This window comes from Ictalurus punctatus, chromosome 21 (genome assembly GCF_001660625.3).
Source record: "Ictalurus punctatus breed USDA103 chromosome 21, Coco_2.0, whole genome shotgun sequence".
In the NCBI taxonomy this organism is placed as follows: domain Eukaryota; kingdom Metazoa; phylum Chordata; class Actinopteri; order Siluriformes; family Ictaluridae; genus Ictalurus; species Ictalurus punctatus.
Genome location: NC_030436.2, coordinates 20,367,745 through 20,506,153, shown reverse-complemented (window position 1 = coordinate 20,506,153; position 138,409 = coordinate 20,367,745). Strand labels below are relative to the sequence as shown.

The 138,409-nt window shown below is 39.0% G+C and overlaps 8 protein-coding genes and 1 long non-coding RNA gene across 9 annotated transcripts in view; 8 read left to right on the top strand and 1 right to left on the bottom strand.

The window, feature by feature from the left end:
• Window positions 1-1,981: 1,981 nt before the first annotated feature.
• On the top strand, window positions 1,982-13,603 carry LOC108261476 (myosin heavy chain, fast skeletal muscle). The gene is made up of 41 exons (XM_053674099.1): window positions 1,982-2,002; window positions 2,139-2,198; window positions 2,623-2,835; window positions 2,938-3,081; window positions 3,176-3,332; window positions 3,433-3,460; window positions 3,567-3,678; window positions 4,207-4,299; window positions 4,401-4,464; window positions 4,963-5,061; window positions 5,159-5,262; window positions 5,351-5,489; window positions 5,587-5,705; window positions 5,794-5,943; window positions 6,025-6,195; window positions 6,296-6,602; window positions 6,767-6,837; window positions 7,366-7,453; window positions 7,570-7,687; window positions 7,825-7,948; window positions 8,170-8,306; window positions 8,399-8,654; window positions 8,745-8,987; window positions 9,073-9,249; window positions 9,339-9,484; window positions 9,576-9,666; window positions 9,753-10,142; window positions 10,233-10,359; window positions 10,436-10,554; window positions 10,668-10,864; window positions 10,960-11,143; window positions 11,234-11,399; window positions 11,483-11,607; window positions 11,692-12,000; window positions 12,077-12,280; window positions 12,378-12,503; window positions 12,588-12,758; window positions 12,842-12,946; window positions 13,030-13,125; window positions 13,236-13,367; window positions 13,496-13,603. The coding sequence occupies exons 3-41, from the start codon at window positions 2,635-2,637 to the stop codon at window positions 13,508-13,510; spliced, it is 5,805 nt and encodes a 1,934-aa protein (XP_053530074.1). The 5' UTR covers window positions 1,982-2,002; window positions 2,139-2,198; window positions 2,623-2,634; the 3' UTR covers window positions 13,511-13,603.
• A 6,743-nt stretch (window positions 13,604-20,346) lies between these two features.
• Window positions 20,347-32,297, top strand: LOC108254801 (myosin heavy chain, fast skeletal muscle). Its single transcript, XM_053674110.1, has 41 exons — window positions 20,347-20,390; window positions 20,527-20,586; window positions 21,012-21,224; window positions 21,327-21,470; window positions 21,565-21,721; window positions 21,822-21,849; window positions 21,956-22,067; window positions 22,574-22,666; window positions 22,768-22,831; window positions 23,330-23,428; window positions 23,526-23,629; window positions 23,720-23,858; window positions 23,956-24,074; window positions 24,163-24,312; window positions 24,394-24,564; window positions 24,661-24,967; window positions 25,132-25,202; window positions 25,725-25,812; window positions 25,929-26,046; window positions 26,184-26,307; window positions 26,529-26,665; window positions 26,758-27,013; window positions 27,104-27,346; window positions 27,431-27,607; window positions 27,697-27,842; window positions 27,934-28,024; window positions 28,111-28,500; window positions 28,591-28,717; window positions 28,794-28,912; window positions 29,337-29,533; window positions 29,629-29,812; window positions 29,903-30,068; window positions 30,152-30,276; window positions 30,361-30,669; window positions 30,746-30,949; window positions 31,047-31,172; window positions 31,257-31,427; window positions 31,511-31,615; window positions 31,699-31,794; window positions 31,905-32,036; window positions 32,190-32,297. The coding sequence occupies exons 3-41, from the start codon at window positions 21,024-21,026 to the stop codon at window positions 32,208-32,210; spliced, it is 5,811 nt and encodes a 1,936-aa protein (XP_053530085.1). The 5' UTR covers window positions 20,347-20,390; window positions 20,527-20,586; window positions 21,012-21,023; the 3' UTR covers window positions 32,211-32,297.
• Window positions 32,298-32,434: 137 nt separating this feature from the next.
• Window positions 32,435-101,048, bottom strand: LOC128628741 (uncharacterized). The gene is made up of 5 exons (XR_008393175.1): window positions 98,950-101,048; window positions 76,344-76,425; window positions 57,299-57,380; window positions 37,545-37,626; window positions 32,435-32,883 (listed from the first exon to the last, which is right to left on the bottom strand). It is a non-coding gene; the product is annotated as an uncharacterized LOC128628741 (long non-coding RNA).
• Window positions 39,619-51,023, top strand: LOC100304638 (myosin heavy chain, fast skeletal muscle). The gene is made up of 41 exons (XM_053674103.1): window positions 39,619-39,637; window positions 39,776-39,833; window positions 40,082-40,294; window positions 40,444-40,587; window positions 40,682-40,838; window positions 40,950-40,977; window positions 41,234-41,339; window positions 41,422-41,514; window positions 41,621-41,684; window positions 41,935-42,033; window positions 42,157-42,260; window positions 42,332-42,470; window positions 42,553-42,671; window positions 42,749-42,898; window positions 42,979-43,149; window positions 43,253-43,559; window positions 43,724-43,794; window positions 44,317-44,404; window positions 44,521-44,638; window positions 44,741-44,864; window positions 45,137-45,273; window positions 45,400-45,655; window positions 45,749-45,991; window positions 46,262-46,438; window positions 46,528-46,673; window positions 46,760-46,850; window positions 46,933-47,322; window positions 47,533-47,659; window positions 47,740-47,858; window positions 47,978-48,174; window positions 48,281-48,464; window positions 48,555-48,720; window positions 48,907-49,031; window positions 49,115-49,423; window positions 49,500-49,703; window positions 49,790-49,915; window positions 50,004-50,174; window positions 50,278-50,382; window positions 50,461-50,556; window positions 50,664-50,795; window positions 50,901-51,023. The coding sequence occupies exons 3-41, from the start codon at window positions 40,094-40,096 to the stop codon at window positions 50,919-50,921; spliced, it is 5,805 nt and encodes a 1,934-aa protein (XP_053530078.1). The 5' UTR covers window positions 39,619-39,637; window positions 39,776-39,833; window positions 40,082-40,093; the 3' UTR covers window positions 50,922-51,023.
• LOC108261602 (myosin heavy chain, fast skeletal muscle) lies at window positions 59,526-70,784 on the top strand. The gene is made up of 40 exons (XM_053674102.1): window positions 59,526-59,589; window positions 59,838-60,050; window positions 60,202-60,345; window positions 60,440-60,596; window positions 60,708-60,735; window positions 60,994-61,099; window positions 61,182-61,274; window positions 61,381-61,444; window positions 61,695-61,793; window positions 61,936-62,039; window positions 62,111-62,249; window positions 62,333-62,451; window positions 62,529-62,678; window positions 62,759-62,929; window positions 63,033-63,339; window positions 63,504-63,574; window positions 64,098-64,185; window positions 64,302-64,419; window positions 64,522-64,645; window positions 64,933-65,069; window positions 65,196-65,451; window positions 65,545-65,787; window positions 66,058-66,234; window positions 66,324-66,469; window positions 66,589-66,679; window positions 66,762-67,151; window positions 67,362-67,488; window positions 67,569-67,687; window positions 67,807-68,003; window positions 68,108-68,291; window positions 68,382-68,547; window positions 68,668-68,792; window positions 68,876-69,184; window positions 69,261-69,464; window positions 69,551-69,676; window positions 69,765-69,935; window positions 70,039-70,143; window positions 70,222-70,317; window positions 70,425-70,556; window positions 70,662-70,784. The coding sequence occupies exons 2-40, from the start codon at window positions 59,850-59,852 to the stop codon at window positions 70,680-70,682; spliced, it is 5,805 nt and encodes a 1,934-aa protein (XP_053530077.1). The 5' UTR covers window positions 59,526-59,589; window positions 59,838-59,849; the 3' UTR covers window positions 70,683-70,784.
• Window positions 78,559-89,903, top strand: LOC108262146 (myosin heavy chain, fast skeletal muscle). Its single transcript, XM_053674101.1, has 40 exons — window positions 78,559-78,666; window positions 78,915-79,127; window positions 79,279-79,422; window positions 79,517-79,673; window positions 79,785-79,812; window positions 80,071-80,176; window positions 80,259-80,351; window positions 80,458-80,521; window positions 80,772-80,870; window positions 81,013-81,116; window positions 81,188-81,326; window positions 81,410-81,528; window positions 81,606-81,755; window positions 81,836-82,006; window positions 82,110-82,416; window positions 82,581-82,651; window positions 83,187-83,274; window positions 83,391-83,508; window positions 83,611-83,734; window positions 84,022-84,158; window positions 84,285-84,540; window positions 84,634-84,876; window positions 85,147-85,323; window positions 85,413-85,558; window positions 85,679-85,769; window positions 85,852-86,241; window positions 86,452-86,578; window positions 86,659-86,777; window positions 86,897-87,093; window positions 87,226-87,409; window positions 87,500-87,665; window positions 87,784-87,908; window positions 87,992-88,300; window positions 88,380-88,583; window positions 88,670-88,795; window positions 88,884-89,054; window positions 89,158-89,262; window positions 89,341-89,436; window positions 89,544-89,675; window positions 89,781-89,903. Exons 2-40 carry the CDS (start codon window positions 78,927-78,929, stop codon window positions 89,799-89,801), a joined length of 5,805 nt encoding a protein of 1,934 aa, XP_053530076.1. The 5' UTR covers window positions 78,559-78,666; window positions 78,915-78,926; the 3' UTR covers window positions 89,802-89,903.
• Window positions 101,049-101,109: 61 nt separating the features above from the next.
• On the top strand, window positions 101,110-112,999 carry LOC108254799 (myosin heavy chain, fast skeletal muscle). The gene is made up of 41 exons (XM_053674104.1): window positions 101,110-101,135; window positions 101,274-101,331; window positions 101,580-101,792; window positions 101,944-102,087; window positions 102,182-102,338; window positions 102,450-102,477; window positions 102,729-102,834; window positions 102,917-103,009; window positions 103,116-103,179; window positions 103,430-103,528; window positions 103,652-103,755; window positions 103,827-103,965; window positions 104,050-104,168; window positions 104,276-104,425; window positions 104,507-104,677; window positions 104,778-105,084; window positions 105,230-105,297; window positions 106,215-106,302; window positions 106,419-106,536; window positions 106,642-106,765; window positions 107,058-107,194; window positions 107,321-107,576; window positions 107,660-107,902; window positions 108,186-108,362; window positions 108,596-108,741; window positions 108,827-108,917; window positions 109,000-109,389; window positions 109,600-109,726; window positions 109,807-109,925; window positions 110,045-110,241; window positions 110,334-110,517; window positions 110,608-110,773; window positions 110,886-111,010; window positions 111,094-111,402; window positions 111,479-111,682; window positions 111,769-111,894; window positions 111,983-112,153; window positions 112,257-112,361; window positions 112,440-112,535; window positions 112,643-112,774; window positions 112,881-112,999. Exons 3-41 carry the CDS (start codon window positions 101,592-101,594, stop codon window positions 112,899-112,901), a joined length of 5,802 nt encoding a protein of 1,933 aa, XP_053530079.1. The 5' UTR covers window positions 101,110-101,135; window positions 101,274-101,331; window positions 101,580-101,591; the 3' UTR covers window positions 112,902-112,999.
• A 6,912-nt stretch (window positions 113,000-119,911) lies between these two features.
• LOC108254798 (myosin heavy chain, fast skeletal muscle) lies at window positions 119,912-131,498 on the top strand. Its single transcript, XM_017450117.3, has 40 exons — window positions 119,912-119,954; window positions 120,092-120,304; window positions 120,682-120,825; window positions 120,917-121,073; window positions 121,246-121,273; window positions 121,601-121,706; window positions 121,789-121,881; window positions 121,987-122,050; window positions 122,301-122,399; window positions 122,542-122,645; window positions 122,717-122,855; window positions 122,939-123,057; window positions 123,135-123,284; window positions 123,364-123,534; window positions 123,636-123,942; window positions 124,106-124,173; window positions 124,748-124,835; window positions 124,951-125,068; window positions 125,159-125,282; window positions 125,437-125,573; window positions 125,731-125,986; window positions 126,080-126,322; window positions 126,618-126,794; window positions 126,884-127,029; window positions 127,121-127,211; window positions 127,298-127,687; window positions 127,851-127,977; window positions 128,058-128,176; window positions 128,296-128,492; window positions 128,585-128,768; window positions 128,858-129,023; window positions 129,126-129,250; window positions 129,334-129,642; window positions 129,729-129,932; window positions 130,021-130,146; window positions 130,228-130,398; window positions 130,502-130,606; window positions 130,687-130,782; window positions 130,904-131,035; window positions 131,194-131,498. Exons 2-40 carry the CDS (start codon window positions 120,104-120,106, stop codon window positions 131,212-131,214), a joined length of 5,802 nt encoding a protein of 1,933 aa, XP_017305606.1. The 5' UTR covers window positions 119,912-119,954; window positions 120,092-120,103; the 3' UTR covers window positions 131,215-131,498.
• A 3,285-nt stretch (window positions 131,499-134,783) lies between these two features.
• The window catches only part of LOC108254796 (myosin heavy chain, fast skeletal muscle), a 10,804-nt gene continuing 7,178 nt past the window's right edge, over window positions 134,784-138,409 (top strand). Inside the window, exons 1-16 of the mRNA XM_017450116.3 lie at window positions 134,784-134,844; window positions 134,941-134,991; window positions 135,176-135,388; window positions 135,498-135,641; window positions 135,730-135,886; window positions 135,973-136,000; window positions 136,119-136,230; window positions 136,305-136,397; window positions 136,517-136,580; window positions 136,687-136,785; window positions 136,894-136,997; window positions 137,082-137,220; window positions 137,305-137,423; window positions 137,608-137,757; window positions 137,846-138,016; window positions 138,095-138,401. Of these exons, the coding sequence (XP_017305605.1) occupies window positions 135,188-135,388; window positions 135,498-135,641; window positions 135,730-135,886; window positions 135,973-136,000; window positions 136,119-136,230; window positions 136,305-136,397; window positions 136,517-136,580; window positions 136,687-136,785; window positions 136,894-136,997; window positions 137,082-137,220; window positions 137,305-137,423; window positions 137,608-137,757; window positions 137,846-138,016; window positions 138,095-138,401 (1,888 nt within the window). The 5' untranslated portion in view covers window positions 134,784-134,844; window positions 134,941-134,991; window positions 135,176-135,187. The remainder of the gene's footprint in view (window positions 134,845-134,940; window positions 134,992-135,175; window positions 135,389-135,497; window positions 135,642-135,729; window positions 135,887-135,972; window positions 136,001-136,118; window positions 136,231-136,304; window positions 136,398-136,516; window positions 136,581-136,686; window positions 136,786-136,893; window positions 136,998-137,081; window positions 137,221-137,304; window positions 137,424-137,607; window positions 137,758-137,845; window positions 138,017-138,094; window positions 138,402-138,409) is intronic.

The window sequence follows — 138,409 nt, the reverse complement described above, 5'->3', positions numbered from 1 at the left end:
TAGACGATTGCCTCACTTGTTTCACAGCACCTGCTTATTTGAACTTGTCACATTGCTATTAGTCGTAAATTACCATCGTAAATTAGTCCCAACAATTTTTGAACATGCATCAATTTCAAAATAAACCTAAAAAAAATAAACCTAAAAAAAAACTATGCAGTTGACTAGGTCAAACATCAAATACCTTGTCTTTATAAGTTTTTTGTTGTTTAAATGCAAGTCAAAGTACATTTACAAATCATTCCTCTTTGTTTTTATTAGCATTTTCCCATACTGGCACAACTTCTTCAGAACCGGGGTTGTACTATCTTAACCATTTTAAGTACAAATAAAAAATAGTACTTAAAGTAAATAAGCATTTTTACATTATTATATGAGTGAAATGAGCAAGGAGACTTACTTCCAAGATGACCGCAACTGGGAACTCGTGTAGCTCAACTAAACGTATTTATACTGCAATCTGAAGTGCATAAATGTGTGAGGCCCACACCAGACCACAAGCTGGTTTCTATATTTGTATTTATTCCTTATAAGAACATTCTGCTTGTAATATTCAGTTTCAGTATTTCATTTTATGAATCCAACTAATCACTTTGAAATTTCACTGCCTTGTAAGCATTTGCCAAAGCATATTATCTTTCTTTGGAAAAGAACGTTATGGCCAGCCACTGGTAATTAATCTTAGACTAAAATTTGCCTCATTTTAATTTGATACTCTGCTGGCACTAAAGAGCATTAAATATTAGATCCCTAATTCTTGCCATGTATCCAAGTCATGCCTCAGCATCTAAAGAGGTTTTGTCAAAATAATAATAATAATAATAATAATAATAATAATAATAATAATAATAATAATAATAATAAACACTTGTTGAAACGGGGGTTATGCTAAAGGTAACTAGCTTTTTTGTTTTTTAGTTAACAAACATTTATTCACATTTTTGCATTAATGTTTAAATCACAAACCCCAACTAGGACATCCTGCCACACAATTCCAGGTGATGTGGGTCAGAGCTTTCAAACTCTTCACTGTTAGATGAAATTATCTGGATTATTCATTATTATCTTGGATTATCTGTATATATATATATTTTTTTAAAGCTCAAAATATACCAATGTATATTCTCTATGAAATCAGGAGATATTGAGACAATGTGGATTACTGCATAAATATTTTTAACAGAATGTTAAAAAAACAAAACCCAGTATATCTTCAACATTTTTTTTTACTTTCCTTCCTTTTAAATGCTTTTGTTTACACTCACTAAAATTAATACATTTTTCCACACAAAACATATTATTGGCAATAGGTGAAATCTAGGCTGAACACTAATGATTACTTTTGGAACACTATCCACTTAGAATCATAATTTACAAATTTGGAAATGATTGCACTGACCGAGAAATTGAACACCAGTGGCATCAGACTGCTTCTACACGTCCAATTTTAGTGCCTCTTCATTGCCAGAACTTTAAGAGGATTGGGCTCCTTAACCTTAACAAAAACAAACAAACAAAAACCCATAAAACCCACTATTTTAAAATTAATATACATTTATTTTTTACAGGATATTCCATGCAAACAATCCAAAAACGATCAGATCAACAAAAAATAAATAATACCAATCAAAAAAGAGAAATATTTATAAGAAAGGAGACAAGTTTAAGTGTAAATATTTATGCTAATTTTAATATTTAAATTGATAATGCATTGCACTAGAAAATTACTGTTATCTCTACTTTGCATAACAACAAGAAATGACCAGTTTTTAATATAATAAAGAAACTGTATATTTTGAAGGAATCCGTCTAAGAAACACCAGCATTTACAATTGTATGACACCAAGGCGTGTCCTTAATACTGTGACATAAAGCAAAAATACACTGCATCATCTAATGCTTCACACCCATATATAGCTATACAATTCTGCTGAGTGAACGGTAATGCTGCTATAAAACAGGCTCCGCCAAGGACTGAAGGAACCTCAAGCACCCTGCCAAGGTGAGGAAATCTCCACTGCAGTGCTGATGTCTCATGTGCTTGAGAATTATCTTTGTATACTGTTTGATTTGTAAAAATGTTGCATTTCATCAATGTGTTTACACTGTCTAAACTGATATTTACTCCTTTTTTTCAGTGTTTACAATCTGCCAGCCAATCTACCATCTGCCAATTTCTCCTATTGACCCCAAACAAGGTACAGTTCTAAACATCGAAATGGTAAAACAAATGATTGATGTGTATTTATTTACTGTGTATTTTGTCAGGCCGTGTAAAAAACAAAACAAAAAAAAACAAGGAAATTTCTTTTAAGAGAATAGAATGTATTGTGGGAGGAGGGGATATGTGCTAAAGTGTTGTGAAGAAATACAGACATTCAAACAGTAAGGTTGATGTCAGTATTAATTCAGTGATTTGAGCTCACTGGAAATTTGTGATGAGGGTGAGACAGATGTACTGTGGAAATGAGTCTACTGAAATAGCAAATGAAAAATTGAAGTTAAGCTCATGATCCCTACATGAACTTGATGAATTTATCCCTTCATGATTTCTAAAACACAGACAACTACATGGCTTCATCCAAAGTAAAAAAGGTATGTTTATATAATTTGACTCCACAGTAACCTGCCACCATGGGAGATGGCGAGATGGAATGCTTCGGCCCGGCGGCCATCTACCTCCGGAAGCCGGACAAGGAGAGGATTGAGGCTCAGAACAGACCTTTTGATGCCAAAACTGCAGTGTTTGTGACTGATGCAGCTGAGATGTACGTCAAGGGTACACTGAAGAGTAAAGAGGGTGGCAAAGCCACCGTTGAAACTCTGGACAAAAAAGTAAGTGACAAGATAACTGACGCATCTAGAAGTGGCAGGATCCTAGTATATTTCCCTACAGAACCAACCATTATAATGTGTTCTATCACTGTTATTTTATAGACGGTCACAGTTAAGGAAGATGAAGTCTTTCCCATGAATCCCCCAAAGTATGACAAAATTGAGGACATGGCCATGATGACCCACCTCAGTGAACCTACCGTGCTGTATAATCTCAAAGAGCGTTACGCAGCATGGATGATCTACGTAAGTTTAACAAAGAATTACTCAATTATGAAAGAGAAATAGAAGAGTGTGCAGTGACACAAACTAATGAAAATTTACTCTGACTCTCCTTCAGACCTACTCAGGGTTGTTCTGCGTCACTGTGAACCCCTACAAGTGGCTCCCAGTGTACGACGCTGTCGTTGTGTGTGGATACAGAGGCAAAAAGAGGATTGAAGCCCCACCTCACATCTTCTCCATCTCTGATAACGCCTATCAGTTCATGCTCACTGGTATGATATTCCTCATATTTCTAACTGTAACTATTTGTCACTGTATAAATAGTTGTATGCATTATACAAAATGTATAATGAATTCTAATTACTCCTTTAGATCGTGAGAACCAGTCAGTCCTGATTACGTAAGTTAAAACTCTTAAATGAAAATTCTGAAAAAAATGACACATAAAGATACATTCCTAGATGCTCTTGTATTGAAAAGTAATTTACAGTCTGTGCTGCCCCCAGTGGAGAATCTGGTGCAGGAAAGACTGTGAACACAAAACGTGTCATTCAGTACTTCGCAATGGTTGGCATGACTACACAGAAGAAGGCAGAGGCTACTCCTGGAAAAATGCAGGTAAGCGAACAATTATTACTGATATACAGTACTGTGCAAAAGTCTCAGACACCCCTTTTTTTTTTAGTAAAAACGTTGCTATAGATTTTTTATTTTATGACTTCTACATTATCGAGTCAGTACAAAAACATTTTATATGTCCAAACATTAGTTTTCCTGCACAAAATTAAATGTAATATAAAAATGTTTGTATGTCAGTAAAGAAACCAGCGTATTAAGTGGTAAGAGACACTTTTCAGACAAAAACATAATGAAGGCTGCTGGATTTTGCTGCAAAAATAAGAAGTATGTGTGACGGTTAAAGTCTCCAGAAGAACCGTGGCTGGCTCTGCAAGACGCTCAGAAAAACTTACCAGTTAATTTCCTTATAAAACTGCACAAATTCTACCTAAGACTCCTTTTTTTTAAGCAAAGGGTCATCACACCAAATATTGTTTCATTTATTACTGTTATATATAAACATATATGTATATATAAATAAAAATCAGAAGTCAGAATCCTCAATTAAATACCTGCCATCATCACTAGGGTTCACTGGAAGACCAAATTGTTGCAGCCAACCCCCTGCTGGAGGCTTATGGTAATGCCAAGACTGTGAGAAATGACAACTCCTCTCGTTTTGTAAGTTCACACATACTGAATGTATAAATCACAGATTGTGTACGCAGCCATGTGACTAAAATATATATCAAATACATACAATATATATTTTTCATTTACAGGGTAAATTCATCAGAATTCACTTTGGCCAAACTGGCAAGCTGGCCTCAGCTGATATTGAAACCTGTAAGTATTAACAACTATGAAGATTCCTGAATATCATGGAATATTCATTTAAAATCTTTTAGATGTACAAAAAGAGAATGAACTAAAAAAGAAAAGAGAGAGAAAGTGGTATTTTACTACTATCTGAAAAGTGATTATGGTAATTCATTCTACTAACTAACGGAGAAGCTATAATTACAAGGTGATAAAGGCAAACGGCACCAAAGGCCCACTGATAACTTACTGGCTTAGCGCTTATATATATTCTAAAACTTCCAGTTGTGAATATAAAAATACGAAGCTACATTAATACAAATGATGAAAAACTCCAGTCAGTAATGCAGGAAAAAGAAATAACAGTCCAATCACTGACAGTTCATAATTCTGAACACAGTGCATAAAGGTGCAAGCACACCTGGAAAAACTGTTCAAAGACATTTATCTGATTACTGATCAGATTTAAGAATATTATAAAATAAACATGAGACAGTGCTTAACAAAATCAATTCTTGCCAACAGACCTGCTGGAAAAGTCCAGAGTCACCTTCCAGCTGTCTGCTGAGAGAAGCTACCACATTTTCTACCAGCTCATGACGGGACACAAACCAGAGCTGCTTGGTAGGAATTCTCATGAGCTGTAATGTTGCCAAAATCCTGTTACATTAGTTTAAGGAACAAATTTGTATGAATACCAACTATTTGTATCCTTATACAGAGGCACTGCTCATCACCACCAACCCCTACGACTACCCTATGATCAGCCAGGGTGAAATCACAGTCAAGAGCATCGATGATGTTGAGGAGTTCGTTGCCACAGATGTGCGAAAAATGATTTGCTCTAATTTCACAAAAGAAATGTGTGTGTAAATTATAATGACACGTCTAATCTCTCCTTCTCATCACACAGACGGCCATTGACATCCTCGGCTTCAGCGCTGATGAGAAAATTAACATCTACAAGCTGACCGGTGCTGTGATGCATCATGGAAACATGAAGTTCAAGCAGAAGCAGAGGGAGGAGCAGGCTGAGCCTGATGGCACTGAGGGTACAAATAAAATCACAAGACTTACCTAGTCTGTCAAAATATAAATTGGAACATATATGAAATTCTTGATTTTTATTACAACTTTTTTTCACTTCAGTTGCTGATAAAATCGCCTACCTTCTGGGCCTGAACTCAGCTGACATGCTGAAAGCTTTGTGCTACCCCAGAGTCAAGGTCGGAAATGAGTTTGTGACCAAAGGCCAGACTGTACCTCAGGTAATGTCTGTGAGAATGAAGCTTTGTTTGTATAGAAAGCACAAATTACAGGACAATACTCAATAAAGCTAACTTTTACATTATTCAGGTGAACAATGCTGTCAGTGCCCTCTGCAAATCCATCTATGAGAAAATGTTCTTGTGGATGGTCGTGCGAATTAATGAGATGCTGGACACAAAGCAACAAAGACAGTTCTTCATTGGTGTGCTGGACATCGCTGGATTTGAGATCTTTGATGTAAATATTTGTTTTTCTCCATGAAGAGTGTTCCACTGGTTTAAACAATAATTTGGAAATGTCTAATATATTGATCTACAGTTCAACAGCTTGGAGCAGCTCTGCATTAACTTCACAAATGAGAAACTGCAACAGTTTTTCAACCACCACATGTTCGTGCTGGAACAAGAGGAGTACAAGAAAGAAGGTATTGTGTGGGAGTTCATTGACTTCGGTATGGACTTGGCTGCCTGCATTGAGCTCATTGAGAAGGTAAGGTGTTTCAATGAAGGACATTTAAAAAAAATTGCTAACTATCCAACCTGTCTTCCTTGTCATTTGACTACTTAATAAAAATGAATATTACCAACAGCCAATGGGCATCTTCTCCATTCTTGAAGAGGAGTGCATGTTCCCCAAGGCTTCTGACACGACCTTCAAGAACAAGCTTTATGACCAGCACCTTGGAAAATGTGCCTGCTTCCAAAAGCCAAAGCCCGCCAAAGGCAAAGCTGAGGCCCACTTCTCCCTGGTGCACTACGCCGGCACTGTGGACTACAACATTTCTGGCTGGTTGGACAAGAACAAGGATCCACTGAATGACTCTGTTGTGCAGCTGTACCAGAAGGCAGCAAACAAACTGTTGTGCCACCTGTATGCAGCCCATGCTGCTGCCGATGGTAAGATTAACATTGATAAGGTTAATAATTTTCAGAATACAAGCACAGAATAAGCTGATAATCAGACTTTTCACTTTCAGTAATTAAGATGTTTCTGGACTGAGAAAGTAAGAGTATAATAAAATAAGGAAAACAATAACCGACTAATTTGTATTTGTCAACAGCTGATAGTGGTGGTGGAAAGAAAGGCAAGAAGAAGGGTGGTTCCTTCCAGACTGTGTCTGCTCTGTTCAGGGTGAGAACAATTTAACAGAAACTACGTTAACATAAAAGGTTGAGTGAATGGATTCCACATTTTACATACATTTTAGTCTCAGCAACAGGATGAAATACATGACATTTACTGTAAAAACTAACATAACAGATGCAAGAGTCCTATCAGAGTGTAAATAACAGTAAACATCAGTTTCACATCATACCAGAGTTTACAATTCCTCTGTTTGTGTTTTTAAGAATCCCTTAAAATATAAAAAATATTATTATATTATTTAGATTCCCATCTGAGCTCCACAAATCCTCACAATTCCTTTTGATGTTTGAAAATCTGTAACATTAAACTTGTTTCCTGACCGTGTGTTTTGTATCCACATGTAGTTCAGCATTCTTGCTCAGAATTTATGCAAAGATTAAAATTATTGAAAGTATACTAGTTTACCTCAGTTTCCTCTACTCTAGTTTAGCTGTGTACAGGCTATTATTGTTATTATTATTATTATTATTATTATTATTATTATTGCTAAACTGCTGAATGTAAAACTCACAGGAGAACTTGGGTAAGCTGATGACCAACTTGAGGAGCACTCACCCTCACTTTGTGCGTTGCTTGATTCCAAATGAGTCCAAGACTCCAGGTGGGTATTCTTAGTTTCTTACATTTTTACTAGTAAATATACAACAACGTACCTATGAATGTCTTTGACTGTAAGAGTTTTTGCTAAATATTGTACCACTACACTGTACACGCTAGGTCTGATGGAGAACTTCCTGGTCATCCACCAGTTGAGGTGTAATGGTGTGCTGGAGGGTATCAGAATCTGCAGAAAGGGATTCCCAAGCAGAATCCTCTATGCTGACTTCAAACAGAGGTAATCTGAATCACAAATATAATTTACAGTAATGGAAGAACACCTGAAAATACCCTTGGCTTCTACACATGGGTTGTGGGCCAAGAAATGAAAATGTGGGTACATTATGTATTCTGAAATACATGTTTCTATTTCAGATACAAAGTCTTGAATGCCAGTGTCATCCCAGAGGGACAGTTCATTGACAACAAAAAAGCTTCAGAGAAACTCTTAGGCTCTATCGATGTAGATCATACGCAGTACATGTTTGGACACACCAAGGTGTGTAGTTTTGTATTAACAAAAGTATTAATGTTGGTACTGAAAAGTTTCATTTCCTGTAAAATGCAACTCAAGAGAGCAGCCACCATTTAAATTCTACAATACCCAGTACTAATTATAACACAGGTCATTATGTATTTCTATTGCTGTATTTCTATTGCTGTATTTTCTTAGGTAAAGACTCAGATCATCATTTTTTTCCAACCTTCCCAAACCTGCAGGTGTTCTTCAAAGCCGGTCTGCTGGGTACCCTTGAGGAGATGCGAGATGAGAAATTGGCAAAACTGGTGACCATGACTCAGGCTTTGTGCCGTGGCTACCTCATGAGGAGGGAGTTTGTCAAGATGATGGAGAGGAGGTATATTTAGATGAACAAAGCATTAAACCTAAGTACAAAACAAAAATAAACATAGGTAGGTGCATACTGACTGTGTTCATCTTAAATTCCAGAGAATCCATCTATTCCATCCAATACAACATCCGCTCATTCATGAATGTGAAACACTGGCCATGGATGAAGCTGTACTTCAAGATCAAGCCTCTTCTCAAGTCTGCAGAGACTGAGAAGGAAATGGCTGCCATGAAGGAGAACTTTGAGAAAATGAAGGAGGACTTGGCAAAGGCACTGGCCAAGAAGAAAGAGCTTGAGGAGAAGATGGTGTCTCTGGTACAGGAGAAAAATGACCTGCAACTCCAAGTATCAGCTGTGAGTATTTTAAACAGAGTTGGTAAAATTTCACTGGAATTTGGATAACCTCAATAATCTTTAACAAACAAAAAAAAATCATCATAACAGGAAACTGAGAACCTTGCTGATGCTGAGGAAAGGTGTGAGGGGCTCATCAAGAGCAAGATCCAGCTTGAGGCCAAGCTCAAAGACACAACTGAGAGACTGGAGGATGAGGAGGAAATCAATGCTGAGCTGACTGCCAAGAAGAGGAAACTGGAGGATGAGTGCTCTGAGTTGAAGAAGGATATTGATGACCTGGAGCTCACCTTGGCCAAAGTGGAAAAGGAGAAACATGCCACTGAGAACAAGGTTGAAATTAATTAAATGAACATATTGTACTTTTATCATAAGAACTTAAACAGACAACTTAACATTATTTAATGCTCTTTCATAGGTCAAGAACCTCACTGAGGAGATGGCCTCTCAGGATGAGAGCATTGCCAAGCTCACTAAGGAGAAGAAAGCCCTCCAAGAGGCACACCAGCAGACTCTGGATGATCTCCAGGCAGAGGAAGACAAAGTCAACACTCTGACCAAATCAAAGACCAAGCTTGAGCAACAAGTGGATGATGTAAGACTTTAGTATTCTATTTTTAATGAAATATTTCATAAATGTGTTATAGATTATCAGTTGAAACTCTAACACGCTCACATACACAGCTTGAGGGTTCTCTGGAACAAGAGAAGAAACTCCGTATGGACCTTGAGAGAGCCAAGAGGAAGCTTGAGGGTGACCTGAAACTGGCTCAAGAGTCCATAATGGACCTGGAGAATGACAAGCAGCAGTCTGATGAAAAGATCAAGAAGTGAGTGAGTGTAAAAGAAATTATATACTCTAGAAAGAAATATATAACTCTTGATAACATCATGTTTGTTTTTCTTGTTTCAACAAAACAGGAAGGACTTTGAAATAAGTCAACTTCTGAGCAAGATTGAAGATGAACAGTCACTGGGAGCTCAACTTCAGAAGAAGATCAAAGAACTCCAGGTAAAAATGAGTTCTGAAACAGGTTAACAGTAAGCTCTGCAAGCAAGGCCATTCATTCAGACAAATCAAACTTTTTTCCACCTTAGGCTCGCATTGAAGAGCTGGAGGAGGAAATTGAGGCTGAGCGTGCAGCTCGTGCTAAAGTTGAGAAGCAGAGAGCTGATCTCTCCAGGGAACTTGAGGAGATCAGTGAGAGGCTTGAGGAAGCTGGAGGTGCCACTGCTGCTCAGATCGAGATGAACAAGAAGCGTGAGGCCGAATTCCAGAAACTGCGTCGTGATCTGGAAGAGTCCACTCTGCAGCATGAAGCCACAGCTGCTGCACTCCGCAAGAAACAAGCTGACAGCGTTGCTGAGCTTGGAGAGCAGATCGACAACCTCCAGCGTGTCAAACAGAAGCTGGAGAAGGAAAAGAGTGAATACAAAATGGAGATAGATGACCTCTCCAGTAACATGGAGGCTGTGGCAAAATCAAAGGTATCAGAATGAACTTTACTTCTTATAGCTGACACATTAGCAAAATTAATAATTAATAATTACTATGAAACTTATCCTATTATGCTTTAGGGTAACCTAGAAAAAATGTGCCGCACGCTTGAGGACCAACTGAGTGAACTCAAGACCAAGAACGATGAGAATGTCCGCCAACTGAATGACATTAACACACAGAAAGCACGACTTCAGACTGAAAATGGTGAGTATTTCAACTTAATATATAATCAAAATATTGATGTCTAACACAAAGCTAACGCCACTGTTGTTGGTGACAGGTGAACTTGGCCGGCAACTGGAAGAGAAAGATGCACTTGTGTCCCAGCTTACAAGAGGAAAACAAGCTTACACTCAGCAGATTGAAGAACTCAAGAGAGTCACCGAGGAGGAAGTGAAGGTAAATAATGAAACTAATTAAACAAATCTGTCCAGTCCATTAATGTACATGTGGTAGTGTGCTTAAAACAATCCGTATGAATGAGTGAACTGAAAATAAAAACTTATCTTTAGGCCAAGAACGCCCTGGCCCATGCCGTCCAATCAGCCAGACATGACTGCGATCTGCTCAGAGAGCAGTTTGAGGAAGAGCAGGAGGCCAAGGCTGAGCTTCAGCGTGCGATGTCCAAGGCCAACAGTGAGGTGGCTCAGTGGAGAACCAAATATGAGACTGATGCCATTCAGCGTACCGAGGAGCTTGAGGAGGCCAAGTAAATTCATACCACAGTGAAAAACAGTTTTGTCTAAACAAATAATACTCATCATGGCCAAATATACAACATATTGCTGATTCACCCCCCTATAGGAAAAAGCTTGCTCAGCGTCTACAAGAGGCAGAGGAATCCATTGAAGCTGTGAACTCCAAGTGTGCTTCTCTGGAGAAGACCAAGCAGAGACTGCAAGGTGAAGTGGAGGACCTCATGATTGACGTTGAGAGAGCCAATTCTGTGGCTGCTAATCTTGACAAGAAGCAGAGGAACTTTGACAAGGTGAACATCTGTTACTTGTCCAAAAGTACACAAGTTATTAAACTGGTACAAGCATAAAGTTTACATGATCCTATTTAATGCGACATTTAGGTCTTGGCAGAATGGAAACAGAAGTATGAGGAAGGCCAGGCTGAACTGGAGGGGGCTCAGAAAGAGGCTCGCGCTCTCAGCACTGAGCTCTTTAAGATGAAGAACTCATATGAGGAAGCTCTTGACCACCTGGAGACTCTGAAAAGGGAGAACAAGAATCTCCAGCGTATGTTAAACAAAAATTCACATGTAAAATAGTAGCACCCTTAAAATGAAACCAAACTAACAGAAATTCTCTCGCTTCTGCAGAGGAGATCTCTGACCTGACTGAACAGATTGGTGAGACTGGAAAGACCATCCATGAGCTGGAGAAGGCAAAGAAGACAGTGGAAACTGAGAAATCAGAAATCCAGACTGCTCTTGAAGAAGCTGAGGTAACGATGCATAACTGCAAAAAGCAAAAATGAAATAAAACTTGATATGCATTATATTGTTCAACATTCAACATATTTCCTAAGGGTACACTTGAACATGAAGAGTCCAAGATCCTTCGTGTCCAGCTTGAGCTCAACCAGGTTAAGAGTGAGATTGACAGGAAACTGGCTGAGAAGGATGAGGAGATGGAGCAGATCAAGAGAAACAGCCAGAGGGTGATTGAGTCCATGCAGACTACTCTGGACTCTGAAGTCAGGAGCAGGAATGATGCTTTGAGGGTCAAGAAGAAGATGGAGGGAGATCTCAATGAGATGGAGATTCAGCTGAGCCATGCCAACCGCCAGGCTGCTGAGGCACAGAAACAACTCAGAAATGTCCAAGGACAGCTCAAGGTGCACCTCCATTTGTTTTTCAATGGTTAAAAGTTATCTATCTTCAGGCATCAATTAACTATTCCATTTACATCAGGATGCCCAACTGCACCTTGATGAAGCTGTCAGAGGACAGGAAGAAATGAAGGAGCAGGTGGCCATGGTGGAGCGCAGGAATAACCTGATGCTGGCAGAGATTGAGGAACTGAGAGTTGCACTGGAGCAGACAGAGAGAGGCCGCAAAGTGGCCGAGCAGGAGCTGGTTGATGCCAGTGAGCGTGTGACACTGCTGCACTCTCAGGTAGGATCTACTAGCTGTTCCGATGTTGCTCTTTGCTGTTTCTTTGATATTTTGTGACAAAAAACACCTAATTTCATCTTGTTACCCTTTTTGACAGAATACCAGCCTGATCAACACCAAGAAGAAACTTGAGGCTGATCTGGTGCAGGTCCAAGGTGAGGTGGATGACACCATCCAGGAGGCCAGAAATGCTGAAGAGAAGGCGAAGAAGGCTATCACAGATGTGAGTGTTTCACTTAATAGAAACGATAACACTGTGATTTACAGTTAACCTGAAAACTAAATTCATGACATGGTCAAACACTAGGCTGCCATGATGGCAGAGGAGCTGAAGAAAGAGCAGGACACCAGTGCTCACCTTGAGAGAATGAAGAAGAACCTTGAAGTTACAGTCAAAGATCTGCAGCACCGTCTGGATGAGGCTGAGAATCTTGCCATGAAGGGTGGAAAGAAGCAGCTCCAGAAACTGGAATCTAGGGTATATTGCAATCCTTAAACATGGGGTACAACTAGCAAATCATTTTATTAGAAGGTTTTCTACAAATGAAATGTCTGCTCTAGGTGCGTGAACTGGAGAGTGAGGTCGAAGCTGAGCAGAGACGTGGCGCTGAAGCCGTTAAAGGAGTCCGCAAGTATGAGAGGAGAGTGAAGGAGCTCACCTACCAGGTACAAAATATATTTGGCAATGTGAAGCATATATGAAGCACAATTTAAACAAGCAAAACCTTAATAACCACTGATCTTTACAGACTGAGGAGGACAAGAAGAATGTGAATAGACTGCAGGATCTGGTGGACAAACTGCAGCTGAAAGTGAAGGCCTACAAGAGGCAGGCTGAGGAAGCTGTAAGTTCATAACCTACACTGGTCATTCATGTAATGCATAACAATGACAAACATGCCGGTATTTTACTTAATTTAACATCACTAAATTGGATATTGCTTGCCAATCACAGGAGGAGCAGGCCAACACTCACCTGTCCAGGTACAGGAAAGTGCAGCATGAGATGGAGGAAGCTCAGGAGCGTGCTGACATTGCTGAGTCCCAGGTCAACAAGCTGAGAGCCAAGAGCAGAGATGCTGGAAAGGTGAGGCAATGTCATCTTTAAAAAAAAATCTTTATAATTTCTAACATGTTCTTTTATTTAGAAAAAAACTCCTTCCTTTAACGGCTTAAACAATTTCCTCTAATTGTATTCATTTATACTTCCCAAAGAGCAAAGAAGAATGAGGAGCAGACCAACCAGACACCAACAAGCAAGCATAAAATATGACTGACTTGTGATGTCTTAAATTTTCTATCAAATAAATCATGCAACTGTAACACTGACTTTGAGTCTTTTTGTGAAAATAAATAGCACAGAAGCAACACTGAAAATACAATGAAAATTATTAGACAATTGCCGTCTTTCACATATCACTCAAAGTATGAACCACCTACATTCACACAGATAGTTATAGGAGTTTACAACTGGAGAACATTTTCATACCTTTCAGAAAATTAATACAACTTTAGTTAAGCGAAATTAAGTCTGAGTCAATGAACTCCAGATAAGAAATGGTACAAAATGCACAAGTACTCAAGCTTCAGTCATATCTGCACACCCCATTTAACTACAAGCACATCAACTGAGAATATTAATTGTATGCACACTTGCAAAATGTGATGTCTTACAGCACCTGGAGAGGCGTCACTGCAGCAAACTGTATGATTTAAATGGAACATTTACACAATAATATGTCAGTAGAAAAAGATTGAAAGACTGATACTAGGACAGAAAAAGCATGCCATGCTAAACAATAAAATATATATTTTTTAAATATCTACACAAAGAAGCCCTGTAGCAGAAATAGGATGTAAAGCTATTGGTACGACACGGCGAAATCGGCGTGGCAGCTCACAAAGTGTAGTGCCGCCCAGGGACGTGGCGGAGGAGGACTACACCTACCAGTCATACCCGCGCTCGAGTTCGCCAGAGTTCTAATCACGAACACCTGCAAACACCTGAGGTTATATAAGGGCCTTCCTAGCATTAGCCGCTTGCGAAGTATCCGCTCAGCAGCCTTGACTCTGTTCGTTTACCAAGTCGATTTCATTATAAGTGTTTTCCCTGGTGCTCGACTTCACGCTCGTCTCTCACTACGAATCTTTTATGGACACTTTCTTACTCAGTACGATTTGCCCAAATATACAATGGATATAAAAAGTCTACAAACCTCATTAAAATAGCAGGTTTTTGTAATGTATAAAAATAAACCAAAATAAATCCATGTCAGAATTTTGGCCCTAGAAGAGTGGAGAAACTGGTTGGAGGGGGCAGAACACCCATTTGTTATCTTCACGGACCATAAGAATTTGGAATATCTACGAACCGCCAAACGGCTCACTCCTCGCCAAGCCCGCTGGTCCTTATTCTTCTCCAGGTTCCAGTTCACTCAGTCTTACCGACCTGGTTCAAAGAATACAAAGGCCGATGCCCTGTCTCGCATTTATGCCCCAGAGCGGCCGACGGAGCAAGAGAGTTACATTATGCCTCCCTCCTGCATAGTGGGTGCCCTGGAGTGGCCCCTAGCACAGAACTTAGCCCGTATTCCCAGCGCAAGAATCCCAGGAGCCTGTCCTCCCGACAAACAGTTCGTGCCTAAGCGGTACCGTCTCGAACTCATTACCTGGGCCCACACGACTTTGGTCACAGGCCACCCGTGGGCCCGCCGCACTTACCAACTGCTGGCCGAGAAGTACTGGTGGCCCAACATGCCTAGAGAGGTTCAGCGCATCGTATCCTCATGTTCCTCTTGCGCTCAGTCCAAAGGCCCACGTGCGCTCCCGGCTGGGAAGTTGGTGCCCTTACCCATACCTGAACGTCCATCTGGCCCTTGATTTCATAACCGACTTGCCAAAGTCGCAGGGGAACTCTGCAATACTGGTGGTCGTAGATCGGTTCTCGAAGTCCCTGTGCTTAATTCCATTACCAGCCATCCCATCTGCCTTCACCATAGTGGAAGTCCGGTTTCAACATGTCTTTCGCTACTTTGGCATCCCCGAGGAGATTGTGACTGATAGGGGGCCACAGTTCACATCGCGGGTTTGGGCCAGCTTTATGAGGAAGATGGGGGTTGCCATTAATCTCACGTCCGGTTACCACCCCCAGGCCAACGGACAGGCAGAACGGGCCAAACAGGAAGTCATACGGTTCCTCCGGACTTACTGCTCTGCCAACCCAGGGGACTGGAGTCAGTACCTTCCATGTGCAGAATACGCCCAGAACTCGCTACGGCATTCCGCCACCCAGCTCACCCTGTTCCAGTGTGTCTTGGGTTACCAATCGCCATTATTCCCCTGGAACGCGGCTCACACGGACTCGCCAGCAGTGGATGAGTGGTTCCGCCGAAGTGAACAGGTCTGGGAGCGTGCCCATCAACAGCTGGTGCAGGCGTCCCACGTCGCTAAATGAAAGGCCGACCGGCGCCGGAGGGCTCACCCTAATTATCGACCCGGGGACCGGGTGTGGCTCTCCACAAGAGATCTGAAACCCCTCACGGGCACAAAGCTTCAACCGAAGTATATCGGGCCCTTCTGAATACTGAGGCAAATTAATGAAGTCACGTATCGTCTCGACCTTCCAAGACACAGTCGCATCGCCCCGTCTTTCCACGTCTCACTTATCAAACCTGTGATCTCAGGTCCCTTGGCCACAGCGGTGCCGGAGGATTCCCCACCGGAACCGTTGGAGACAGAAGGCCACCCAGCCTACCGCGTCCGCGACATTTTAGACTCCAGACAGAGAAGAGGAGGACTTCAGTATCTGGTGGACTGGGAGGGGTATGGACCAGAGGAACACTGCTGGGTCCCAGCCCGAGACATTCTGGACGCAGGCCTGCATAAGGACTTTCACGTGGCTCATCCAGACAAACCGGGGGGGGTGTCTCGGGAAACTTCGGCTCCCGGAGTGAGTCCTTTGGGGGGGGCTCTGTTACAACACGGCGAAATCGGCGTGGCAGCTCACAAAGTGTAGTGCCGCCCAGGGACGTGGTGGAGGAGGACTACACTTCCCAGTCATACCCGCGCTCGAGTTCGCCAGAGTTCTAATCACGAACACCTGCAAACACCTGAGGTTATATAAGGGCCTTCCTAGCATTAGCCACTTGGAAGTATCCGCTCAGCAGCCTCGTCTCTGTTCGTTTACCAAGCCGATTTCATTATAAGTGTTTTTCCTGGTACTTGACTTCACGCTCGTCTCTCACTACGAATCTTTTATGGACACTTTCTTACTCAGTGCGATTTGCCCAAATGGATATAAAAAGTTTACAAACCTCATTAAGATAGCAGGTTTTTGTAATGTATAAAAATAAACCAAAATAAATCCATGTCAGAATTTTTTCCAAAGTGTAAAAAAAGTGAAAACTATCAGACACTTTTTTAGGGAAAAAAGGAAAAATATAAAAACATACAATAACCTGGTTGCATAAGTGTGCACACCCATAAGCTAATACTTTGTTGAAGCACATTTTGATTTTATTACACCATTCAGTCTTTTGGGGTAACAGTCTATCAGTGTGGCACATCTTGACTTGGCGATATTTTCCAACACTTTCTTACGAAAACATTCTAGATCCGTGAGATTGTGAGGGAATCTCCTGTGCACCGTCCGCTTCAGGTCACCCCACAGATTTTTGCTGGATTCAGGTCTAGGCTCTAGCTACCCTTAACCCTTTTAGTTAAGTCATTCCATTGTATATTTGGATGTGTGCTTTGGGTCGCTGTCGTACTGAAAGGTGAAATTCCTTTTCATCTTCAGCTCATCAGCAGACACCTGAAGGTTCAGCACTAAAATCGACTGGTATTTGTAGCCATTCATGATTCCCTCCACCTTGATAAAAGCCCCAGTTCTAGCTGAAAAAGCAGTACTAAAGTATAATGCTGATACCACCATGCTTCATCATGGGGACGGGGTTCTTTTGGTGCTTTTTTTTTTGTTGCACCAAACAAACCTTTTGGAATTATGGAATTATTATAACTGATTGAATTGGTCTCATCAGACCAGAACACATTTTACCACATGGTTGTGTGTGACTTAGTTGAGCTTGGATGGTTTTATGAGAAACAACATGAAGACAGTAAACAGTACTTGTCAAATGCTCCTGAAGCTCCTGTAATGTTGCCATTGTTCCATGGTACACTGAATGTTTTGGATTTTTTTTTATGCCCCTCTCCCGATTCCTTTCAACACATGAGACCCTGTAAAGACTTTGTCAGCTCTATGCAAACCACACTTTCAGCAATCAGATGAAACCAAGATGTCAAGAAAAAAGACCAGAAACAGCTTTATTTGGGGTTAATCAGAATAATTTCATTGATGACCGCTGTATGATAATTACTTTTGAACATGAGACTGAATGTGATTGGCTCATTCTGAACACAGGAACAATTACAAAAGGGTGTGCAAACTTATGCAACTCGGGTTATTAAAGGTTTTTTTATTTTTCCCATTTTTCCCTAAAATGTTTCTGGTTGTTTTTCAGATGGTGTAGTTTCACACTGAGGGTGGGAAAAAGTTCTGACATGATTTATCTTTTTTACATGATTTTTTTTACATCACAAAAACCTGACATTTTAACATTGGTGTATAGATTTTTATATCCACTGTAAGTCAAAAATAAGAAGCAAGTTATTTCTTTCAGCTTGGATGGTCCTCTTCCTCTTTGGCCCGAAGAACACGACGGATGTTTCATCCAGAAAATATTTTAAATGTCGACTCGTCGGACCACAAAGTAGTAGGCATAGTAAAGCCTTAACATGCATCTGTGGATGCAGCGAAGAATGGTGTCGACTGACAAAGGTTTACCAAAGTTTCCCTGAGCCCATGTCAGGATATCCATTACAGACTCATGACGGTATTTAAGACGGTGGCATCTGATGGATCGGAGATCACATGCGTTCAGAAGTGGTTTTCCGCCTTGCCCTGTACGCACCGAGATTTGACCAGAATCCTTGAATCTTTTAATTATATTGTGCACTGTAGAAGGTGAAACGCCCAAAATACTACTGATTTACCTCTGGGGAATGTTCTTCACAAAGTTTTGGATTATTCACTGACGCATCTGTTGGCAGATCGGCGAGCCTCGACCCATCCTTGATTTGAAGGACCTTATATACTATGATTAGACGATAGCCTCACTTGTTTCACAGCACCTGCTTATTTGAACTTGTCACATTGCTATTAGTCGTAAATTGCCATCGTAAATTAGTCCCAACAATTTTTGAACATGCATCAATTTCAAAATAAACATAAAAAAAAACTATGCAGTTGACTAGGTCAAACATCAAATACCTTGTCTTTATAAGTTTTTTGTTGTTTAAATGCAAGTCAAAGTACATTTACAAATCACGCCTCTTTGTTTTTATTAGCATTTTCCCATACTGGCACAACTTCTTCAGAACCGGTTGTACCATCTTAACCATTTTAAGTACAAATTAAAAATAGTACTTAAAGTAAATAAGCATTTTTACATTATTATATGAGTGAAATGAGCAAGGAGACTTACTTCCAAGATGACCGCAACTGGGAACTCGTGTAGCTCAACTAAACGTATTTATACTGCAATCTGAAGTGCATAAATGTGTGAGGCCCACACCAGACCACAAGCTGGTTTCTATATTTGTATTTATTCCTTATAAGAACATTCTGCTTGTAATATTCAGTTTCAGTATTTCATTTTATGAATCCAACTAATCACTTTGAAATTTCACTGCCTTGTAAGCAATTGCCAAAGCATATTATCTTTCTTTGGAAAAGAACGTTATGGCCAGCCACTGGTAATTAATCTTAGACTAAAATTTGCCTCATTTTAATATGATACTCTGCTGGCACTAAAGAGCATTAAATATTAGATCCCTAATTCTTGCCATGTATCAAAGTCATGCCTCAGCATCTAAAGAGGTTTTGTCAAAATAATAATAATAATAATAATAATAATAATAATAATAATAATAATAAACACTTGTTGAAACGGGGGTTATGCTAAAGGTAACTAGCTTTTTTGTTTTTTAGTTAACAAACATTTATTCACATTTTTGCATTAATGTTTAAATCACAAACCCCAACTAGGACATCCTGCCACACAATTCCAGGTGATGTGGGTCAGAGCTTTCAAACTCTTCACTGTTAGATGAAATGGGATTATCTGTATTTTTTTTTTTAAAGAAAAGCTCAAAATATACCAGTGTATATTCTCTATGAAATCAGGAGATATTGAGACAATGTGGATTACTGCATAAATATTTTTAACAGAATGTTAAAAAAACAAAACCCAGTATATCTTCAACATTTTTTTTTACTTTCCTTCCTTTTAAATGCTTTTGTTTACACTCACTAAAATTAATACATTTTTCCACACAAAACATATTATTGGCAATAGGTGAAATCTAGGCTGAACACTAATGGTTGCTTTTGGAACACTATCCACTTAGAATCATAATTTACAAATTTGGAAATGATTGCACTGACCGAGAAATTGAACACCAGTGGCATCAGACTGCTTCTACACGTCCAATTTTAGTGCCTCTTCATTGCCAGAACTTTAAGAGGATTGGGCTCCTTAACCTTAACAAAAACAAACAAACAAAAACCCATAAAACCCACTATTTTAAAATTAATATACATTTATTTTTTACAGGATATTCCATGCAAACAATCCAGAAACGATCAGATCAACAAAAAATAAATAATACCAATCAAAAAAGAGAAATATTTATAAGAAAGGAGACAAGTTTAAGTGTAAATATTTATGCTAATTTTAATATTTAAATTGATAATGCATTGCACTAGAAAATTACTGTTATCTCTACTTTGCATAACAACAAGAAATGACCAGTTATTAATATAATAAAGAAACTGTATATTTTGAAGGAATCCGTCTAAGAAACACCAGCATTTACAATTGTATGACACCAAGGCGTGTCCTTAATACTGTGACATAAAGCAAAAATACACTGCATCATCTAATGCTTCACACCCATATATAGATAGTCAATTCTGCTGAGTGAACGGTAATGCTGCTATAAAACAGGCTCCCCCAAGGACTGAAGGAACCTCAAGCACCCTGCCAAGGTGAGGAAATCTCCACTGCAGTGCTGATGTCTCATGTGCTTGAGAATTATCTTTGTATACTGTTTGATTTGTAAAAATGTTGCATTTCATCAATGTGTTTACACTGTCTAAACTGATATTTACTCCTTTTTTTCAGTGTTTACAATCTGCCAGCCAATCTACCATCTGCCAATTTCTCCTATTGACCCCAAACAAGGTACAGTTCTAAACATCGAAATGGTAAAACAAATGATTGATGTGTATTTATTTACTGTGTATTTTGTCAGGCCGTGTAAAAAACAAAACAAAAAAAAACCAAGGAAATTTCTTTTAAGAGAATAGAATGTATTGTGGGAGGAGGGGATATGTGCTAAAGTGTTGTGAAGAAATACAGACATTCAAACAGTAAGGTTGATGTCAGTATTAATTCAGTGATTTGAGCTCACTGGAAATTTGTGATGAGGGTGAGACAGATGTACTGTGGAAATGAGTCTACTGAAATAGCAAATGAAAAATTGAAGTTAAGCTCATGATCCCTACATGAACTTGATGAATTTATCCCTTCATGATTTCTAAAACACAGACAACTACATGGCTTCATCCAAAGTAAAAAAGGTATGTTTATATAATTTGACTCCACAGTAACCTGCCACCATGGGAGATGGCGAGATGGAATGCTTCGGCCCGGCGGCCATCTACCTCCGGAAGCCGGACAAGGAGAGGATTGAGGCTCAGAACAGACCTTTTGATGCCAAAACTGCAGTGTATGTGACTGATGCAGCCGAGATGTACGTCAAGGGTACACTGAAGAGTAAAGAGGGTGGCAAAGCCATCGTTGAAACTCTGGACAAAAAAGTAAGTGACAAGATAACTGACGCATCTAGAAGTGGCAGGATCCTAGTATATTTCCCTACAGAACCAACCATTATAATGTGTTCTATCACTGTTATTTTATAGACGGTCACAGTTAAGGAAGATGAAGTCTTTCCCATGAATCCCCCAAAGTATGACAAAATTGAGGACATGGCCATGATGACCCACCTCAGTGAACCTGCCGTGCTGTATAACCTCAAAGAGCGTTACGCAGCATGGATGATCTACGTAAGTTTAACAAAGAATTACTCAATTATGAAAGAGAAATAGAAGAGTGTGCAGTGACACAAACTAATGAAAATTTACTCTGACTCTCCTTCAGACCTACTCAGGGTTGTTCTGCGTCACTGTGAACCCCTACAAGTGGCTCCCAGTGTACGATGCTGTCGTTGTGTGTGGATACAGAGGCAAAAAGAGGATTGAAGCCCCACCTCACATCTTCTCCATCTCTGATAACGCCTATCAGTTCATGCTCACTGGTATGATATTCCTCATATTTCTAACTGTAACTATTTGTCACTGTATAAATAGTTGTATGCATTATACAAAATGTATAATGAATTCTAATTACTCCTTTAGATCGTGAGAACCAGTCAGTCCTGATTACGTAAGTTAAAACTCTTAAATGAAAATTCTGAAAAAAATGACACATAAAGATACATTCCTAGATGCTCTTGTATTGAAAAGTAATTTACAGTCTGTGCTGCCCCCAGTGGAGAATCTGGTGCAGGAAAGACTGTGAACACAAAACGTGTCATTCAGTACTTCGCAATGGTTGGCATGACTACACAGAAGAAGGCAGAGCCTACTCCTGGAAAAATGCAGGTAAGCGAACAATTATTACTGATATACAGTACTGTGCAAAAGTCTCAGACACCCCTTTTTTTTTAGTAAAAACATTGCTATAGATTTTTTATTTTATGACTTCTACATTATCGAGTCAGTACAAAAACATTTTATATTTCCAAACATTAGTTTTCCTGCACAAAATTAAATGTAATATAAAAATGTTTGTATGTCAGTAAAGAAACCAGCGTATTAAGTGGTAAGAGACACTTTTCAGACAAAAACATAATGAAGGCTGCTGGATTTTGCTGCAAAAATAAGAAGTATGTGTGACGGTTAAAGTCTCTGCAAGACGCTCAGAAAAACTTACCAGTTAATTTCCTTATAAAACTGCACAAATTCTACCTAAGACTCCTTTTTTTTAAGCAAAGGGTCCTCACACCAAATATTGTTTCATTTATTACTGTTATATATAAACATATATGTATATATAAATAAAAATCAGAAGTCAGAATCCTCAATTAAATACCTGCCATCATCACTAGGGTTCACTGGAAGACCAAATTGTTGCAGCCAACCCCCTGCTGGAGGCTTATGGTAATGCCAAGACTGTGAGAAATGACAACTCCTCTCGTTTTGTAAGTTCACACATACTGGATGTATAAATCACAGATTGTGTACGCAGCCATGTGACTAAAATATATATCAAATACATACAATATATATTTTTCATTTACAGGGTAAATTCATCAGAATTCACTTTGGCCAAACTGGCAAGCTGGCCTCAGCTGATATTGAAACCTGTAAGTATTAACAACTATGAAGATTCCTGAATATCATGGAATATTCATTTAAAATCTTTTAGATGTACAAAAAGAGAATGAACTAAAAAAGAAAAGAGAGAGAAAGTGGTATTTTACTACTATCTGAAAAGTGATTATGGTAATTCATTCTACTAACTAATGGAGAAGCTATAATTACAAGGTGATAAAGGCAAACGGCACCAAAGGCCCACTGATAACTTACTGGCTTAGCGCTTATATATATTCTAAAACTTCCAGTTGTGAATATAAAAATACGAAGCTACATTAATACAAATGATGAAAAACTCCAGTCAGTAATGCAGGAAAAAGAAATAACAGTCCAATCACTGACAGTTCATAATTCTGAACACAGTGCATAAAGGTGCAAGCACACCTGGAAAAACTGTTCAAAGACATTTATCTGATTACTGATCAGATTTAAGAATATTATAAAATAAACATGAGACAGTGCTTAACAAAATCAATTCTTGCCAACAGACCTGCTGGAAAAGTCCAGAGTCACCTTCCAGCTGTCTGCTGAGAGAAGCTACCACATTTTCTACCAGCTCATGACGGGACACAAACCAGAGCTGCTTGGTAGGAATTCTCATGAGCTGTAATGTTGCCAAAATCCTGTTACATTAGTTTAAGGAACAAATTTGTATGAATACCAACTATTTGTATCCTTATACAGAGGCACTGCTCATCACCACCAACCCCTACGACTACCCTATGATCAGCCAGGGTGAAATCACAGTCAAGAGCATCGATGATGTTGAGGAGTTCGTTGCCACAGATGTGCGAAAAATGATTTGCTCTAATTTCACAAAAGAAATGTGTGTGTCAATTATAAAGATACACGACTAATCTCTCCTTCTCATCACACAGACGGCCATTGACATCCTCGGCTTCAGCGCTGATGAGAAAATTAACATATACAAGCTGACCGGTGCTGTGATGCATCATGGAAACATGAAGTTCAAGCAGAAGCAGAGGGAGGAGCAGGCTGAGCCTGATGGCACTGAGGGTACAAATAAAATCACAAGACTTATTTAGTCTGTCAAAATATAAATGATAATATATATCAAATTCTTGATTTTTATTACAACTTTTTTTCACTTCAGTTGCTGATAAAATCGCCTACCTTCTGGGCCTGAACTCAGCTGACATGCTGAAAGCTTTGTGCTACCCCAGAGTCAAGGTCGGAAATGAGTTTGTGACCAAAGGCCAGACTGTTCCTCAGGTAATGTCTGTGAGAATGAAGCTTTGTTTGTATAGAAAGCACAAATTACAGGACAATACTCAATAAGGTTAACTTTTACATTATTCAGGTGAACAATGCTGTCAGTGCCCTCTGCAAATCCATCTATGAGAAAATGTTCTTGTGGATGGTCGTGCGAATTAATGAGATGCTGGACACAAAGCAACAAAGACAGTTCTTCATTGGTGTGCTGGACATCGCTGGATTTGAGATCTTTGATGTAAATATTTGTTTTTCTCCATGAAGAGTGTTCCACTGGTTTAAACAATAATTTGGAAATGTCTAATATATTGATCTACAGTTCAACAGCTTGGAGCAGCTCTGCATTAACTTCACAAATGAGAAACTGCAACAGTTTTTCAACCACCACATGTTCGTGCTGGAACAAGAGGAGTACAAGAAAGAAGGTATTGTGTGGGAGTTCATTGACTTCGGTATGGACTTGGCTGCCTGCATTGAGCTCATTGAGAAGGTAAGGTGTTTCAATGAAGTACAGTTTAAACAAATTGCTAACTATCCAACCTGTCTTCCTTGTCATTTGACTAATAAAAATTAATATTACCAACAGCCAATGGGCATCTTCTCCATTCTTGAAGAGGAGTGCATGTTCCCCAAGGCTTCTGACACAACCTTCAAGAACAAGCTTTATGACCAGCACCTTGGAAAATGTGCCTGCTTCCAAAAGCCAAAGCCCGCCAAAGGCAAAGCTGAGGCCCACTTCTCCCTGGTGCACTACGCCGGCACTGTGGACTACAACGTTAATGGCTGGTTGGACAAGAACAAGGATCCACTGAATGACTCTGTTGTGCAGCTGTACCAGAAAGCAGCAAACAAACTGTTGTGCCACTTGTATGTAGCCCATGCTGGTGCCGATGGTAAGATTAACATTGATAAGGTTAATAATTTTCACTATACAAGCACAGAATAAGCTGATAATCAGACTTTTCACTTTCAGTAATTAAGATGTTTCTGGACTGAGAAAGTAAGAGTATAATAAAATAAGGAAAACAATAACCGACTAATTTGTATTTGTCAACAGCTGATAGTGGTGGTGGAAAGAAAGGCAAGAAGAAGGGTGGTTCCTTCCAGACTGTGTCTGCTCTGTTCAGGGTGAGAACAATTTAACAGAAACTATGTTAACATAAAAGGTTGAGTGAATGGATTCCACATTTTACATACATTTTAGTCTCAGCAACAGGATGAAATACATGACATTTACTGTAAAAACTAACATAACAGATGCAAGAGTCCTATCAGAGTGTAAATAACAGTAAACATCAGTTTCACTTCATACCAGAGTTTACAATTCCTCTGCTTGTGTTTTTAAGAATCCCTTAAAATATTAAAAATATTATTATATTATTTAGATTCCCATCTGACCTCCACCCATCCTCACAATTCCTTTTGATGTTTGAAAATCTGTAACATTAAACTTGTTTCCCGACCGTGTGTTTTGTATCCACATGTAGTTCAGCATTCTTGCTCAGAATTTATGCAAAGATTAAAATTATTGAAAATATACTAGTTTACCTCAGTTTCCTCTACTCTAGTTTAGCTGTGTACAGGCTATTATTATTATTATTATTATTATTATTATTATTATTGCTAAACTGCTGAATGTAAAACTCACAGGAGAACTTGGGTAAGCTGATGACCAACTTGAGGAGCACTCACCCTCACTTTGTGCGTTGCTTGATTCCAAATGAGTCCAAGACTCCAGGTGGGTATTCTTATTTTCTTACATTTTTACTAGTAAATACACAACAACATACCTATGAATGTCTTTGACTGTAAGAGTTTTTGCTAAATATTGTACCACTACACTGTACACGCTAGGTCTGATGGAGAACTTCCTGGTCATCCACCAGTTGAGGTGTAATGGTGTGCTGGAGGGTATCAGAATCTGCAGAAAGGGATTCCCAAGCAGAATCCTCTATGCTGACTTCAAACAGAGGTAATCTGAATCACAAATATAATTTAAGGTAATGGAAGAACACCTGAAAATACCCTTTGCTTCTACACATGGGTTGTGGGCCAAGAAATGAAAATGTGGGTACATTATGTATTCTGAAATACATGTTTCTATTTCAGATACAAAGTCTTGAATGCCAGTGTCATCCCAGAGGGACAGTTCATTGACAACAAAAAAGCTTCAGAGAAACTCTTAGGCTCTATCGATGTAGATCATACGCAGTACATGTTTGGACACACCAAGGTGTGTAGTTTTGTTAGAACAAAAGTATTAATGTTGGTACTGAAAAGTTTCATTTCCTGTAAAATGCAACTCAAGAGAGCAGCCACCATTTAAATTCTACAATACCCAGTACTAATTATAACACAGGTCATTATGTATTTCTATTGCTGTATTTCTATTGCTGTATTTTCTTAGGTAAAGACTCAGATCATCATTTTTTTCCAACCTTCCCAAACCTGCAGGTGTTCTTCAAAGCCGGTCTGCTGGGTACCCTTGAGGAGATGCGAGATGAGAAATTGGCAACACTGGTGACCATGACTCAGGCTTTGTGCCGTGGCTACCTCATGAGGAGGGAGTTTGTCAAGATGATGGAGAGGAGGTATATTTAGATGAACAAAGCATTAAACCTAAGTACAAAACAAAAATAAACATAGGTAGGTGCATACTGACCGTGTTCATCTTAAATTCCAGAGAATCCATCTATTCCATCCAATACAACATCCGCTCATTCATGAATGTGAAACACTGGCCATGGATGAAGCTGTACTTCAAGATCAAGCCTCTTCTCAAGTCTGCAGAGACTGAGAAGGAAATGGCTGCCATGAAGGAGAACTTTGAGAAAATGAAGGAGGACTTGGCAAAGGCACTGGCCAAGAAGAAAGAGCTTGAGGAGAAGATGGTGTCTCTGGTACAGGAGAAAAATGACCTGCAACTCCAAGTATCAGCTGTGAGTATTTTAAACAGAGTTGGTAAAATTTCACTGGAATTTGGATAACCTCAATAATCTTTAACAAACAAAAAAAAATCATCATAACAGGAAACTGAGAACCTTGCTGATGCTGAGGAAAGGTGTGAGGGGCTCATCAAGAGCAAGATCCAGCTCGAGGCCAAGCTCAAAGACACAACTGAGAGACTGGAGGATGAGGAGGAAATCAATGCTGAGCTGACTGCCAAGAAGAGGAAACTGGAGGATGAGTGCTCTGAGCTGAAGAAGGATATTGATGACCTGGAGCTCACCTTGGCCAAAGTGGAAAAGGAGAAACATGCCACTGAGAACAAGGTTGAAATTAATTAAGTGAAGTGAATATTTTGTACTTTTTTAATATTTAAACAGACAACTTATTATTTTAATGCTCTTTCACAGGTCAAGAACCTCACTGAGGAGATGGCCTCTCAGGATGAGAGCATTGCCAAGCTCACTAAGGAGAAGAAAGCCCTCCAAGAGGCACACCAGCAAACTCTGGATGATCTCCAGGCAGAGGAAGACAAAGTCAACACTCTGACCAAATCAAAGACCAAGCTTGAGCAACAAGTGGATGATGTAAGACTTTAGTATTCTATTTTTAATGAAATATTTCATAAATGTGTTATAGATTATCAGTTGAAACTCTAACACGCTCACATACACAGCTTGAGGGTTCTCTGGAACAAGAGAAGAAACTGCGTATGGACCTTGAGAGAGCCAAGAGGAAGCTTGAGGGTGACCTGAAACTGGCTCAAGAGTCCATAATGGACCTGGAGAATGACAAGCAGCAGTCTGATGAAAAGATCAAGAAGTGAGTGAGTGTAAAAGAAATTATATATTCTAGAAAGAAATATATAACTCTTGATAACATCATGTTTGTTTTTCTTGTTTCAACAAAACAGGAAGGACTTTGAAATAAGTCAACTTCTGAGCAAGATTGAAGATGAACAGTCACTGGGAGCTCAACTTCAGAAGAAGATCAAAGAACTCCAGGTAAAAATGAGTTCTGAAACAGGTTGACAGTAAGCTCTGCAAGCAAGGCCATTCATTCAGACAAATCAAACTTTTTTCCACCTTAGGCTCGCATTGAAGAGCTGGAGGAGGAAATTGAGGCTGAGCGTGCAGCTCGTGCTAAAGTTGAGAAGCAGAGAGCTGATCTCTCCAGGGAACTTGAGGAGATCAGTGAGAGGCTTGAGGAAGCTGGAGGTGCCACTGCTGCTCAGATCGAGATGAATAAGAAGCGTGAGGCCGAGTTCCAGAAAATGCGTCGTGATCTGGAAGAGTCCACTCTGCAGCATGAAGCCACAGCTGCTGCACTCCGCAAGAAACAAGCTGACAGCGTTGCTGAGCTTGGAGAGCAGATCGACAACCTTCAGCGTGTCAAACAGAAGCTGGAGAAGGAAAAGAGTGAATACAAAATGGAGATAGATGACCTCTCCAGTAACATGGAGGCTGTGGCAAAATCAAAGGTATCAGAATGAACTTTACTTCTTATAGCTGACTCATTAGAAAAATTAATAATTAATAATTACTATGAAACTTATCCTATTATGCTTTAGGGTAACCTAGAAAAAATGTGCCGCACCCTTGAGGACCAACTGAGTGAACTCAAGACCAAGAACGATGAGAATGTTCGCCAACTGAATGACATTAACACACAGAAAGCACGACTTCAGACTGAAAATGGTGAGTATTTCAACTTAATATATAATCAAAATATTGATGTCTATCACAAAGCTAACGCCACTGTTGTTGGTGACAGGTGAACTTGGCCGGCAACTGGAAGAGAAAGATGCACTTGTGTCCCAGCTTACAAGAGGAAAACAAGCTTACACTCAGCAGATTGAAGAACTCAAGAGAGTCACCGAGGAGGAAGTGAAGGTAAATAATGAAACTAATTAAACAAATCTGTCCAGTCCATTAATGCAGGGGTTCCCAAACTTTTCCAGGGCAAGGCCCCCCAAATGGCATTAGCATTTGACCGAGGCCCCCCTTTTGCAAGATGTCTTTAAAACACAATAAAAATATATCCCCCTTTGTTTTTATTATTAATAATTACATGTTACATCTTTACTTTACAATACATTAGGAATTGAGTGTGTGTGTGTGTGTGTGTGTGTGGTTGTCTGAGAGTGAGAAATAGAAAACATATTAGTGGGAGGGATGGGCACACCAAATTGTTGAGTCCCCCCTGGCGCCCCCTGGTGCCCCCCACTTTGAAAACCACTACATTAATGTACATGTGGTAGTGTGCTTAAAACAATCCGTATGAATGAGTGAACTGAAAATAAAAACTTATCTTTAGGCCAAGAACGCCCTGGCCCATGCTGTCCAATCAGCCAGACATGACTGCGATCTGCTCAGAGAGCAGTTTGAGGAAGAGCAGGAGGCCAAGGCTGAGCTTCAGCGTGCGATGTCCAAGGCCAACAGTGAGGTGGCTCAGTGGAGAACCAAATATGAGACTGATGCCATTCAGCGTACCGAGGAGCTTGAGGAGGCCAAGTAAATTCATACCACAGTTAAAAACAGTTGTGTCTAAACAAATAATACGCATCATAGCCAAATATACAACATATTGCTGATTCACCCCCCTATAGGAAAAAGCTTGCTCAGCGTCTACAAGAGGCAGAGGAATCCATTGAAGCTGTGAACTCCAAGTGTGCTTCTCTGGAGAAGACCAAGCAGAGACTGCAAGGTGAAGTGGAGGACCTCATGATTGACGTTGAGAGAGCCAATTCTGTGGCTGCTAATCTTGACAAGAAGCAGAGGAACTTTGACAAGGTGAACATCTGTTACTTGACCAAAAATACACAAGTTATTAAACTGGTACAAGCATAAAGTTTACATGATCCTATTTAATGCGACATTTAGGTCTTGGCAGAATGGAAACAGAAGTATGAGGAAGGCCAGGCTGAACTGGAGGGGGCTCTGAAAGAGGCTCGCGCTCTCAGCACTGAGCTCTTTAAGATGAAGAACTCATATGAGGAAGCTCTTGACCACCTGGAGACTCTGAAAAGGGAGAACAAGAATCTCCAGCGTAAGTTAAACAGAAATTCACATGTAAAATAGTAGCACCCTTAAAATGAAACCAAACTAACAGAAATTCTCTCGCTTCTGCAGAGGAGATCTCTGACCTGACTGAACAGATTGGTGAGACTGGAAAGACCATCCATGAGCTGGAGAAGGCAAAGAAGACAGTGGAAACTGAGAAATCAGAAATCCAGACTGCTCTTGAAGAAGCTGAGGTAACGATGCATAACTGCAAAAAGCAAAAATGAAATAAAACTTGATATGCATTATATTGTTCAACATTCAACATATTTCCTAAGGGTACACTTGAACATGAAGAGTCCAAGATCCTTCGTGTCCAGCTTGAGCTCAACCAGGTTAAGAGTGAGATTGACAGGAAGCTTGCTGAGAAGGATGAGGAGATGGAGCAGATCAAGAGAAACAGCCAGAGGGTGATTGAGTCCATGCAGACTACTCTGGACTCTGAAGTTAGGAGCAGGAATGATGCTTTGAGGGTCAAGAAGAAGATGGAGGGAGATCTCAATGAAATGGAGATTCAGCTGAGCCATGCCAACCGCCAGGCTGCTGAGGCACAGAAACAGCTCAGAAATGTCCAAGGACAGCTCAAGGTGCACCTCCATTTGTTTTTCAATGGTTAAAAGCTATCTATCTTCAGGCATCAATTAACTATTCCATTTACATCAGGATGCCCAACTGCACCTTGATGATGCTGTCAGAGGACAGGAAGAAATGAAGGAGCAGGTGGCCATGGTGGAGCGCAGGAATAACCTGATGCTGGCAGAGATTGAGGAACTCAGAACTGCACTGGAGCAGACAGAGAGAGGCCGCAAAGTGGCTGAGCAGGAGCTGGTTGATGCCAGTGAGCGTGTGACACTGCTGCACTCTCAGGTAGGATCTACTAGCTGTTCCGATGTTGCTCTTTGCTGTTTCTTTGATATTTTGTGACAAAAACCACCTAATTTCATCTTGTTACCCTTTTTGACAGAATACCAGCCTGATCAACACCAAGAAGAAACTTGAGGCTGATCTGGTGCAGGTCCAAGGTGAGGTGGATGACACTATCCAGGAGGCCAGAAATGCTGAAGAGAAGGCGAAGAAGGCTATCACAGATGTGAGTGTTTCACTTAATAGAAACGATAACACTGTGATTTACAGTTAACCTGAAAACTAAATTCATGACATGGTCAAACACTAGGCTGCCATGATGGCAGAGGAGCTGAAGAAAGAGCAGGACACCAGTGCTCACCTTGAGAGAATGAAGAAGAACCTTGAAGTTACAGTCAAAGATCTGCAGCACCGTCTGGATGAGGCTGAGAATCTTGCCATGAAGGGTGGAAAGAAGCAGCTCCAGAAACTGGAATCTAGGGTATATTGCAATCCTTAAACATGGGGTACAACTAGCAAATCATTTTATTAGAAGGTTTTCTACAAATGAAATGTCTGCTCTAGGTGCGTGAACTGGAGAGTGAGGTCGAAGCTGAGCAGAGACGTGGCGCTGAAGCCGTTAAAGGAGTCCGCAAGTATGAGAGGAGAGTGAAGGAGCTCACCTACCAGGTACAAAATATATTTGGCAATATGAAGCATATATCAAGCACAATTTAAACAAGCAAAACCTTAATAACCACCGATCTTTACAGACTGAGGAGGACAAGAAGAATGTGAGCAGACTGCAGGATCTGGTGGACAAACTGCAGCTGAAAGTGAAGGCCTACAAGAGGCAGGCTGAGGATGCTGTAAGTTCATAACCTACACTGGTCATTCATGTAGTGCATAACAATGACAAACATGCTGGTATTTTACTTAATTTAACAACACTAAATTGGATATTGCTTGCCAATCACAGGAGGAGCAGGCCAACACTCACCTGTCCAGGTACAGGAAAGTGCAGCATGAGATGGAGGAAGCTCAGGAGCGTGCTGACATTGCTGAGTCCCAGGTCAACAAGCTGAGAGCCAAGAGCAGAGATGCTGGAAAGGTATTCAATTTAATTCATTTAAATATAGTTTTCAAATACTACCATTGTGTATTTTTAAGAACATAGTTGGAAGCATACAAAATATTTAATAATCATATATTGATTACTGCATTATTTTTAAGGTAAACTGAACACACGTTTACTCATTTTTAGGGGAAGGAGTCAGCTGAATGAGAAGACAAGACAAACAATCATATAATATGCAATTGTTCTGTCCTTGCTTAAGTTATAAGTTCAATAAACTTCAGCTTGTCAGCTTCAGAGTGAGCTTGTTTATTCGGTTCCTTCAGTGAAGCAAATTCACTAAAATGTTGAAAATAGAGCACTTTAAAAATCTTGAAACACAAACTTCCACCTACAAAAAGAAACTTTCATATGAATGTACTGTTCCTAATTTGAGTACTGTTCTAGAGGGAACTCAAAAATATATTGAACATATAGAGTAGGAGTAGAACATTTATTACATAATCTCAGGTATAGACCCAGCTGGAGTAAAGTAAAAACCTGTTACTCTGAGCTCAACAACTTAAAAATGTCCAACAAAAACAAAAATAAAGTTTAATAAAGAAGCATTGTAGCGAAACTCACAGCCGTGGCAGGCAGAGCACGGACACAGAGAGGCGATTGGTGGGGAATTAGCGCACGTGTATTTACAAAACAGGAAAAAAAACAGCAGTGTGAAGGGAAGGGGTGAAGGGAGTGAGGGATGTGTCGGTGGCGGTCTGGTGATCCCTCTTCCCAGCTGAGATTGTCAATAGAGGGAGAAAACAAGTAGGGGAAAACATCCACAGAGGGGCAGTGATGTTGGGCAGCCGGGGAGCGTTGTCTTCCTTATCGGCAGAGTCTTCTGAAAAAGTTCACAAAAGAACCCACAGAGTAAGCCGTTTTAATATGAGGAGACTGCTCACTTCGCTACACCTGGCATGCCCTTTCATACTCTGCCGATGTCTCCTAGATGGTTGAGAGCCGCAGCTGCAATTAGCGATCACCAGCCACGTGTGTCTAAAACACTAGAGGTGCTGAAAGGGAACTGTCCTTTCAGCGCCCCAGCGGCAGTCGTGCAAAGAGTGTTATTCCTCTTTTGGGCGTGTACCCTTGGTCTGACGTCACAACACTTAAACATATAAAGTGCGATCTAAAAATATTCCCACATGCACTTTGCATTACCTTTATAGTAAATGTCTTTATTGTTGTGTGCCTAGGCCTCACTAAAAGGCACTTGAGCAGTTGTTGGAACTGTCAAAAAGCACCATAAGGAATCTCAGATCTCGAGGAACTAAAATCTAACTCTTTGGCCTGAATGCCAAGCCTCATATAAGGAAGAAACCAGCTACTGCTCATCACCTGGCCAATCCCTTCCGTCCAGTGACACATCATGCTGGGAAGGAATTTACAAATCAAAGTACTGATGCATCCTTGTGGAAAACCTGCTCAGGAGTGCCCAGGACCATAGAGTGGGTTAAGGATCACTTTCCAACACAACAATGACGCAAATCACACAGCCAAGATAACAGAGGAGTGGCTTTCAGACTGCATCCATAGAATAGACATATGTGAACGTCCTTGGGTGGCTGAGACAGTGCATGGACTAGAAACCAATTAAACATTCCTGGAGAGACCTAAAACGAGTAAAACAGTGATGCACCTAATCAGAGAGAGCATGTCCCCAAATCTCCAAATCCAGGCTAGGAGCATTATACCCAAGAAGACTTAAGACTGTAATCTGTAAAAAGTACTGAGCAAAGTAACGAAATGAGGAAAATGGAATGGAAAACTTTTTTTTTTTAGATGAATTATACAGAAATAAAACTATAAAAGCCCCTTTGTAGTTGAGGTCTGAAAATGAACAAAGATATGTTTTTTATTCACCATCAGGAGAGGCCTAAATAACAAAGCTTCCTGAATCTAGGCAGAAATCTCGAGCTATGAGAACTGTATGAGTTTCTATATCTGTATTTTTTCCTACTAAGGGCATAGCATTCTTGATATTGGGTTTCAATTTATTCCAGTGTAACTCAAATGCATCTGCCAGAAATATATTATTTTTCCATTGTAGAAGCAGATTATAGTTATAGAATGGTATTAAACATGAGCCAATATTTTGGCACATTAATTTGATCCCCCGCTAATCATCAAGAGTATAGCCATAAGACCAAACACAAATATGTCTTGTGACTTTGGTAAAAAAATAAATAAATAAATAAATAAATAAAATTACAACATAACAATCAAATTGGAAATATTCCATTATGCATAAATATTTTAGACAAGAAATTGTGTGAGCATTACATAAACCTTTTCATAAGGTTTTGTTGTTTTCCAGGGTCGTTTCCTTGTTGTTATTTTATATATATATATATATATATATATATATATATATATATATATATATATATATATATATATATATATTTATTTTAAGTATTCTGAGAATATGTCACTGAAGAATACTCGATTACATCATACATGATCGTACATTATAAACCTGAAAAAAAAGGTTAGTATAAAATTACAAATATTAACACATCAAATTAATTACATTTTGAAAATACAGCATGAATGAGAATGATTCAAATATCCATCAACAACGGCTGCTCTCAAATTATGACCCTCAACAGCTTCTTGAAGACACGAAGGAACGGATTGCCAGAGTGAAGAACAGGAATAACCTGATGCTGACTGAGGAAATGAGGTTAAACAGGAGCTGCTCGATGCAGGAGAGCATGTGGCAATGCTGCAGTTTCAAGGTTAGTTAGATCAGCATGTTATGTCACTGCTTTGTAAATGATCCTAATGACCTTGTTGATTTACTTTTCAACATTATACAGTGGTGCTTGGAAGTCTGTGAAGCCTTTAGAATTTTCTATATATATCTGCATATATATATATATGACCTAAAACATCATCAGATTTTCACACAAGACCTAAAAGTAGACAAAGAGAACCCGATTAAACAAATGAGACAACAATATTATACTTGGTCACTTATTTATTGAGGAAAATGAAGCAATATTACATAACCTCCAGGATTAGCAGTTCATTTGAACGTGAAATTAGAGTCAGGTGTTTTCAATCAATGGAATGAACAAAGGAGGAAATATTTCAGACAACAGAAGTGAGAAAACAGACTATGTATACATTGTGTGAGCATTACATAAACACTATGCATTTTCATAAAGTTCTATGCTTTTCCAGGGTGGTTTCCTTGTTTTTTTGTTTGTTTGTTTGTTTGTTTTGAGTATTCTGAGAATATGTCACTGAGGAATACTTAATTACATTATACATGATCGTACACTATAAACCTGAAAAGAAAAGGTTAGTATAAAATTGCAAATATTAAGACTTCAAAATAGTTAGGTTTTGAAATTAGAGTGAATGAGAATGATTCAAATATCCATCAACAAGTCAAGTGGGTTTTTATTGTCATTCCTCTATATAACTAGTATACATTGGAATGAAATGATGTTTCTTCAGGACCATGGTGAAACACATTACAATACACAAGACTACATAAAGTGCAAATAGACAACAGTGTGAGACAAGTGCAAAACAATAAATACACAAAACTAAAGAATGAAAACACAGGACAGTACATACACAGTATGGACTGTAAACTGTAAGCTATTATGTAACGTAGCAGCACAAGTATAGCAGCAATACTGGCAGCAAAAACAAGTTCCATAGTATAAAGTGACTGATGCAGCTATATAAAGTGCAGTGTGCAGTAGTAACTGAGTTTTACTGCGTTTGTAAGTCTATTTTTAGGACTTGTGTGAAAATCTGATGATGTTTTTAGGTCATATTTATGCAGATATATACAAAATTCTAAATTCTATAGGTTCACAAAGTTTCAAGCACCACTGCATAAAGTTGAAAAGGAAATCAACAAGGTCATTAGGATCATTTACAAGGCAGTTATACAACATGCTGATCTAACTAACCTTGAAACTGCAGCATTGCCACATGCTCTTTGGCACCAAGCAGCTCCTGTTTGGCCTCATTTCCTCAGTCAACAACAGCTGCTCTCACATTATGACCTTCAACAGCTTCTTTAAGACACGAAGGAACGGATTGCCAGAGTGAAGCACAGAAATAACCTGATGCTGACTTAGGAAATGAGGTTAAACAGGAGCTGCTCGATGCTAGAGAGCATGTGGCAATGCTGCAGTTTCAAGGTTAGTTAGATCAGCATGTTATGTCACTGCATGGTAAATGATCCTAATGACCTTGTTGATTTACTTTTCAACATTATACAGTGGTGCTTGGAAATCTGTGAAGCCTTTAGAATTTTCTATATATATCTGCATATATATATATATGACCTAAAACATCATCAGATTTTCACACAAGACCTAAATGTAGATAAAGAGAACCCGATTAAACAAATGAGACAAAAATATTATACTTGGTCACTTATTTATTGAGGAAAATTATCCAGGATTACATATCTGTGAGTGGCAAAAGTATGTGGAAACAGAGTTTGGACTCCACCAATCCACAGTGTACAAATGGAGGAAATTCAAGACCATTGTTACCCTCCCCAAGAGTGGTCTACCAAGTCCACAAGATCACAAAGGAACCCAGAGGAACTTCTAAGCAGCTGAAGGCTTCTCTTACATTGGATAATGTTCATGAGTCCACCATCAGGAGAACACTGAATAACAATGTTGTGCAAGGCAGGACTGCAAGGAGAAAGCCATTGCTCTTCAAAAAGAACATCTGCAATTTGCTAAAGATCACCAAGTATAATAATTTTGTCTCATTTGATTAACTGGGTTCTTTTTATCTACTTTTAGGGCTTTTAGGACTGATGTTTTAGGTCACATTTATGCAGAAATTTAGAAAATGTACAAACTTTCAAGCACCACTGCAATACCATATAATAATGAATTCACAGTTTATCTACCAACCATGATCTGGTTTTATCATTTACAGAGTATAGTCCATCCTTTAGTAGTCTGATGTATAATGTATAATGATCATTATCTCAACTCAAATCCAGTCTACTTTACTCTGTTCAGATGTCATTTTCACCTTCGGATTGTGTACAAAAGGAATTATAGCACATCCAACACTATGACACTGTACGTGATTTTCTTGCCACACAATTAACATTCCTAGACAGAGTTACAGAGCAAGGTATTTTCTGGCCTACACGGAAAAAAATTCTTACATATTACTATCAAAAATATTTGGAGATAAGAGAAAGGGAACAGGATATCACACATTATCTCAAAACATAATAAAAAACAGAAGTGGTGTACTATTAAAATGATTCTATTAAGTAATCAAGAATCAATCTTTTAAAATCATTATATTAATAATCGATAAAGTTCCATTTTTTACAGTGGTTTTCAAAACAGAATACTTATATTTGGAAAATTAGATAAACAATGCAAACTGCCACATTGTGTAAAGTATTTAAAATTAGGTGAATTATATAGTTTTTGGGAACTAACAGGTTATAAATTTTATCAATTTTATGTGAGAAAAAATGTCAGCACTTACCTGTTGAAGTGCAGAAAAGGTTTTCTTGGGTACCAGTTCAACAGACACTGCAGAGTAACACATCACTGTTCAGAATCAAGAGCTAGAAAGATGAAAAGATGAAGCAAAATATAAATGCAATATGAATTACGGTAGCTTCCTGCTGATGATACGAGTCTCCACTAAAGCATGCAATTTCAACTACATCTGTTAAACTGAGGTAATGATGCTCGACAAGAACAGAAGATGTCTTTCAGATAGGACTTGCATTCACAGTGCTATAGCCCACCTTCATCCAAAAAAAAAAGAAAAGAAAAAGAAGCTGCATGGCTCTAAAAATAAACAAGGCGAATGCTGTGTGATGCCACAGCTGCAGTGTGTAACAGAGGACTTTCATCCAAGTGAATATTAAGACAGGCATTTAGGATGGTCATTAGTAAATAAGTAAATCATTTCAGTTCTAAAACTACTGCCCAATGATCTCTACACTAATATTTCAATACTAATTATCAAGATCTTGTAAACTAGCTGCTCCATTTTCACAACATTCTGAAATAAAAAGGGTTTTGTATTTTATACATAAATGTATTTAGTTGTATATTTTTAAATATTTACATATGTTTACAATGTTTAAAATATGATTTTACATAAATAAATATTATGTCAATCAGATTAAACATACAAAGGCAACAGTAACAAATCCAACAGCAAGATTAGCTAATGTGCTATAAACAAGGTATAAACCATGCACAATAATTTATAGAGAAATAATATAACTGACCATACTGGTATAACCATAAGCCTTTACTCTGAACCTAAAATACTCATAGTAGGTACAAGGTACATTTGAAATCAGCCAGTACTCACTCAGAGACTGCCAGAGAGCATCTGGGAAAGTCGTAGCGAGTCTGGCTAAACTCTTTTATACACACTTCAGAAGGGGACTAAAATTCTTTAGCCAGGTGTCTATATCTGCATTATATCTGAATAAGCAGGTTAAGCTAAGATTGGGTTTCAGAAAATATATTTATGAATCCAGTTCATCGCAGACAACAACCCCTGAACTTGTACTGCCAAGTAATTATCTGCCAATTTAATACTACATTTTATGAAATGCTATTGGAAACAGATATTTGGATTTTTGTTCATCTGATATTCTACTCTCAAAAATAGTGAGGTGAACTGGAAACTGGCTCCTAGTAGTAAATGTAGTTTGTGAATTTAAGTCACATAATTGGTTGCTTACAGCCTCATCCCTAATGCTAATTCTGGGACAGATAAGGATAAAGCACTTACTGATAATAAATGAATTAATATTTCATATTGGGGTTGTTTCTAGCACTTGGTTGGAAAATCTGTACATGTACCGCTAAATTTCTGCATCTGTGGGCAGCTTAGAATAGGTCAGGAGAACGTCTTGTAAAGTATTATTCATTTTGCTTCTGTTTTTAGACCTGGAACTTGGAATTTAATCTTTTTGGCAATTTATAAAGGACACATGATATTACCAATTTCCTTAGAAGACTGATCTTTGCTTCTTGTAAAAATATTTATAGCATGATAAGATTGCTGTGTCTTTGCAACAGAACACCGGTGATAAACCTGATCTTGGTGATCTTCAATGCCAAACTCATTAAAAATTCTTGTGACCTTAGATTCGTTTTAACATAGCATAGCATTCAAAGTTAAAAATAACTGTCTGAAGATTTTAATTGGACAGGCAAGAGGCCCATATATGTCCATCATATTGATCATTCAAAATTTGGAACCTTTTTAACACTGAGGTTGATCTATGCATTTAAATATGTAACATTTTAAATGTATAAACCAACTTAAATTACTAGTATCCTTAACTAAGAGTGTTTATTACCTGTTTACCAGGTCAAAGAAAATAATTATTCCCAGATATTAACAATATAATAAAAACCAAGCACTGCAATAACCTTTCCACAGAAGATGAATATTTCATAATATAATATGATACACAAACAAACATCACACTGGATCTTGAATCCATGACCAAACTTAGCTGGTTGGTTCTGCTGAGTGAACATTAATATCACTATATAAGACAGTCCCCCAAACACTGAGGCTACCCCAAGCACCCTGCAAAGGTGAGGCATTACATGTGTCTTAAATGTTAATGTTGATCATACTTTTAAAAATGGTTGTTGTTTTTTAAAGTTCTTGGAAAATGTTGATAATATATTTAATTTTCAGACACTCTCTAAACTCTCTTCTACTTCTTACAGATTCCAACAAGTGCCAGTCCTGGTCTGTCCTTAATTTCTACATCAGTAATCAGCTACGGTAAGGCATTAAAAATACCAAGTAAATGAGAATGATGTTAATGCTTTTATTGAAAGTTGGCAGTGTATGATTAAAAACAGTGTATTAAAATTAAGTTTAATGTCAAATTTTTAACAGAAATCTAGAAAATTTACTAATAGTGCGAAAACTGTGCATATATTATACTGCTGTTCAGTACAGATATAGGCAACATCAAGTATCTCAAGTGAGCATGTTATCGGAATTAGAAGTATGGTTTGACTCCCCAGTAACAAGCCACCATGGGGGATGGAGAAATGGAGTGTTACGGCCCGGCGGCCGTCTACCTCCGGAAACCAGACAAGGAGAGGATTGAGGCTCAGACCAGACCTTTTGATGCCAAAACCGCAGTGTATGTGACTGATGCAGCTGAGCTGTATCTCAAGGGTACACTGAAGAGTAAAGAGGGTGGCAAAGCCACTGTGGAAACTCTGTGCGGAAAAGTAAGTGACAAGTCTGAGACTGAATTAACCCTTTAATTCAACTATGCACGGTAATGTAGAGTATTTCATCTCACAGAGGGTGAAGGGATCTAAATTTATGCTAGAACAAAGTGTGATGTTCTGCAATATATCATATACTTTTATTTCAGACTGTCACAGTTAAGGAAGATGAAATCCATCCCATGAATCCCCCAAAGTATGACAAAATTGAGGACATGGCCATGATGACCCACCTCAGTGAACCTTCTGTGCTGTATAACCTCAAAGAGCGTTACGCAGCATGGATGATCTACGTAAGTTTAACAAAGAATTACTCAATTATGAAAGAGAAATAGAAGAGTGTGCAGTGACACAAACTAATGAAAATTTACTCTGACTCTCCTTCAGACCTACTCAGGGTTGTTCTGCGTCACTGTGAACCCCTACAAGTGGCTCCCAGTGTACGACTCAGTCGTTGTGTCTGGATACAGAGGCAAAAAGAGGATTGAAGCCCCACCTCACATCTTCTCCATCTCTGATAACGCTTATCAGTTCATGCTCACTGGTATGATATGGTCTTGTCCAACCACTTCGGAAAAAACTAATTATCTATTTAAATGGATAGCTGAATAGATAAATGATGCAACTTGTCTAACAATTCTCTTTATTCTTTTAGATCGTGAAAACCAGTCTATCCTGATTACGTAAGTTTAGGCTCACATCTGAAAACTCATATTTTCCGTGAAGTTCCTTAGTTACAAACTTGCAAATAAGGTACATGGTAGACCCAATTACTTAAAGCATACTATAGCTCATATTTGACAGAAGCTTCATTTTACTTTGTTCTGAGTAAAGACCATCTTTTACATGAAAATAACCTTTTACTATGAATATGGATTGGAAGTGCTGAGGCACTTGTTTTATAAAGTGCAGACCATTGCTTACTCATTTCACCTGCAGTGGAGAATCTGGTGCAGGAAAGACTGTGAACACAAAACGTGTCATTCAGTACTTTGCAACAATCGCCGTGGTTGGACAGAAGAAGGCGGAGCCTGGCAAAATGCAGGTAAGTGAGTTGTTCTATTACATGCAGCATCTATTAGTGTATTTCTCAAATTTCCATTATAAACATCTGCTACTGTTGCTAGGGTTCACTGGAAGACCAAATTATTGCAGCCAACCCCCTGCTGGAAGCTTACGGTAATGCCAAGACCGTGAGGAATGACAACTCCTCTCGTTTTGTAAGTAAACACATAAGCTCTTGTAACCGTTCATAAAACACAATAAGCATGAATTAAAAACATATCAAACTACACTGCTGTAATCTGCAATGCTTTTACCTTCTAGGGTAAATTCATCAGAATTCATTTTGGGCAAACTGGCAAGCTGGCCTCAGCTGATATTGAAACTTGTAAGTTTCTGTCATTAATTCTTACATGCAGCTGTGTGAATTTCTTGTGGCAACTGGTTCATGTGCATATGCATATAAGCATGACTAAACATTTGTGTAGAAATCTGCATTGCAATCAGATGACCAGGATTATCCACACACCTGTATGGAACATCTGAATCTGAGATGTTATATTGTGAATTTGAAATAAACCCCTTAAAAACATCTTTCTGTAAATTTAATAATGAATGCATTACAACAACTTCAACAGACCTGCTGGAAAAGTCAAGAGTCACCTTCCAGTTGTCTGCTGAGAGAAGCTACCACATTTTCTACCAGCTCATGACTGGGCACAAACCAGAGCTGCTTGGTAAGGAAACTTCAAAGCCATAATGCTACTGGGTCTTTTTACATTGGTTACAATATTCAGCAGGTTGAATGTGTGAATGAACCAATTAATTTTTTTTAAAAATTAACTGTTTGCCCAACACAGAGGCACTGCTCATTACCACCAACCCCTACGACTACCCCATGATCAGCCAGGGTGAAATCACAGTCAAGAGCATCGATGATGTGGAGGAGTTTGTTGCCACAGATGTAAGTAGATTTTTAAAAACTTTTAAGCAATTAAAAACTACAACTTTTTCTAAATTTGCTTTCCAACACAGACGGCCATTGACATCCTCGGCTTTAGCGCTGATGAGAAAATTAGCATCTACAAGCTGACCGGTGCTGTGATGCATCATGGAACCATGAAGTTCAAGCAGAAGCAGAGGGAGGAGCAGGCTGAGCCTGATGGCACTGAGGGTACATTTAAAAATATGCACAAGATTTTTTTAGAACAAGTAACCTGAATCAATAATGAGTAACATCGCTTTCTTGACTTCAGTTGCTGATAAAATCTCCTACCTTCTGGGCCTGAACTCAGCTGACATGCTGAAAGCTTTGTGCTACCCAAGAGTCAAGGTCGGAAATGAGTTTGTGACCAAAGGCCAGACTGTACCTCAGGTAACGTGTCATTATTTAGTATCAGAAGAGACTGAGTTATCTCCAAACATCTAAAACTCAATGTATAACATTTTCAGGTGAACAACTCTGTCAGTGCCCTCTGCAAGTCCATCTATGAGAAAATGTTCTTGTGGATGGTCGTGCGCATCAATGAGATGTTGGCCACAAAGCACCAAAGAGAGTTCTACATTGGTGTGCTGGACATCGCTGGATTTGAGATCTTTGATGTAAATAATAATGTTTTTCTCCATGAAGTGTTTTTTAACAATACTTTGGCAATGTCTAATATATTGATCTACTGAAACAGTATAACAGCATGGAGCAGCTCTGCATTAACTTCACAAATGAGAAACTGCAACAGTTTTTCAACCACCACATGTTCGTGCTGGAACAAGAGGAGTACAAGAAAGAAGGTATTGTGTGGGAGTTCATTGACTTCGGTATGGACTTGGCTAGCTGCATTGAGCTCATTGAGAAGGTAAGTTATTGTGGTCTCAGTAATACTATCAATGTAATCAACAAAATAAGATTTTTAACAGAAATAATGCAGTGATCACTCGTGAAAAATCTGTCACCAACAGCCAATGGGCATCTTCTCCATCCTTGAAGAGGAGTGCATGTTCCCCAAGGCTTCTGACATGACCTTCAAAAACAAGCTTTATGACCAGCATCTTGGAAAATGCAACGCCTTCCAGAAGCCAAAGCCCGCCAAAGGCAAAGCTGAGGCCCACTTCTCCCTGGTGCACTACGCCGGCACTGTGGACTACAACATTACCGGCTGGTTGGACAAGAACAAGGATCCACTGAATGACTCTGTTGTGCAGCTGTACCAGAAAGCAGCAAACAAACTGTTGTGCCTCCTGTACGCAGCCCATGGTGGTGCCGATGGTAAGATTAACATTGATAAGGTTAATAATTTTCACTATACAAGCACAGAATAAGCTGATAATCAGACTTTTCACTTTCAGTAATTAAGATGTTTCTGGACTGAGAAAGTAAGAGTATAATAAAATAAGGAAAACAATAACCGACTAATTTGTATTTGTCAACAGCTGATAGTGGTGGTGGAAAGAAAGGCAAGAAGAAGGGTGGTTCCTTCCAGACTGTGTCTTGTGTGTTCAGGGTGAGAACAATTTAACAGAAACTATGTTAACACAAAAGGTTGAGTGAATGGATTCCACTCGCAGATTCCACATTTAACATACATTTTAGTCTCAGCAACAGGATGAAATACATGACATTTACTGTCAAAGCTGAAATAAGAGATGCAAAAGTCCTGTCAGAGTGTAACCAATAGCAAACATCAGTTTCACGTCATACCAGAGTTTACAATTCCTCTGCTTGTGTTTGTAGGAAGCCCTCATTATTCTACTTCAAAAATATTAGCTGGATTCCCATCTTAACTCCATTCATCCTCACAACTCCTTTAACATTTTAAAATCTGAAACATTAAATTTGTTTCCCGAAAATGTGCTTTGCAACCACCAAGTAGTTCAGAATTTATGCAAAGATTAATATTACTGAATTTATACTAGTTGACCTTGGTTTACTCTATTCCAGTTTAGATGTGGACAGGCTATTATTATTATTATTATTATTATTATTATTATTATTATTACTAAACCACTGAATGTAAAACTCACAGGAGAACTTGGGTAAGCTGATGACCAACTTGAAAAGCACTCACCCTCACTTTGTGCGTTGCTTGATTCCAAATGAGTCCAAGACTCCAGGTGGGTATTCTTATTTTCTTACATTTTTACTAGTCAATACACAACAACATACCTATGAAAGTCTCTGGCTGTAAGAGTTTTTGCTAAATATTGTACCCCTACACTGGACATGCTAGGTCTGATGGAGAACTTCCTGGTCATCCACCAGTTGAGGTGTAATGGTGTGCTGGAGGGTATCAGAATCTGCAGAAAGGGATTCCCAAGCAGAATCCTCTATGCTGACTTCAAGCAGAGGTCATTTATTTACTCAAGGCATTTCAACATTTGTGATATTGTTTACAGATGTTAAGAATGAATTCTTTTATATACCTATACAATTTAACTATTTGAAAACAGGTATAAAGTTCTGAATGCCAGTGTCATCCCAGAAGGCCAATTCATTGACAACAAGAAAGCGTCAGAGAAACTCTTGGGCTCTGTTGATGTCGACCACACCCAGTATATGTTTGGACACACCAAGGTACCCATGAAATCTGATTTTTAAGAACAGATTGTAATACAGTATGAAACACAAATGAAGGACAAAGATTTAAGATTATTTGTCCTTCAGACAGGATTAAGATTACTTTTCAACAGTTTTAGAACTTTACCAGAAATTTGAGTGAACAGGGTTTTTTTATTTGCATGACGTGAAATAATTGATTACAATCACATATATTTTTTTTAAAAAAATTATAATATCCAATAAACGTGATCTATGTAGCTTTATAGTTCCATATTTAATCTTGGTAGGTGTTCTTCAAAGCCGGTCTGCTGGGTACCCTAGAGGAGATGCGAGATGATAAACTTGCAAATCTAGTGACCATGACTCAGGCTTTGTGCCGTGGCTACCTCATGCGGAGGGAGTTTGTCAAAATGATGGAAAGGAGGTATATGCAATTTAATTAAAAACAAAGAAATACAAATACTGCATGCATGTTAATTTCACTGCAAACGAAACATACATTAATTAAACATACACATTTGATAATAATAGAACTGAACTCAAATTCCAGAGAATCCATCTATTCCATCCAATACAACATCCGCTCATTCATGAACGTGAAACACTGGCCATGGATGAAGGTGTACTTCAAGATCAAGCCTCTGCTCAAGACTGCAGAGACTGAGAAGGAAATGGCATCTATGAAGGAGAACTTTGAGAAAATGAAGGAGGACTTGACAAAGGCACTGGCCAAGAAGAAAGAGCTTGAGGAGAAGATGGTGTCTCTGGTACAGGAGAAAAATGACCTGCAACTCCAAGTATCAGCTGTGAGTATTTAAAGTCTAGTTGGTAGACTAGACTGGTAGACTGTAGAATAGAAAACAAATTTAATCATGATAATAAGCCATCTGAATCAACAGGAATCAGAAAACCTGTCTGATGCTGAGGAAAGGTGTGAGGGGCTCATCAAGAACAAAATCCAGCTTGAGGCTAAACTCAAAGAGATTACTGAGCGAATGGAGGATGAGGAGGAAATCAATGCTGAGCTGACTGCCAAGAAGAGGAAACTGGAGGATGAGTGCTCTGAGCTGAAGAAGGACATTGATGACCTGGAGCTCACGTTGGCAAAAGTGGAAAAGGAGAAACATGCCACTGAGAACAAGGTTGGTGTGTTGCAATGCACTATAAATTAACAGACGCTATACACCATACTTATGTTGATTCAGCTACTAAAATCCAGATCGTGACTATGGTTAAATTTTTAACGTTCATCAATGTTGCAAATCTGAGTGTTATTAACAAGCAGTAATTGAGGTTTAAAATATGCATATTAGACTAGAGTGCATATCTTCTACACTTAACATGCAGGTAGAGGTAAATCCTATTACTTAAAATATATATGTATATATAACAAAGGCTACTCTTTTGCACAGGTCAAGAACCTCACTGAGGAGATGACCTCTCAGGACGAGAGCATTGCCAAGCTCACTAAGGAGAAGAAAGCCCTCCAAGAGGCACACCAGCAGACTCTGGATGATCTCCAGGCAGAGGAAGACAAAGTCAACACTCTGACCAAATCAAAGACCAAGCTTGAGCAACAAGTGGATGATGTAAGACTTTAGTATTCTATTTTTAATGAAATATTTCATAAATGTGTTATAGATCATCAGGTGAAAAACTAACACTCTCACATACACAGCTTGAGGGTTCTCTGGAACAAGAGAAGAAACTCCGTATGGACCTTGAGAGAGCCAAGAGAAAGCTTGAAGGTGACCTGAAACTGTCCCAGGAGTCAATAATGGACCTGGAGAATGACAAGCAGCAGTCTGATGAAAAGATCAAGAAGTATACAATTCATAATACAAATAAAAGATCAAACTTCACTGAAATCTTTTTTTTTTTTTTGACATCTGACATTTTTCCCCACACAGGAAGGACTTTGAAATAAGCCAGCTACTAAGTAAGATAGAAGATGAGCAGTCTATGGGTGCCCAGCTTCAGAAGAAGATTAAAGAGCTTCAGGTACTTCATCTGTGAGAAATAATCAAGTTTAGGCTTGTACTCTAAAATTAGAATGTCTAAGGTATGAAAACCGAACTTTCAGGCTCGCATTGAAGAGCTGGAGGAGGAAATTGAGGCTGAGCGTGCAGCTCGTGCTAAAGTTGAGAAGCAGAGAGCTGATCTCTCCAGGGAACTTGAGGAGATCAGTGAGAGGCTTGAGGAAGCTGGAGGTGCCACTGCTGCTCAGATCGAGATGAATAAGAAGCGTGAGGCCGAGTTCCAGAAAATGCGTCGTGATCTGGAAGAGTCCACTCTGCAGCATGAAGCCACAGCTGCTGCACTCCGCAAGAAACAAGCTGACAGCGTTGCTGAGCTTGGAGAGCAGATCGACAACCTTCAGCGTGTCAAACAGAAGCTGGAGAAGGAAAAGAGTGAATATAAAATGGAGATAGATGACCTCTCCAGTAACATGGAGGCTGTGGCAAAATCAAAGGTATTTACAATTGGCATTAAGATACAAAAACAGGAACTGAAAATAAGAAAATTTATTAAATACTGTACAATCCTTATAATGAAAAACCATTGTATTTAAATAGACAACTAACAGGAGAATTAAATTTCAAAGTATTTACCCACACACAGTGTAGATAAGTCATGATTTTGCTACAATATTTGCATTTTATACAAATTATTCTTTTTCCAGGCTAATCTAGACAAGATGTGCCGCACTCTAGAGGACCAGCTGAGTGAACTCAAGACTAAGGATGATGAACATGTTCGTCAACTGAATGACATCAGCACACAAAAAGCACGCCTGCAGACTGAGAATGGTAAATTAAATCGCAATAAACCAGAAAATTCTACAATCACATGATCAATCCTGGTAACATAATTTACAATCATATTTAAGGTGAATTTGGCCGTCAGCTAGAGGAGAAAGAAGCACTTGTTTCTCAGCTGACCAGGGGAAAACAAGCTTACACACAGCAGGTTGAGGAACTCAAAAGACACATTGAGGAGGAAGTCAAGGTAGAACATGGATAGTTTTAAGTAAATCTGACAAATACATTTTGCATATAGTCTGTAAATACACCAGTAAGAACACATTAACAAGAATAGATTTAACTAACTTTATTGTTTGCTTACAGGCCAAGAACGCTCTGGCCCATGCTGTCCAATCAGCCCGTCATGACTGCGATCTGCTCAGAGAGCAGTTTGAGGAAGAGCAAGAGGCCAAGGCTGAGCTTCAACGTGGAATGTCCAAGGCCAACAGTGAGGTGGCTCAGTGGAGAACCAAATATGAGACTGATGCCATCCAGCGTACCGAGGAGCTTGAAGAGGCCAAGTACATGAAATAATAAGACAGAAAAATATACACTATATATATATATAAACATAAGAATGTTTACATAACCAAATATAAACTAAAGATCTTAGATACTTTTTTACAGGAAAAAGCTTGCTCAGCGTCTACAAGAGGCAGAGGAAGCCATTGAAGCTATGAACTCCAAGTGTGCTTCTCTAGAGAAGACTAAGCAGAGACTGCAGGGTGAAGTGGAGGACCTCATGATCGATGTTGAGAGAGCCAATAGCGTGGCTGCCAATCTTGACAAGAAACAGAGGAACTTTGATAAGGTCTAGCATCTGTCAACTCAACAGGGTCTACTAGCCTGTGTTGATTGTTCTAAAGCTAGCATAGCATGTAACTGTCCTCCACATTTTCAGGTCTTGGCAGAATGGAAGCAGAAGTATGAAGAAAGCCAGGCTGAACTGGAAGGAGCTCAGAAAGAGGCTCGATCACTTAGCACTGAACTCTTTAAGATGAAGAACTCATTTGAGGAAGCTCTGGACAATCTCGAGACCCTGAAGAGAGAAAACAAGAATCTGCAGCGTATGTTACTCAAATATAACTACACGTATTGTTTAGAACTACACGTATTGTTTAAAATACTGGGAATTAGTATGCAGAGATTTTATATATATATATATATATATATATATATATATATATATATATAAACATATATAAACATAAAAACATATATATATATATAAACTGGATTTTTCTTCCCCTCAGAGGAGATCTCTGACCTGACTGAACAGATTGGAGAGACTGGAAAGACCATCCATGAGCTGGAGAAATCAAAGAAGACAGCGGAAACTGAGAAATCAGAAATCCAGACTGCACTTGAGGAAGCTGAGGTAAGACAGCAGATGAACGCCCCATATCAAAAAATGAGAATGGGTTGGCACCAAATTGCTTAATATCCAACATAATTCTTCAGGGCACACTTGAGCATGAGGAATCCAAGATCCTTCGTGTCCAGCTTGAACTCAACCAGATTAAGAGTGAGATTGACAGGAAGCTTGCTGAGAAGGACGAAGAGATGGAACAAATAAAGAGAAACAGCCAGAGGGTGATTGAGTCCATGCAGACTACTCTGGACTCTGAAGTCAGGAGCAGGAATGATGCTTTGAGGGTCAAGAAGAAGATGGAGGGAGATCTCAATGAAATGGAGATTCAGCTGAGCCATGCCAACCGCCAGGCTGCTGAGTCACAGAAACAGCTCAGGAATGTCCAAGGACAGCTCAAGGTGCACCTCCATTTGTTTTTCAATGGTTAAAAGTTATCTATCTTCAGGCATCAATTAACTATTCTATTTACATCAGGATGCCCAACTGCACCTTGATGATGCTGTCAGAGGACAGGAAGAAATGAAGGAGCAGGTGGCCATGGTGGAGCGCAGGAATAACCTGATGCTGGCGGAGATTGAGGAACTGAGAGCTGCACTGGAGCAGACAGAGAGAGGCCGCAAAGTGGCTGAACAGGAGCTGGTTGATGCCAGTGAGCGTGTGGCACTGCTGCACTCTCAGGTTAGCTGTTGCACCATGGAACTTTACTTTCCATTTCACATCGCTTGGTAAATTATAATAATGGTCTTCATGTGTTGCTACAACAGAACACTAGTCTAATTAACACCAAGAAGAAGCTTGAGACTGACCTGGTTCAAATTCAAGGTGAAGTGGACGATATTGTCCAGGAGGCCAGAAATGCTGAAGAGAAGGCCAAAAAGGCCATCACAGATGTGAGTGTTCAAGAACATAGATTTTGCACCAGTGTCCTTTACAAATGCATGAAAAGTAAACCTGACACTTCAATGACTCGTACACTAGGCTGCCATGATGGCAGAAGAGCTGAAGAAGGAGCAGGACACCAATGCTCACATGGAGAGGATGAAGAAAAACCTTGAGATTACAGTCAAAGATCTACAGCACCGTCTGGATGAGGCTGAAAGTCTTGCAATGAAGGGTGGAAAGAAGCAGCTCCAAAAACTGGAATCTAGGGTACCTTGAACTCATTATACTGTGAAAAGAAATATCCAATGTGTTTATACATAGGATGCTTTGTTCTCTGAGCCACATTCATAAAACAAAATGTCTCTTCTAGGTGCGTGAGCTGGAAAGTGAAGTCGAGGCTGAGCAGAGACGTGGTGCTGAATCTGTTAAAGGTGTCCGCAAATATGAAAGACGAGTGAAGGAGCTCACCTACCAGGTATTTCGTGTACTTAAGTACAGGTAGATTATATAACTGCAAGTAAAATAAAATCTAAATTAAGGTCAATCTCTTCAGACTGAGGAGGACAAGAAGAATGTGAGCAGACTGCAGGATCTTGTGGACAAACTGCAGCTGAAAGTGAAGGCCTACAAGAGGCAGGCTGAGGAGGCTGTAAGTTTCCTAATGGATTAACTACACCGTACATTAACTATGTACTCGAGTCCATATATACTCCGTATTACCAGCACTGACTGTGATGTTGTCCATCACTCTCACAGGAGGAGCAGGCCAACACTCACCTGTCCAGGTACAGGAAAGTGCAGCATGAGATGGAGGAAGCTCAGGAGCGTGCTGACATTGCTGAGTCCCAGGTCAACAAGCTGAGAGTCAAGAGCAGAGATGCTGGAAAAGTATGTTCTACTTTATGAAGAAATTTTACTTCAATTGTAGAATTTTTTCAAACAAAAACCTAGTGGATATTTAAAGGTTTTATAATAATGTGTATAACTTTTTAGATCAAAGAAGTGGCTGAATAAAAGATGAAGACCAACATCACTGGGCACCAACAAGCAAGCATATAATATGTTTCTTGTTAATGTTCATGCATAAACTACATAAATAAATTTGCATCAAATACATTTAAGTCCTTGCATCTTGTTTACCTGGGAAAAAAAGTGGCACTGAAATGGACAATGAAGAGAAAGGTTACAGAAACCGCAGCATTAATATACGCAATTAATTAATATATCCAAAAAAATAAAAAAGTCCATGCACACAAAAAAATTCATATTATAAAAAGTTTTAATGATAGTATATGAAGCAAGCATCTGAACTCTGACATACAATACCTGAATTAAATAAAGCAACCTGTCTCAAGAACTACCGGCCCATTGCACTGACTCCAATAGTGATGAAGTGCTTAGAGAGAATCGTCATGAGTCACATCCAGACCATCACACCGGACACTCTCGACTCAAACAGGTCCACAGAGGATGCCGTCAGCACAACAATACACACTGCCCTCACACAACTAGAGAACAAAGACAGCTATGTTTGAATGATGTTTATCAACTATAGCTCAGCATTCAACACGGTGAAGCCATCTAAGCTCATCAACAAGCTTTCCACACTTGGTGTGCCACCCACCCTCTGCAACTGGGTGTATTCAAACAGGAGGTATTCAAAGCACTTCTGTAAGTCATAATGTAAATGTAAATGTAAATGACACAAACAATGCAAGAGCAGTCAGTGACATCACCAACTACCTCCACAGGGAAGGGATGAATGTATCAAAATCCACCTTTTGAAGAAGACTTTGAGAGCAGAAATATAGAGGCCATACCACAAGATGCAAACCACTCACCAGCAGTAAGAATTCGAAAGGCCAGATTAGAAATGTCAAAGAAATATAAAGTGGAATGCAAAAGTGTGGGCACCCCTGGTCAAAAGTTCTGTTACTGTGAATAGTTGTGAGTAGAAGATGAACTGTAGAGATGAGCCACAAAAGTTCGGGAACCAAGATTAACCACTAACAAAGTGATAGAAAGGCCAAAGTGGCTTTACTTTAAAGACTGTCTTAAGTAGAAAAATCCTAGCAATATCCTCATACAAGAAAAAAATGAGAAGAAAAGCATTAGAGGAACTACATAAATTGAAGGAATTAGAAAACAGACACAAACTGAGTTTAGCACAGGATACACTAGAACAAATTAAGAAAATTACAGACAAGATCAATAATTTGGCTACACAAGAAGAATTTAATGTTTCTAAAACAGAGGTAGTATGAAGATGGACCTAACGCTATGAAAATACTGGAGTGGAAATTGAGAAAGGAAAGGGCAGTAAATACAATTCATAGGATTAGGGACCCGAGAACGAAAGTGCTAAAAAATAAACTAAGTGAAATTCAGGAAGCTTTTGAAGAATTTTATAAAGTTTACACTCTAGAGTCCCAGAGTTAAGCATAAACCAAACTGACACTTACTTGAGTTCTCTATAGAGTTACCCACCATAAACAAAGAACAAAATAGAAGGAGGACCGCTGATATAACTGAAGCTGAATTAAAAAGTGCAATTAGTAGACTTATGTTAAGCAACTCACAGAGTTCAGATGGCTTCATGGCAAAGTGGTACAAAGGAATTTAAAAATGAACTGATTCCGGTCATTCTTCCCACATTGAATTGGGTATTGAAAAAAGCACCAGAGAACATAGAAAACATATCAAAAGTTTAAACTGAGGAACTTTAAATGAAAAAAAGGTTATTTTTAATTTGATGGCAGCAACACATCTCAAAAAAGTTGGGACGGGGCAACAAGAAGCTAGAAAAGGGTGTTACTAAAAAATAAACAGCTGGACAAACATTTTGTAACTAATGGCAACAGGTCAGTAACATGATTGGATATGAAAAGAGTATCTTAGAGAGGCAGAGTCTCTCCGAAGTAAAGATGGGATGGAATCTGGATGGAAGCATCTGTTGCTCTTAAATTGGTACATACCTTTCTCCATTGATGATGCCTTCCAGATGTGCAAGCTGCCCATTCCAAAGGCACTAATTAGTGATTGTTATGTTACGGTACCTGAGATGGAAGCAAGTGCAGGAAGGAATGAGTCCGAATTGCGAGGATCAGGCAGAAAGCGTAGTCATAAGGAAGGCAGTGGTCAGACGATCAGGCAAACAGGCAGTACTAGGCTTAGGCAGATAATCGCTGTCAACAAACAATGCACAATATGAAAAACCGGGTTAACGAATATGAAAACTAAGTCTTGGTTCACGACAGAGACGAGGCTGCTGAGCGTTTACTTCGCAAGGTAGTAATGCTCTAACCGTCACATAAACAATGTGTGTGTGTTCTTGTGCCTGGTTCGCTATGACATGACAGAGCCCCTCCCCTAAAGTGCTCACTCCGGGAGCTGAGTCTTTTCTAGGCCTACCCCTCCTCCGGGGTCCTGGTTTCGCTGGGTAAGCAACATGAAAGTCCTTACATAGGTTTGGGGCCAGAATGTCCTGAGATGGGACCCAGCACTGCTCCTCTGGACCATAGTCCTCCCAGTAGTCCAGGTACTCCAGCTTGCCACTCCTGCGTCTGGAATTAAGGATGGTCTTGAAATGACATGAAATGACGGGGCAATGCGGCTAGGCTTGGGTAACTCCAGCCTATACGTGACCTCATTGATTTGTTTGCTAATCCTGAAGGGTCCAATATACCTGTCGTGGAGTTTCTTTCACAGGAAAGACTGCCTCAAGTCCTTAGTGCAGGGCCACACTCTGTCACCAGGTTGGTAGTCTGGATGTTCCCGCCGAGGTGTGTGTGGCCTGCACCAGGTGTTGGTGTGCACGTTCCCAAACCTGCTCACTCCTGTGGAACCATTCGTCGACTGACAGTGAGTCGGTGGGGTTGGCGTTCCATGGGAATAATAGTGGCTGGTAACCCAGGATGCACTAGAAGAGGGTGAGCTACGTCGCCGAGTGTCATAGGGAGTTTTGAGCATACTCTGTCCACGGAAGGAATCGGCAGAAATCCTCTGGGTTTGTTTCACAAAAGGCCTGGAGGAACCTACCAATTTCCTGATTGGCCCGCTCCACTTGCTCGTTAGCTTGTGGGTGGTACCCTGAGGTGAGGTTAACGGTGATGCCCATCTTCTCCATGAAACTGGCCCAGACTCGGAACGTAAATTGTGGGCCCCGATCACTCACAATCTCCTCCAGGATCCCAAAGTACCTAAACACATACTGGAACAATAGCTTGGCTGGGGTAAAGGCTGACGGTATGGCAAGTAGTGGGATGAGACGCAGCGACTTCGATCGACGACCAGTAGGATGGTGGTGTTTCCCTGCAACTCCGGTAGGTCAGCGATTAAATCTATGGATAGGTGGGACCATGGGCGTGTGGGGATGGTGTGAGACGTTTGGCCATACGTAGATACTCCAGGTTTTTGGGATCCGTGATAATAACGAACGGCTGCGTGGCACCCTCCAGCCAATGCCTCCATTCCTCAAGGGCAAGTTTGACCGCCACAAGTTCTCTGTTCCCCAGGACTGGTTCGTTCCATTCACTCCTTGCCGCGATGGTACTAAACTCAAGGGCATATTCCACAATCTCACGTGTGCCCTGCGTGATTCTCATGAGTTCCTGTCCCGTCTACCATCCATCAGGAGAGTGATCAAAGGCATGCCGGAAACGTACATTTCCAGCCTTTTGTTGCCCCTGTCCCAACTTTTTGTGGCCATCAAATTCAAAATTAGCTTATTTGTTCCTTAAAGTGGTAGATTTCCTCAGTTTAAACATTTGATATGTTTTCTATGTTCTATTGTGAAGAACACATGGGTTTATGAGATTTGCAAATCATTGCGTTCTGTTAATTTATATTTTAAACAGCATCCCAACTTTTTTGGAATTGGGGTTGTATTTCTTTTTGAACACTGTACTTCTTTGTCATCTAAAATACACACAAAAAACTAATGACTAATACACAAAACTGTGTATTTGACCTTGTGGTAGGCATAAGGCAGATTGCATCATGAAATGCAATACAATGACGATTGAGGGATTTATTATCTTATATACCTGCCCTATCATATTTGATACACACATTTTCAACACGATTTTACTATAAAATAAATTACAAAACGTTAAGTAATTATAAGTTGCTTCAATAGAGTAAATATTCAAACTGAAATATTACTAACAATATAAATTTTATTCTTGCCGTAACTTTCCCAGATGTCTTCAGTGACTTCCCAGATGTCTTCAGTGTATAGCAAAAACAAAGAGTTGGTCTTGCTATTCCAACACTTTCATAAATAAAGTTTCATAAATACAGATCTGGAGTAGAACCTTTACTTCACAATCTCAGGTGTAGCACCAGGCAGAGGAAGGGTAATACATGTTTCTTATCATGCTGTGTAGGGATGTTTTTTAGCAGCAGGAACCGGGAGACTGATGGGAAAGGTGAGCCGATCAAAGTAGGATCACTTTCCAACACAACAAAGACACAAAAACAGCCCAGGCAATATGGCAATGGCTTTGAGACGTTGTGTATAGATTCTGTGAATCTCCTTGGGTGGCCAAGCCAGTGCATGGACTAGAACCCAATTAAACATGTTTGGAGAGAATTAAAGGGAGTGATGTACCTCATCCACCCTGAGAGATGACTTTAATGTACGAGTTCCCATATCTGTATTTATTCCTACTAAGGGCAGCGCATTCATGATATTGAGTTTCAATTTGATTCCATTGTAACTCCGGAGCTTCTGCAAATGCATCTGCCAGAAGTAGATTATAGTTACAGCATGGTATTAAATCTGAGCCAATACTGACACTTTAACATGATTCCCTGTCAATCAAGAGAAGAGCTTTTAGACCAGACATTTCAAACATTATATTAATTTTTTGATGCATGAATGTTTTAGATGACATAAGTGAGAAATCAAGACTAGTAAATGTGTAAGCATTACATGAACAGTCTTTTCAGAAGTTTTATGCTTTTCAAAGTTGTTTTCCTTTTTTGTTTTCTGAGAACGTCACTGAAGACCACTCGATTACCTCATACAACTTCAAACTAGTTATGTTGTGAAATTACAAAGTGAATTAAAATGCGACTGAGGTGTGTCTGTTGTTTCATACAGACCAGTATTTAACAAAGATCAAGACCTTGACTTGAGATGGCTTTTCAGGATATGAGAACTGATGAAGAGGAGACAAGAAGCCTTAACAAAAGTAATTTGTACGCTCCATTGAGATTAACAATGATTCAAATATACATCAACAACGGCTGCTCTCACATTATGACCTTCAACTGCTTCTTGAAGACACGAAGGATCTCCGGATTGCCAGGGTGAAGCACAGGAATAACCTGATGCTGGCAGAGACTGAGGAAATGAGGCCAAAAAGGAGCTGCTTCATGCCAGACAGCATGTGGCAGTGCTGCACTTTCAAGGTTAGTTAGGTCTGCCAAAAATCTCTCCTACATGTCCCCTGGTCTTAAATTAAAAGGTGACACAGCATTTTCAGTTGCTGTTCCAGTTTATGGAATCAATTGCTACCTGACATTACGAGTGCTCCCTCAATCTCTATTTTTAAATCTAGACTTAAGACACATTTTTCCTCTTTGGCCATTCCTGGCTATTAACTTGTTGATTAGTAGCCTAACTGTTATCTTCATTTTTTTAAAATTTCATTGTATATTATATTTTATTATTGTTTTTGTACAGCACTCATCAGACATGTACATACTGATCAGTGTAAGCTGAATTTCAATGTGCGTTACAAATAAAATGTACTTGCTCACTTACTTACATATAATAATGAACTCACAGTTTATCTACCAACCAGAGTATAGTATACAGAGTATAGTCCATCCTTTAATAGTCTGATGTATAATGATCATTATCTCAACTCAAATCCAGTCTACTTTACCCTGTTCAGATGTCATTTTCACCTTCGGATTGTGTACAAAAGGAATTATAGCACATCCAACACTATGACACTGTACGTGATTTTCTTGCCACACAATTAACATTCCTAGACAGAGTTACAGAGCAAGGTATTTTCTGGCCTACACGGAAAAAAATTCTTACATATTACTATCAAAAATATTTGGAGATAAGAGAAAGGGAACAGGATATCACACATTATCTCAAAACATAATAAAAAACAGAAGTGGTGTACTATTAAAATGATTCTATTAAGTAATCAAGAATCAATCTTTTAAAATCATTATATTAATAATCGATAAAGTTCCATTTTTTACAGTGGTTTTCAAAACAGAATACTTATATTTGGAAAATTAGATAAACACTGCAAACTGCCACGTTGTGTAAAGTATTTAAAATTAGGTGAATTATATAGTTTTTGGGAACTAACAGGTTATGAATTTGATCAATTTTATGTGAGAAAAATGTCAGCACTTACCTGTTGAAGTGCAGAAAAGGTTTTCTTGGGTACCAGTTCAACAGACACTGCAGAGTAACACATCACTGTTCAGAATCAAGAGCTAGAAAGATGAAAAGATGAAGCAAAATATAAATGCAATATGAATTACGGTAGCTTCCTGCTGATGATACGAGTCTCCACTAAAGCATGCAATTTCAACTACATCTGTTAAACTGAGGTAATGATGCTCGACAAGAACAGAAGATGTCTTTCAGATAGGACTTGCATTCACAGTGCTATAGCCCACCTTCATCCAAAAAAAAAAAAAGAAGCTGCATGGCTCTAAAAATAAACAAGGCGAATGCTGTGTGATGCCACAGCTGCAGTGTGTAACAGAGGACTTTCATCCAAGTGAATATTAAGACAGGCATTTAGGATGGTCATTAGTAACCCAGTGAGTCATCTTGGAGACATTTCAGTTCTAAAACTACTGCCCAATGATCTCTACACTAATATTTCAATACTAATTATCAAGATCTTGTAAACTAGCTGCTCCATTTTCACAACATTCTGAAATAAAAAGGGTTTTGTATTTTATACATAAATGTATTTAGTTGTATATTTTTAAATATTTACATATGTTTACAATGTTTAAAATATGATTTTACATAAATAAATATTATGTCAATCAGATTAAACATACAAAGGCAACAGTAACAAATCCAACAGCAAGATTAGCTAATGTGCTATAAACAAGGTATAAACCATGCACAATAATTTATAGATAAATTATGTAACTGACCATACTGGTATAACCATAAGCCTTTACTCTGAACCTAAAATACTCATAGTAGGTACAAGGTACATTTGAAATCAGCCAGTACTCACTCAGAGACTGCCAGAGAGCATCTGGGAAAGTCGTAGCGAGTCTGGCTAAACTCTTTTATACACACTTCAGAAGGGGACTAAAATTCTTTAGCCAGGTGTCTATATCTGCATTATATCTGAATAAGCAGGTTAAGCTAAGATTGGGTTTCAGAAAATATATTTATGAATCCAGTTCATCGCAGACAACAACCCCTGAACTTGTACTGCCAAGTAATTATCTGCCAATTTAATACTACATTTTATGAAATGCTATTGGAAACAGATATTTGGATTTTTGTTCATCTGATATTCTACTCTCAAAAATAGTGAGGTGAACTGGAAACTGGCTCCTAGTAGTAAATGTAGTTTGTGAATTTAAGTCACATACTTGGTTGCTTACAGCCTCATCCCTAATGCTAATTCTGGGACAGATAAGGATAAAGCACTTACTGATAATAAATGAATTAATATTTCATATTGGGGTTTTTTCTTGCACTTGGTTGGAAAATCTGTACATGTACCGCTAAATTTCTGCATCTGTGGGCAGCTTAGAATAGGTCAGGAGAACGTCTTGTAAAGTATTATTCATTTTGCTTCTGTTTTTAGACCTGGAACTTGGAATTGAATCTTTTTGGCAGTTTATAAAGGACACATGATATTACCAATTTCCTTAGAAGACTGATGTTTGTGCCTTGTAAATATATTTATAGCATGATAAGATTGCTGTGTCTTTGCAACAGAACACCGGTGATAAACCTGATCTTGGTGATCTTCAATGCCAAACTCATTAAAAATTCTTGTGACCTTAGATTCGTTTTAACATAGCATAGCATTCAAAGTTAAAAATAACTGTCTGAAGATTTTAATTGGACAGGCAAGAGACCCATAAATGTCCATCATATTGATCCTTCAAAATTTGGAACCTTTTTAACACTGAGGTTGATCTATGCATTTAAATATGTAACATTTTAAATGTATAAACCAAATTAAATGACTAGTATCCTTAACTAAGAGTGTTTATTACCTGTTTACCAGGTCAAAGAAAATAATTATTCCCAGATATTAACAATATAATAAAAACCAAGCACTGCAATAACCTTTCCACAGAAGATGAATATTTCATAATATAATATGATACACAAACAAACATCACACTGGATCTTGAATCCATGACCAAACTTAGCTGGTTGGTTCTGCTGAGTGAACATTAATATCACTATATAAGACAGTCCCCCAAACACTGAGGCTACCCAAGCACCCTGCAAAGGTGAGGCATTACATGTGTCTTAAATGTTAATGTTGATCATACTTTTAAAAATGGTTGTTGTTTTTTAAAGTTCTTGGAAAATGTTGATAATATATTTAATTTTCAGACACTCTCTAAACTCTCTTCTACTTCTTACAGATTCCAACAAGTGCCAGTCCTGGTCTGTCCTTAATTTCTACATCAGTAATCAGCTACGGTAAGGCATTAAAAATACCAAGTACATGAGAATAATGTTAATGCTTTTATTGAAAGTTGGCAGTGTACGATTAAAAACAGTGTATTAAAATTAAGTTTAATGTCAAATTTTTAACAGAAATCTAGAAAATTTACTAATAGTGTGAAAACTGTGCATATATTATACTGCTGTTCAGTACAGATATAGGCAACATCAAGTATCTCAAGTGAGCATGTTATCGGAATTAGAAGTATGGTTTGACTCCCCAGTAACAAGCCACCATGGGGGATGGAGAAATGGAGTGTTACGGCCCGGCGGCCATCTACCTCCGGAAACCAGACAAGGAGAGGATTGAGGCTCAGACCAGACCTTTTGATGCCAAAACTGCAGTGTATGTGACTGATGCAGCTGAGCTGTATCTCAAGGGTACACTGAAGAGTAAAGAGGGTGGCAAAGCCACTGTGGAAACTCTGTGCGGAAAAGTAAGTGACAAGTCTGAGACTGAATTAACCCTTTAATTCAACTATGCACGGTAATGTAGAGTATTTCATCTCACAGAGGGTGAAGGGATCTAAATTTATGCTAGAACAAAGTGTGATGTTCTGCAAAATATCATATACTTTTATTACACAGACTGTCACAGTTAAGGAAGATGAAATCCATCCCATGAATCCCCCAAAGTATGACAAAATTGAGGACATGGCCATGATGACCCACCTCAGTGAACCTTCTGTGCTGTATAACCTCAAAGAGCGTTACGCAGCATGGATGATCTACGTAAGTTTAACAAAGAATTACTCAATTATGAAAGAGAAATAGAAGAGTGTGCAGTGACACAAACTAATGAAAATTTACTCTGACTCTCCTTCAGACCTACTCAGGGTTGTTCTGCGTCACTGTGAACCCCTACAAGTGGCTCCCAGTGTACGACTCAGTCGTTGTGGCTGGATACAGAGGCAAAAAGAGGATTGAAGCCCCACCTCACATCTTCTCCATCTCTGATAACGCCTATCAGTTCATGCTCACTGGTATGATATGGTCTTGTCCAACCACTTTGGAAAAAACTAATTATCTATTTAAATGGATAGCTGGATAGATAAATGATGCAACTTGTCTAACAATTCTCTTTATTCTTTTAGATCGTGAAAACCAGTCTATCCTGATTACGTAAGTTTAGGCTCACATCTGAAAACTCATATTTTCCGTGAAGTTCCTTAGTTACAAACTTGCAAATAAGGTACATGGTAGACCCAATTACTTAAAGCATACTATAGCTCATATTTGACAGAAGCTTCATTTTACTTTGTTCTGAGTAAAGACCATCTTTTACATGAAAATAACCTTTTACTATGAATATGGATTGGAAGTGCTGAGGCACTTGTTGTTTTATAAGTGCAGACCATTGCTTACTCATTTCACCTGCAGTGGAGAATCTGGTGCAGGAAAGACTGTGAACACAAAACGTGTCATTCAGTACTTTGCAACAATCGCCGTGGTTGGACAGAAGAAGGCAGAGCCTGGCAAAATGCAGGTAAGTGAGTTGTTCTATTACATGCAGCATCTATTAGTGTATTTCTCAATTTTCTGTTATAAACATCTGCTACTGTTGCTAGGGTTCACTGGAAGACCAAATTATTGCAGCCAACCCCCTGCTGGAAGCTTACGGTAATGCCAAGACCGTGAGGAATGACAACTCCTCTCGTTTTGTAAGTAAACACATAAGCTCTTGTAACCGTTCATAAAACACAATAAGCATGAATTAAAAACATATCAAACTACACTGCTGTAATCTGCAATGCTTTTACCTTCTAGGGTAAATTCATCAGAATTCATTTTGGGCAAACTGGCAAGCTGGCCTCAGCTGATATTGAAACTTGTAAGTTTCTGTCATTAATTCTTACATGCAGCTGTGTGAATTTCTTGTGGCAACTGGTTCATGTGCATATGCATATAAGCATGACTAAACATTTGTATAGAAATCTGCATTGCAATCAGATGACCAGGATTATCCACACACCTGTATGGAACATCTGAATCTGAGATGTTATATTGTGAATTTGAAATAAACCCCTTAAAAACATCTTTCTGTAAATTTAATAATGAATGCATTACAACAACTTCAACAGACCTGCTGGAGAAGTCAAGAGTCACCTTCCAGTTGTCTGCTGAGAGAAGCTACCACATTTTCTACCAGCTCATGACTGGGCACAAACCAGAGCTGCTTGGTAAGGAAACTTCAAAGCCATAATGCTACTGGGTCTTTTTACATTGGTTACAATATTCAGCAGGTTGAATGTGTGAATGAACCAATAAATAAATAAATAATTATTATTTTTATATTTTTAATTAACTGTTTGCCCAACACAGAGGCACTGCTCATCACCACCAACCCCTACGACTACCCCATGATCAGCCAGGGTGAAATCACAGTCAAGAGCATCGATGATGTGGAGGAGTTTGTTGCCACAGATGTAAGTAGATTTTTAAAAACTTTTAAGCAATTAAAAACTGCAACTTTTTCTAAATTTGCTTTCCAACACAGACGGCCATTGACATCCTCGGCTTTAGCGCTGATGAGAAAATTAACATCTACAAGCTGACCGGTGCTGTGATGCATCATGGAACCATGAAGTTCAAGCAGAAGCAGAGGGAGGAGCAGGCTGAGCCTGATGGCACTGAGGGTACATTTAAAAATATGCACAAGATTTTTTTTAGAACAAGTAACCTGAATCAATAATGAATAACATCGCTTTCTTCACTTCAGTTGCTGATAAAATCTCCTACCTTCTGGGCCTGAACTCAGCTGACATGCTGAAAGCTTTGTGCTACCCAAGAGTCAAGGTCGGAAATGAGTTTGTGACCAAAGGCCAGACTGTACCTCAGGTAACGTGTCATTATTTAGTATCAGAAGAGACTGAGTTATCTCCAAACATCTAAAACTCAATGTATAACATTTTCAGGTGAACAACTCTGTCAGTGCCCTCTGCAAGTCCATCTATGAGAAAATGTTCTTGTGGATGGTCGTGCGCATCAATGAGATGTTGGCCACAAAGCACCAAAGAGAGTTCTACATTGGTGTGCTGGACATCGCTGGGTTTGAGATCTTTGATGTAAATAATAATGTTTTTCTCCATGAAGTGTTTTTTAACAATACTTTGGCAATGTTTAATATATTGATCTACTGAAACAGTATAACAGCATGGAGCAGCTCTGCATTAACTTCACAAATGAGAAACTGCAACAGTTTTTCAACCACCACATGTTCGTGCTGGAACAAGAGGAGTACAAGAAAGAAGGTATTGTGTGGGAGTTCATTGACTTCGGTATGGACTTGGCTAGCTGCATTGAGCTCATTGAGAAGGTAAGTTATTGTGGTCTCGGTAATACTATCAATGTAATCAACAAAATAAGATTTTTAACAGAAATAATGCAGTGATCACTCGTGAAAAATCTGTCACCAACAGCCAATGGGCATCTTCTCCATCCTTGAAGAGGAGTGCATGTTCCCCAAGGCTTCTGACACGACCTTCAAGAACAAGCTTTATGACCAGCATCTTGGAAAATGTGCCTGCTTCCAGAAGCCAAAGCCCGCCAAAGGCAAAGCTGAGGCCCACTTCTCCCTGGTGCACTACGCCGGCACTGTGGACTACAACGTTACCGGCTGGTTGGACAAGAACAAGGATCCACTGAATGACTCTGTTGTGCAGCTGTACCAGAAAGCAGCAAACAAACTGTTGTGCCTCCTGTACGCAGCCCATGGTGGTGCCGATGGTAAGATTAACATTGAGAAGGTTAATAATTTTCACTATACAAGCACAGAATAAGCTGATAATCAGACTTTTCACTTTCAGTAATTAAGATGTTTCTGGACTGAGAAAGTAAGAGTATAATAAAATAAGGAAAACAATAACCGACTAATTTCTATTTGTCAACAGCTGATAGTGGTGGTGGAAAGAAAGGCAAGAAGAAGGGTGGTTCCTTCCAGACTGTGTCTTGTGTGTTCAGGGTGAGAACAATTTAACAGAAACTATGTTAACACAAAAGGTTGAGTGAATGGATTCCACTCGCAGATTCCACATTTAACATCCATTTTAGTCTCAGCAACAGGATGAAATACATGACATTTACTGTCAAAGCTGAAATAAGAGATGCAAAAGTCCTGTCAGAGTGTAACCAATAGCAAACATCAGTTTCACGTCATACCAGAGTTTACAATTCCTCTGCTTGTGTTTGTAGGAAGCCCTCATTATTCTACTTCAAAAAATATTAACTGGATTCCCATCTTAACTCCATTCATCCTCACAATTCCTTTAACATTTTAAAATCTGAAACATTAAATTTGTTTCCCGAAAATGTGCTTTGCAACCACCAAGTAGTTCAGAATTTATGCAAAGATTAATATTATTGAATTTATACTAGTTGACCTTGGTTTACTCTATTCCAGTTTAGATGTGGACAGGCTATTATTATTATTATTATTATTATTATTATTATTATTATTGCTAAACCGCTGAATGTAAAACTCACAGGAGAACTTGGGTAAGCTGATGACCAACTTGAGGAGCACTCACCCTCACTTTGTGCGTTGCTTGATTCCAAATGAGTCCAAGACTCCAGGTGGGTATTCTTATTTTCTTACATTTTTACTAGTAAATACACAACAACATACCTATGAAAGTCTCTGGCTGTAAGAGTTTTTGCTAAATATTGTACCCCTACACTGGACATGCTAGGTCTGATGGAGAACTTCCTGGTCATCCACCAGTTGAGGTGTAATGGTGTGCTGGAGGGTATCAGAATCTGCAGAAAGGGATTTCCCAGCAGAATCCTCTATGCTGACTTCAAGCAGAGGTCATTTATTTACTCAAGGCATTTCAACATTTGTGATATTGTTTACAGATGTTAAGAATGAATTCTTTTATATACCTATACAATTTAACTATTTGAAAACAGGTATAAAGTTCTGAATGCCAGTGTCATCCCAGAAGGCCAATTCATTGACAACAAGAAAGCGTCAGAGAAACTCTTGGGCTCTGTTGATGTCGACCACACCCAGTATATGTTTGGACACACCAAGGTACCCATGAAATCTGATTTTTAAGAACAGATTGTAATACAGTATGAAACACAAATGAAGGACAATGATTTAAGATTATTTGTCCTTCAGACAGGATTAAGATTACTTTTCAACACAGTTTTAGAACTTTACCAGAAATTTGAGTGAACAGGATTTTTTTTCCTTTGCATGATCTGAAATAATTTATTACAATAATTTAATTAATTACAATCTCATATTTTAAAATTTTTTAATATCCAATAAACATGATCTATGTAGCTTTATAGTTCCATATTTAATCTTGGTAGGTGTTCTTCAAAGCCGGTCTGCTGGGTACCCTAGAGGAGATGCGAGATGATAAACTTGCAAATCTAGTGACCATGACTCAGGCTTTGTGCCGCGGCTACCTCATGCGGAGGGAGTTTGTCAAAATGATGGAAAGGAGGTATATGCAATTTAATTAAAAACAAAGAAATACAAATACTGCGTGCATGTTAATTTCACTGCAAACGAAACATACATTAATTAAACATACACATTTGATAATAATAGAACTGAACTCAAATTCCAGAGAATCCATCTATTCCATCCAATACAACATCCGCTCATTCATGAACGTGAAACACTGGCCATGGATGAAGGTGTACTTCAAGATCAAGCCTCTGCTCAAGACTGCAGAGACTGAGAAGGAAATGGCATCTATGAAGGAGAACTTTGAGAAAATGAAGGAGGACTTGACAAAGGCACTGGCCAAGAAGAAAGAGCTTGAGGAGAAGATGGTGTCTCTGGTACAGGAGAAAAATGACCTGCAACTCCAAGTATCAGCTGTGAGTATTTAAAGTCTAGTTGGTAGACTAGACTGGTAGACTGTAGAATAGAAAACAAATTTAATCATGATAATAAGCCATCTGAATCAACAGGAATCAGAAAACCTGTCTGATGCTGAGGAAAGGTGTGAGGGGCTCATCAAGAACAAAATCCAGCTTGAAGCTAAACTCAAAGAGATTACTGAGCGAATGGAGGATGAGGAGGAAATCAATGCTGAGCTGACTGCCAAGAAGAGGAAACTGGAGGATGAGTGCTCTGAGCTGAAGAAGGACATTGATGACCTGGAGCTCACGTTGGCAAAAGTGGAAAAGGAGAAACATGCCACTGAGAACAAGGTTGGTGTGTTGCAATGCACTATAAATTAACAGACGCTATACACCATACTTATGTTGATTCAGCTACTAAAATCCAGATCGTGACTATGGTTAAATTTTTAACGTTCATCAATGTTGCAAATCTGAGTGTCATTAACAAGCAGTAATTGAGGTTTAAAATATGCATATTAGACTAGAGTGCATATCTTCTACACTTAACATGCAGGTAGAGGTAAATCCTATTACTTAAAATATATATGTATATATAACAAAGGCTACTCTTTTGCACAGGTCAAGAACCTCACTGAGGAGATGACCTCTCAGGACGAGAGCATTGCCAAGCTCACTAAGGAGAAGAAAGCCCTCCAAGAGGCACACCAGCAGACTCTGGATGATCTCCAGGCAGAGGAAGACAAAGTCAACACTCTGACCAAATCAAAGACCAAGCTTGAGCAACAAGTGGATGATGTAAGACTTTAGTGTTCTATTTTTAATGAAATATTTCAAAAATGTGTTATAGATCATCAGGTGAAAAACTAACACTCTCACATACACAGCTTGAGGGTTCTCTGGAACAAGAGAAGAAACTCCGTATGGACCTTGAGAGAGCCAAGAGGAAGCTTGAAGGTGACCTGAAACTGTCCCAGGAGTCAACAATGGACCTGGAGAATGACAAGCAGCAGTCTGATGAAAAGATCAAGAAGTATACAATTCATACTACAAATAAAAGATCAAACTTCACTGAAAAAAACGAGAAAAAAATTAAAATAAATAAAAAATAAAAAATTTAAGTAACTGCATCTGACATTTTTCCCCACACAGGAAGGACTTTGAAATAAGCCAGCTACTAAGTAAGATAGAAGATGAGCAGTCTATGGGTGCCCAGCTTCAGAAGAAGATTAAAGAGCTTCAGGTACTTCATCTGTGAGAAATAATCAAGTTTAGGCTTGTACTCTAAAATTAGAATGTCTAAGGTATGAAAACCGAACTTTCAGGCTCGCATTGAAGAGCTGGAGGAGGAAATTGAGGCTGAGCGTGCAGCTCGTGCTAAAGTTGAGAAGCAGAGAGCTGATCTCTCCAGGGAACTTGAGGAGATCAGTGAGAGGCTTGAGGAAGCTGGAGGTGCCACTGCTGCTCAGATCGAGATGAATAAGAAGCGTGAGGCCGAGTTCCAGAAAATGCGCCGTGATCTGGAAGAGTCCACTCTGCAGCATGAAGCCACAGCTGCTGCACTCCGCAAGAAACAAGCTGACAGCGTTGCTGAGCTTGGAGAGCAGATCGACAATCTTCAGCGTGTCAAACAGAAGCTGGAGAAGGAAAAGAGTGAATATAAAATGGAGATAGATGACCTCTCCAGTAACATGGAGGCTGTGGCAAAATCAAAGGTATTTACAATTAGCATTAAGATACAAAAACAGGAACTGAAAATAAGAAAATTAATTAAATACTGTACAATCCTTATAATGAAAAACCATTGTATTTAAATAAACAACTAACAGGAGAATTAAATTTCAAAGTATTTACCCACACACAGCGTAGATAAGTCATGATTTTGCTACAATATTTGCATTTTCTACAAATTATTCTTTTTCCAGGCTAATCTAGACAAGATGTGCCGCACTCTAGAGGACCAGCTGAGTGAACTCAAGACTAAGGATGATGAACATGTTCGTCAACTGAATGACATCAGCACACAAAAAGCACGCCTGCAGACTGAGAATGGTAAATTAAATCGCAATAAACCAGAAAATTCTACAATCACATGATCAATCCTGGTAACATAATTTACAATCATATTTAAGGTGAATTTGGCCGTCAGCTAGAGGAGAAAGAAGCACTTGTTTCTCAGCTGACCAGGGGAAAACAAGCTTACACACAGCAGGTTGAGGAACTCAAAAGACACATTGAGGAGGAAGTCAAGGTAGAACATGGATAGTTTTAAGTAAATCTGACAAATACATTTTGCATATAGTCTGTAAATACACCAGTAAGAACACATTAACAAGAATAGATTTAACTAACTTTATTGTTTGTGTACAGGCCAAGAACGCTCTGGCCCATGCTGTCCAATCAGCCAGACATGACTGCGATCTGCTCAGAGAGCAGTTTGAGGAAGAGCAAGAGGCCAAGGCTGAGCTTCAACGTGGAATGTCCAAGGCCAACAGTGAGGTGGCTCAGTGGAGAACCAAATATGAGACTGATGCCATCCAGCGTACCGAGGAGCTTGAAGAGGCCAAGTACATGAAATAATAAGACAGAAAAATATACACTATATATATATAAACATAAGAATGTTTACATAACCAAATATAAACTAAAGATCTTAGATACTTTTTTACAGGAAAAAGCTTGCTCAGCGTCTACAAGAGGCAGAGGAATCCATTGAAGCTATGAACTCCAAGTGTGCTTCTCTAGAGAAGACTAAGCAGAGACTGCAGGGTGAAGTGGAGGACCTCATGATCGATGTTGAGAGAGCCAATAGCGTGGCTGCCAATCTTGACAAGAAACAGAGGAACTTTGATAAGGTCTAGCATCTGTCAACTCAACAGGGTCTACTAGCCTGTGTTGATTGTTCTAAAGCTAGCATAGCATGTAACTGTCCTCCACATTTTCAGGTCTTGGCAGAATGGAAGCAGAAGTATGAAGAAAGCCAGGCTGAACTGGAAGGAGCTCAGAAAGAGGCTCGATCACTTAGCACTGAACTCTTTAAGATGAAGAACTCATATGAGGAAGCTCTGGACAATCTCGAGACCCTGAAGAGAGAAAACAAGAATCTGCAGCGTATGTTACTCAAATATAACTACACGTATTGTTTAGAACTACAGTAAAATACTGGGAATTAGTATGCATATCATATATATATATACAATAAACATTCAACTGGGTTTTTCCTCCCCTCAGAGGAGATCTCTGACCTGACTGAACAGATTGGAGAGACTGGAAAGACCATCCATGAGCTGGAGAAAGCAAAGAAGACAGCGGAAATTGAGAAATCAGAAATCCAGACTGCGCTTGAGGAAGCTGAGGTAAGACTGCCTATGAACTCCCCATATCAAAAAATGAGAATGGGTTGGCACCAAATTGCTTAATATCCAACATAATTCTTCAGGGCACACTTGAGCATGAGGAATCCAAGATCCTTCGTGTCCAGCTTGAACTCAACCAGATTAAGAGTGAGATTGACAGGAAGCTTGCTGAGAAGGACGAAGAGATGGAACAAATAAAGAGAAACAGCCAGAGGGTGATTGAGTCCATGCAGACTACTCTGGACTCTGAAGTCAGGAGCAGGAATGATGCTTTGAGGGTCAAGAAGAAGATGGAGGGAGATCTCAATGAAATGGAGATTCAGCTGAGCCATGCCAACCGCCAGGCTGCTGAGTCACAGAAACAGCTCAGGAATGTCCAAGGACAGCTCAAGGTGCACCTCCATTTGTTTTTCAATGGTTAAAAGTTATCTATCTTCAGGCATCAATTAACTATTCTATTTACATCAGGATGCCCAACTGCACCTTGATGATGCTGTCAGAGGACAGGAAGAAATGAAGGAGCAGGTGGCCATGGTGGAGCGCAGGAATAACCTGATGCTGGCGGAGATTGAGGAACTGAGAGCTGCACTGGAGCAGACAGAGAGAGGCCGCAAAGTGGCTGAACAGGAGCTGGTTGATGCCAGTGAGCGTGTGACACTGCTGCACTCTCAGGTTAGCTGTTGCACCATGGAACTTTACTTTCCATTTCACATCGCTTGGTAAATTATAATAATGGTCTTCATGTGTTGCTACAACAGAACACTAGTCTAATTAACACCAAGAAGAAGCTTGAGACTGACCTGGTTCAAATTCAAGGTGAAGTGGACGATATTGTCCAGGAGGCCAGAAATGCTGAAGAGAAGGCCAAAAAGGCCATCACAGATGTGAGTGTTCAAGAACATAGATTTTGCACCAGTGTCCTTTACAAATGCATGAAAAGTAAACCTGACACTTCAATGACTCGTACACTAGGCTGCCATGATGGCAGAAGAGCTGAAGAAGGAGCAGGACACCAATGCTCACATGGAGAGGATGAAGAAAAACCTTGAGATTACAGTCAAAGATCTACAGCACCGTCTGGATGAGGCTGAAAGTCTTGCAATGAAGGGTGGAAAGAAGCAGCTCCAAAAACTGGAATCTAGGGTACCTTGAACTCATTATACTGTGAAAAGAAATATCCAATGTGTTTATACATAGGATGCTTTGTTCTCTGAGCCACATTCATAAAACAAAATGTCTCTTCTAGGTGCGTGAGCTGGAAAGTGAAGTCGAGGCTGAGCAGAGACGTGGTGCTGAATCTGTTAAAGGTGTCCGCAAATATGAAAGACGAGTGAAGGAGCTCACCTACCAGGTATTTCGTGTACTTAAGTACAGGTAGATTATATAACTGCAAGTAAAATAAAATCTAAATTAAGGTCAATCTCTTCAGACTGAGGAGGACAAGAAAAATGTGAGCAGACTGCAGGATCTTGTGGACAAACTGCAGCTGAAAGTGAAGGCCTACAAGAGGCAGGCTGAGGAGGCTGTAAGTTTCCTAATGGATTAACTACACCGTACATTAACTATGTACTCGAGTCCATATATACTCCGTATTACCAGCACTGACTGTGATGTTGTCCATCACTCTCACAGGAGGAGCAGGCCAACACTCACCTGTCCAGGTACAGGAAAGTGCAGCATGAGATGGAGGAAGCTCAGGAGCGTGCTGACATTGCTGAGTCCCAGGTCAACAAGCTGAGAGTCAAGAGCAGAGATGCTGGAAAAGTATGTTCTACTTTATGAAGAAATTTTACTTCAATTGTAGAATTTTTTCAAACAAAAACCTAGTGGATATTTAAAGGTTTTATAATAATGTGTATAACTTTTTAGATCAAAGAAGTGGCTGAATAAAAGATGAAGACCAACATCACTGGGCACCAACAAGCAAGCATATAATATGTTTCTTGTTAATGTTCATGCATAAACTACATAAATAAATTTGCATCAAATACATTTAAGTCCTTGCATCTTGTTTACCTGGGAAAAAAAGTGGCACTGAAATGGACAATGAAGAGAAAGGTTACAGAAACCGCAGCATTAATATACGCAATTAATTAATATATCCAAAAAAATAAAAAAGTCCATGCACACAAAAAAATTCATATTATAAAAAGTTTTAATGATAGTATATGAAGCAAGCATCTGAACTCTGACATACAATACCTGAATTAAATAAAGCAACCTGTCTCAAGAACTACCGGCCCATTGCACTGACTCCAATAGTGATGAAGTGCTTAGAGAGAATCGTCATGAGTCACATCCAGACCATCACACCGGACACTCTCGACTCAAACAGGTCCACAGAGGATGCCGTCAGCACAACAATACACACTGCCCTCACACAACTAGAGAACAAAGACAGCTATGTTTGAATGATGTTTATCAACTATAGCTCAGCATTCAACACGGTGAAGCCATCTAAGCTCATCAACAAGCTTTCCACACTTGGTGTGCCACCCACCCTCTGCAACTGGGTGTATTCAAACAGGAGGTATTCAAAGCACTTCTGTAAGTCATAATGTAAATGTAAATGTAAATGACACAAACAATGCAAGAGCAGTCAGTGACATCACCAACTACCTCCACAGGGAAGGGATGAATGTATCAAAATCCACCTTTTGAAGAAGACTTTGAGAGCAGAAATATAGAGGCCATACCACAAGATGCAAACCACTCACCAGCAGTAAGAATTCGAAAGGCCAGATTAGAAATGTCAAAGAAATATAAAGTGGAATGCAAAAGTGTGGGCACCCCTGGTCAAAAGTTCTGTTACTGTGAATAGTTGTGAGTAGAAGATGAACTGTAGAGATGAGCCACAAAAGTTCGGGAACCAAGATTAACCACTAACAAAGTGATAGAAAGGCCAAAGTGGCTTTACTTTAAAGACTGTCTTAAGTAGAAAAATCCTAGCAATATCCTCATACAAGAAAAAAATGAGAAGAAAAGCATTAGAGGAACTACATAAATTGAAGGAATTAGAAAACAGACACAAACTGAGTTTAGCACAGGATACACTAGAACAAATTAAGAAAATTACAGACAAGATCAATAATTTGGCTACACAAGAAGAATTTAATGTTTCTAAAACAGAGGTAGTATGAAGATGGACCTAACGCTATGAAAATACTGGAGTGGAAATTGAGAAAGGAAAGGGCAGTAAATACAATTCATAGGATTAGGGACCCGAGAACGAAAGTGCTAAAAAATAAACTAAGTGAAATTCAGGAAGCTTTTGAAGAATTTTATAAAGTTTACACTCTAGAGTCCCAGGGGGAAGTGTAAACCAAACTGACACTTACTTGAGTTCTCTATAGAGTTACCCACCATAAACAAAGAACAAAATAGAAGGAGGACCGCTGATATAACTGAAGCTGAATTAAAAAGTGCAATTAGTAGACTTATGTTAAGCAACTCACAGAGTTCAGATGGCTTCATGGCAAAGTGGTACAAGGAATTTAAAAATGAACTGATTCCGGTCATTCTTCCCACATTGAACTGGGTATTGACAAAAGCACCACCTAGTGGGGTGGTTCCATGTTATTCACAATAGAACATAGAAAACATATCAAATGTTTAAACTGAGGAAAAAATAAGGTTATTTTTAATTTGATGGCAGCAACACATCTCAAAAAAGTTGGGACGGGGCAACAAAAAGCTGGAAAAGGGTGTTACTAAAAATAAACAGCTGGACGAACATTTTGCAAAGTCTTTTGCAAAGACTTAGAGAGGCAGAGTCTCTCAGAAGTAAAGACAGGATGGAATCTGGATGGAAGCATCTCTTGCTCTTAAATGTGTACATACTTTTCTCTATTGATGATGCCTTACAGTTGTGCAAGCTCCCCATTCCAAAGGCACTAATTAGAGATTTTTATGTTACGGTACCTGAGACGGAAGCAAGCGCAGGTAGGAATGTCTCCGAATTGCGAGGATCAGGCAGAAAGCGTAGTCATAAGTCAGGCAGTGGTCAGACGATCAAGCGAACAGGCAGTACTAGGCTTAGATAGATAATCGTAGTCAACAATGCATAATATCAAAAGCCGGGTTAACGAATATGATAATTAAGGCTTGGTTTGTAGCCATGTTTGTAGTTTGCGTTGCATTCTGGGACTAGTTTGCATTGCACTGTAGTTGCTGGTTCGCTGCGACGTGCCAGTTCAATTAATTATCGGTTTTACCCATATTTTCCCCTATATTTAAGCATTTTTCCATCATCGGCTATAGGTTTCCTAATATCAGAAAACAGATAAATTCTACCGTAGATGGTGAGATATTCATAGCTTTCGCAATTTTTTGTTGAGGAAAATTACAATTTGTAGACGCAGTTTTTTGCAGATTGGTGAACCTCTGCCCATCTTTCCCTCTGAAAGACCTCTCTAAGATACTCTTTTTATACCCAATCATGTTACTAGCCTGTTGACAATTAACCCTCAGTTGTTTCTTTTTAGTAACACTTACATTTCCAGCCTTTTGTTGCCCCGTCACAACTTTGGCCATCAACTTTAGCCATCAAATTCAAAATGATCTTATTTGTTCCTTAAAGTGGTAGATTTCCTCAGTTTAAACATTTGATATGTTTTCTATGTTCTATTGTGAATAACACATGGGTTTATGAGATTTGCAAATCATTGCGTTCTGTTAATTTATATTTTAAACAGCATCCCAACTTTTTTGGAATTGGGGTTGTATTTCTTTTTGAACACTGTACTTCTTTGTCATCTAAAATACACACAAAAAACTAATGACTAATACACAAAACTGTGTATTTGACCTTGTGGTAGGCATAAGGCAGATTGCATCATGAAATGCAATACAATGACGATTGAGGGATTTATTATCTTATATACCTGCCCTATCATATTTGATACACACATTTTCAACACGATTTTACTATAAAATAAATTACAAAACGTTAAGTAATTATAAGTTGCTTCAATAGAGTAAATATTCAAACTGAAATATTACTAACAATATAAATTTTATTCTTGCCGTAACTTTCCCAGATGTCTTCAGTGACTTCCCAGATGTCTTCAGTGTATAGCAAAAACAAAGAGTTGGTCTTGCTATTCCAACACTTTCATAAATAAAGTTTCATAAATACAGATCTGGAGTAGAACCTTTACTTCACAATCTCAGGTGTAGCACCAGGCAGAGGAAGGGTAATACATGTTGTGTAGGGATGTTTTTTAGCAGCAGGAACCGGGAGACTGATGGGAAAGGTGAGCCGATCAAAGTAGGATCACTTTCCAACACAACAAAGACACAAAAACAGTCCAGGCAATATGGCAATGGCTTTGAGACGTTGTGTATAGATTCTGTGAATCTCCTTGGGTGGCCAAGCGAGTGCATGGACTAGAACCCAATTAAACATGTTTGGAGAGAATTAAAGGGAGTGATGTACCTCATCCACCCTGAGAGATGACTTTAATGTACGAGTTCTCATATCTGTATTTATTCCTACTAAGGGCAGCGCATTCATGATATTGAGTTTTAATTTGATTCCATTGTAACTCCGGAGCTTCTGCAAATGCATCTGCCAGAAGTAGATTATAGTTACAGCATGGTATTAAATCTGAGCCAATACTGACACTTTAACATGATTCCCTGTCAATCAAGAGAAGAGCTTTTAGACCAGACATTTCAAACATTATATTAATTTTTTGATGCATGAATGTTTTAGATGACATAAGTGAGAAATCAAGACTAGTAATTGTGTAAGCATTACATGAACAGTCTTTTCAGAAGTTTTATGCTTTTCAAAGTTGTTTTCCTTTTTTGTTTTCTGAGAACGTCACTGAAGACCACTCGATTACCTCATACAACTTCAAACTAGTAATGTTGTGAAATTACAAAGTGAATTAAAATGCGACTGAGGTGTGTCTGTTGTTTCATACAGACCAGTATTTAACAAAGATCAAGACCTTGACTTGAGATGGCTTTTCAGGATATGAGAACTGATGAAGAGGAGACGAGAAGCCATAACAAAAATAATTTGTACGCTCCATTGAGATTAACAATGATTCAAATATACATCAACAACGGCTGCTCTCACATTATGACCTTCAACTGCTTCTTGAAGACACGAAGGATCTCCGGATTGCCAGGGTGAAGCACAGGAATAACCTGATGCTGGCAGAGACTGAGGAAATGAGGCCAAAAAGGAGCTGCTTCATGCCAGACAGCATGTGGCAGTGCTGCACTTTCAAGGTTAGTTAGATCAGCTCAGATATATCAATGCTTAGTAAATGATCCTAATGACCTTTTCACTTTTCAACATTATAATACCAGTTATTACATCACACTTGGCCTTCCCCAATCTTCATTGGCACGTTTGCAGGTGGTCCAGAATGCAGCGGCTAGAATGTTAATGAATGCAAAAAAAAAAAAAGTGATCATATCACACCAATTCTAGACGTACTTCACTGGCTTCTAGTCTTTTTTGGAATTCAATTGAAGTTTGTGATGATTGTTTTTAAAGCTCTTAATCGACAAGCCCCATCTTATATTTCTGACCTTATTTATTTGCATTCAGCTCCCAAGACTCTCAGGTCTGCCAATAAATCTCTCCTACATGTCCCCTGGTCTTAAATTAAAAGGTGACACAGCATTTTCAGTTGCTGTTCCAGTTTATGGAATCAATTGCTACCTGACATTACGAGTGCTCCCTCAATCTCTATTTTTAAATCTAGACCTAAGACACATTTTTCCTCTTTGGCCATTCCTGGCTATTAACTTGTTGATTAGTAGCCTAACTGTTATCTTCATTTTTTATTTGTTTTTTTTGCTTTTTTATTTCATTGTATATTATATTTTATTATTGTTTTTGTACAGCACTCTGATCAGTGTAAGCTGAATTTCAATGTGCGTTACAAATAAAATGTACTTGCTCACTTACTTACATATAATAATGAACTCACAGTTTATCTACCAACCAGAGTATAGTATACAGAGTATAGTCCATCCTTTAATAGTCTGATGTATAATGATCATTATCTCAACCCAAATCCAGTCTACTTTACTCTGTTCAGATGTCATTTTCACCTTCGGATTGTGTACAAAAGGAATTATAGCACATCCAACACTATGACACTGTACGTGATTTTCTTGCCACACAATTAACATTCCTAGACAGAGTTACAGAGCAAGGTATTTTCTGGCCTACACGGAAAAAAATTCTTACATATTGCTATCAAAAATATTTGGAGATAAGAGAAAGGGAACAGGATATCACACATTATCTCAAAACATAATAAAAAACAGAAGTGGTGTACTATTAAAATGATTCTATTAAGTAATCAAGAATCAATCTTTTAAAATCATTATATTAATAATCGATAAAGTTCCATTTTTTACAGTGGTTTTCAAAACAGAATACTTATATTTGGAAAATTAGATAAACACTGCAAACTGCCACATTGTGTAAAGTATTTAAAATTAGGTGAATTATATAGTTTTTGGGAACTAACAGGTTATAAATTTTATCAATTTTATGTGAGAAAAAATGTCAGCACTTACCTGTTGAAGTGCAGAAAAGGTTTTCTTGGGTACCAGTTCAACAGACACTGCAGAGTAACACATCACTGTTCAGAATCAAGAGCTAGAAAGATGAAAAGATGAAGCAAAATATAAATGCAATATGAATTACGGTAGCTTCCTGCTGATGATACGAGTCTCCACTAAAGCATGCAATTTCAACTACATCTGTTAAACTGAGGTAATGATGCTCGACAAGAACAGAAGATGTCTTTCAGATAGGACTTGCATTCACAGTGCTATAGCCCACCTTCATCCAAAAAAAAATAAAAAAAAGAAGCTGCATGGCTCTAAAAATAAACAAGGCGAATGTTGTGTGATGCCACAGCTGCAGTGTGTAACAGAGGACTTTCATCCAAGTGAATATTAAGACAGGCATTTAGGATGGTCATTAGTAACCCAGTGAGTCATCTTGGAGACATTTCAGTTCTAAAACTACTGCCCAATGATCTCTACACTAATATTTCAATACTAATTATCAAGATTTTGTAAACTAGCTGCTCCATTTTCACAACATTCTGAAATAAAAAGGGTTTTGTATTTTATACATAAATGTATTTAGTTGTATATTTTTAAATATTTACATATGTTTACAATGTTTAAAATATGATTTTACATAAATAAATATTATGTCAATCAGATTAAACATACAAAGGCAACAGTAACAAATCCAACAGCAAGATTAGCTAATGTGCTATAAACAAGGTATAAACCATGCACAATAATTTATAGATAAATTATGTAACTGACCATACTGGTATAACCATAAGCCTTTACTCTGAACCTAAAATACTCATAGTAGGTACAAGGTACATTTGAAATCAGCCAGTACTCACTCAGAGACTGCCAGAGAGCATCTGGGAAAGTCGTAGCGAGTCTGGCTAAACTCTTTTATACACACTTCAGAAGGGGACTAAAATTCTTTAGCCAGGTGTCTATATCTGCATTATATCTGAATAAGCAGGTTAAGCTAAGATTGGGTTTCAGAAAATATATTTATGAATCCAGTTCATCGCAGACAACAACCCCTGAACTTGTACTGCCAAGTAATTATCTGCCAATTTAATACTACATTTTATGAAATGCTATTGGAAACAGATATTTGGATTTTTGTTCATCTGATATTCTACTCTCAAAAATAGTGAGGTGAACTGGAAACTGGCTCCTAGTAGTAAATGTAGTTTGTGAATTTAAGTCACATACTTGGTTGCTTACAGCCTCATCCCTAATGCTAATTCTGGGACAGATAAGGATAAAGCACTTACTGATAATAAATGAATTAATATTTCATATTGGGGTTTTTTCTAGCACTTGGTTGGAAAATCTGTACATGTACCGCTAAATTTCTGCATCTGTGGGCAGCTTAGAATAGGTCAGGAGAACGTCTTGTAAAGTATTATTCATTTTGCTTCTGTTTTTAGACCTGGAACTTGGAATTGAATCTTTTTGGCAGTTTATAAAGGACACATGATATTACCAATTTCCTTAGAAGACTGATGTTTGTGCCTTGTAAATATATTTATAACATGAAAAGATTGCTGTGTCTCTGTAACAGAACACCGGTGATAAACCTGATCTTGGTGTTCTTCAATGCCAAACTCATTAAAAATTCTTGTGACCTTTGAATCGTTTTAACATAGCATAGCATTCAAAGTTAAAAATAACTGTCTGAAGATTTTAATTGGACAGGCAAGAGACCCATAAATGTCCATCATATTGATCATTCAAAATTTGGAACCTTTTTAACACTGAGGTTGATCTATGCATTTAAATATGTAACATTTTAAATGTATAAACCAAATTAAATGACTAGTATCCTTAACTAAGAGTGTTTATTACCTGTTTACCAGGTCAAAGAAAATAATTATTCCCAGATATTAACAATATAATAAAAACCAAGCACTGCAATAACCTTTCCACAGAAGATGAATATTTCATAATATAATATGATACACAAACAAACATCACACTGGATGATCACTTAGGGAAGAAATACATCATGGTTGAATCCATGACCAAACTTAGCTGGTTGGTTCTGCTGAGTGAACATTAATATCACTATATAAGACAGTCCCCCAAACACTGAGGCTACCCAAGCACCCTGCAAAGGTGAGGCATTACATGTGTCTTAAATGTTAATGTTGATCATACTTTTAAAAATGGTTGTTGTTTTTTAAAGTTCTTGGAAAATGTTGATAATATATTTAATTTTCAGACACTCTCTAAACTCTCTTCTACTTCTTACAGATTCCAACAAGTGCCAGTCCTGGTCTGTCCTTAATTTCTACATCAGTAATCAGCTACGGTAAGGCATTAAAAATACCAAGTACATGAGAATGATGTTAATGCTTTTATTGAAAGTTGGCAGTGTATGATTAAAAACAGTGTATTAAAATTAAGTTTAATGTCAAATTTTTAACAGAAATCTAGAAAATTTACTAATAGTGTGAAAACTGTGCATATATTATACTGCTGTTCAGTACAGATATAGGCAACATCAAGTATCTCAAGTGAGCATGTTATCGGAATTAGAAGTATGGTTTGACTCCCCAGTAACAAGCCACCATGGGGGATGGAGAAATGGAGTGTTACGGCCCGGCGGCCGTCTACCTCCGGAAGCCGGAAAAGGAAAGGCTTGAGGCTCAGACCAGACCTTTTGATGCCAAAACTGCAGTGTATGTGACTGATGCAGCTGAGATGTATCTCAAGGGTACACTGAAGAGTAAAGAGGGTGGCAAAGCCACTGTGGAAACTCTGTGCGGAAAAGTAAGTGACAAGTCTGAGACTGAATTAACCCTTTAATTCAACTATGCACGGTAATGTAGAGTATTTCATCTCACAGAGGGTGAAGGGATCTAAATTTATGCTAGAACAAAGTGTGATGTTCTGCAATATATCATATACTTTTATTACACAGACTGTCACAGTTAAGGAAGATGAAGTCCATCCCATGAATCCCCCAAAGTATGACAAAATTGAGGATATGGCCATGATGACCCACCTCAGTGAACCTTCTGTGCTGTATAACCTCAAAGAGCGTTACGCAGCATGGATGATCTACGTAAGTTTAACAAAGAATTACTCAATTATGAAAGAGAAATAGAAGAGTGCGCAGTGACACAAACTAATGAAAATTTACTCTGACTCTCCTTCAGACCTACTCAGGGTTGTTCTGCGTCACTGTGAACCCCTACAAGTGGCTCCCAGTGTACGACTCAGTCGTTGTGGCTGGATACAGAGGCAAAAAGAGGATTGAAGCCCCACCTCACATCTTCTCCATCTCTGATAACGCCTATCAGTTCATGCTCACTGGTATGATATGGTCTTGTCCAACCACTTTGGAAAAAACTAATTATCTATTTAAATGGATAGCTGGATAGATAAATGATGCAACTTGTCTAACAATTCTCTTTATTCTTTTAGATCGTGAAAACCAGTCTATCCTGATTACGTAAGTTTAGGCTCACATCTGAAAACTCATATTTTCCGTGAAGTTCCTTAGTTACAAACTTGCAAATAAGGTACATGGTAGACCCAATTACTTAAAGCATACTATAGCTCATATTTGACAAAAGCTTCATTTTACTTTGTTCTGAGTAAAGACCATCTTTTACATGAAAATAACCTTTTACTATAAATATGGATTGGAAGTGCTGAGGCACTTGTTGTTTTATAAGTGCAGACCATTGCTTACTCATTTCACCTGCAGTGGAGAATCTGGTGCAGGAAAGACTGTGAACACAAAACGTGTCATTCAGTACTTTGCAACAATCGCCGTGGTTGGACAGAAGAAGGCAGAGCCTGGCAAAATGCAGGTAAGTGAGTTGTTCTATTACATGCAGCATCTATTAGTGTATTTCTCAATTTTCTGTTATAAACATCTGCTACTGTTGCTAGGGTTCACTGGAAGACCAAATTATTGCAGCCAACCCCCTGCTGGAAGCTTACGGTAATGCCAAGACCGTGAGGAATGACAACTCCTCTCGTTTTGTAAGTAAACACATAAGCTCTCGTAACCGTTCATAAAACACAATAAGCATGAATTAAAAACATATCAAACTACACTGCTGTAATCTGCAATGCTTTTACCTTCTAGGGTAAATTCATCAGAATTCATTTTGGGCAAACTGGCAAGCTGGCCTCAGCTGATATTGAAACTTGTAAGTTTCTGTCATTAATTCTTACATGCAGCTGTGTGAATTTCTTGTGGCAACTGGTTCATGTGCATATGCATATAAGCATGACTAAACATTTGTGTAGAAATCTGCATTGCAATCAGATGACCAGGATTATCCACACACCTGTATGGAACATCTGAATCTGAGATGTTATATTGTGAATTTGAAATAAACCCGTTAAAAACATCTTTCTGTAAATTTAATAATGAATGCATTACAACAACTTCAACAGACCTGCTGGAGAAGTCAAGAGTCACCTTCCAGCTGTCTGCTGAGAGAAGCTACCACATTTTCTACCAGCTCATGACTGGGCACAAACCAGAGCTGCTTGGTAAGGAAACTTCAAAGCCATAATGCTACTGGGTCTTTTTACATTGGTTACAATATTCAGCAGGTTGAATGTGTGAATGAACCAATAAATAAATAAATAATTATTATTTTTATATTTTTAATTAACTGTTTGCCCAACACAGAGGCACTGCTCATTACCACCAACCCCTACGACTACCCCATGATCAGCCAGGGTGAAATCACAGTCAAGAGCATCGATGATGTGGAGGAGTTTGTTGCCACAGATGTAAGTAGATTTTTAAAAACTTTTAAGCAATTAAAAACTGCAACTTTTTCTAAATTTGCTTTCCAACACAGACGGCCATTGACATCCTCGGCTTTAGCGCTGATGAGAAAATTAACATCTACAAGCTGACTGGAGCTGTGATGCATCATGGAACCATGAAGTTCAAGCAGAAGCAGAGGGAGGAGCAGGCTGAGCCTGATGGCACTGAGGGTACATTTAAAAATATGCACAAGATTTTTTTTAGAACAAGTAACCTGAATCAATAATGAATAACATCGCTTTCTTGACTTCAGTTGCTGATAAAATCTCCTACCTTCTGGGCCTGAACTCAGCTGACATGCTGAAAGCTTTGTGCTACCCAAGAGTCAAGGTCGGAAATGAGTTTGTGACCAAAGGCCAGACTGTTCCTCAGGTAACGTGTCATTATGTAGTATCAGAAGAGACTGAGTTATCTCCAAACATCTAAAACTCAATGTATAACATTTTCAGGTGAACAACTCTGTCAGTGCCCTCTGCAAGTCCATCTATGAGAAAATGTTCTTGTGGATGGTCGTGCGCATCAATGAGATGTTGGCCACAAAGCACCAAAGAGAGTTCTACATTGGTGTGCTGGACATCGCTGGGTTTGAGATCTTTGATGTAAATAATAATGTTTTTCTCCATGAAGTGTTTTTTAACAATACTTTGGCAATGTCTAATATATTGATCTACTGAAACAGTATAACAGCATGGAGCAGCTCTGCATTAACTTCACAAATGAGAAACTGCAACAGTTTTTCAACCACCACATGTTCGTGCTGGAACAAGAGGAGTACAAGAAAGAAGGTATTGTGTGGGAGTTCATTGACTTCGGTATGGACTTGGCTAGCTGCATTGAGCTCATTGAGAAGGTAAGTTATTGTGGTCTCAGTAATACTATCAATGTAATCAACAAAATAAGATTTTTAACAGAAATAATGCAGTGATCACTCGTGAAAAATCTGTCACCAACAGCCAATGGGCATCTTCTCCATCCTTGAAGAGGAGTGCATGTTCCCCAAGGCTTCTGACACGACCTTCAAGAACAAGCTTTATGACCAGCATCTTGGAAAATGTGCCTGCTTCCAGAAGCCAAAGCCTGCCAAAGGCAAAGCTGAGGCCCACTTTGCCCTGGTGCACTACGCCGGCACTGTGGACTACAACGTTACCGGCTGGTTGGACAAGAACAAGGATCCACTGAATGACTCTGTTGTGCAGCTGTACCAGAAAGCAGCAAACAAACTGTTGTGCCTCCTCTACACAGCCCATGGTGGTGCCGATGGTAAGATTAACATTGAGAAGGTTAATAATTTTCACTATACAAGCACAGAATAAGCTGATAATCAGACTTTTCACTTTCAGTAATTAAGATGTTTCTGGACTGAGAAAGTAAGAGTATAATAAAATAAGGAAAACAATAACCGACTAATTTGTATTTGTCAACAGCTGATAGTGGTGGTGGAAAGAAAGGCAAGAAGAAGGGTGGTTCCTTCCAGACTGTGTCTTGTGTGTTCAGGGTGAGAACAATTTAACAGAAACTATGTTAACATAAAAGGTTGACTGAATGGATTCCACTCGCAGATTCCACATTTAACATCCATTTTAGTCTCAGCAACAGGATGAAATACATGACATTTACTGTCAAAGCTGAAATAAGAGATGCAAAAGTCCTGTCAGAGTGTAACCAATAGCAAACATCAGTTTCACGTCATACCAGAGTTTACAATTCCTCTGCTTGTGTTTGTAGGAAGCCCTCATTATTCTACTTCAAAAAATATTAACTGGATTCCCATCTTAACTCCATTCATCCTCACAATTCCTTTAACATTTTAAAATCTGAAACATTAAATTTGTTTCCCGAAAATGTGCTTTGCAACCACCAAGTAGTTCAGAATTTATGCAAAGATTAATATTATTGAATTTATACTAGTTGACCTTGGTTTACTCTATTCCAGTTTAGATGTGGACAGGCTATTATTATTATTATTATTATTATTATTATTATTATTATTATTATTATTATTGCTAAACCGCTGAATGTAAAACTCACAGGAGAACTTGGGTAAGCTGATGACCAACTTGAGGAGCACTCACCCTCACTTTGTGCGTTGCTTGATTCCAAATGAGTCCAAGACTCCAGGTGGGTATTCTTATTTTCTTACATTTTTACTAGTAAATACACAACAACATACCTATGAAAGTCTCTGGCTGTAAGAGTTTTTGCTAAATATTGTACCCCTACACTGGACATGCTAGGTCTGATGGAGAACTTCCTGGTCATCCACCAGTTGAGGTGTAATGGTGTGCTGGAGGGTATCAGAATCTGCAGAAAGGGATTTCCCAGCAGAATCCTCTATGCTGACTTCAAGCAGAGGTCATTTATTTACTCAAGGCATTTCAACATTTGTGATATTGTTTACAGATGTTAAGAATGAATTCTTTTATATACCTATACAATTTAACTATTTGAAAACAGGTATAAAGTTCTGAATGCCAGTGTCATCCCAGAAGGCCAATTCATTGACAACAAGAAAGCGTCAGAGAAACTCTTGGGCTCTGTTGATGTCGACCACACCCAGTATATGTTTGGACACACCAAGGTACCCATGAAATCTGATTTTTAAGAACAGATTGTAATACAGTATGAAACACAAATGAAGGACAATGATTTAAGATTATTTGTCCTTCAGACAGGATTAAGATTACTTTTCAACACAGTTTTAGAACTTTACCAGAAATTTGAGTGAACAGGATTTTTTTTCCTTTGCATGATCTGAAATAATTTATTACAATAATTTAATTAATTACAATCTCATATTTTAAAATTTTTTAATATCCAATAAACATGATCTATGTAGCTTTATAGTTCCATATTTAATCTTGGTAGGTGTTCTTCAAAGCTGGTCTGCTGGGTACCCTAGAGGAGATGCGAGATGATAAACTTGCAAATCTAGTGACCATGACTCAGGCTTTGTGCCGCGGCTACCTCATGCGGAGGGAGTTTGTCAAAATGATGGAAAGGAGGTATATGCAATTTAATTAAAAACAAAGAAATACAAATACTGCGTGCATGTTAATTTCACTGCAAACGAAACATACATTAATTAAACATACACATTTGATAATAATAGAACTGAACTCAAATTCCAGAGAATCCATCTATTCCATCCAATACAACATCCGCTCATTCATGAACGTGAAACACTGGCCATGGATGAAGGTGTACTTCAAGATCAAGCCTCTGCTCAAGACTGCAGAGACTGAGAAGGAAATGGCATCTATGAAGGAGAACTTTGAGAAAATGAAGGAGGACTTGACAAAGGCACTGGCCAAGAAGAAAGAGCTTGAGGAGAAGATGGTGTCTCTGGTACAGGAGAAAAATGACCTGCAACTCCAAGTATCAGCTGTGAGTATTTAAAGTCTAGTTGGTAGACTAGACTGGTAGACTGTAGAATAGAAAACAAATTTAATCATGATAATAAGCCATCTGAATCAACAGGAATCAGAAAACCTGTCTGATGCTGAGGAAAGGTGTGAGGGGCTCATCAAGAACAAAATCCAGCTTGAAGCTAAACTCAAAGAGATTACTGAGAGACTGGAGGATGAGGAGGAAATCAGTGCTGAGCTGACTGCCAAGAAGAGGAAACTGGAGGATGAGTGTTCTGAGCTGAAGAAGGACATTGATGACCTGGAGCTCACGTTGGCAAAAGTGGAAAAGGAGAAACATGCCACTGAGAACAAGGTTGGTGTGTTGCAATGCACTATAAATTAACAGACGCTATACACCATACTTATGTTGATTCAGCTACTAAAATCCAGATCGTGACTATGGTTAAATTTTTAACGTTCATCAATGTTGCAAATCTGAGTGTTATTAACAAGCAGTAATTGAGGTTTAAAATATGCATATTAGACTAGAGTGCATATCTTCTACACTTAACATGCAGGTAGAGGTAAATCCTATTACTTAAAATATATATGTATATATAACAAAGGCTACTCTTTTGCACAGGTCAAGAACCTCACTGAGGAGATGACCTCTCAGGACGAGAGCATTGCCAAGCTCACTAAGGAGAAGAAAGCCCTCCAAGAGGCACACCAGCAGACTCTGGATGATCTCCAGGCAGAGGAAGACAAAGTCAACACTCTGACCAAATCAAAGACCAAGCTTGAGCAACAAGTGGATGATGTAAGACTTTAGTGTTCTATTTTTAATGAAATATTTCAAAAATGTGTTATAGATCATCAGGTGAAAAACTAACACTCTCACATACACAGCTTGAGGGTTCTCTGGAACAAGAGAAGAAACTCCGTATGGACCTTGAGAGAGCCAAGAGGAAGCTTGAAGGTGACCTGAAACTGTCCCAGGAGTCAACAATGGACCTGGAGAATGACAAGCAGCAGTCTGATGAAAAGATCAAGAAGTATACAATTCATACTACAAATAAAAGATCAAACTTCACTGAAAAAAAACGAGAAAAAAAATAAAATAAATAAAAAATAAAAAATTTAAGTAACTGCATCTGACATTTTTCCCCACACAGGAAGGACTTTGAAATAAGCCAGCTACTAAGTAAGATAGAAGATGAGCAGTCTATGGGTGCCCAGCTTCAGAAGAAGATTAAAGAGCTTCAGGTACTTCATCTGTGAGAAATAATCAAATTTAGGCTTGTACTCTAAAATTAGAATGTCTAAGGTATGAAAACCGAACTTTCAGGCTCGCATTGAAGAGCTGGAGGAGGAAATTGAGGCTGAGCGTGCAGCTCGTGCTAAAGTTGAGAAGCAGAGAGCGGATCTCTCCAGGGAACTTGAGGAGATCAGTGAGAGGCTTGAGGAAGCTGGAGGTGCCACCGCTGCTCAGATCGAGATGAGCAAGAAGCGAGAGTCCGAATTCCAGAAAATGCGCCGTGATCTGGAAGAGTCCACTCTGCAGCATGAAGCCACAGCTGCTGCACTCCGCAAGAAACAAGCTGACAGCGTTGCTGAGCTTGGAGAGCAGATCGACAATCTTCAGCGTGTCAAACAGAAGCTGGAGAAGGAAAAGAGTGAATATAAAATGGAGATAGATGACCTCTCCAGTAACATGGAGGCTGTGGCAAAATCAAAGGTATTTACAATTGGCATTAAGATACAAAAACAGGAACTGAAAATAAGAAAATTAATTAAATACTGTACAATCCTTATAATGAAAAACCATTGTATTTAAATAGACAAATAACAGGAGAATTAAATTTCAAAGTATTTACCCACACACAGTGTAGATAAGTCATGATTTTGCTACAATATTTGCATTTTATACAAATGATTCTCTTTCCAGGCTAACCTAGAAAAGATGTGCCGCACTCTAGAGGACCAGCTGAGTGAACTCAAGACTAAGGATGATGAACATGTTCGTCAACTGAATGACATCAGCACACAAAAAGCACGCCTGCAGACTGAGAATGGTAAATTAAATCGCAATAAACCAGAAAATTCTACAATCACATGATCAATCCTGGTAACATAATTTACAATCATATTTAAGGTGAATTTGGCCGTCAGCTAGAGGAGAAAGAAGCACTTGTTTCTCAGCTGACCAGGGGAAAACAAGCTTACACACAGCAGGTTGAGGAACTCAAAAGACACATTGAGGAGGAAGTCAAGGTAGAACATGGATAGTTTTAAGTAAATCTGACAAATACATTTTGCATATAGTCTGTAAATACACCAGTAAGAACACATTAACAAGAATAGATTTAACTAACTTTATTGTTTGTGTACAGGCCAAGAACGCTCTGGCCCATGCTGTCCAATCAGCCCGTCATGACTGCGATCTGCTCAGAGAGCAGTTTGAGGAAGAGCAAGAGGCCAAGGCTGAGCTTCAACGTGGAATGTCCAAGGCCAACAGTGAGGTGGCTCAGTGGAGAACCAAATATGAGACTGATGCCATCCAGCGTACCGAGGAGCTTGAAGAGGCCAAGTACATGAAATAATAAGACAGAAAAATATACACTATATATATATATATATATATATATATATATATATATATAAACATAAGAATGTTTACATAACCAAATATAAACTAAAGATCTTAGATACTTTTTTACAGGAAAAAGCTTGCTCAGCGTCTACAAGAGGCAGAGGAAGCCATTGAAGCTATGAACTCCAAGTGTGCTTCTCTGGAGAAGACTAAGCAGAGACTGCAGGGTGAAGTGGAGGACCTCATGATCGATGTTGAGAGAGCCAATAGCGTGGCTGCCAATCTTGACAAGAAACAGAGGAACTTTGATAAGGTCTAGCATCTGTCAACTCAACAGGGTCTACTAGCCTGTGTTGATTGTTCTAAAGCTAGCATAGCATGTAACTGTCCTCCACATTTTCAGGTCTTGGCAGAATGGAAGCAGAAGTATGAAGAAAGCCAAGCTGAACTGGAAGGAGCTCAGAAAGAGGCTCGATCACTTAGCACTGAACTCTTTAAGATGAAGAACTCATATGAGGAAGCTCTGGACAATCTCGAGACCCTGAAGAGAGAAAACAAGAATCTGCAGCGTATGTTACTCAAATATAACTACACGTATTGTTTAGAACTACAGTAAAATACTGGGAATTAGTATGCATATCATATATATATACAATAAACATTCAACTGGGTTTTTCCTCCCCTCAGAGGAGATCTCTGACCTGACTGAACAGATTGGAGAGACTGGAAAGACCATCCATGAGCTGGAGAAAGCAAAGAAGACAGCGGAAATTGAGAAATCAGAAATCCAGACTGCGCTTGAGGAAGCTGAGGTAAGACTGCCTATGAACTCCCCATATCAAAAAATGAGAATGGGTTGGCACCAAATTGCTTAATATCCAACATAATTCTTCAGGCCACACTTGAGCATGAGGAATCCAAGATCCTTCGTGTCCAGCTTGAACTCAACCAGATTAAGAGTGAGATTGACAGGAAGCTTGCTGAGAAGGATGAAGAGATGGAACAGATAAAGAGAAACAGCCAGAGGGTGATTGAGTCCATGCAGACTACTCTGGACTCTGAAGTCAGGAGCAGGAATGATGCTTTGAGGGTCAAGAAGAAGATGGAGGGAGATCTCAATGAAATGGAGATTCAGCTGAGCCATGCCAACCGCCAGGCTGCTGAGGCCCAGAAACAGCTCAGGAATGTCCAAGGACAGCTCAAGGTGCACCTCCATTTGTTTTTCAATGGTTAAAAGTTATATATATTGAGGCATCAATTAACATCTATTCTATTTACATCAGGATGCCCAACTGCACCTTGATGATGCTGTCAGAGGACAGGAAGAAATGAAGGAGCAGGTGGCCATGGTGGAGCGCAGGAATAACCTGATGCTGGCAGAGATTGAGGAACTGAGAGCTGCACTGGAGCAGACAGAGAGAGGCCGCAAAGTGGCTGAACAGGAGCTGGTTGATGCCAGTGAGCGTGTGACACTGCTGCACTCTCAGGTTAGCTGTTGCACCATGGAACTTTGCTTTCCATTTCACATCGCTTGGTAAATTATAATAATGGTCTTCATGTGTTGCTACAACAGAACACTAGTCTAATAAACACCAAGAAGAAGCTTGAGACTGACCTGGTTCAAATTCAAGGTGAAGTGGACGATATTGTCCAGGAGGCCAGAAATGCTGAAGACAAGGCCAAGAAGGCCATCACAGATGTGAGTGTTCAAGAACATAGATTTTGCACCAGTGTCCTTTACAAATGCATGAAAAGTAAACCTGACACTTCAATGACTCGTACACTAGGCTGCCATGATGGCAGAAGAGCTGAAGAAGGAGCAGGACACCAATGCTCACATGGAGAGGATGAAGAAAAACCTTGAGATTACAGTCAAAGATCTACAGCACCGTCTGGATGAGGCTGAAAGTCTTGCAATGAAGGGTGGAAAGAAGCAGCTCCAAAAACTGGAATCTAGGGTACCTTGAACTCATTATACTGTGAAAAGAAATATCCAATGTGTTTATACATAGGATGCTTTGTTCTCTGAGCCACATTCATAAAACAAAATGTCTCTTCTAGGTGCGTGAGCTGGAAAGTGAAGTCGAGGCTGAGCAGAGACATAGTGCTGAATCTGTTAAAGGTGTCCGCAAATATGAAAGACGAGTGAAGGAGCTCACCTACCAGGTATTTCGTGTACTTAAGTACATGTAGATTATATAACTGCAAGTAAAATAAAATCTAAATTAAGGTCAATCTCTTCAGACTGAGGAGGACAAGAAGAATGTGAGCAGACTGCAGGATCTTGTGGACAAACTGCAGCTGAAAGTGAAGGCCTACAAGAGGCAGGCTGAGGATGCTGTAAGTTTCCTAATGGATTAACTACACCGTACATTAACTATGTACTCGAGTCCATATATACTCCGTATTACCAGCACTGACTGTGATGTTGTCCATCACTCTCACAGGAGGAGCAGGCCAACACTCACCTGTCCAGGTACAGGAAAGTGCAGCATGAGATGGAGGAAGCTCAGGAGCGTGCTGACATTGCTGAGTCCCAGGTCAACAAGCTGAGAGTCAAGAGCAGAGATGCTGGAAAAGTATGTTCTACTTTATGAAGAAATTTTATTTCAATTGTAGAATTTTTTAAAACAAAAACCTAGTGCATATTTAAAGGTTTTATAATAATGTGTATAACTTTTTAGATCAAAGAAGTGGCTGAATAAAAGATGAAGACCAACATCACTGGGCACCAACAAGCAAGCATATAATATGTTTCTTGTTAATGTTCATGCATAAACTACATAAATAAATTTGCATCAAATACATTTAAGTCCTTGCATCTTGTTTACCTGGGAAAAAAGCTGGCACTGAAATGGACAATGAAGAGAAAGGTTACAGAAACCACAGCATTAATATATGCAATTAATTAATATATGCAAAAAAATAAAAAAGTCCATGCACACAAAAAAATTCATATTATAAAAAGTTTTTATGATAGTATATGAAGCAAGCATCTGAACTCTGACGTACAATACCTGAATTAAATAAAGCAACCTGTCTCAAGAACTACCGGCCCATTGCACTGACTCCAATAGTGATGAAGTGCTTAGAGAGAATCGTCATGAGTCACATCCAGACCATCACACCGGACACTCTTGACTCAAACAGGTCCACAGAGGATGCCGTCAGCACAACAATGCACACTGCCCTCACACAACTAGAGAACAAAGACAGCTATGTTTGAATGATGTTTATCAACTATAGCTCAGCATTCAACACGGCGATGCCATCTAAGCTCATCAACAAGCTTTCCACACTTGGTGTGCCACCCACCCTCTGCAACTGGGTGTATTCAAACAGGAGGTATTCAAAGCACTTATGTAAGTCATAATGTAAATGTAAATGTAAATGACACAAACAATGCAAGAGCAGTCAGTGACATCACCAACTACCTCCACAGGGAAGGGATGAATGTATCAAAATCCACCTTTTGAAGAAGACTTTGAGAGCAGAAATATAGAGGCCATACCACAAGATGCAAACCACTCACCAGATTAGAAATGTCAAAGAAATATAAAGTGGCATGCAAAAGTTTGGGCACCCCTTGTCAAAGGTTCTGTTACTGTGAATAGTTGTGAGTAGAAGATGAACTGTAGAGATGAGCCACAAAAGTTCGGGAACCAAGATTAACCACTAACAAAGTGATAGAAAGGCCAAAGTGGCTTTGCTTTAAAGACTGTCTTAAGTAGAAAAATCCTAGCAATATCCTCATACAAGAAAAAAATGAGAAGAAAAGCATTAGAGGAACTACATAAATTGAAGGAATTAGAAAACAGACACAAACTGAGTTTAGCACAGGATACACTAGAACAAATTAAGAAAATTACAGACAAGATCAATAATTTGGCTACACAAGAAGAATTTAATGTTTCTAAAACAGAGGTAGTATGAAGATGGACCTAAAGCTATGAAAATACTAGAGTGGAAATTGAGAAAGGAAAGGGCAGTAAATACAATTCATAGGATTAGGGACCCGAGAATGAAAGTGATTTAAAAAAAAAACTAAGTGAAATTCAGGAAGCTTTTGAAGAATTTTATAAAGTTTACACTCTAGAGTCCCAGGGGGAAGTGTAAACCAAACTGACACTTACTTGAGTTCTCTAGAGTTACCCACCATAAACAAAGAACAAAATAGAAGGAGGACCGCTGATATAACTGCTGAATTAAAAAGTGCAATTAGTAGACTTATGTTAAGCAACTCGCAGAGTTCAGATGGCTTCATGGCAAAGTGGTACAAGGAATTGAAATAAAAATGAACTGATTCCGGTCATGCTTCCCACATTGAACTGGGTATGGAAAAAAGCACCACCCAGTGGGGTGGTTCCATATGTTATTCACAAGAGAACATAGAAAACATATCAAATGTTTAAACTGAGGAAAAAATAAGGTTATTTTTAATTTGATGGCAGCAACACATCTCAAAAAAGTTGGGACAGGGCAACAAAAAGCTGGAAAAGGGTGTTACTAAAAATAAACAGCTGGACGAACATTTTGTAACTAATTAGGTTAACTGGCAACAGGTCAGTAACATGATTGGATATAAAAAAGAGTATCTTAGAGAGGCAGAGTCTCTCAGAAGTAAAGACAAGATGGAATCTGGATGGGAAGCATCTCTTGCTCTTAAATTTGTACATACTTTTCTCTATTGATGATGCCTTCCAAATGTGCAAGCTGCCCATTCCAAAGGCACTAATTAGTGATTGTTATGTTACGGTACCCGAGATGGAAGCAAGTGCTGGAAGGAATGACTCAGAATTGCGAGGATCAGGCAGAAAGCGTAGTCACAAAGAAGGCAGTGGTCAGACGATCAGGCGAACAGGCAGTACTAGGCTTAGGCAGATAATCGTAGTCAACAAACAATGCACAATATCAAAAACCGGGTTAACAAATACGAACACTAAGGCTTGGTTCACGACAGAGACGAGGCTGCTGAGCGTTTACTTGACAAGCTAGTAATGCTCTAACCGTCACTTAAATACTGCATGTGTGTGTGCATGTGTGTGTGATTGGGTGCAGGTGTCCGTGATCAGAACTCAGGAGAAGGTGTGCGTGTGTGTGGGAAGTGTAGTCCTCGTCTGCCATGTTTGTAGTTTGCGTTGCATTCTGGGTATTGTAGTTGCTGGTTCGCTGCAACATGACAGAGCCCCCCTACCCAAAGGGCTCACTCCGGGAGCCAAGTCCTTTCTAGGCCTACCCCTCCTCCGGGGTCCTGGTTTCGCTGGGTAAGTGGCATGAAAGTCCTTACACAGGTTTGGGTCCAGAATTTCCTGAGATGGGACCCAGCACTGCTCCTCTGGACCATAGTCCTCCCAGTCAACCAGGTACTCCAGCTTGCCTCTCCTGCGCCTGGAGTTAAGGATGGTCCTGACACAGTAGGCTGGTTGACCGTCTGTGTCTAATTGCTCAGGTGGTGAGTCACGTGGCAAAGCCGTGGCTAATGGACCCGGGATAACTGGTTTGAGGTGTGACACATGAAATAACAGGCGATGCGGCTAAGCTTGGGTAACTCCAGCCTGTACGTGACCTCATTGATTTGTTTACTGATCCTGAAGGGTCCGATATACCTGTGGTGGAGTTTCTTGCACAGGAACGACTGCCTCAAGTCCTTAGTGGAGAGCCACACTCTGTCACTGGGTTGGTAGTTGGGATGTTCCTTCCACTGACGATCTGCCTTTCGCTTGGAGGTGCGTGTGGCCTGCACCAGGTGTTGGTGTGCACGTTCCCAAACCTGCTCATTCCTGTGGAACCATTCATCGACTGACGGCGAGTCGGTCAGGTTGGCGTTCCATGGGAATAATGGTGGCTGGTAGCCGTAGACGCACTGAAAGTGGGTGAGCTGTATCGCCGGGTGTCGTAGGGAGTTTTGAGCATACTCCGCCCACGGGAGGAATCGGCACCAATCCCCTGGGTTCATGGCACAAAAGGCCTGGAGGAACCTACCAATTTCCTGATTGGCCCGCTCCACTTGCCCGTTAGCTTGTGGGTGGTACCCTGAGGTGAGGATAACGGTGATGCCCATCTTCTCCATGAAACTGGCCCAGACTCGGGATGTAAATGGTGGGCCCGGATCACTCACAATCTCCTTCGGGATCCCAAAGTATCTGAACACATACTGGAACAATAGCACGGCTATGGTAAAGGCTGACGGGATGGCAGGTAGTGGGATGAGACACAGGGACTTCGAAAATCGATCGACGACCAATAGGATGGTGGTGTTTCCCTGCGACTCTGGTAGGTCAGCAATGAAGTCTATGGACAGGTGGGATCATGGGCATGCTGGGATGGGCAGGGGCTTAAGCTTGCCGGTGGGCAGTGTCCGCGGTACCTTGGCCTGGGCACACGTACAGCATGAGGACACTATACGTTGCACCTCCTTGGACATCTCGGGCCACCAGTACTTCTCAGCCAACAAACGGTAGGTATGGTGTACTCCCGGGTGACCTGGCACCACCGCTGTGTGGGCCCAGGTAGTGAGCTCCAGCCACTGTTTGAGGGCTGAAGGTACCAGTGGCAAGGGATAACGGTACTTAACAGAAACTTATTATAGGCCCTGGTACTCTATGCATGGTCTAAGGCCGCCTCCCTTCTTTTCCACAAAAAAGAAACCTGCTGAGGTGGGAGACGTGGAAGGTCTGATGTATCCCTGTTGGAGAGCCTATTGAATATACTCCTGCATGGCCTGATGTTCGGCTTGAAAGAGCAGGTACACTTGACCTCGCGCTGGGCTGGCTCTGAGGAGGAGCTCAATTGCGAAATCATAGGTGCAGTGTGATGGTAATCCGCTCGCCCTATCCTTGCTGAATGAGGTCATGATATTCGGGAGGAACTCGGACTGGAACGGGTGGAGTGGGACTCTCCACTGTTGTGGTTGCCACCGGGATAACTGGGGATTGCAGGCAGTTATTGTGGCAGTACGGAAATCACTGGATAACCTGTTTGTCCGCCGAAGAAACCTGGGGTTTGTGGAGCTCCAACCATGGGAGGCCTAAAATGACAGGGTGACGGGCTGAGACAGTGACGTAAAGGACTATGGTTTCACTATGGAAGGTACTGACCTGGAGTATAAGAGGTGCTGTACAGTGAGAGATGCTCCCTCCTCCTATGGGGGACCCATCGGACTGGATGCGACATGGCTGGAGTAGGGGACAAACGAGAAGGTTTAGGTCGTGCACTGTTCTCTGATCGGTGAAATTACTGGCTGCTCCTGAGTCAATCAGCGCTGTGAGCACAGTAGACACCCCTGAGTATTCGATCCCAACAGGTAGCACGGATACATGAGTTGTATGTAAGTGGTTGGAACTCACCCTTTGCTGTCGGGGTCTGTTGTCCCCGCTCTCCCCGGACCGTGGCTTCTTGAGAGGGCACTGGCGGATGAGGTGGTTGCCCGCTCCGCAGTAAAAGCAGCGGAACTCTCAGTGACGTCTCTCCCTCCCCTCCTTCGCGAAGCCACGCTTGCCCGAGCTGCATGGACTCCGCAGCTGCTCCTTGCACGGGGATATTGGGTTCGTGCAGCACTGGGCGGTTGGTCTGCCGCAATCAGTCCAGATGAATCGCGAGGTCAATGAGCGCATCGGGGAAGAGTTGTACATCCCGACAGAGTAACTCCTTCACCAGTTCTGGGTTCAGTCCCTGATGCAACGCTGTCTTGAGGGCCAGTTCGTTCCATCCACTCCTTGCCGCGATGGTACTAAACTCAAGGGCATATTCCACAGCCTCACGTGTGCCCTGCGTGATTCTCATGAGTTCCTGTCCCGTCTACCATCCGTTAGGAGAGTGATCAAAGTCATGCCACAAACGTGTAATGAACTCCTCTAGCGAAGCGATAGTGCCACCCTCCCACTCCCAGACTGCCCATAACAAAGCGGGTCCAGTTAAGAGCTCCAGGAAGTGCGTGATCTTACGAGCCGCCGGCATGTCCGGGTAGCTGGCGAAGAAGAGAGAGCATTGTAGCAGGAACCCTTTAAATCGCTCTGGCTCTCCAGCATACCTTTCCGGCATTGGAAACTGCACAGGGGGCTGTGTGGCAAATAGCATGGATTGAGACAGACGAGCCATTTGCTCCATTAAGAGAGAGATCTGGTTTTGGTGAACGTTTATCGCTCTTCCTTGGTCGTCGACAGCTTGACGCCATGCCAGCTTACCCACTGCTTCCATAACGCGGTGAAGTAACCTGTTATGTTACTGTACCTGAGACGGAATCAAGTGCAGGTAGGAATGACTCCAAATTGCGAGGATCAGGCAGAAAGCGTAGTCATAAGGCAAGCAGTGGTCAGACGATCAGGTGAACAGGCAGTACTAGGCTTAGATAGATAATCGTAGTCAACAATGCACAATATCAAAAGCCGGGTTAACGAATACGATAATTAAGGCTTGGTTTGTAGCCATGTTTGTAGTTTGCGTTGCATTCTGGGAGTAGTTTGCATTGCATTGTAGTTGCTGGTTCGCTGCGATGTGCCAGTGATCTATCAATTATCCCATATTTTCCCCTATATTTAAGCATTTTTCCATAATCAGCTATAGGTTTTCTAATATCAGAAAACGGATAAATTCTACCGTAGATGGTGAGATATTCATAGCTTTCGCAATTTTTTGTTGAGGAAAATTACAATTTGTAGACGCAGTTTTTTGCAGATTGGTGAACCTCTGCCCATCTTTCCCTCTGAAAGACCTCTCTAAGATACTCTTTTTATACCCAATCATGTTACTAGCCTGTTGACAATTAACCCTCAGTTGTTTCTTTTTAGTAACACTTACATTTCCAGCCTTTTGTTGCCCCGTCACAACTTTAGCCATCAACTTTAGCCATCAAATTCAAAATGATCTTATTTGTTCCTTAAAGTGGTAGATTTCCTCAGTTTAAACATTTGATATGTTTTCTATGTTCTATTGTGAATAACACATGGGTTTATGAGATTTGCAAATCATTGCGTTCTGTTAATTTATATTTTAAACAGCATCCCAACTTTTTTGGAATTGGGGTTGTATTTCTTTTTGAACACTGTACTTCTTTGTCATCTAAAATACACACAAAAAACTAATGACTAATACACAAAACTGTGTATTTGACCTTGTGGTAGGCATAAGGCAGATTGCATCATGAAATGCAATACAATGACGATTGAGGGATTTATTATCTTATATACCTGCCCTATCATATTTGATACACACATTTTCAACACGATTTTACTATAAAATAAGTTACAAAACGTTAAGTAATTATAAGTTGCTTCAATAGAGTAAATATTCAAACTGAAATATTACTAACAATATAAATTTTATTCTTGCCGTAACTTTCCCAGATGTCTTCAGTGACTTCCCAGATGTCTTCAGTGTATAGCAAAAACAAAGAGTTGGTCTTGCTATTCCAACACTTTCATAAATAAAGTTTCATAAATACAGATCTGGAGTAGAACCTTTACTTCACAATCTCAGGTGTAGCACCAGGCAGAGGAAGGGTAATACATGTTGTGTAGGGATGTTTTTTAGCAGCAGGAACCGGGAGACTGATGGGAAAGGTGAGCCGATCAAAGTAGGATCACTTTCCAACACAACAAAGACACAAAAACAGTCCAGGCAATATGGCAATGGCTTTGAGACGTTGTGTATAGATTCTGTGAATCTCCTTGGGTGGCCAAGCGAGTGCATGGACTAGAACCCAATTAAACATGTTTGGAGAGAATTAAAGGGAGTGATGTACCTCATCCACCCTGAGAGATGACTTTAATGTACGAGTTCTCATATCTGTATTTATTCCTACTAAGGGCAGCGCATTCATGATATTGAGTTTTAATTTGATTCCATTGTAACTCCGGAGCTTCTGCAAATGCATCTGCCAGAAGTAGATTATAGTTACAGCATGGTATTAAATCTGAGCCAATACTGACACATTAACTTGATTCCCTGCTAATCGAGAGCAGAGCTTTTAGACCAGACATTTCAAACATTATATTAATTTTTTTATGCATGAATGTTTTAGATGACATAAGTGAGAAATCAAGACTAGTAATTGTGTAAGCATTACATGAACAGTCTTTTCAGAAGTTTTATGCTTTTCAAAGTTGTTTTCCTTTTTGTTTTCTGAGAACGTCACTGAAGACCACTCGATTACCTCATACAACTTCACACTAGTTATGTTGTGAAATTACAAAGTGAATTAAAATGCGACTGAGGTGTGTCTGTTGTTTCATACAGACCAGTATTTAACAAAGATCAAGACCTTGACTTGAGATGGCTTTTCAGGATATGAGAACTGATGAAGAGGAGACGAGAAGCCATAACAAAAATAATTTGTACGCTCCATTGAGATTAACAATGATTCAAATATACATCAACAACGGCTGCTCTCACATTATGACCTTCAACTGCTTCTTGAAGACACGAAGGATCTCCGGATTGCCAGGGTGAAGCACAGGAATAACCTGATGCTGGCAGAGACTGAGGAAATGAGGCCAAAAAGGAGCTGCTTCATGCCAGACAGCATGTGGCAGTGCTGCACTTTCAAGGTTAGTTAGATCAGCTCAGATATATCAATGCTTAGTAAATGATCCTAATGACCTTTTCACTTTTCAACATTATAATACCAGTTATTACATCATACTTGGCCTTCCCCAATCTTCATTGGCACGTTTGCAGGTGGTCCAGAATGCAGCGGCTAGAATGTTAATGAATGCAAAAAAAAAAAGTGATCATATCACACCAATTCTAGACGTACTTCACTGGCTTCTAGTCTTTTTTAGAATTCAATTGAAGTTTGTGATGATTGTTTTTAAAGCTCTTAATCGACAAGCCCCATCTTATATTTCTGACCTTATTCATTTGCATTCAGCTCCCAAGACTCTCAGGTCTGCCAATAAATCTCTCCTACATGTCCCCTGGTCTTAAATTAAAAGGTGACACAGCATTTTCAGTTGCTGTTCCAGTTTATGGAATCAATTGCTACCTGACATTACGAGTGCTCCCTCAATCTCTGTTTTTAAATCTAGACCTAAGACACATTTTTCCTCTTTGGCCATTCCTGGCTATTAACTTGTTGATTAGTAGCCTAACTGTTATTTTCTTTTTTCATTTTTTTTATTTTATTTTTTTTTATTTCATTGTATATTATATTTTATTATTGTTTTTGTACAGCACTCTGATCAGTGTAAGCTGAATTTCAATGTGCGTTACAAATAAAATGTACTTGCTCACTTACTTACATATAATAATGAACTCACAGTTTATCTACCAACCAGAGTATAGTATACAGAGTATAGTCCATCCTTTAATAGTCTGATGTATAATGATCATTATCTCAACTCAAATCCAGTCTACTTTACTCTGTTCAGATGTCATTTTCACCTTCGGATTGTGTACAAAAGGAATTATAGCACATCCAACACTATGACACTGTACGTGATTTTCTTGCCACACAATTAACATTCCTAGACAGAGTTACAGAGCAAGGTATTTTCTGGCCTACACGGAAAAAAATTCTTACATATTGCTATCAAAAATATTTGGAGATAAGAGAAAGGGAACAGGATATCACACATTATCTCAAAACATAATAAAAAACAGAAGTGGTGTACTATTAAAATGATTCTATTAAGTAATCAAGAATCAATCTTTTAAAATCATTATATTAATAATCGATAAAGTTCCATTTTTTACAGTGGTTTTCAAAACAGAATACTTATATTTGGAAAATTAGATAAACAATGCAAACTGCCACATTGTGTAAAGTATTTAAAATTAGGTGAATTATATAGTTTTTGGGAACTAACAGGTTATGAATTTGATCAATTTTATGTGAGAAAAAATGTCAGCACTTACCTGTTGAAGTGCAGAAAAGGTTTTCTTGGGTACCAGTTCAACAGACACTGCAGAGTAACACATCACTGTTCAGAATCAAGAGCTAGAAAGATGAAAAGATGAAGCAAAATATAAATGCAATATGAATTACGGTAGCTTCCTGCTGATGATACGAGTCTCCACTAAAGCATGCAATTTCAACTACATCTGTTAAACTGAGGTAATGATGCTCGACAAGAACAGAAGATGTCTTTCAGATAGGACTTGCATTCACAGTGCTATAGCCCACCTTCATCCAAAAAAAATAAAAAAAGAAGAAGCTGCATGGCTCTAAAAATAAACAAGGCGAATGCTGTGTGATGCCACAGCTGCAGTGTGTAACAGAGGACTTTCATCCAAGTGAATATTAAGACAGGCATTTAGGATGGTCATTAGTAACCCAGTGAGTCATCTTGGAGACATTTCAGTTCTAAAACTACTGCCCAATGATCTCTACACTAATATTTCAATACTAATTATCAAGATCTTGTAAACTAGCTGCTCCATTTTCAGAAAACTTTCTGAGTTTTATATTATAAATGTATGAAGATTATATATTTTAAATATTTAAATGTTTATAATTTTTTAAATCTGATTTTACCAAAATAAATATTATGTTAATCAGATTAAAACTACAAAGGGACATCTATCCAATTGCAATGGTAACAAAGACAACAACAAGATTAGCTAATGTGCTATAAAAGAGGTATAAACCATGCACAATAATTTATAGAGAAATAATATAACTCACTATACTGGTATAACCATAAGCCTTTACTTAAAATCCCCATATTACACTAAATCCACCAAAAAGTATATTTGAACTCAATCACTACTTACTCAAAGACTGCCAGAGAGCATGGCATGCAAATTTCTCCGTCTGGGGATTAATAAAGTATTATCTTATCGCTTATCTTATCTGGGAAAGTCGTAGGGAGTCTGGCTAAATGCTTACTCGATACACATTAAATTCATTAGTTCTGAGACCAGGTGTATATATCCTCATTAGATCTGAATAAGCATGTTAAGCTAAGATTGGGTTTTGAAAAATAAATGTATGAATCCAGTTCATCGCAGTCAATAACCTCTGGACTTTTACGGCCAAGTAATTATCTGCCAATTTAATACTACATTTTATGAAATGCTATTGGAAACAGATATTTGGATTTTTGTTCATCTGATATTCTACACTCAAAAATAGTGAGGTGAACTGGAAACTGGCTCCTAGTAGTAAATGTAGTTTGTGAATTTAAGTCACATACTTGGTTGCTTACAGCCTCATCCCTAATGCTAATTCTGGGACAGATAAGGATAAAGCACTTACTGATAATAAATGAATTAATATTTCATATTGGGGTTTTTTCTTGCACTTGGTTGGAAAATCTGTACATGTACCGCTAAATTTCTGCATCTGTGGGCAGCTTAGAATAGGTCGGGAGAACGTCTTGTAAAGTATTATTCATTTTGCTTCTGTTTTTAGACCTGGAACTTGGAATTGAATCTTTTTGGCAGTTTATAAAGGACACATGATATTACCAATTTCCTTAGAAGACTGATGTTTGTGCCTTGTAAATATATTTATAACATGAAAAGATTGCTGTGTCTTTGTAACAGAACACCGGTGATAAACCTGATCTTGGTGTTCTTCAATGCCAAACTCATTAAAAATTCTTGTGACCTTTGAATCGTTTTAACATAGCATAGCATTCAAAGTTAAAAATAACTGTCTGAAGATTTTAATTGGACAGGCAAGAGACCCATAAATGTCCATCATATTGATCATTCAAAATTTGGAACCTTTTTAACACTGAGGTTGATCTATGCATTTAAATATGTAACATTTTAAATGTATAAACCAAATTAAATTACTAGTATCCAAAACTAAGAGTGTTTATTACCTGTTTACCAGGTCAAAGAAAATAATTATTCCCAGATATTAACAATATAATAAAAACCAAGCACTGCAATAACCTTTCCACAGAAGATGAATATTTCATAATATAATATGATACACAAACAAACATCACACTGGATGATCACTTAGGGAAGAAATACATCATGGTTGAATCCATGACCAAACTTAGCTGGTTGGTTCTGCTGAGTGAACATTAATATCACTATATAAGACAGTCCCCCAAACACTGAGGCTACCCAAGCACCCTGCAAAGGTGAGGCATTACATGTGTCTTAAATGTTAATGTTGATCATACTTTAAAAAATGGTTGTTGTTTTTTAAAGTTCTTGGAAAATGTTGATAATATATTTAATTTTCAGACACTCTCTAAACTCTCTTCTACTTCTTACAGATTCCAACAAGTGCCAGTCCTGGTCTGTCCTTAATTTCTACATCAGTAATCAGCTACGGTAAGGCATTAAAAATACCAAGTACATGAGAATGATGTTAATGCTTTTATTGAAAGTTGGCAGTGTATGATTAAAAACAGTGTATTAAAATTAAGTTTAATGTCAAATTTTTAACAGAAATCTAGAAAATTTACCAATAGTGTGAAAACTGTGCATATATTATACTGCTGTTCAGTACAGATATAGGCAACATCAAGTATCTCAAGTGAGCATGTTATCGGAATTAGAAGTATGGTTTGACTCCCCAGTAACAAGCCACCATGGGGGATGGAGAAATGGAGTGTTACGGCCCGGCGGCCGTCTACCTCCGGAAGCCGGAAAAGGAAAGGCTTGAGGCTCAGACGAAACCTTTTGATGCCAAAACTGCAGTGTATGTGACTGATGCAGCTGAGATGTATCTCAAGGGTACACTGAAGAGTAAAGAGGGTGGCAAAGCCACTGTGGAAACTCTGTGCGGAAAAGTAAGTGACAAGTCTGAGACTGAATTAACCCTTTAATTCAACTATGCACGGTAATGTAGAGTATTTCATCTCACAGAGGGTGAAGGGATCTAAATTTATGCTAGAACAAAGTGTGATGTTCTGCAATATATCATATACTTTTATTACACAGACTGTCACAGTTAAGGAAGATGAAGTCCATCCCATGAATCCCCCAAAGTATGACAAAATTGAGGACATGGCCATGATGACCCACCTCAGTGAACCTTCTGTGCTGTATAACCTCAAAGAGCGTTACGCAGCATGGATGATCTACGTAAGTTTAACAAAGAATTACTCAATTATGAAAGAGAAATAGAAGAGTGTGCAGTGACACAAACTAATGAAAATTTACTCTGACTCTCCTTCAGACCTACTCAGGGTTGTTCTGCGTCACTGTGAACCCCTACAAGTGGCTCCCAGTGTACGACTCAGTCGTTGTGGCTGGATACAGAGGCAAAAAGAGGATTGAAGCCCCACCTCACATCTTCTCCATCTCTGATAACGCCTATCAGTTCATGCTCACTGGTATGATATGGTCTTGTCCAACCACTTCGGAAAAAACTAATTATCTATTTAAATGGATAGCTGGATAGATAAATGATGCAACTTGTCTAACAATTCTCTTTATTCTTTTAGATCGTGAAAACCAGTCTATCCTGATTACGTAAGTTTAGGCTCACATCTGAAAACTCATATTTTCCGTGAAGTTCCTTAGTTACAAACTTGCAAATAAGGTACATGGTAGACCCAATTACTTAAAGCATACTATAGCTGACAAAAGCTTCATTTTACTTTGTTCTGAGTAAAGACCATCTTTTACATGAAAATAACCTTTTACTATAAATATGGATTGGAAGTGCTGAGGCACTTGTTGTTTTATAAGTGCAGACCATTGCTTACTCATTTCACTTGCAGTGGAGAATCTGGTGCAGGAAAGACTGTGAACACAAAACGTGTCATTCAGTACTTTGCAACAATCGCCGTGGTTGGACAGAAGAAGGCGGAGCCTGGCAAAATGCAGGTAAGTGAGTTGTTCTATTACATGCAGCATCTATTAGTGTATTTCTCAATTTTCTGTTATAAACATCTGCTACTGTTGCTAGGGTTCACTGGAAGACCAAATTATTGCAGCCAACCCCCTGCTGGAAGCTTACGGTAATGCCAAGACCGTGAGGAATGACAACTCCTCTCGTTTTGTAAGTAAACACATAAGCTCTTGTAACCGTTCATAAAACACAATAAGCATGAATTAAAAACATATCAAACTACACTGCTGTAATCTGCAATGCTTTTACCTTCTAGGGTAAATTCATCAGAATTCATTTTGGGCAAACTGGCAAGCTGGCCTCAGCTGATATTGAAACTTGTAAGTTTCTGTCATTAATTCTTACATGCAGCTGTGTGAATTTCTTGTGGCAACTGGTTCATGTGCATATGCATATAAGCATGACTAAACATTTGTATAGAAATCTGCATTGCAATCAGATGACCAGGATTATCCACACACCTGTATGGAACATCTGAATCTGAGATGTTATATTGTGAATTTGAAATAAACCCGTTAAAAACATCTTTCTGTAAATTTAATAATGAATGCATTACAAAAACTTCAACAGACCTGCTGGAGAAGTCAAGAGTCACCTTCCAGCTGTGTGCTGAGAGAAGCTACCACATTTTCTACCAGCTCATGACTGGGCACAAACCAGAGCTGCTTGGTAAGGAAACTTCAAAGCCATAATGCTACTGGGTCTTTTTACATTGGCTACAACATTCAGCAGGTTGAATGTGTGAATGAACCAATTAATTTTTTTAAAAAATTAACTGTTTGCCCAACACAGAGGCACTGCTCATTACCACCAACCCCTACGACTACCCCATGATCAGCCAGGGTGAAATCACAGTCAAGAGCATCGATGATGTGGAGGAGTTTGTTGCCACAGATGTAAGTAGATTTTTAAAAACTTTTAAGCAATTAAAAACTGCAACTTTTTCTAAATTTGCTTTCCAACACAGACGGCCATTGACATCCTCGGCTTTAGCGCTGATGAGAAAATTAACATCTACAAGCTGACTGGAGCTGTGATGCATCATGGAACCATGAAGTTCAAGCAGAAGCAGAGGGAGGAGCAGGCTGAGCCTGATGGCACTGAGGGTACATTTAAAAATATGCACAAGATTTTTTTTTAGAACAAGTAACCTGAATCAATAATGAATAACATCGCTTTCTTGATTTCAGTTGCTGATAAAATCTCCTACCTTCTGGGCCTGAACTCAGCTGACATGCTGAAAGCTTTGTGCTACCCAAGAGTCAAGGTCGGAAATGAGTTTGTAACCAAAGGCCAGACTGTACCTCAGGTAATGTCTTATTATTCAACCATCACAAGTGAGAATGAAGCGTTGTTTGTACAGAAAGCACAAATTACAGGACAATACTCAATAAAGCTAACTTTTACATTATTCAGGTGAACAACTCTGTCAGTGCCCTCTGCAAATCCATCTATGAGAAAATGTTCATGTGGATGGTCGTCCGAATTAATGAGATGCTGGACACAAAGCAACAAAGACAGTTCTACATTGGTGTGCTGGACATCGCTGGATTTGAGATCTTTGATGTAAATATTTGTTTTTCTCCATGAAGAGTGTTCCACTGGTTTAAACAATAATTTGGAAATGTCTAATATATTGATCTACAGTTCAACAGCTTGGAGCAGCTCTGCATTAACTTCACAAATGAGAAACTGCAACAGTTTTTCAACCACCACATGTTCGTGCTGGAACAAGAGGAGTACAAGAAAGAAGGTATTGTGTGGGAGTTCATTGACTTCGGTATGGACTTGGCTGCCTGCATTGAGCTCATTGAGAAGGTAAGGTGTTTCAATGAAGTACATTTAAAAAAAATTGCTAAATATCCAACTTGTTTGCCTTGTCATTTGACTCTTTAATAAAAATGAATATTACCAACAGCCAATGGGCATCTTCTCCATCCTTGAAGAGGAGTGCATGTTCCCCAAGGCTTCTGACACGACCTTCAAGAACAAGCTTTATGACCAGCACCTTGGAAAATGTGCCTGCTTCCAAAAGCCAAAGCCCGCCAAAGGCAAAGCTGAGGCCCACTTCGCCCTGGTGCACTACGCCGGCACTGTGGACTACAATGTTAACGGCTGGTTGGACAAGAACAAGGATCCACTGAATGACTCTGTTGTGCAGCTGTACCAGAAAGCAGCAAACAAACTGTTGTGCCACTTGTATGTAGCCCATGGTGGTCCCGATGGTAAGATAAATGAGCTGATAAACAGACTTTTTACTTTCAGTAATTAAGATATTTCTGGACTGAGAAAGTAAGAGTATAATAAGAAAAACAATAACAAAAGTATAATAAGGAAAACAATAACCGACTAATTTGTATTTGTCAACAGCTGATACTGGTGGAAAGAAAGGCAAGAAGAAGGGTGGTTCCTTCCAGACTGTGTCTGCTCTGTTCAGGGTGAGAACAATTTAACAGAAACTATGTTAACATAAAAGGTTGAGTGAATGGATTCCACTCACAGATTCCACATTTTATATACATTTTAGTCTCAGCAACAGGATGAAATACATGACATTTACTGACAAAACTGCCATAAGAGATGCAAGAGTCCTATCAGAGTGTAACCAACAGTAAACATCAGGTTCACATTATATACACAACCGTCATATCTCAGCCCAGTCACGACTGAGTTTCCCAGGAGGCACCGCCAACTACAAACATGGACTTTGAGGACTACACTTCCCCAACCTGCATTCAATTACAAACACACTAACACCACAGCATAAGAGAGACTTTGAAAGCGAAGAGACCTTGTGAAGTAATGTTCAGTTGACTCATTCTCTGCCATTCTCTAAGCCTTTTTCTCGTGCGTTTACAAAGTTACTTTTGACCAGTGTTTCTGTCCCAGACCTCAACTTTTGCCTAGCCTTGTTTTGTTTGTTTGCCTGATCGCCTGACCCTCGCCTGTTTATGGACCATGGACTTTGTCTTTTCCCTTTGGATTATTCTGCCTGGATTCTGTCATCTGCAACTGTTTCCGTTTCTACCCTCAGAACGTGAAAATAGCAGAGTTTACAATTCCTTTACTTGTGTTTTTAAGAAGCCCTCGTTATTCTGCTTCAAAAACATTAGTTGGATTCCCATCTGAAATTCATCCATCTTCACTTATTCCTTTTGTCATTTTAAAACATGTTACATCTGTAACGTTAAATTTGTTTCCCACTATGTAGTTCAAAATTTATGCAAAGATTAATATTACTGAATTTATACTAGTTGACCTTGGTTTACTCTATTCCAGTTTAGGTGTGGACAGGCTATTATTATTATTATTATTATTATTATTATTACTAAACCACTGAATGTAAAACTCACAGGAGAACTTGGGTAAGCTGATGTCCAACTTGAGGAGCACTCACCCTCACTTTGTGCGTTGCTTGATTCCAAATGAATCCAAGACTCCAGGTGGGTATTCTTATTTTCTTACATCTTTATTAGTAAATAAACAACAAAATACCTATGAATGTCTTTGACTGTAAGAGTTTTTGCTAAATATTGTACCACTACACTGAACAACCTAGGTCTGATGGAGAACTTCCTGGTCATCCACCAGTTGAGGTGTAATGGTGTGCTGGAGGGTATCAGAATCTGCAGAAAGGGATTTCCCAGCAGAGTCCTCTATGCTGACTTCAAGCAGAGGTCATTTATTTACTCACAGCAATTCAACATTTGTGATATTTTTACAGATGTTAAGAACGAATTCTTTTATTGCTGTACCTATATAATTTAACTATTTGAAAACAGGTATAAAGTTCTGAATGCCAGTGTCATCCCAGAAGGCCAATTCATTGACAACAAGAAAGCGTCAGAGAAACTCTTGGGCTCTGTTGATGTCGACCACACCCAGTATATGTTTGGACACACCAAGGTACCCATGAAATCTGATTTTTAAGAACAGATTGTAATACAGTATGAAACACAAATGAAGGACAATGATTTAAGATTATTTGTCCTTCAGACAGGATTAAGATTACTTTTCAACACAGTTTTAGAACTTTACCAGAAATTTATATGAACAGGGTTTTTTTTCCTTTGCATGATCTGAAATAATTTATTACAATAATTTAATTAATTACAATCTTATATATTTTCTAAAAAATTTTGAATATCCAATAAACGTGATCTATGTAGCTTTATAGTTCCATATTTAATCTTGGTAGGTGTTCTTCAAAGCCGGTCTGCTGGGTACCCTAGAGGAGATGCGAGATGATAAACTTGCAAATCTAGTGACCATGACTCAGGCTTTGTGCCGTGGCTACCTCATGCGGAGGGAGTTTGTCAAAATGATGGAAAGGAGGTATATGCAATTTAATTAAAAACAAAGAAATACAAATACTGCGTGCATGTTAATTTCACTGCAAACGAAACATACATTAATTAAACATACACATTTGATAATAATGGAACTGAACTCAAATTCCAGGGAAGCTATCTATTCCATCCAATACAACATCCGCTCATTCATGAATGTGAAACACTGGCCATGGATGAAGCTTTACTTCAAGATCAAGCCTCTGCTCAAGACTGCAGAGACTGAGAAGGAAATGGCTTCCATGAAGGAGAACTTTGAGAAAATGAAGGAGGACTTGGCAAAAGCGCTGGCCAAAAAGAAAGAGCTCGAGGAGAAGATGGTGTCTCTGGTACAGGAGAAAAATGACCTGCAACTCCAAGTATCAGCTGTGAGTATTTAAAGTCTAGTTGGTATGTCTCTGTAGAATAGAAAGAAAAAAAAGTCATGATAATAAGCCATCTGAATCAACAGGAATCAGAAAACCTGTCTGATGCTGAGGAAAGGTGTGAGGGGCTCATCAAGAACAAAATCCAGCTTGAGGCCAAGCTCAAAGACACAACTGAGAGACTGGAGGATGAGGAGGAAATCAATGCTGAGCTGACTGCCAAGAAGAGGAAACTGGAGGATGAGTGTTCTGAGCTGAAGAAGGATATTGATGACCTGGAGCTCACCTTGGCCAAAGTGGAAAAGGAGAAACATGCCACTGAGAACAAGGTTGGTGTGTTGCAATGCACTATAAATTAACAGATGCTATACACCATACTTGTGTGGATTCAGCTACTAAAATCCAGATCGTGACTATGGTTAAATTTTTCATGTTCATCATTATTGTAGATCTGAGTGGTATTAACTAATAACTGAATAGTAACTCAGATTTAAAATAAACACATTAGATATAATAAGAGTGCACATCTTCTACGCTCAACATGAAGGTAAAGGTCAATCCTATTACTTAAAAAAAAAAAAACTATATGACAAAAGCTACTCTTTTTCACAGGTCAAGAACCTCACTGAGGAGATGACCTCTCAGGACGAGAGCATTGCCAAGCTCACTAAGGAGAAGAAAGCCCTCCAAGAGGCACACCAGCAGACTCTGGATGATCTCCAGGCAGAGGAAGACAAAGTCAACACTCTGACCAAATCAAAGACCAAGCTTGAGCAACAAGTGGATGATGTAAGACTTTAGTGTTCTATTTTTAATGAAATATTTCATAAATGTGTTATAGATTATCAGGTGAAAAACTAACACGCTCACATACACAGCTTGAGGGTTCTCTGGCACCAAATCAAAGTTCAAGCTTGAGCAACAAGTCGATGATGTAAATATCTGTACAATATTTAAATTAAAGAAAAGGTTTAGCAGTCATCATAGTCAGGTGTTTTATTATGGTGTTCTATAAAATTTAGCTTGAAGGTTCACTGGAACAAGAGAAGAAGCTGCGTATGGACCTTGAGAGAGCCAAGAGGAAGCTTGAGGGTGACCTGAAACTGGCCCAGGAGTCAATAATGGACCTGGAGAACGAAAAGCAGCAGTCTGATGAGAAGATCAAGAAGTATACAATTTATAATACAAATAAAATATCAAACTTCACTGAAATCTTTTTTTTTTTTTGACATCTGACATTTTTCCCCACACAGGAAGGACTTTGAAATAAGCCAGCTACTAAGTAAGATAGAAGATGAGCAGTCTATGGGTGCCCAGCTTCAGAAGAAGATTAAAGAGCTTCAGGTACTTCATCTGTGAGAAATAATCAAATTTAGGCTTGTACTCTAAAATTAGAATGTTTAAGGTATGAAAACCGAACTTTCAGGCTCGCATTGAAGAGCTGGAGGAGGAAATTGAGGCTGAGCGTGCAGCTCGTGCTAAAGTTGAGAAGCAGAGAGCGGATCTCTCCAGGGAACTTGAGGAGATCAGTGAGAGGCTTGAGGAAGCTGGAGGTGCCACCGCTGCTCAGATCGAGATGAACAAGAAGCGAGAGTCCGAATTCCAGAAAATGCGCCGTGATCTGGAAGAGTCCACTCTGCAGCATGAAGCCACAGCTGCTGCACTCCGCAAGAAACAAGCTGACAGCGTTGCTGAGCTTGGAGAGCAGATCGACAATCTTCAGCGTGTCAAACAGAAGCTGGAGAAGGAAAAGAGTGAATATAAAATGGAGATAGATGACCTCTCCAGTAACATGGAGGCTGTGGCAAAATCAAAGGTATTTACAATTGGCATTAAGATACAAAAACAGGAACTGAAAATAAGAAAATTTATTAAATACTGTACAATCCTTAAAATGAAAAACCATTGTATTTAAATAGACAACTAACAGGAGAATTAAATTTCAAAGTATTTACCCACACACAGCGTAGACAAGTCATGATTTTGCTACAATATTTGCATTTTCTACAAATTATTCTTTTTCCAGGCTAACCTAGAAAAGGTGTGCCGCACGCTAGAGGACCAGCTGAGTGAACTCAAGACTAAGAATGATGAACATGTTCGTCAACTGAATGACATCAGCACACAAAAAGCACGCCTGCAGACTGAGAATGGTAAATTAAATCGCAATAAACCAGAAAATTCTACAATCACATGATCAATCCTGGTAACATAATTTACAATCATATTTAAGGTGAATTTGGCCGTCAGCTAGAGGAGAAAGAAGCACTTGTTTCTCAGCTGACCAGGGGAAAACAAGCTTACACACAGCAGATTGAGGAACTCAAAAGACACATTGAGGAGGAAGTCAAGGTAGAACATGGATAGTTTTAAGTAAATCTGACAAACACATTTTGCATATAGTCTGTAAATACACCAGTAAGAACACATTAACAAGAATAGATTTAACTAACTTTATTGTTTGCTTACAGGCCAAGAACGCTCTGGCCCATGCTGTCCAATCAGCCCGTCATGACTGCGATCTGCTCAGAGAGCAGTTTGAGGAAGAGCAAGAGGCCAAGGCTGAGCTTCAACGTGGAATGTCCAAGGCCAACAGTGAGGTGGCTCAGTGGAGAACCAAATATGAGACTGATGCCATCCAGCGTACCGAGGAGCTTGAAGAGGCCAAGTAAATTAAATAAGAAGATAGAAAAATATACACTATATAAGAATGTTTACATAATCAAACATAAACTAAAGATCTTAGATACTTTTTTACAGGAAAAAGCTTGCTCAGCGTCTACAAGAGGCAGAGGAAGCCATTGAAGCTATGAACTCCAAGTGTGCTTCTCTGGATAAGACTAAGCAGAGACTGCAGGGTGAAGTGGAGGACCTCATGATCGATGTTGAGAGAGCCAATAGCGTGGCTGCCAATCTTGACAAGAAACAGAGGAACTTTGATAAGGTCTAGCATCTGTCAACTCAACAGGGTCTACTAGCCTGTGTTGATTGTTCTAAAGCTAGCATAGCATGTAACTGTCCTCCACATTTTCAGGTCTTGGCAGAATGGAAGCAGAAGTATGAAGAAAGCCAGGCTGAACTGGAAGGAGCTCTGAAAGAGGCTCGATCACTTAGCACTGAACTCTTTAAGATGAAGAACTCATATGAGGAAGCTCTGGACAATCTCGAGACCCTGAAGAGAGAAAACAAGAATCTGCAGCGTATATTACTCAAATATAACTACACATATTGTTTAGAACTACAGTAAAATACTGGGAATTAGTATACAGATTTATTTTTATAAACATTCAACTGGACTTTTCTTCCCCTCAGAGGAGGTCTCTGACCTGACTGAACATCTTGGAGAGACTGGAAAGACCATCCATGAGCTGGAGAAAGCAAAGAAGACAGTGGAAATTGAGAAATCAGAAATCCAGACTGCGCTTGAGGAAGCTGAGGTAAGACTGCCTATGAACTCCCCATATCAAAAAATGAGAATGGGTTGGCACCAAATTGCTTAATATCCAACATAATTCTTCAGGCCACACTTGAGCATGAGGAATCCAAGATCCTTCGTATTCAACTAGAGCTCACACAAGTCAAAAGTGAAATAGACAGGAAACTGGCTGAGAAGGACGAAGAGATGGAGCAGATCAAGAGAAACAGCCAGAGGGTGATTGAGTCCATGCAGACTACTCTGGACGCTGAGATCAGGAGCAGAAATGATGCTTTGAGGGTCAAGAAGAAGATGGAGGGAGATCTCAATGAAATGGAGATTCAGCTGAGCCATGCCAACCGCCAGGCTGCTGAGGCACAGAAACAGCTCAGGAATGTCCAAGGACAGCTCAAGGTGCACCTCCATTTGTTTTTCAATGGTTAAAAGTTATCTATCTTCAGGCATCAATTAACTATTCCATTTACATCAGGATGCCCAACTGCACCTTGATGATGCTGTCAGAGGACAGGAAGAAATGAAGGAGCAGGTGGCCATGGTGGAGCGCAGGAATAACCTGATGCTGGCGGAGATTGAGGAACTCAGAACTGCACTGGAGCAGACAGAGAGAGGCCGCAAAGTGGCTGAGCAGGAGCTGGTTGATGCCAGTGAGCGTGTGACACTGCTGCACTCTCAGGTTAGCTGTTGCACCATGGAACTTTGCTTTCCATTTCACATCGCTTGGTAAATTATAATAATGGTCTTCATGTGTTGCTACAACAGAACACTAGTCTAATAAACACCAAGAAGAAGCTTGAGACTGACCTGGTTCAAATTCAAGGTGAAGTGGACGATATTGTCCAGGAGGCCAGAAATGCTGAAGAGAAGGCCAAAAAGGCCATCACAGATGTGAGTGTTCAAGAACATAGATTTTGCACCAGTGTCCTTTACAAATGCATGAAAAGTAAACCTGACACTTCAATGACTCGTACACTAGGCTGCCATGATGGCAGAAGAGCTGAAGAAGGAGCAGGACACCAATGCTCACATGGAGAGGATGAAGAAAAACCTTGAGATTACAGTCAAAGATCTACAGCACCGTCTGGATGAGGCTGAAAGTCTTGCAATGAAGGGTGGAAAGAAGCAGCTCCAAAAACTGGAATCTAGGGTACCTTGAACTCATTATACTGTGAAAAGAAATATCCAATGTGTTTATACATAGGATGCTTTGTTCTCTGAGCCACATTCATAAAACAAAATGTCTCTTCTAGGTGCGTGAGCTGGAAAGTGAAGTCGAGGCTGAGCAGAGACGTAGTGCTGAATCTGTTAAAGGTGTCCGCAAATATGAAAGACGAGTGAAGGAGCTCACCTACCAGGTATTTTGTGTACTTAAGTACATGTAGATTATATAACTGCAAGTAAAATAAAATCTAAATTAAGGTCAATCTCTTCAGACTGAGGAGGACAAGAAGAATGTGAGCAGACTGCAGGATCTTGTGGACAAACTGCAGCTGAAAGTGAAGGCCTACAAGAGGCAGGCTGAGGATGCTGTAAGTTTCCTAATGGATTAACTACACCCTACATTCACTATGTACTCGAGTCCATATATACTCCGTATTACCAGCACTGACTGTGATGTTGTCCATCACTCTCACAGGAGGAGCAGGCCAACACTCACCTGTCCAGGTACAGGAAAGTGCAGCATGAGATGGAGGAAGCTCAGGAGCGTGCTGACATTGCTGAGTCCCAGGTCAACAAGCTGAGAGTCAAGAGCAGAGATGTTGTAAAAGTATGTTCTACTTTATGAAGAAATTTTATTTCAATTGTAGAATTTTTTTTAAACAAAAATCTAGTGCATATTTAAAGGTTTTATAATAATGTGTATAACTTTTTAGATCAAAGAAGTGGCTGAATAAAAGATGAAGACCAACATCACTGGGCACCAACAAGCAAGCATATAATATGTTTCTTGTTAATGTCTATGCATAAACTAAATAAATAAATTTGAATCAAAGTCCTTGCCTCTTGTGTACCTGGAAAAAAAAAAAATGAAATGGACCATGAAGAGAAAGGTGTGAATAATATCCTTAATTATATTTTGTGCCACATTGTTTTGTAATACACCATCACCAGATACATGCACCAGCAGGTACATTTAACTGTTCAACACATAATATACAAGAGATGACTTCTCAAAGCCATACCACACAACTCTCATCAATACCAAAGTCAGGCAAAAGCATAGTCAGGGGAAAGCTGGATATTACATAAACAATAAAACATTTAAAACAGAAAAGCAACCACTGTAACTCAAACTTCCTTCCTAATTATGAACACATTATAGCAGTATTAAATGACCTATAAGGCATGAACGGCAGCCTCTAGAACTTTCTTACGTTAAGTTTATTGATGGTGCAAATAAAAACACTGGAGATATAAGGCCCAATATACTTATTACAAGCAGGTACTGTTACTTTAAAGTACTTTCATTGATTGACCCTTTACATGTGATTACCAAATATGGAGACTGCACAATGCTGACACGTTCGGCAGATTTTAATTGTACTACTAGTGTTTAGTTATACAGAACCTGACAAGTAAAGGCATCTACATAACCAACATTGTAAGTTAACACAGGTGTTCAAAACCATACTAGTGTCATGTATCAGGTGGCGATCAGGCAGATGCAAGTGCAGTTAAAGGCTTTATTTAAAGAGAGGCAGGCAGAAAAATCTAAATCGTGATCCAAAAGGTAATCCACAGAACAGGCAAGGGTTATGCGATGTACAAACAGAGGAAACAGGGGAAATCCAGAAACAGGAATCAAGAAACCATTAAACGAGATCAAAACAGGAGGACGCAAATACAGAAACACTGGCTCTGTAACGCACAGCTGGTGAAACACTGAGATAATGCTGCACGAGCAACAAAGACACATGAGAAGTTTAATTACACAAACTAATCAAAACAAACACACGTACAAAGTAAACAAATGTTTGACAACCTGGAAGTGCGCAGTATTGCGCTACGCCAGTGCTCAGTGCAAGGGGAAATCTCTGACAACTAGTACAAATATTTTCATGACTAATGACATGACTTGTCAGTTAATAAATAATGAATAGCTTTCTTTTTTTTATCCCAATAAACAATGTTAGAAAACTGTTTAACATTAGCATTAATACACCAAAAATAATGCTAGCAAGGTAATGAACATTGGTATTAACTGATATTTGTTTGAATGTTAACTACAAAATAACCTGCATTAATTAATATTTAATCCATTAATGACTACAATTAGGTCACATCAATTCATACAAACGTGTTATTTAATATAAACTTGGGTTAATTCTCTTAACCAGCATTATTCCTTGTATTAGTTAACATGAATAGCTATGAGCAGCACCATTAATAAACCATAATTTTAACGGTTTATTAATATTTGATGTTTGTTTAAATGTTAAATAAATTATGAATAACTGCATAAATGTTAATTTCATCCTTGACTAAACATTTTGTTTATAAACATAATTTACTATTAAATGTTGATAATCAGCTGAATTCGGGTCAGTGGAAGTAAACGCTCCTTCACCAAGACTATATTACTGAGTGTTTTCATTTATGCTGGCCATTCTGGATTTATTTATAGTCATGAATGGAATACACGTTGATGAATACAAGTGTTTAATATTCAAACAAAAATAAATATTTAACATTGTTGTACAATTCATTGCAATCTAAGAAATCACCTGGTCCAGACAGGTTTCCTTCCGAATTTTATAAGAAATTTCATGTTGCATTGGCCCCATTATTTCTGGCTGTATTCGAGGAATCCTTAGAACTAGGTACGCTGCCACAAACATTGAGACAAGCATCTATAACTCTATTGCTTAAAGAAGGGAAGGACCCAACATTATGTAATTCGTACGGACCTATTAGCCTCCTCAATGTTGATGTCAAGATTTTAGCCAAACTTTTGGCCTCTCGTTTAGAGGGGATTCTCCCTAGTATTATTTCAGAGGAGCAAACCGGATTTATAAAAGGACGGTATTCCTTTTCTAATATTTGTACTCTACTTAGTATTTTGTATTCAAAACAAAACAGCGACTCCTCTTAAGTGGTCATCTCTTTGGACGCAGAAAAGGCGTTTGATAGGATAGAATGGGAATATCTTTTTATGTTGCTAAAGAGGTTCGGCTTTGGGGATGGACTGATATCATGGATCTGTTTGTTATATGTGGAACCGCAAGCTTCCATATATACCAACGATGCTAAATCTGACTATTTTACTTTGTCGCGGGGTACGCGCCAGGGATGTCCTCTGTCTCCCTTACTTTTTGCCATAGCGATTGAGCCTCTCTCGATAACGCTTAGAACTCTTCCTGTATTTCAGGGTATAATTTGCAAAGGAATTGAACATAACATACATAGCTCTGTATGCTGATGACTTACTACTTTATGTTACAGATCCAATTGCATCTATTCCAGAGATAATATGCATATTAAATGACTTTGGGAAATTTTCCGGGTATAAACTGAACCTATAAAAGAGTGAATGCTTCCCCATAAACCAATCTGGCCAAAAGATAAAACAGACTGAAATACCTTTTCATTTGGAGGATTCAAAATACAAATATCTCGGAGTTAATGTCACCCGTTCTTATTCTGCATTAATGGGGGCGAATTTTACACCGTTAATTTCATACATCAAGTCAGCCTTTCAAAGATGGGCAGCTCTACCATTATCCCCTCTTGGTAGAATAAACACGGTAAAATGAACATTCTTCCAAAATTCCTCTACCTTTTTCAGTCCATCCCTTTGTTTTTACCCAAATCTTTCTTCAAGAATATAGACCAATTAATCTCCTCTTCTATATGGGCAGGAAAAACTCCCAGGGTTTCCAAATTTTCACTTCAAAAGAGTCGACTAAGTGGTGGCCTCTCCTTGCCCAATTTCATGTATTATTATTGGGCAGATAATATTCAGAATCTGGTGCTCTGGGTGCAGGCCCTCTCTCTTCCATGGTGCCACTTAGAAGCAAAGTCTTGTATTTCAAACTCCCTCCCTGCTATGGTGTTCTCCTCCCTTCCTATACCCCTTTCACAACACACGGATAATCCAATAGTACGTACCTCTCTAAAAATTTTCTATCAGTTTCGCCGTCATTTTAAATCCATCTCGGCCTAAACCATGGCACTTATATGTAATAGCCACCTCTTTCCCCCCTCCTTTATAGATTCCACATTCTCTTTGTGGGAAAAGAAGGGTCCGAAATGCTTTGAGGATATTTTCATTAATAATGTGTTTGCAAACTTTTCTGAGTTGTCCTCGTCATTCAGCCTGCCTCCATCTCACCTATTCCGTTTCTTTCAAATTAGGCATTGTGTCTCCTCCCTATTCCCTGGTTTTCCCTCCTTACCTACAAAGTCTGCATGGGAAGAGGTGTTCAAGCTGAATCCTCATAAGGGTGGCATTATTTCACGGACATATGTAACGATTTGGTCACAGGTCGATTCTTACAATATCAAAACCATTAGTGCTTGGGAAAAGGAATTGGGCCTGGAGCTTGAGGATGATTACTGGGGCAGAGCGTTAGATAATATACGTACCACCACTTCTTGTGCTAGACTTAGTTTCATACAATTTAAAGTGGTCCATAGACCTCACTTCTCTAGGAGTAAACTGTCTAAAATATATCCCAATGTTCCTGACATGTGTGAAAAATGCAAACTTTCGTCCTGTAACTTGAGTCATATGTTTGCACTCTGTCCCAAACTGCAGAACTTTTGGAACTATTTCTTCGAAACTATGTCCGACGTTCTTAAAATCAAATTTGATGTCCTTTAATTGCCATCTTTGGTGTTCCATCTCAGTATCAGCCTCTGAACCATAAACAATCTATTGTTGTGGGTTTTGCATCATTACTTGCTCGGTGCAGAATATTGCTGTCTTGGACCTCTCCACAACCCCCCTCTATATCAGTCTGGCTTAAAGACTTAATCTTCTTTTTAAAATTTGAAAAAATCAAGTATAACATCAGAGGCAGGGGTGAATCATTTTTGTTAAAATGGCAACAATTTATTAACTACTTCAATGATGTACGCACCCTGGAGGTGGATTGAGGAGAGGTGGACGGTAAATACTGATTATCTTACTTTTTTTCTGGTTGTTTGTTATTGTTTTTTGTTTCCCCCTTTCTTTTTCTTTTGGTAAAAAAAAGCTTTTAAAGTTCATGAGAAACATTTTCAGTCAAAAAAATCATACCCAAAAAACAAACAAACAAAAAAAATTGTTAATGGATGCTTAATGTAAAGACAGTGTATATGTTTAAAAAAAGTTTTAAAGTCCATGCACAGAAAAATAAATCATATTATACAAAGTAGTTTTTATATATTATATGATGCAAGCATCAAACGCTGAAGTACAATACTAATATGTACAATACCCGAAGAACAGGACAATATTTACCATTTCAAAAGTGTTATTTATCTGTGTTTAATATTAAATATAACTAATAGGCAAGCATGCATCAATAACTTTTTTGTATTCACCATCTTTCAATGGCTGTGGCAAAAAAGCACAACAAAACAGAATGGCACTGTTAAACTATACACGTAAAAACAGAATCATATTAGTATCAATATACTCCCACCTTAAGCCTTTGTGCTGAGTCCTACTGCTGAGTTGTTCACAGCTGCAGAATTAATAAGATGACTTTTGTGCATGGGAAGATTAAGGAAGGCATTTATAACAGGCATTTGTAGCCCAACGACTCCCTGCATTTAAATGCCTAAAGTTCTAATTAAGGAAAGACAAAACAGTGCCAACACAGTGCCATGTGGGAAGACCTGACCACTAAAAGAAAACATGTTAAACAAAAACATATTTATTGGAGAGATATTATTAACAAAAGGCTTTCAGCAGTGTTCAACACTGGCAAACATATATACAATATATAGGGTTTTGTCTGCAAGTTATAGATGCATCTGTATACAGATTCTTCACTGTAAACAGTAAACACAGGGCAACCCAATTTTAGGTGAATTACGCACAAATTAATAAAACTTAACATGAACTCAGCACTTGTCATGTTAAGCATCACTTAACATGATACTCATTCAAGGTCTTGACATGACAAAACACAAACATTGGTTAATATTACTGTGTTGTCCATAATGTACCTTATTGATGAACAATAAGAACAAGAACATTCCAACAACACATGATTTTTATAATATTCTTAACACAAAACATTAAACATTAGACACATTTTTAGAACATACAGAGAACAGCGTGTTCTAATATTCAAATGAAAATCAGTTCTTCTGTGAGTTCTGTGAGAGAAATATTGTACATGACCCAGCAGTCATCTAGGTTTTTGGAGCCATTTCAGAAATTGGTACTTCCTTTAAAATCACTCAACATTAAAAACCACAATTATCACAGAAAAGAGGTCTAAAATAAACAGATACTTACTTCGGTAACTGCACCTATTGAGCAACTGGAAAACTCATAAGTGGTTTTATACTGCTTTCAAAAGTAGATTAAAAATCTGCAGGCATACCCCTGAGAGCAATGCTGAGCTAGTTTCTATATCTGTATTTTTTCCTAATAAGGACATTGTGCTAACACAGTGTTTCACAATTTTATTTTATGAATCCAAGTTATCACTTCCAACACCCAACTGCCAGTGGAAAATTGGATTTCAGCCCATCTGGCATTGAACTGTAGGTTCTTTTTATCCTCCAAAGGAAAGCAAGGGTGAATTTTCAGTTTAATTTGCAATTTTCAGAATTTTCAATTGTCAGTTGAGTGCTACAAAGACGTCTGCGATGTCTGAGGTTATTTCGATATTTCAGAAACAAGATTCAAGATCTAGAAACCGAAGAGCCAAGTGAAGACTGAATCTATAAAATTAAGGAACATATATACATATATATATTTTTTAAGCAGTTGGCATTAGCTACTTTAGCAGGTTTAAAATGACAAATGGATTACAGAAGGATTTTTTAAAGAACGCCTTATGTTGACTTGTATTACATGGTCGTACATGTTCACACTTTATAATATAATACATTCTATAATAATAAACTGTAATTTTATTATTACCATTCAATAAACATGGTGATTTATTTATTTTTGAAACAACATGCTTTTAGGGACTGTGAAAGAGAACACCATTGACATTGACATTGCTTCACCAAATCGGATCTAGGTTTGTCTTCCGTGCCAAACAGAATTAAAAAGAACTCATCCTTGTGACTGATGAATAGAATCTCTAAGTGCAGATGATAAAAATATTATTATACAAAACAACAACAACAACAAAAAAAACAAACTGTATCCACCTCCCTGCAGTTGCCTGATTTTATCCTCTCAAGGTCAGTGTTAATAGAAGCTGAAACGAGGCAGGGTTAATAGAAGCTTAACCAATTTCTGACTGATAAAGCATAAAGAAATGACTGTACTTTCTCAATGTCCTGATATTTTTTTATTTAAAAAATGAATTACACATACAATTCTTTGTTTAATAGTAAATGGGGGTAGAAATAGAAAGGTCCCTATTATAGAACACAAGAAGGAGGATATGATACATGAGAATGTGATTACTGTGGGAATGATGCCACTAGGACCATGTTGCCACTTATGGAAAAATACAGCACATCAAGAAAAACACATGACCAAATGCAGCATGACCGTTATCCTGGGTAAACAATAACAGGGTTATATAAGAGGCTCCCATTAGCACTGAGGCTCCACCAAGCACCCTGCAAAGGTGAGTCATTTTACTTTTAGCCTGAATCAACTGTAAATTTACAGCATTCAGAGTTATATGATAGTGCTTATTATGAATTTGATTAGGAATAATTTTTCACAGAAAAATGACTTAGTAATCAATCACTCTCTTTTGTACTCACAATCTGTCAGTTCTTTTAGCCTGCCAATTTTTCTTCACTGGGAATCAAACAAGGTAGAATTTTCCAAATAACAATATGTCTTGGTGTATTGCACTCATTTTTAGTGCTAGTATTTTTCTGCTAACAGATGTATGTATTTTAGCTACATAAAGTAATTATGTGAAAAATATATATGACTTGACTTTTGCAGTAAAAGGTCACCATGGGGGATGCAGAGATGGAGTGTTTTGGCCTGGCGGCCATCTACCTCCGGAAACCAGAAAAAGAGAGGATTGAAGCCCAGAACAAACCTTTTGATGCCAAAACAGCAGTCTATGTGGATGAGCCCACAGAGATATACCTCAAGGGTACTTTAAAGAGTAAAGAGGGTGGCAAAGCCACTGTCGAAACTCTAGATGGCAAAGTAAGTGAAAAAGATAACTGATTAGAATAATAGTTCTTTATGTACCACTGCTTAGGATATGTAAAATTTGGTAAGGCAGACTTAAGCTGACTTGTAATATAGGATGTTTTAGGATTTGTTACCTAGTGGATACCCAGCTGCAAATATAAAAAATTGTATTTTTAAAGCAATACAATAAAATTTATAATATTTAGTCAGGTTTTCAGGCAGCATATATTTCAAGTCACGAATATTGAAGAGTTCAATAGGATCTTAAAAATAAAGTCAGTGTGATTGCACATGCCATATATCTCTTAAACATTAATTTCAGTTAGTTTATGTTACAATCATTTTATAGCAACCTGTGCCATGAAGTATGATTTAATTTTATTCCACAGTCTATTACAGTTAAGGAAGAAAACATTTATCCCATGAACCCTCCAAAATTTGACAAAATTGAGGACATGGCCATGATGACCCACCTCAACGAACCTACTGTGCTGTATAACCTCAAAGAGCGTTACGCAGCATGGATGATCTACGTAAGTTTAACAATAAATTGTGCAATTGTTAAAAATAAAGATAAGAGAACCAACAGTAATAAACTCAATAAAATTGTTCCTCACACTTCAGACCTACTCAGGGTTGTTCTGCGTTACTGTGAACCCCTACAAGTGGCTCCCAGTGTACGACGCAGTCGTTGTGGCTGGATACAGAGGCAAAAAGAGAGTTGAAGCCCCACCTCACATCTTCTCCATCTCTGATAACGCCTATCAGTTCATGCTCACTGGTATGATATTGTCCAACTAGTATTTAGTATTTACTTAGTATTAGTATTAACATGTTAATGAATTTACTTCAGTATGCTTTACACAAAGTGTGCAAAATTGAATGTTAATGAACTGAAAATTGAATCTGAGACATGAATGACCCATTATCAAAAATAATTCTCACTGTTTTAGATCGTGAAAATCAGTCCATCTTGATCACGTAAGTACATTAACATAAACATTCACTTGCATAAGTATTCTCCTCTTACAAATTATCACTAACAAATAGCGTATTTTCAAACCAATCCCTCAAATTTTCTTTATACCATGCTACCTGCAAACTCAAGGTGCACTGGCTAAAGATGCTATTTCTCACCCAACACCTTTGTTTATACACATTTCATACATGTAGCATTTGACAAACTCAAAAGAGTTATCTTCATAAAGTGTCTAACCGCATAAGACTTATAGATGCCTGTGATCAATTATTAAACAACTGCATCTGTCTCCTAAAGTACAGGCATTTGATTATACTTTCTACCCGCAGTGGAGAATCTGGTGCAGGAAAGACTGTGAACACAAAACGTGTCATTCAGTACTTTGCAACAATCGCCGTGGTTGGACAGAAGAAGGCAGAGCCTGGCAAAATGCAGGTAAGTGAGTTGTTCTATTACATGCAGCATCTATTAGTGTATTTCTCAAATTTCCGTTATAAACATCTGCTACTGTTGCTAGGGTTCACTGGAAGACCAAATTATTGCAGCCAACCCCCTGCTGGAAGCTTACGGTAATGCCAAGACCGTGAGGAATGACAACTCCTCTCGTTTTGTAAGTAAACACATAAGCTCTTGTAACCGTTCATAAAACACAATAAGCATGAATTAAAAACATATCAAACTACACTGCTGTAATCTGCAATGCTTTACCTTCTAGGGTAAATTCATCAGAATTCATTTTGGGCAAACTGGCAAGCTGGCCTCAGCTGATATTGAAACTTGTAAGTTTCTGTCATTAATTCTTACATGCAGCTGTGTGAATTTCTTGTGGCAACTGGTTGATGTGCATATGCATATAAGCATGACTAAACATTTGTATAGAAATCTGCATTGCAATCAGATGACCAGGATTATCCACACACCTGTATGGAACATCTGAATCTGAGATGTTATATTGTGAATTTGAAATAAACCCGTTAAAAACATATTTCTGTAAATTTAATAATGAATGCATTACAAAAACTTCAACAGACCTGCTGGAGAAGTCAAGAGTCACCTTCCAGCTGTGTGCTGAGAGAAGCTACCACATTTTCTACCAGCTCATGACTGGGCACAAACCAGAGCTGCTTGGTAAGGAAACTTCAAAGCCATAATGCTACTGGGTCTTTTTACATTGGCTACAATATTCAGCAGGTTGAATGTGTGAATGAAGCAATTAATAAATTAATTATTATAATTTTTATTTTTTTAATTAACTGTTTGCCCAACACAGAGGCACTGCTCATCACCACCAACCCCTACGACTATCCCATGATCAGCCAGGGTGAAATCACAGTCACAAGCATCGATGATGTGGAGGAGTTTGTTGCCACAGATGTAAGTAGATTTTTAAAAACTTTTAAGCAATTAAAAACTGCAACTTTTTCTAAATTTGTTTTCCAACACAGACGGCCATTGACATCCTCGGCTTCAGCGCTGATGAGAAAATTAGCATCTACAAGCTGACCGGTGCTGTGATGCATCATGGAACCATGAAGTTCAAGCAGAAGCAGAGGGAGGAGCAGGCTGAGCCTGATGGCACTGAGGGTACATTTAAAAATATGCACAAGATTTTTTTTAGAACAAGTAACCTGAATCAATAATGAATAACATCGCTTTCTTGACTTCAGTTGCTGATAAAATCGCCTACCTTCTGGGCCTGAACTCAGCTGACATGCTGAAAGCCTTGTGCTGCCCCAGAGTCAAGGTCGGAAATGAGTTTGTGACCAAAGGCCAGACTGTACCTCAGGTAACGTGTCATTATTTAGTATCAGAAGAGACTGAGTTATCTCCAAACATCTAAAACTCAATGTATAACATTTTCAGGTAAACAACTCTGTCAGTGCCCTCTGCAAGTCCATCTATGAGAAAATGTTCTTGTGGATGGTCTTGCGCATCAATGAGATGTTGGCCACAAAGCACCAAAGAGAGTTCTACATTGGTGTGCTGGACATCGCTGGATTTGAGATCTTTGATGTAAATAATAATGTTTTTCTCCATGAAGTGTTTTTAACAATACTTTGGCAATGTCTAATATATTGATCTACTGAAACAGTATAACAGCATGGAGCAGCTCTGCATTAACTTCACAAATGAGAAACTGCAACAGTTTTTCAACCACCACATGTTCGTGCTGGAACAAGAGGAGTACAAGAAAGAAGGTATTGAGTGGGAGTTCATTGACTTCGGTATGGACTTGGCTAGCTGCATTGAGCTCATTGAGAAGGTATTGTGGTGTCAATAATACTATCAATGCCAACAATTTAAAAATAATACTTTCACCACTAATAATTCAGTGATCACTCATGAAAAATCTTTCACCAACAGCCAATGGGCATCTTCTCCATCCTTGAAGAGGAGTGCATGTTCCCCAAGGCTACAAATACGACCTTCAAAAACAAGCTTTATGACCAGCACCTTGGAAAATGTGCCTGCTTCCAGAAGCCAAAGCCCGCCAAAGGCAAAGCTGAGGCCCACTTCTCCCTGGTGCACTACGCCGGCACTGTGGACTACAATGTTAACGGCTGGTTGGACAAGAACAAGGATCCACTGAATGACTCTGTTGTGCAGCTGTACCAGAAGTCAGCAAACAAACTGTTGTGCCTCCTGTATGCAGCCCATGGTGCTGCCGATGGTAAGATTAACATTGATGAGGTTAATAATTTTCACTATACAAGCACAGAATAAGCTGATAATCAGACTTTTCACTTTCAGTAATTAAGATGTTTCTGGACTGAGAAAGTAAAAGTATAATAAGTTAAGGAAAACAATAACTGACAAATTTTTATTTGTCACAGCTGATACTGGTGGAAAGAAAGGCAAGAAGAAGGGTGGTTCCTTCCAGACTGTGTCTGCTCTGTTCAGGGTGAGAACAATTTAACAGAAAATAACCCTAACCCTAAGTGAATGCATTCCACTCGCAGATTCCACATTTTACATACATTTTAGTCTCAGCAACATGATTAAACACATGATTTTTGTTGTTGTTGTTAATAATAATAATAATAATAATAATAATAATAATAATAATAATATTGCTAAACTGCTGAAAGTAAAACTCACAGGAGAACTTGGGCAAACTTATGACCAACGTAAAGAGTACTCAAACACACAAGGGTTGCACAAGACAGATACATGACAAATATTGCATATATGAGGGATTATGATACCAGAGTTTAAGATTTCTTTGCTTGTTTTTAGGAAGCCCTCATTATTCTGCATCAAAGTATTAGTTGGCTGCCCAGCTGACCTCCATCATCCTCACAATTCATTTTAACATATTTTAAATGTTGTAATATCTGTAACATTTACTTAGTGTCTTATTATAATTAGGTTCCATATAAACATACTTACTGAACAACTCTGAATAGTAAAAATAACTATATGCATAAAATGCAGCCAGCAAAACTGTAACAAACTCCTAAATGTAAAACTCACAGGAGAACTTGGGTAAGCTGATGACCAACTTGAGGAGCACTCACCCTCACTTTGTGCGTTGCTTGATTCCAAATGAGTCCAAGACTCCAGGTGGGTATTCTTATTTTCTTACATTTTTACTAGTCAATACACAACAACATACCTATGAATGTCTCTGACTGTAAAACTTGTTATTTATTTTGTACCCCTACACTGGACACGCTAGGTCTGATGGAGAACTTCCTGGTCATCCACCAGTTGAGGTGTAATGGTGTGCTGGAGGGTATCAGAATCTGCAGAAAGGGATTTCCCAGCAGAATCCTCTATGCTGACTTCAAACAGAGGTCATTTATTTACTCACAGCATTTCAACATTTGTAAAGTTTCTGCAAAAAGTTCCTATCCATGTTAATTAATTTGCAAATCTGAAAACAGATACAAAGTATTGAATGCCAGTGTCATCCCAGAAGGACAGTTCATTGACAACAAAAAAGCTTCAGAGAAACTCCTGGGCTCCATTGATGTGGATCATACCCAGTACAAGTTTGGACACACCAAGGTACATTATTTCTAAACTGTTTGATTAAGCATGCCTCTAAAAATTACAATATTGGGGGGACGATAAAACTATAATACAATTTGTGACCACTGTTTTTCAGTATATTAAAAAACAGTCCTATGTAGTTTTATGGTTTTTTACATTTTTGTGGTAGGTGTTCTTCAAAGCCGGTCTGCTGGGTACCCTTGAGGAGATGCGAGATGATAAACTAGTTGCTCTAGTTACCATGATTCAAGCTTTGTGCCGTGGTTTCCTTATGAGAACAGAGTTTGTTAAGATGATGGAGAGGAGGTATATTTATATCAAAGACACATTGATATGATATGAATTCAATTCAACAAATTGAATCCTTATGGAACTTAAGTTGATCAACTTGAATTTTATCAATAAAATTTATATATGGTCACAATAACCGAATCACAACAACTGGAATATGTCTCTTCAACAGAGAATCAATCTTCACTATCCAATACAACATCCGCTCATTCATGAATGTGAAACACTGGCCATGGATGAAGGTGTACTTCAAGATCAAGCCTCTGCTCAAGACTGCAGAGACTGAGAAGGAAATGGCTGCCATGAAGGAGAATTTTGATAAAATGAAGGAGGACTTGGCAAAGGCACTGGCCAAGAAGAAAGAACTTGAGGAGAAGATGGTGTCTCTGGTACAGGAGAAAAATGACCTGCAACTCCAAGTATCAGCTGTGAGTATTTAAAGTCTAGTTGGTAGACTAGACTGGTAGACTGTAGAATAGAAAACAAATTTAATCATGATAATAAGCCATCTGAATCAACAGGAATCAGAAAACCTGTCTGATGCTGAGGAAAGGTGTGAGGGGCTCATCAAGAACAAAATCCAGCTTGAGGCTAAACTCAAAGAGATTACTGAGCGAATGGAGGATGAGGAGGAAATCAATGCTGAGCTGACTGCCAAGAAGAGGAAACTGGAGGATGAGTGTTCTGAGCTGAAGAAGGATATTGATGATTTGGAGCTCACCTTGGCAAAAGTGGAAAAGGAGAAACATGCCACTGAGAACAAGGTTGGTGTGTTGCAATGCACTGTAAATTAACAGACGTTGTGTGGATTTAGCTGCTAAAATCCAGATCGTGTCTATGGTTAAATTGAAGTGGTATTAACTGCTTAATACCATCTGAGTGGTATTAAAAAGTGAAGGGGTAGTAACCAGATTTAAAATATACTTTTATGATATACTACAGTGCATATCTTCTACACTAAAAACACAGGTAAAAGTAAATCCTATTACAAAAAAATATATAACAAAAGTTACCAGGTATTTACCTAGTAATACATTGCTCTGGAATTATTTTGCACAGGTCAAGAACCTCACTGAGGAGATGACATCTCAGGATGAGAGCATTGTCAAGCTCACTAAGGAGAAGAAAGCCCTCCAAGAGGCACACCAGCAGACTCTGGATGATCTCCAGGCAGAGGAAGACAAAGTCAACACTCTGACCAAATCAAAGACCAAGCTTGAGCAACAAGTGGATGATGTAAGACTTTAGTAACCAATTTATGTGAAATACTTCATAAGTGTGTGATGGACCGTCAGTCCTAAGTGTAACATTTCCCACATACACAGCTTGAGGGATCTCTGGAACAAGAGAAGAAACTCCGTATGGACCTTGAGAGAGCCAAGAGGAAGCTTGAGGGTGACCTGAAAATGGCCCAAGAGTCCATAATGGACCTGGAGAATGACAAACAGCAGTCTGATGAAAAGATCAAGAAGTGAGTGGGTATGGAAGAAATTACATAAACTAGCAACAAATATGGGTAAAATATTTACCTTTTCTTTGTTTTTCCTGATTCACCAAAACAGGAAGGACTTTGAAATAAGTCATGTTCTGAGCAGGATTGAAGATGAGCAGTCACTGGGAGCTCAACTTCAGAAGAAGATCAAAGAACTCCAGGTAAAAATGAGTTCTGAAACAGGTTGACAGTAAGCTCTGCAAGCAAGGCCATTCATTCAGACAAATCAAACTTTTTTCCACCTTAGGCTCGCATTGAAGAGCTGGAGGAGGAAATTGAGGCTGAACGTGCAGCTCGTGCTAAAGTTGAGAAGCAGAGAGCGGATCTCTCCAGGGAACTTGAGGAGATCAGTGAGAGGCTTGATGAAGCTGGAGGTGCCACCGCTGCTCAGATCGAGATGAACAAGAAGCGCGAGGCGGAGTTCCAGAAAATGCGTCGTGATCTGGAAGAGTCCACTCTGCAGCATGAAGCCACAGCTGCTGCACTCCGCAAGAAACAAGCTGACAGCGTTGCTGAGCTTGGAGAGCAGATCGACAATCTTCAGCGTGTCAAACAGAAGCTGGAGAAGGAAAAGAGTGAATATAAAATGGAGATGGATGACCTCTCCAGTAACATGGAGGCTGTGGCAAAATCAAAGGTATCTGACATTAAGACATAACATGGTTAGAGTAATTAAAAACTTTAAATGTCTTAAGGTTTTGAGTCAAATTAAAGAAATTTTAATCTATACACAGAAATAAAAAGGGCATGTTCTGCTTCACTCAAATATCTGTATTATATATACGTGGTTCTCTTTCCAGGCTAACCTAGAAAAGATGTGCCGCACTCTAGAGGACCAGCTGAGTGAACTCAAGACTAAGAATGATGAACATGTTCGTCAATTGAATGACATCAGCACACAAAAAGCACGCCTGCAGACTGAGAATGGTAAATTGAATCGCAATAAACCAGAAAATTCTACAATCACATGATCAATTCTGGTAACATAATTTACAATCATATTTAAGGTGAATTTGGCCGTCAGCTAGAGGAGAAAGAAGCACTTGTTTCTCAGCTGACCAGGGGAAAACAAGCTTACACACAGCAGATTGAGGAACTCAAAAGACACATTGAGGAGGAAGTCAAGGTAGAACATGGATAGTTTTAAGTAAATCTGACAAACACATTTTGCACATAGTCTGTAAATACACCAGTAAGAACACATTAACAAGAATAGATTTAACTAACTTTATTGTTTGCGTACAGGCCAAGAACGCTCTGGCCCATGCAGTCCAATCAGCCAGACATGACTGCGATCTGCTCAGAGAGCAGTTTGAGGAAGAGCAAGAGGCCAAGGCTGAGCTTCAACGTGGAATGTCCAAGGCCAACAGTGAGGTGGCTCAGTGGAGAACCAAATATGAGACTGATGCCATCCAGCGTACCGAGGAGCTTGAAGAGGCCAAGTAAATTAAATAAGAAGACAGAAAAATATACACTATATAAGAATGTTTACATAATCAAACATAAACTAAAGATCTTAGATACTTTTTTACAGGAAAAAGCTTGCTCAGCGTCTACAAGAGGCAGAGGAAGCCATTGAAGCTATGAACTCCAAGTGTGCTTCTCTGGAGAAGACTAAGCAGAGACTGCAGGGTGAAGTGGAGGACCTCATGATCGATGTTGAACGAGCCAATGCAGTAGCAGCCACCCTTGACAAAAAGCAGAGGAACTTTGATAAGGTCAAATATTTCTCACCTGAAAATATATGAAACTATGTTCATATATTACTATGAATAAAACTATGTTGATTTATTCCCCCGTTATTTAGGTCTTGGCAGAATGGAAACAGAAGTATGAGGAAGGCCAGGCTGAACTGGAAGGAGCTCTGAAAGAAGCTCGCTCTCTCAGCACTGAACTCTTTAAGATGAAGAACTCATATGAGGAAGTTCTTGACCATCTCGAGACACTGAAGAGAGAAAACAAGAATTTGCAGCGTATGTCATCCAAATATAACTACACGTTTTCATTCACAGAGAAATATTGGAATGTTACATTAAATTAAGCAAATTTGAGTAAATATTTTTCTTCCCCTACAGAGGAGATCTCTGACCTGACTGAACAGGTTGGCGAGACTGGAAAGACCATCCATGAGCTGGAGAAAGCAAAGAAGACAGTGGAAATTGAGAAATCAGAAATTCAGACTGCGCTTGAGGAAGCTGAGGTAAGACAGTACATGAACTCCCCATATCGGAAAATGACAATGGGTTGGAACCAAATTGCTTAATATCCAACATAATACTTCAGGGCACACTTGAGCACGAGGAATCCAAGATCGTTCGTATTCAACTAGAGCTCACACAAGTGAAAAGTGAAATAGACAGGAAGCTGGCTGAGAAGGATGAGGAGATGGAGCAGATCAAGAGAAACAGCCAGAGGGTGATTGAGTCCATGCAGACTACTCTGGACGCTGAAATCAGGAGCAGAAATGATGCTTTGAGGGTCAAGAAGAAGATGGAGGGAGATCTCAATGAAATGGAGATTCAGCTGAGCCATGCCAACCGCCTGGCTGCTGAGGCACAGAAACAGCTCAGGAATGTCCAAGGACAGCTCAAGGTGCGCCGCTATCCTTGCTTCATGCTTCTATAGTTAAATGTTATGTATCTTCAGGCATCAATTAACAATGTTTCCTTTCACATCAGGATGCCCAACTGCACCTTGATGATGCTGTCAGAGGACAAGAAGAAATGAAGGAGCAGGTGGCCATGGTGGAGCGCAGGAATAACCTGATGCTGGCAGAGATTGAGGAACTGAGAGCTGCACTGGAGCAGACAGAGAGAGGCCGCAAAGTGGCTGAGCAGGAGCTGGTTGATGCCAGTGAGCGTGTGGCACTGCTGCACTCTCAGGTTAGCTGTTGCAGCAAGGAACTTTGCTGTCCATTTCACACTGCATGGTCAATTATAATAACGGTCTTCATGTGTTTCATTAAAACAGAATACCAGTCTAATCAACACCAAGAAGAAGCTTGAGGCTGAACTGGTTCAAATACAAGGTGAGGTGGACGATACCATCCAGGAGGCAAGGAATGCTGAAGAGAAGGCTAAGAAGGCTATTACAGATGTGAGTGTTTATTCTATAGATTTTGATGACTGACATCATTTTTACATAAAAATTAAAGCCATGACATGACTCGTACACTAGGCTGCCATGATGGCAGAGGAGCTAAAGAAAGAGCAGGACACCAATGCTCACATGGAGAGGATGAAAAAGAACCTCGATATTACAGTGAAAGATTTGCAGCACCGTCTGGATGAAGCTGAGAGTCTTGCCATGAAGGGTGGAAAGAAGCAGCTCCAGAAACTAGAATCTAGGGTATGTTTATGCTGCCAAAATAAAGAATGAGCAGTCATGTAAAAAAAAGGGGAATTGTTTAATAAAATTTTCTATATAATAAAATATGAAATTTCTCTTCTAGGTACGTGAGCTGGAGTCTGAAGTTGAAGTTGAGCAGAGGCGTAGTGCTGAATCTCTTAAAGGAGTCCGCAAATATGAAAGACGAGTGAAGGAGCTCACCTACCAGGTATAACATAAACTTAAGAACACGCAGACCATATCTCATTACATGTAAAATAAAATCTAAATTAAGACCGATGTGTTCAGACTGAGGAGGACAAGAAGAATGTGAGCAGACTGCAGGATCTTGTGGACAAACTGCAGCTGAAAGTGAAGGCCTACAAGAGGCAGGCTGAGGATGCTGTAAGTTTACTTTTGTACAAATTACACCATAAACTTACACTTAAAGGCTCCTTGCTAGCCTGAAGTGGAAATGTACGCCATATTACCAACACTAACGGGATGATATGCAACACTATCACAGGATGAGCAGGCCAACACTCACCTGTCCAGGTACAGGAAAGTGCAGCATGAGATGGAGGAAGCTCAGGAGCGTGCGGACATTGCTGAGTCCCAGGTCAACAAGCTTAGAGCCAAGAGCAGAGATATTGGAAAGGTAGAGAACATTTCATCAAAAAAATATTCCAGATATTTAAATAAACACCATTCAGGTTTGTAAACAATAAGTGTTAACTCTCAGTGGCATATGTAAATGTTCTTTTAAACTTCGTGACAAAAAATAATTTTTACTAATAATGTATATATCAATTGTAGGGCAAGCAGGTGGCTGAATAAAAATGAAGACCGACAATATGCGACACCAACAACGGTTCATATAATATGCTATCCTTGTAAAATGTCCATGCATACAATCAGTTAAATAAAATTGAAGCAAAGCTACAAGTCCTTGAATTTTTTTTCCTTTTTACTAGGGATGCACCAAAATGAAAATTCTTGTCCGAAGCCGAATATAATGAAGAACTTGGCCAAAGGCCAAATACCAAACACGTTTTTTTGCGTTTTTTCCATTTATTTTGCCATTTTTTTCACCATTGCATAAATTAAATAGTGAAAATGTGCTTTTTACTATTTTGTCTTGCTTTTCAAAGAAAAAAATCAATTACAAAAACTACAATTTCAAAATATTTATTTAACACTGAACATTTGATTTAAAGACAAGAGTGAAACTATGGAACAACAAAAATGGGTGGTATTTCTTGTAATTTGGTTGGTATTTCTTGGTATTTCTTTAATGTCACAAATATGAATCACAATGCAAATCCTTTAGTATCATCTATATATTTAGGTGTACTCTTCATTTGTATTTTTTCTCAGTAACATGCTCAAACCAAAGCAGCAGATGCTGATGTACTTCACAACAATGGAATGTTTTGCTGCTTAAATACATGACACTACATAACACTGTCCTTCAGAAACATTAAAATAGATGCATTTTTCAAACCGTTCCAATTAGCAATTGTAAATTATTAAAAATTTGGTAATTAAACAGCAAATGTAGTTAAAAACTAAAAACATTTATAATGCTAAGCCAGTTTTATTTTGGGGTATATAAATGTATCAAAATGCATAGCTACAAACAGAAATATCATAACAGAATATAAATGAAGAACGTATGCTCACCTTATTGACATCATGCCCTTCCTTGCCTTTTAATGATAACTGTCTTATAAAAATAAGCATATTTGAATTGTGGTACTAAGACAACTCAAGCTTTAACAGCACAGCTCAATGTCACTGTGATAACAGCTTTAATTCAATATCACAATAGCAAAGCCACTAATGGTACAGCCGAGCAAGCAGCTATGTTTGCATTAACTCCTAAAATAAAACCAACCTTGTGGAGATAATAAATCATAATTTTAGAAGCCATATGTTACCATGTTGATGTGCAGGAATTCCTTGAAATTCCTTAGGGAGCTTTGGAATCTCTGTGAGGGTAATACAAACTTAACCCAAGGAGAACTAGGTAGCCCAAAATGACTACTTACCCTTCTTTTTTTACGAGTTGAAGTTACTGAGTTATGTCATATTCTAAAATTGGATCCACTTCTCAGTTCTCATATATGAATCTATAAAGTGGATATAAACCAGTGCTGCTGCTTTACATTTTAGGCTTCCTTTTTTCTACAGTTTTGCTCATAAGTTTACATACCCCTTGCAGAATCTGCAAAATGTTAATAAGTGAAAAAAGAGGAATCATTAATATTGCATTCAGTTTTTTATTTAGTCCTTCCCTGAATATGCTATTTCACATAAGAGATGTTTACATATAGTCCACAAGACACACTAATGACTGAATTTGCACAAATGAACCAGTTAAAAAGTTTACATATGCTTATTAGTACTGTGTGTTGTTATCTGGATGATCAATGACTCTTTTTATGTTTTGTGATAGTTGTTCATGAGTCCCTCATTTGTCCTGAGCAGTTAAACTGCCCACTGTTCTTCTGAAAAATCCTCTGGGTTTCTATTTGGTTTTCCAGCATCTTCTGCATATTTGACCCCTTTCCAGCAGCAGCTATATGATTTTTAGATCTCTCTTATCACACTTAGGACAATTGAGGCATTCATACAAAACTATTACAAAAGGTGCAAACATTCACTGATGCTCAAGAAGTCTGATATTCTTGCTAATGTCTGCAATAGTTCTGTTCTAGCTCATTATATGACTAACCGTGATGGTAACAACAGGCTATAAACTTTGAGGTTGGTATATTTACTGACTCATATGCATGTTAATATGTTAACACACATAACAACAGTGACATGAGTTGGAAGAATAGCCCAGGCCACATTAACATTTACACACTTTAACACTTTCTGACTCCATGTTAACGGTGCCTATTAGGTTGTTAGTTGAAAATGTATGCCACAAGAAAATAACTACAAATAAACAAAAGACAATTACTGCAACATTTGGGGATGATGGGCAGATCTCAGACTTCCGACAGGACGACATGAAATGTTGCAAATATACTGCAAATTACTTTCATAATTAATAATTCCTTAGATTTATTTAACACTAGACACTCAAAGCACTTTACATTGTATGGGGGGAAATCTACTCAACCACCACCAGTGTGCAGCATCCACCTGGATGATGCAATGGCAGCCATAGTGCGCCAGAATACCCAGAACACACCAGCTTTCCCTGACAAACAAATATCAACTCCCCTCAATATCAATAACTATTCTTGTATTTAATTTTAAATAAGCATCAGTCTACAAGAGCAAAAGATCAAATGATGCTATGGCATTTATTATAACTGAGTTCTTAATATCTCAAGATATCGTCCCAGATATGTAGTGTGACTTTAATAATGTCTCAGTATGCACAACTGACAGTTCAATCATATATCTGACCACAGGAGACAAGAAATTCTTTCTTAGAGAAAGGTCAAGGCTATCTAAAAGGAGGTCTGACTTAAGCACCTCTCGTCTCCTAATAAAGAGTGGAAAAGGGGAACTTTTTTTTTCCTCACAGTAAGACACTTAATACTAAAAATATCCATATCCCCAATGTAAAGTGTAGACCTGTTTCATTTATTTGATTAAGACAATAAGGATGACAAATACTAGAAATCATTTAAATTAATAAAAATCATATTTTTCTGCAAATAACTTCAAATTCATAAATTCTTACTTTTCTAAAGTTTCACCACACTACACAACAAACATGAGGAATATACTATTTAAATCTTCAAGTCTTCCACACAACCTTACTCTCACTGCTGAAGTATAAATATCATGATTATCATAGAATGACAACTGTTGCGCGTACATTTCCTTCTTTGTCAAAAGAAATGTTCCCAAGGCCTTTGGTGTAGAGTGCCAGCGACATCCGAGAGCTCCTCCACAGCTATACTGAGCTCTATTCTAATGCCAAGGTGCATTAAAGAGCTTAGGATCCACATAAGATCTAAACAATGTCTGCACTCCAAACAATGTCTGCACTCCAGTAACGGATACCCTTCAGAACGTTCACTCAAGAGAACCTTGGCCACAAATCAGACCCTTAAATATATACTAAGAAATCTCAACAATGTCTTGGCAAATTGTCCTTCGACACAGTGACATTACATTGCATTCTAAACAAATGGAATAATCTTTTATTTAAATTGGATTTCACACTGAGGCCAATTTGAAGCCACTTGGGCTTAACATCTAAATTGAAAAAGAACAGTAATAATTGAGGTCATATTTAATGTAACTGATCAAAACATGAACATGACAATCCAAAGGTCAATGTCATAGATGTGACTGAAGGCATCAAGTGTGCAAAAATTCACACCTAAATGGAGCATGTCCATATAGAGCACGCCAGCCTTTGCTGACTTAACATTTACTCCTCTATATAAGAAGCCATCTTATACTCCACTGAAGATCGGCAGGCACCCAGGAAAGGTGAGTGACAATGAATGTGTACTGGATCCAAGGAATTAATAATGTTATTGATTCATTTAACAAATTAAAAAAAAACATATTTTTTTTTCCATTCAGCATCTCCAGTCAGCAACAACAAGACAAGTTTCTCTCGGAGCAGGGATAAAGGTAAACTGTATGAAAATAATTTTTATTGCTTAATCTACTGTAAAATACATTGGTAGTTCAGTAAAAGCCCCTATTATGATTTGAGGAAATTCAGTTTCAGTTTGCAACAAAACTTTTCAATAAAAGTAACACTGGTTATATTTTTCTATATTCATGAAATATATATTTTTCGTATATCTGAAAGTAAAATCACAGAATGGGAGATGGAGAAATGGAATGTTTTGGCCCGGCGGCCATCTTCCTCCGGAAGCCAGAGAGAGAGAGGATTGAGTCTCAGAACAAACCTTTTGATGCCAAAACAGCATACTTCGTTTCTGAGCCCAGTGAAATGTACCTCAAAGGGGTTCTGCAAAGCAAAGAAGGTGGCAAAGCCACTGTCAAAACTTTATGTGGAAAAGTAAGTAAATCTCTTTTCAAAGAAGCAAATGCCTCCCATATAACCCAGCAACTATTTTTAAATCTCATGAAGTCATATGTAATTCCCAATTAAAAAATTTTTCCTATAGACTCTCACAGTTAAGGAAGATGACATTTTTCCCATGAACCCTCCAAAATTTGATAAAATTGAGGACATGGCCATGATGACCCACCTCAACGAACCTGCTGTGCTGTATAACCTCAAAGAGCGTTACGCAGCATGGATGATCTACGTAAGTTTGACAAAGAATCAACTCTGAAAAATTAAGATAAAAAAGCATAACGTGATACTACATACTGACTCTCCTGACTCTCCCTCAGACCTACTCAGGGTTGTTCTGCGTCACTGTGAACCCCTACAAGTGGCTCCCAGTGTACGACGCAGTCGTTGTGACTGCATACAGAGGCAAAAAGAGGGTTGAAGCCCCACCTCACATCTTTTCGATCTCTGATAACGCCTATCAGTTCATGCTCACTGGTACTTTTTTTGTTTTCTGAACAAAAATCATTTAAGTAAACTACACAGAAAATAGTTAAACTCACTGATTTAAATGTATTTTGCAGACAGGGAGAACCAATCTATCCTGATCACGTAAGTACAGAAATGGATTAGCAATCAGATATTGTATGTGTTTGTGTAAGAGTGCATCACACATAATCACATGAGAAATATTTTTTCCCCCCTCTACTTTGTGCATGTGAATTCCCAGTGGAGAATCTGGTGCAGGAAAGACTGTGAACACCAAACGTGTCATCCAGTACTTTGCGACAATTGCAGTGTCTGGACAGAAGAAGACAGAGCCTACTCCTGGGAAAATGCAGGTAGGTCAGTTATTATCTGCATATTGACACTCATTGATCAGGCACCTATTATAAGCAACTGTCAATTTATTTAGGGATCGCTGGAGGACCAAATCATCGCAGCAAACCCCTTGCTGGAGGCTTATGGTAATGCCAAAACTGTGAGGAATGACAACTCATCTCGTTTTGTAAGTATCCAGATTTTTAATAGAAATGTATTTGAATATATGACCATTTAGCATACTTTATTAAACTGCAGGGGACAACGATCAATTAAAATACTAATACACCCAATTTCTCATTTTAGGGCAAATTTATCAGAATCCATTTTGGGACCACAGGAAAGCTGGCCTCTGCTGACATTGAAACTTGTAAGACTCCTTTATATAAGAGTAGATTATACTCATTAGAAGTATATTCTACATTGGTCAATTTTATTATAGTCGGGGTCAACAGACTAACATGTTACATTAATAGATCTGCTGGAAAAGTCAAGAGTCACTTTCCAGTTGTCTGCTGAGAGAAGCTACCACATTTTCTACCAGCTCATGACTGGACACAAACCAGAACTGCTTGGTATGAAGACAACAATAATTTACAATTAGATTTAAGACTCAGACAAACCAGTCACTCAAATATATAACTGACATCACCATCTCCGCTTTTTTTTTTTTTTTTAAACAGAGGCACTACTCATTACAACCAACCCCTACGACTACCCAATGATCAGCCAGGGTGAAATCACAGTCAAGAGCATCAATGATGTGGAGGAGTTCATTGCCACAGATGTAAGCATAAATTCTAAACTCTTCAAGATACATATGTTGAATGTTCAATTCTAATTGTATATAAAATCATCTTTCATATAACAGACAGCTATTGACATCCTCGGCTTCACCGCTGATGAGAAAATTAACATCTACAAGCTCACCGGTGCTGTGGTGCATCATGGAAACATGAAGTTCAAGCAGAAGCAGAGGGAGGAGCAGGCTGAGCCTGATGGCACTGAGGGTAAGTGACGGTTTCACTATAGGTTGAATACAGTGGTCAAAAACAAAACTGGCTAAACTTATTAGTTTCTTTTGTTCTTAATAGTGGCTGATAAAATCGCCTACCTCATTGGCCTGAACTCAGCCGACATGCTTAAAGCTTTGTGCTACCCCAGAGTCAAAGTCGGAAATGAGTTTGTGACCAAAGGCCAGACTGTTCCTCAGGTAACGTGTCCTCTCTGAAAAAGTGGTAGCTTTGTGGTTAATTTTCTGAGCAACAATCAGAGTTCAAACCAATGCGGGCCTTTTGAGCAATGTCTTTAACCCCAAAACTGTTCAGATATGTGATTGTATCCCAACTTTCTTCTAAGATAAAAGTGCCTATAGTAAATCTATGTACTTTTCTCAGGTGAACAATGCTGTCAGTGCCCTCTGCAAATCCATCTATGAGAAAATGTTCTTGTGGATGGTCATCCGAATTAATGAGATGCTGGACACAAAGCAGCCAAGACAGTTCTTCATTGGTGTGCTGGACATCGCTGGATTTGAGATCTTTGATGTAAATATTTGTTTTTCTCCATGAAGAGTGTTCCACTGGTTTAAACAATAATTTGGAAATGTAGATTTTCTAATATATTGATCTACAGTTCAACAGCTTGGAGCAGCTCTGCATTAACTTCACAAATGAGAAATTGCAACAGTTTTTCAACCACCACATGTTCGTGCTGGAACAAGAGGAGTACAAGAAAGAAGGTATTGAGTGGGAGTTCATTGACTTCGGAATGGATTTGGCTGCCTGCATTGAACTTATTGAGAAGGTAATAGATTTTTTTTTCCTTCCCCAACAAAGCCTTTGTCAACATTGTGCTTAATAAACATTCTTTTTCTTCTATCAGCCAATGGGCATCTTCTCCATCCTTGAAGAGGAGTGCATGTTCCCCAAAGCCACAGACACATCCTTCAAGAACAAGCTGCATGACCAGCACCTTGGAAAAAGTGCTGCCTTTCAAAAGCCAAAGCCCGCCAAAGGCAAAGCTGAGGCCCACTTCTCCCTGGTGCACTACGCCGGCACTGTGGACTACAACATTGTTGGCTGGTTGGACAAGAACAAGGATCCACTGAATGACTCTGTTGTGCAGCTGTACCAGAAGTCAGCAAATAAACTGCTGTGCTTCCTGTATGTAGCCCATGCATCAGCTGAGGGTAAGATT

Excerpts from the sequence above, each read along its gene's own strand:
- LOC108262146 (XM_053674101.1), top strand. The coding sequence starts at position 78,927 with ATGGGGGATGGAGAAATGGAGTGTTACGGCCCGGCGGCCGTCTACCTC. Across the intron at positions 80,352-80,457 it reads ATGACAACTCCTCTCGTTTT|GGTAAATTCATCAGAATTCA; the intron begins GTAAGTAAACAC and ends TTTACCTTCTAG. Across the intron at positions 82,007-82,109 it reads GCATTGAGCTCATTGAGAAG|CCAATGGGCATCTTCTCCAT; the intron begins GTAAGTTATTGT and ends TGTCACCAACAG.
- LOC108254801 (XM_053674110.1), top strand. The coding sequence starts at position 21,024 with ATGGGAGATGGCGAGATGGAATGCTTCGGCCCGGCGGCCATCTACCTC. Across the intron at positions 22,667-22,767 it reads ATGACAACTCCTCTCGTTTT|GGTAAATTCATCAGAATTCA; the intron begins GTAAGTTCACAC and ends TTTCATTTACAG. Across the intron at positions 28,913-29,336 it reads TCACCGAGGAGGAAGTGAAG|GCCAAGAACGCCCTGGCCCA; the intron begins GTAAATAATGAA and ends ACTTATCTTTAG.
- LOC108254798 (XM_017450117.3), top strand. The coding sequence starts at position 120,104 with ATGGGGGATGCAGAGATGGAGTGTTTTGGCCTGGCGGCCATCTACCTC. Across the intron at positions 121,274-121,600 it reads AATCAGTCCATCTTGATCAC|TGGAGAATCTGGTGCAGGAA; the intron begins GTAAGTACATTA and ends TTCTACCCGCAG. Across the intron at positions 129,251-129,333 it reads CTGCGCTTGAGGAAGCTGAG|GGCACACTTGAGCACGAGGA; the intron begins GTAAGACAGTAC and ends ATAATACTTCAG.
- LOC108261602 (XM_053674102.1), top strand. The coding sequence starts at position 59,850 with ATGGGGGATGGAGAAATGGAGTGTTACGGCCCGGCGGCCATCTACCTC. Across the intron at positions 61,100-61,181 it reads CAGAGCCTGGCAAAATGCAG|GGTTCACTGGAAGACCAAAT; the intron begins GTAAGTGAGTTG and ends TACTGTTGCTAG. Across the intron at positions 66,470-66,588 it reads TCTGATGAAAAGATCAAGAA|GAAGGACTTTGAAATAAGCC; the intron begins GTATACAATTCA and ends TTCCCCACACAG.
- LOC108254799 (XM_053674104.1), top strand. The coding sequence starts at position 101,592 with ATGGGGGATGGAGAAATGGAGTGTTACGGCCCGGCGGCCGTCTACCTC. Across the intron at positions 103,756-103,826 it reads AGGAGTTTGTTGCCACAGAT|ACGGCCATTGACATCCTCGG; the intron begins GTAAGTAGATTT and ends TTTCCAACACAG. Across the intron at positions 104,169-104,275 it reads AAGGCCAGACTGTACCTCAG|GTGAACAACTCTGTCAGTGC; the intron begins GTAATGTCTTAT and ends TACATTATTCAG.
- LOC100304638 (XM_053674103.1), top strand. The coding sequence starts at position 40,094 with ATGGGGGATGGAGAAATGGAGTGTTACGGCCCGGCGGCCGTCTACCTC. Across the intron at positions 46,439-46,527 it reads TTGAGCAACAAGTGGATGAT|CTTGAGGGTTCTCTGGAACA; the intron begins GTAAGACTTTAG and ends TCACATACACAG. Across the intron at positions 50,175-50,277 it reads TCCAAAAACTGGAATCTAGG|GTGCGTGAGCTGGAAAGTGA; the intron begins GTACCTTGAACT and ends TGTCTCTTCTAG.
- LOC108261476 (XM_053674099.1), top strand. The coding sequence starts at position 2,635 with ATGGGAGATGGCGAGATGGAATGCTTCGGCCCGGCGGCCATCTACCTC. Across the intron at positions 6,603-6,766 it reads AGCCCATGCTGCTGCCGATG|CTGATAGTGGTGGTGGAAAG; the intron begins GTAAGATTAACA and ends ATTTGTCAACAG. Across the intron at positions 10,555-10,667 it reads TCACCGAGGAGGAAGTGAAG|GCCAAGAACGCCCTGGCCCA; the intron begins GTAAATAATGAA and ends ACTTATCTTTAG.